This window comes from Amphiura filiformis, chromosome 11 (assembly GCF_039555335.1).
Source record: "Amphiura filiformis chromosome 11, Afil_fr2py, whole genome shotgun sequence".
In the NCBI taxonomy this organism is placed as follows: Eukaryota; Metazoa; Echinodermata; class Ophiuroidea; order Amphilepidida; family Amphiuridae; genus Amphiura; species Amphiura filiformis.
The window spans coordinates 67,728,291-67,872,469 of record NC_092638.1 but is presented as its reverse complement, the minus strand read 5'-3'; the positions used below and the strand labels follow the sequence as shown (position 1 = coordinate 67,872,469).

Genomic DNA, 144,179 nt, shown 5'->3' with positions numbered 1-144,179 from the left:
AAGCCGTTTTGCTGAATATTCAGTAGGCCTACGCTAAAAGATCGCAATTGTTACCACTGGAACGGGGGGGTATTTATACTTGAGACTCAGTAATAAATGATTTCCAAAAGAAAATGGCAACACTGATAATCTAGAAAAGAAATTAATCTTGGTTCAAAGACGTGCTCAAATTGTCGTCTGTCACTAATTTTGTGAGTTTTGTATAAACTTTCGCATATTGGAGGAAAAGTCGAAATATTCGATTTTCGGCATTTCGGCACTGATTTTTAAAACATCATTTCTCTTGAACGGAATGTCGCGGAGACATGAAATCTTCGGTGTTGAGTTTCAAATTTTCTCTAGTTTACTTAATGAGTAATAAATGTGGATTTTGAAAACTTTTAAATCCTTATAAGGGGCGCAATACTAAATCACTACGCATTTTATGTAAGAACGAAATTCGGCTAATATAGTCCATAGTGAATATAAGATTGTAGCGACCATATCTACCGACATGTTCACTTTAAATCACTCAAAATCAGCTCATATAAATTCGACAAGTGTCTTCAATGATAAGATGCAGAAAAAACCGGACATTTAATCTCAAAAGCAATTCTCTGTGGCGGATGAAGACAACTTCCGATTTTGAAATGTGAGTGGTGAATTTAGTATATTTTTACGCCATATTTTTTGCACCGCGAAATAGCGAAAAAAGTCAACGGTCATCGATATATGCCGACAAAAGTTTTGGAATCTACAGAAACAGAGCTTTAATTTGATACCAAATTTATTTTGCCAAGTATTGCAGGGACGCCAGGAATGGCGCTCGAAGTAGGCCGAAATCACACGTTATCCTATGGGACGCTTATTTAGTGTTGCGCCCCCTTGTAACGGACGTCATTACGAACGCGTTCCTTTTACATTCTTCGCGCAAAATAAGAGACGCGCTTCACAAAATGTGTTCAATTTCCATCATGATGATAAACAAAGATTACAAAAAGTCATCCTCATCAAAAATTATTGGAAAAAACACTTTATTGGCCGAGTAGGCGCCTTCAAAGTCTAGAAATGTGTCCAAAAATCCTCAAAAAGGCTCATAAATGGATTTTAAGGTTAATAGACATTGTTAATCTGCATGAAGCCGTTTTGCTGAATATTCAGTAGGCCTACGCTAAAAGATCGCAATTGTTACCACTGGAACGGGGGGGGTATTTATACTTGAGACTCAGTAATAAATGATTTCCAAAAGAAAATGGCAACACTGATAATCTAGAAAAGAAATTAATCTTGGTTCAAAGACGTGCTCAAATTGTCGTCTGTCACTAATTTTGTGAGTTTTGTATAAACTTTCGCATATTGGAGGAAAAGTCGAAATATTCGATTTTCGGCATTTCGGCACTGATTTTTAAAACATCATTTCTCTTGAACGGAATGTCGCGGAGACATGAAATCTTCGGTGTTGAGTTTCAAATTTTCTCTAGTTTACTTAATGAGTAATAAATGTGGATTTTGAAAACTTTTAAATCCTTATAAGGGGCGCAATACTAAATCACTACGCATTTTATGTAAGAACGAAATTCGGCTAATATAGTCCATAGTGAATATAAGATTGTAGCGACCATATCTACCGACATGTTCACTTTAAATCACTCAAAATCAGCTCATATAAATTCGACAAGTGTCTTCAATGATAAGATGCAGAAAAAACCGGACATTTAATCTCAAAAGCAATTCTCTGTGGCGGATGAAGACAACTTCCGATTTTGAAATGTGAGTGGTGAATTTAGTATATTTTTACGCCATATTTTTTGCACCGCGAAATAGCGAAAAAAGTCAACGGTCATCGATATATGCCGACAAAAGTTTTGGAATCTACAGAAACAGAGCTTTAATTTGATACCAAATTTATTTTGCCAAGTATTGCAGGGACGCCAGGAATGGCGCTCGAAGTAGGCCGAAATCACACGTTATCCTATGGGACGCTTATTTAGTGTTGCGCCCCCGGACGTTTACGAACGCGTTCCTTTTACATTCTTCGCGCAAAATAAGAGACGCGCTTCACAAAATGTGTTCAATTTCCATCATGATGATAAACAAAGATTACAAAAAGTCATCCTCATCAAAAAAAAAAAAAAAAAACACTTTATTGGCCGAGTAGGCGCCTTCAAAGTCTAGAAATGTGTCCAAAAATCCTCAAAAAGGCTCATAAATGGATTTTAAGGTTAATAGACATTGTTAATCTGCATGAAGCCGTTTTGCTGAATATTCAGTAGGCCTACGCTAAAAGATCGCAATTGTTACCACTGGAACGGGGGGGGTATTTATACTTGAGACTCAGTAATAAATGATTTCCAAAAGAAAATGGCAACACTGATAATCTAGAAAAGAAATTAATCTTGGTTCAAAGACGTGCTCAAATTGTCGTCTGTCACTAATTTTGTGAGTTTTGTATAAACTTTCGCATATTGGAGGAAAAGTCGAAATATTCGATTTTCGGCATTTCGGCACTGATTTTTAAAACATCATTTCTCTTGAACGGAATGTCGCGGAGACATGAAATCTTCGGTGTTGAGTTTCAAATTTTCTCTAGTTTACTTAATGAGTAATAAATGTGGATTTTGAAAACTTTTAAATCCTTATAACGGACGTCATTACGAACGCGTTCCTTTTACATTCTTCGCGCAAAATAAGAGACGCGCTTCACAAAATGTGTTCAATTTCCATCATGATGATAAACAAAGATTACAAAAAGTCATCCTCATCAAAAATTATTGGAAAAAACACTTTATTGGCCGAGTAGGCGCCTTCAAAGTCTAGAAATGTGTCCAAAAATCCTCAAAAAGGCTCATAAATGGATTTTAAGGTTAATAGACATTGTTAATCTGCATGAAGCCGTTTTGCTGAATATTAAGTAGGCCTACGCTAAAAGATCGCAATTGTTACCACTGGAACGGGGGGGTATTTATACTTGAGACTCAGTAATAAATGATTTCCAAAAGAAAATGGCAACACTGATAATCTAGAAAAGAAATTAATCTTGGTTCAAAGACGTGCTCAAATTGTCGTCTGTCACTAATTTTGTGAGTTTTGTATAAACTTTCGCATATTGGAGGAAAAGTCGAAATATTCGATTTTCGGCATTTCGGCACTGATTTTTAAAACATCATTTCTCTTGAACGGAATGTCGCGGAGACATGAAATCTTCGGTGTTGAGTTTCAAATTTTCTCTAGTTTACTTAATGAGTAATAAATGTGGATTTTGAAAACTTTTAAATCCTTATAAGGGGGCGCAATACTAAATCACTACGCATTTTATGTAAGAACGAAATTCGGCTAATATAGTCCATAGTGAATATAAGATTGTAGCGACCATATCTACCGACATGTTCACTTTAAATCACTCAAAATCAGCTCATATAAATTCGACAAGTGTCTTCAATGATAAGATGCAGAAAAAACCGGACATTTAATCTCAAAAGCAATTCTCTGTGGCGGATGAAGACAACTTCCGATTTTGAAATGTGAGTGGTGAATTTAGTATATTTTTACGCCATATTTTTTGCACCGCGAAATAGCGAAAAAAGTCAACGGTCATCGATATATGCCGACAAAAGTTTTGGAATCTACAGAAACAGAGCTTTAATTTGATACCAAATTTATTTTGCCAAGTATTGCAGGGACGCCAGGAATGGCGCTCGAAGTAGGCCGAAATCACACGTTATCCTATGGGACGCTTATTTAGTGTTGCGCCCCCTTGTAACGGACGTCATTACGAACGCGTTCCTTTTACATTCTTCGCGCAAAATAAGAGACGCGCTTCACAAAATGTGTTCAATTTCCATCATGATGATAAACAAAGATTACAAAAAGTCATCCTCATCAAAAATTATTGGAAAAAACACTTTATTGGCCGAGTAGGCGCCTTCAAAGTCTAGAAATGTGTCCAAAAATCCTCAAAAAGGCTCATAAATGGATTTTAAGGTTAATAGACATTGTTAATCTGCATGAAGCCGTTTTGCTGAATATTCAGTAGGCCTACGCTAAAAGATCGCAATTGTTACCACTGGAACGGGGGGGTATTTATACTTGAGACTCAGTAATAAATGATTTCCAAAAGAAAATGGCAACACTGATAATCTAGAAAAGAAATTAATCTTGGTTCAAAGACGTGCTCAAATTGTCGTCTGTCACTAATTTTGTGAGTTTTGTATAAACTTTCGCATATTGGAGGAAAAGTCGAAATATTCGATTTTCGGCATTTCGGCACTGATTTTTAAAACATCATTTCTCTTGAACGGAATGTCGCGGAGACATGAAATCTTCGGTGTTGAGTTTCAAATTTTCTCTAGTTTACTTAATGAGTAATAAATGTGGATTTTGAAAACTTTTAAATCCTTGTAACGGACGTCATTACGAACGCGTTCCTTTTACATTCTTCGCGCAAAATAAGAGACGCGCTTCACAAAATGTGTTCAATTTCCATCATGATGATAAACAAAGATTACAAAAAGTCATCCTCATCAAAAATTATTGGAAAAAAATTTGATACCAAATTTACTTTATTGGCCGAGTAGGCGCCTTCAAAGTCTAGAATGTGTCCAAAAATCCTCAAAAAGGCTCATAAATGGATTTTAAGGTTAATAGACATTGTTAATCTGCATGAAGCCGTTTTGCTGAATATTCAGTAGGCCTACGCTAAAAGATCGCAATTGTTACCACTGGAACGGGGGGGTATTTATACTTGAGACTCAGTAATAAATGATTTCCAAAAGAAAATGGCAACACTGATAATCTAGAAAAGAAATTAATCTTGGTTCAAAGACGTGCTCAAATTGTCGTCTGTCACTAATTTTGTGAGTTTTGTATAAACTTTCGCATATTGGAGGAAAAGTCGAAATATTCGATTTTCGGCATTTCGGCACTGATTTTTAAAACATCATTTCTCTTGAACGGAATGTCGCGGAGACATGAAATCTTCGGTGTTGAGTTTCAAATTTTCTCTAGTTTACTTAATGAGTAATAAATGTGGATTTTGAAAACTTTTAAATCCTTATAAGGGGCGCAATACTAAATCACTACGCATTTTATGTAAGAACGAAATTCGGCTAATATAGTCCATAGTGAATATAAGATTGTAGCGACCATATCTACCGACATGTTCACTTTAAATCACTCAAAATCAGCTCATATAAATTCGACAAGTGTCTTCAATGATAAGATGCAGAAAAAACCGGACATTTAATCTCAAAAGCAATTCTCTGTGGCGGATGAAGACAACTTCCGATTTTGAAATGTGAGTGGTGAATTTAGTATATTTTTACGCCATATTTTTTGCACCGCGAAATAGCGAAAAAAGTCAACGGTCATCGATATATGCCGACAAAAGTTTTGGAATCTACAGAAACAGAGCTTTAATTTGATACCAAATTTATTTTGCCAAGTATTGCAGGGACGCCAGGAATGGCGCTCGAAGTAGGCCGAAATCACACGTTATCCTATGGGACGCTTATTTAGTGTTGCGCTCCCTTGTAACGGACGTCATTACGAACGCGTTCCTTTTACATTCTTCGCGCAAAATAAGAGACGCGCTTCACAAAATGTGTTCAATTTCCATCATGATGATAAACAAAGATTACAAAAGTCATCCTCATCAAAATTATTGGAAAAAACACTTTATTGGCCGAGTAGGCGCCTTCAAAGTCTAGAAATGTGTCCAAAAATCCTCAAAAAGGCTCATAAATGGATTTTAAGGTTAATAGACATTGTTAATCTGCATGAAGCCGTTTTGCTGAATATTCAGTAGGCCTACGCTAAAAGATCGCAATTGTTACCACTGGAACGGGGGGGTATTTATACTTGAGACTCAGTAATAAATGATTTCCAAAAGAAAATGGCAACACTGATAATCTAGAAAAGAAATTAATCTTGGTTCAAAGACGTGCTCAAATTGTCGTCTGTCACTAATTTTGTGAGTTTTGTATAAACTTTCGCATATTGGAGGAAAAGTCGAAATATTCGATTTTCGGCATTTCGGCACTGATTTTTAAAACATCATTTCTCTTGAACGGAATGTCGCGGAGACATGAAATCTTCGGTGTTGAGTTTCAAATTTTCTCTAGTTTACTTAATGAGTAATAAATGTGGATTTTGAAAACTTTTAAATCCTTATAAGGGGCGCAATACTAAATCACTACGCATTTTATGTAAGAACGAAATTCGGCTAATATAGTCCATAGTGAATATAAGATTGTAGCGACCATATCTACCGACATGTTCACTTTAAATCACTCAAAATCAGCTCATATAAATTCGACAAGTGTCTTCAATGATAAGATGCAGAAAAAACCGGACATTTAATCTCAAAAGCAATTCTCTGTGGCGGATGAAGACAACTTCCGATTTTGAAATGTGAGTGGTGAATTTAGTATATTTTTACGCCATATTTTTTGCACCGCGAAATAGCGAAAAAAGTCAACGGTCATCGATATATGCCGACAAAAGTTTTGGAATCTACAGAAACAGAGCTTTAATTTGATACCAAATTTATTTTGCCAAGTATTGCAGGGACGCCAGGAATGGCGCTCGAAGTAGGCCGAAATCACACGTTATCCTATGGGACGCTTATTTAGTGTTGCGCCCCCTTGTAACGGACGTCATTACGAACGCGTTCCTTTTACATTCTTCGCGCAAAATAAGAGACGCGCTTCACAAAATGTGTTCAATTTCCATCATGATGATAAACAAAGATTACAAAAAGTCATCCTCATCAAAAATTATTGGAAAAAACACTTTATTGGCCGAGTAGGCGCCTTCAAAGTCTAGAAATGTGTCCAAAAATCCTCAAAAAGGCTCATAAATGGATTTTAAGGTTAATAGACATTGTTAATCTGCATGAAGCCGTTTTGCTGAATATTCAGTAGGCCTACGCTAAAAGATCGCAATTGTTACCACTGGAACGGGGGGGTATTTATACTTGAGACTCAGTAATAAATGATTTCCAAAAGAAAATGGCAACACTGATAATCTAGAAAAGAAATTAATCTTGGTTCAAAGACGTGCTCAAATTGTCGTCTGTCACTAATTTTGTGAGTTTTGTATAAACTTTCGCATATTGGAGGAAAAGTCGAAATATTCGATTTTCGGCATTTCGGCACTGATTTTTAAAACATCATTTCTCTTGAACGGAATGTCGCGGAGACATGAAATCTTCGGTGTTGAGTTTCAAATTTTCTAGTTTACTTAATGAGTAATAAATGTGGATTTTGAAAACTTTTAAATCCTTGTAACGGACGTCATTACGAACGCGTTCCTTTTACATTCTACGCGTTAAATAAGAGACGCGCTTCACAAAATGTGTTCAATTTCCATCATGATGATAAACAAAGATTACAAAAAGTCATCCTCATCAAAAATTATTGGAAAAAAACACTTTATTGGCCGAGTAGGCGCCTTCAAAGTCTAGAAATGTGTCCAAAAATCCTCAAAAAGGCTCATAAATGGATTTTAAGGTTAATAGACATTGTTAATCTGCATGAAGCCGTTTTGCTGAATATCAGTAGGCCTACGCTAAAAGATCGCAATTGTTACCACTGGAACGGGGGGGGTATTTATACTTGAGACTCAGTAATAAATGATTTCCAAAAGAAAATGGCAACACTGATAATCTAGAAAAGAAATTAATCTTGGTTCAAAGACGTGCTCAAATTGTCGTCTGTCACTAATTTTGTGAGTTTTGTATAAACTTTCGCATATTGGAGGAAAAGTCGAAATATTCGATTTTCGGCATTTCGGCACTGATTTTTAAAACATCATTTCTCTTGAACGGAATGTCGCGGAGACATGAAATCTTCGGTGTTGAGTTTCAAATTTTCTCTAGTTTACTTAATGAGTAATAAATGTGGATTTTGAAAACTTTTAAATCCTTATAAGGGGCGCAATACTAAATCACTACGCATTTTATGTAAGAACGAAATTCGGCTAATATAGTCCATAGTGAATATAAGATTGTAGCGACCATATCTACCGACATGTTCACTTTAAATCACTCAAAATCAGCTCATATAAATTCGACAAGTGTCTTCAATGATAAGATGCAGAAAAAACCGGACATTTAATCTCAAAAGCAATTCTCTGTGGCGGATGAAGACAACTTCCGATTTTGAAATGTGAGTGGTGAATTTAGTATATTTTTACGCCATATTTTTTGCACCGCGAAATAGCGAAAAAAGTCAACGGTCATCGATATATGCCGACAAAAGTTTTGGAATCTACAGAAACAGAGCTTTAATTTGATACCAAATTTATTTTGCCAAGTATTGCAGGGACGCCAGGAATGGCGCTCGAAGTAGGCCGAAATCACACGTTATCCTATGGGACGCTTATTTAGTGTTGCGCCCCCTTGATGATGACGCACGCAGTCAGGACTCGCTGAACGGACATGACGGAGGGATGGATCGATCGCACAGCCGCCCAAAATCCGCCCAACTAGTACTTCTAAAATCCCGTCTTTGAATAGGCGCACCCTTACATGTAGTGTTGAGGATCATTATTTTGTAGGCCGTGCTGCATGCCCGGGGGGGGTGCACTTCAATATGAAATGGATACTAGGTGTAGGGCTGGCACTTTCGCACTAAGGGGCATTCGGTGAGAGCAAAATGTAAAAAATATGGGGTCATTGGGTGAGAACATGATTTTTGGCATTCGGTGAGAGCAAAATGTAAAAAATATGGGGTCATTGGGTGCGAACATGCCGTTTTTTTTAAATGGAATCTTTGGGTGAGAGCCGAAAAAACGCCACAGAAACCTCGAAAATCAAATTTCTAGTTCTAAATGGCTTCAAATTTCTTTGGTTTTTCAAAATAAGTAACAAAATCAGTGATAAATGAAAGTTGCTGTTCAAATTGAACTTGTAGGCCTAAGGGTCTTTGGGTGACAGAACAAATGGAAAAATAAGGGGTCTTCGGGTGACAGAGCATGTGTTCCTAAAAAAATATGGGGTCTTTGGGTGACAGCGATGCTGAAAAAGGGGGTCTTAACAGCCCTACATACGCGTCACCTCCAAAGTTGAGTGCCCCCCCCGGGCTGCATGCTCCGGCGTCCGGGCGGCTGCTAAAAGCAGAAGTCTTGGAATTGTCGAAATTCTAGGTTTGAAACACAGCCTGTCAAAAACATTCAATTGTCAGAATTTCTGAATTATGACAATAGGAATGTTGCAATTCCAAAACTGGTCGTATAGGGGTACAAATTAATTTTCAACTTGCTCCAATTTTGCCAAAAAACGGTGGCAAATTGTCCGTTTAGGGAGTGTTCAGAAATACTTTGGTGGGGGGGCTCAATTTTTTTTTCGTGTGAAAATTGTTTTACCCCCCTCTTCGTGAAGCCAAAACTTTTTTATCCCCCCCCTAGTAACTGGAATATTTGAACCCCTTCTATGTGCCAAATAATTTTACCCCCCCCGTTCACACACCCAAAATTTTTGTATCCCCCCCCCCCTATTCAGAACTCCAAAAATTTATGACCCCCTACATATCCCCCCTCCACACACACACACACAAGGTATCATTCCCTTAGCTGACACGAATCATAAAAGAATAGTTTTGCATATTGTGTATAGCCTACTGAGATAGAGGTTAAACATGTAAAATGCCATTGGCTGGCCATGGCTCTGTTGACCATTGACTTCCATTGCAAATAAAAAGTAAAGGGTTATATTAGATGCTGAGTACTATACTGTTTCTTACTTTTCTTGATTCTTATGTCAAGACAAACAATTTGCCACCAATTTTGGCAAAATTGGAGCAAGTTAAAATTTGTACCCATGTATAACCAAACGGTGATGTTATTACCCAAAAATGAGGTTTTTTGAAAAATAACTCTGTACCGTACCGTAACGATTCTAGATCCCACTCAATCAAGTTAAAACCAACGTAACCAAACATCTGCAAGAAACCAAGAAAGTTAACTAATTTACATGTCCGCATGCGCGCATGCGCATTATTATAGGCCTATATATTAACCTATCCGAGTGGTTCCAGAATGTTGGGCAGTATCAACATCATAATTATCAAGATCGATAGGTCGTAGATAGTGCACTGTACATTTTTGGAATCCTTGTGATCAGTAGTTTGGTATCATGATCTGTTGATAAGATTGGATCGAGCATTTTCCAATTTTTATCCCTGTGTGACCTTTGGTGACCTCCAACAGTCACTAGGAGTCAAACCTAAAATGCCTCCACATCTTAAAATAAACTTTGGACCATGTACTTCATGCGTGGAAACTCCCATGCTTTTATCACAAAGTGCGCAATTGAACCAAATTTAGGAGCTTATCAGCTAAACTAGTATAGTGTGCTTAACTTGGACTAGTACAAGCTATAATGGTATTGCTATATCTACTGAAGATAGCAACATCCTTGTACAAAATACTAGCTTACTGCATACTGCTACTAGTATATAATTTGCTATCTATTGAAGATAGCAATGTCCTTGTACAAAATACTAGCTATCTGGTATTGCTATCTAGATAGCAACATCCTTGTACAGAAGTAGGTATATCACCTCGAAAATAAGCGCAGCAAAAACACGTTATTTAATGTTTCTACATGAAGGAGCTTTATTAAAGCATCACAAATCAAAAAACCGAATTGAAATCGGTCAATGCATTGTGATGTAGTGTCAATTTTAAGATGCTCATAAATGGAATGCATATCTGCCACAAATTGATGTAATGACAAAATTGGCACATTTCGAGATTTTGAAGGTTTATTTGGACGCTTGCTTGAAAAAGCAACGTTAATTTAAGTATCACAGGTTAATTGCCTATCTTTTCTAACTTCTAGTTACTAGTTATCTGGTAAACTTCTAGATACTAGCTATCTGGTATTTCTATCTACAGAAGTATCATCTTTGTATAGATAATACTAGCTAACTGTTATCTCTTTTGGGTGATCTTAGAGGATATCAGACAGTATCTGGTATTGCTATCTACTGAAGATAGCAACATCCTTGTACCTTCTATCTGGTATTGCTATCTACTGAAGATAGCAACATCGTTGTACCAAATACCTTCTATCTGGTATTGCTATCTACTGAAGATAGCAACATCCTTGTACCAAATACCTTCTATCTGGTATTGCTATCTACTGAAGATAGCAACATCGTTGTACCAAATACCTTTTATCTGGTATTGATATCTACTGAAGATAGCAACATATTTCTACAAAATACAAGCTATCTGGCATGGCTATCTACTGAAGATAGCAAAATTGTTGTACCAAATACCTTCTATCTGGTATTGATATCTACTGAAGATAGCAATATCTTTGTACCAAATACCTTCTATCTGGTATTGCTATCTACTGCAGATAGCAATATCTTTGTACCAATTACCTTCTATCTGGTATTGCTATCTACTGAAGATAGCAACATCCTTGTACCTTCTATCTGGTATTGCTATCTACTGAAGATAGCAACATCCTTGTACCAAATACCTTCTGTCTGGTATTGCTATCTACTGAAGATAGCAACATACTTGTACCAAATACCTTCTATCTGGTATTGCTATCTACTGAAGATAGCAATATCTTTGTACCAAATACCTTCTATCTGGTATTGATATCTACTGAAGATAGCAATATCTTTGTACCAAATACCTTCTATCTGGTATGGCTATCTACTGAAGATAGCAACATCGTTGTACCAAATACCTTTTATCTGGTATTGATATCTACTGAAGATAGCAACATCGTTGTACCAAATACCTTCTATCTGGTATTGCTATCTACTGAAGATAGCAACGTCCTTGTACCAAATACCTTCTATCTGGTATTGCTATCTACTGAAGATAGCAACATCGTTGTACCAAATACCTTTTATCTGGTATTGATATCTACTGAAGATAGCAACATCGTTGTACCAAATACCTTCTGGTATTGCTATCTACTGAAGATAGCAACGTTGTTGTACCAAATACCTTCTATCTGGTATTGCTATCTACTGAAGATAGCAACATCGTTGTACCAAATACCTTCTATCTGGTATTGCTATCTACTGAAGATAGCAACATCTTTGTACCAAATACCTTCTATCTGGTATTGCTATCTACTGGAGATAGCAACATCCTTGTACCAAATACCTTCTATCTGGTATTGCTATCTACTGAAGATAGCAATATCTTTGTACCAAATACCTTCTATCTGGTATTGCTATCTACTGAAGATAGCAACATCGTTGTACCAAATACCTTCTATCTGGTATTGCTATCTACTGAAGATAGCAACATCGTTGTACCAAATACCTTCTATCTGGTATTGCTATCTACTGAAGATAGCAACATCTTTGTACCAAATACCTTCTATCTGGTATTGCTATCTACTGGTGATAGCAACATCCTTGTACCAAATACCTTCTATCTGGTATTGCTATCTACTGAAGATAGCAATATCTTTGTACCAAATACCTTCTATCTGGTATTGCTATCTACTGAAGATAGCAACATCGTTGTACCAAATACCTTCTATCTGGTATTGCTATCTACTGAAGATAGCAACATCGTTGTACCAAATACCTTCTATCTGGTATTGCTATCTACTGAAGATAGCAACATCGTTGTACCAAATACCTTCTATCTGGTATTGCTATCTACTTTTGCTATCTACTGAAGATAGCAACATACCAAATACCTTCTATCTGGTATTGCTATCTACTGAAGATAGCAACATCCTTGTACCAAATACCTTCTATCTGGTATTGCTATCTACTGAAGATAGCAACATCCTTGTACCAAATACCTTCTATCTGGTATTGCTATCTACTGAAGATAGCAACATCCTTGTACCAAATACCTTCTATCTGGTATTGCTATCTACTGAAGATAGCAACGTTCTTGTACAAAATACAAGCTATCTGGTATTGCTATCTACTAAGGATAGCAACGTCCTTGTACAAAATACAAGCTATAATCTAGTATTGCTATCTACTGAAGACAGCAACGTCCTTGTACAAAATACAAGCTACCTGGTATTGCTATCTACTGAAGACAGCAACATCCCTGTACAAAATACTAGCTATCTGGTATTGCTATCTACTGAAGATAGCAACATCCTTGTATAAAATACAAGCTATCTGGTATTGCTATCTACTGAAGACAGCAACATCCCTGTACAAAATACAAGCTATCTGGTATTGCTATCTACTGAAGACAGCAACATCCCTGTACAAAATTGCTTGAAAAAGCAACGTTAATTTAAGTATCACAGGTTAATTGCCTATCTTTTCTAACTTCTAGTTACTAGTTATCTGGTAAACTTCTAGATACTAGCTATCTGGTATTTCTATCTACAGAAGTATCATCTTTGTATAGATAATACTAGCTAACTGTTATCTCTTTTGGGTGATCTTAGAGGATATCAGACAGTATCTGGTATTGCTATCTACTGAAGATAGCAACATCCTTGTACCTTCTATCTGGTATTGCTATCTACTGAAGATAGCAACATCGTTGTACCAAATACCTTCTATCTGGTATTGCTATCTACTGAAGATAGCAACATCCTTGTACCAAATACCTTCTATCTGGTATTGCTATCTACTGAAGATAGCAACATCGTTGTACCAAATACCTTTTATCTGGTATTGATATCTACTGAAGATAGCAACATATTTCTACAAAATACAAGCTATCTGGCATGGCTATCTACTGAAGATAGCAAAATTGTTGTACCAAATACCTTCTATCTGGTATTGATATCTACTGAAGATAGCAATATCTTTGTACCAAATACCTTCTATCTGGTATTGCTATCTACTGCAGATAGCAATATCTTTGTACCAATTACCTTCTATCTGGTATTGCTATCTACTGAAGATAGCAACATCCTTGTACCTTCTATCTGGTATTGCTATCTACTGAAGATAGCAACATCCTTGTACCAAATACCTTCTGTCTGGTATTGCTATCTACTGAAGATAGCAACATACTTGTACCAAATACCTTCTATCTGGTATTGCTATCTACTGAAGATAGCAATATCTTTGTACCAAATACCTTCTATCTGGTATTGATATCTACTGAAGATAGCAATATCTTTGTACCAAATACCTTCTATCTGGTATGGCTATCTACTGAAGATAGCAACATCGTTGTACCAAATACCTTTTATCTGGTATTGATATCTACTGAAGATAGCAACATCGTTGTACCAAATACCTTCTATCTGGTATTGCTATCTACTGAAGATAGCAACGTCCTTGTACCAAATACCTTCTATCTGGTATTGCTATCTACTGAAGATAGCAACATCGTTGTACCAAATACCTTTTATCTGGTATTGATATCTACTGAAGATAGCAACATCGTTGTACCAAATACCTTCTGGTATTGCTATCTACTGAAGATAGCAACGTTGTTGTACCAAATACCTTCTATCTGGTATTGCTATCTACTGAAGATAGCAACATCGTTGTACCAAATACCTTCTATCTGGTATTGCTATCTACTGAAGATAGCAACATCTTTGTACCAAATACCTTCTATCTGGTATTGCTATCTACTGGAGATAGCAACATCCTTGTACCAAATACCTTCTATCTGGTATTGCTATCTACTGAAGATAGCAATATCTTTGTACCAAATACCTTCTATCTGGTATTGCTATCTACTGAAGATAGCAACATCGTTGTACCAAATACCTTCTATCTGGTATTGCTATCTACTGAAGATAGCAACATCGTTGTACCAAATACCTTCTATCTGGTATTGCTATCTACTGAAGATAGCAACATCGTTGTACCAAATACCTTCTATCTGGTATTGCTATCTACTTTTGCTATCTACTGAAGATAGCAACATACCAAATACCTTCTATCTGGTATTGCTATCTACTGAAGATAGCAACATCCTTGTACCAAATACCTTCTATCTGGTATTGCTATCTACTGAAGATAGCAACATCCTTGTACCAAATACCTTCTATCTGGTATTGCTATCTACTGAAGATAGCAACATCCTTGTACCAAATACCTTCTATCTGGTATTGCTATCTACTGAAGATAGCAACGTTCTTGTACAAAATACAAGCTATCTGGTATTGCTATCTACTAAGGATAGCAACGTCCTTGTACAAAATACAAGCTATAATCTAGTATTGCTATCTACTGAAGACAGCAACGTCCTTGTACAAAATACAAGCTACCTGGTATTGCTATCTACTGAAGACAGCAACATCCCTGTACAAAATACTAGCTATCTGGTATTGCTATCTACTGAAGATAGCAACATCCTTGTATAAAATACAAGCTATCTGGTATTGCTATCTACTGAAGACAGCAACATCCCTGTACAAAATACAAGCTATCTGGTATTGCTATCTACTGAAGACAGCAACATCCCTGTACAAAATACAAGCTATCTGGTATTGCTATCTAGTGAAGACAGCAACATCCCCGTACAAAATACTAGCTATCTGGTATTGCTATCTACTGAAGACAGCAACATCCTTGTACAAAATACAAGCTATCTGGTATTGCTATCTACTGAAGACAGCAACATCCCTGTACAAAATACAAGCTATCTGGTATTGCTATCTACTGAAGACAGCAACATCCCTGTACAAAATACAAGCTATCTGGTATTGCTATCTAGTGAAGACAGCAACATCCCTGTACAAAATACTAGCTATCTGGTATTGCTATCTACTGAAGACAGCAACATCCTTGTACAAAATACAAGCTATCTGGTATTGCTATCTACTGAAGACAGCAACATCCCTGTACAAAATACAAGCTATCTGGTATTGCTATCTAGTGAAGACAGCAACATCCCTGTACAAAATACTAGCTATCTGGTATTGCTATCTACTGAAGACAGCAACATCCTTGTACAAAATACAAGCTATCTGGTATTGCTATCTACTGAAGACAGCAACATCCCTGTACAAAATACAAGCTATCTGGTATTGCTATCTACTGAAGACAGCAACATCCCTGTACAAAATACAAGCTATCTGGTATTGCTATCTAGTGAAGACAGCAACATCCTTGTACAAAATACAAGCTATCTGGTATTGCTATCTACTGAAGACAGCAACATCCCTGTACAAAATACAAGCTATCTGGTATTGCTATCTACTGAAGACAGCAACATCCCTGTACAAAATACAAGCTATCTGGTATTGCTATCTAGTGAAGACAGCAACATCCCTGTACAAAATACTAGCTATCTGGTATTGCTATCTACTGAAGACAGCAACATCCCTGTACAAAATACAAGCTATCTGGTATTGCTATCTACTGAAGACAGCAACATCCCTGTACAAAATACTAGCTATCTGGTATTGCTATCTACTGAAGACAGCAACATCCTTGTACAAAATACAAGCTATCTGGTATATCTACTGAACACAGCAACAGCTAGCAACAGGTCAGAAGCAAGATCAACCCATTTATAGTCTATGATCAAACCTACCAAATGTGTAACAACCAGAGGTAAATGGCAAAATTGTGATTGTGAGGAAAGAAACGTAGACAAAGGAGCAGAAAGAAGAGAAAGGAACAATTAACCGAAATCATTCTCAAAAATCAAAAGTGGAAGAGGACCTCATAAGCCCCCCCAATGTTGAACCTCATATCATATTTGCCCATTTTAGCCCCAAAAGTGCACATTTTCGCGTGCTTCGCGCGCATTTATTCCACTTTTGTTTAGCTTCATAGGCCTACTTTGCTTCAAAATAGCAAAATTTTTCGCGCGCTTCTCGCGCAATTGTACCATAAACTTATTCGGTCGTCAAAAGGTGCTGGATTCATTATACTTCAAAAAAAAATTCCACCCCCCCATGTCAAAAAGAAATCAACGCCATTGTAGGCCTATCTGATCATATATGACCCCCCGGCGAAAATTTTGACGCCCTTACTAATTCTATAACCCCTATTTTTGGTGAAAAATATTATGACCTCCCTATTTGGTATAAAATTCTATGACCCCAACCCCCCCCACATCCTCCCTCATGCTTGATATCCATGACGTCCCATGACCCCCACTTCCGAAGAAAATGACAGCCCCGTAATTGATTGGTCAGTGGTCGCGAGTTGAAAACGACTGGAAAACGTTTAACAAAGAGCACCCAAAATAACACCCACAACGCCCTACCCAAATCAGCCCAAAAACCGATAGATTGATTTTGATTGCAAAATTATTGTGCCATCGACCCCGGAATGTTGTGTACACATATATACACACACACAGCACACACAGGATGTACTACGTGCACAGGAATTCTATGTAAGCTTTCACTTATCCTGGCTCCTACATGATGTCTTAACATGGAATTCAACATCACTTTTATACGTGCTTTCTTCACGTTATCGATTTACATTGTCATGTGTGAATCAGAAGATAAGGTGGGTGGACGTGATATTATTTAATTAAAATTTAATAAATTAATAGGCCCTATCAATTAATTTCATGTCATGATGATCATCATCATTTAATATTATAAGCTTTAAGGGGGCACAGTGTCATCGCGCCGATATCTTCATGGCAGAAAATGCCATGGTAGGTTGAATCCACAGCCACGCATGGCCATTGTTTTCCCACCTGTTAATATAAATAGTTTTTAAATGCAGTGGGCTGACATGGCTGAAGGCAGCTAATTTGACAATAGCCTGTGACTGACCTCTGCTCTGTACGGTCAGCGAGCATACATTCGCCATTGTCATCTGCTTATACAGAATAGCTCACTTCTGGTAATTTTTACCGGCGTGACCTCTGCTGTTACGTAACGCAATGTTGAAAATCAGGTGGCAAATACGGTTTTTAGAAAACATCAAAAAATGGAATACACAAGTCGCTTTCTCCTTCATTTCCATATTGAGCCCATAGATAAGATATGAAACATGAGTATAACTATAAGGCAAAGAATAACGTGTAAAAGTTGAATTATGTGGAAAAAATTAATGCTTTTGGTGCGCGAAGTAGCCTAAAAAATGAGAGAAAATGCATGTCACGATCACTAAAATGGTTATCTGCAGCTTTGAGGAAACGCCGGTCTAATGCTTTTCTGTTGTGATAAACATTAATTAACCACAGCTTGTATTAAAATTTCAGCGAAAATGAGCGGTGGAACAACCCAGTCGTAGGTTGAAAAGTTGTGTTCTTTGAGTCCTCGTGCCGGAAGCGCACGTTGCAAGTGTCACGATGCTTCACGAAATGGAAGACAGCCGGCGCTGTCTATTATACATGGGTCAGTCCATCTCAAATCACCTACATGTAATGGGTTAGCTGGTCACCCTCTCAGATTTTGTTTAAAATCACCTATATCATAGCCCTATGTGCCAAATGAACACATTTCAAATGGTAGGTCTCTACTCCTTGTCGTTTCTGAGAACTGGCCTATTGAAAATTGGGTCAGACCCCCCCCTTTTTGGGCATGCATGTTGCAACATTAATTTTCTTCCGAGTTTAGACATCCATATCTTCCCCTAGGGGTAAGCTACAGGGCTACAAATTGGAATCTAGGGTGTCTTTGACCCAAATAACCAGATTCTGGACTCATAAACAATGTATCTCACCTCCATTTGCTGATATATACATATAAAAATGCATGTTCGTGTTGACACACATGACATATTCCTGTTTTTGACCCCCCCTCCTCTTCATCCTAGATGTCAGGCATCATCTATTTTGCCTTTAATAGGCAATATAGGTTCAGGTGTGACCCCCTATAGCAGGGTAGACCACTCATTGGCTTAATAAAAATTTCACAGGGGCTCAAAGATGACTCCTCAGCCAAAAGAACCCCCTGTTCAGGACCCCATTTGACCTTGTGGAAATAATTCACCATAATTAAAACTCACACAAATTCAAAATACTTGCATGATGTTCCTCTGTACCAAAAATCTTAGTGGTGTCAAGCCATCTTCATGGTTAAATTAGTGTTTGAATCTCTCATTGAAATATACAGTAAATTGATGAACTTTGCATTCTGGGAATTAGAACATTACTGTGTATTTCAATGCGATCTCCAAACAGTCATTTAACCATGAAGATGGCTTGACACCACTTTGATTTCTGGTACAGAGGAACATCATAGGTATTTTGAATATGTGTGAGTTTGATTATGGTGGCTCATTTCCCACATAATAAAATTTGGGTTGGTATTTAGGACAATTTTGTGTGTATTTCAATGGGAAGTTGACAAATTGCGTCAAAAAACATCAAATATTCAACGAGCCATAACTCGGAAACGACAAGGAGTTGAGACCTACCGTTTGAAATGTGTTCATTTGACCCATAGGTCTATGATATAAGTGATTTTAAAGAAAATCTGAGAGGGTGACCAGCCAACCTTTTCTGAAAATTAGGTGAGTTGATATGGAATGACTCACATGTTATATTGATTAATATAGCAATTAAAAACGTCTATTGTTATATATTTTATAAATGTAAAATACTCTATTGTGTAACAAAATATTGTAGTCGTCAAAGAAGGCAGTATCATCTCATTTAACTGAAGTACAAGCAGTTTTGAAAAGATTGTTGTTGAGTGAGACCTTGAACACGTTGAACGAGAAATAAGATAGCAAAAGAATACGCTTTGCCCGAACAAGTTGCGATGGCTTAGTGGACAGAGCGAAGGTGTACAGTGCCGAAGGTTGAGAGTTCGATTCCCATGTTATCTTAGGCCAAGTAAAAAAAATAACATGTATATCGTCCGGACTTTTTCAAAAATTGGTGAGGGAGGTCCTTATTATTTATTATTATGTTATTTTTTACCATTCATTTCTGTGTAAAATTGCAATTGTAAAGTGTTTCTCAACACATCATAAAATCGGGGAGGCCCCCTAATATTTTTGTTATTTCCCCAAAGTCCTACCCCTAACTTGAAGAAAGTGTTTACTGTTTACAATGTGTTTATAAATGATAACCAAGAACTTCTAAACATGTCTTTTCATTACAACAATTTTAGAAAGAAAATAAGGAAGCAAATAGGAAAAATAACAAAAATATTTGAAAATCTCCAAAAATCGGTGAGGGAGGGGACGATATACATGTTTTTTATTTTACTTTAAAGTTCGTTTTTCTTTTCTTTTTTCCTCTCCCTTTTGTCTTTAATAATATAGGCCTAATGAATGTCGGCTTGAAGGCCCACTTTTTTCATGATTTATTTCTTGTTCATGTTTAAGCCTAATCCTACATTCGAGTTCATATCTTTAAAAAAAATGCATTTAAGTGCAGTGGCTTTCAATATGATATAATCAAATAAAGCATGTCAAACTTAAGTAATTTTTAAAAGTTCAAGAATATATATAGGCCTAGGCCTATCAAATAGAGGAACGTCAACACAGATTTTTACGATTTTTTAATTGGACTAGACCCCTCCCATATCGGCAACATATTTTATGAGCTTTTATGCATACATATCAAATCATGAGATGCACAAATTTCAAACCTAATATTTTGGCATATTTGTAATTTTTACACAATGTTCAACTTACACCTCGGATTACACCTAATATAATTGGAATCCGCCGAGTTCGTCGTCTAGACAAATACCCCATAGAACACCACAGTTAAGCGGTCAAGATATTAAGTGTTTTCTTTCATTTTATCTCGCTACTTCTGCTTCAAATGTAACGTGAAAACCTTCCTGACAGTTATTTACTAATATGTGACTCCATGCCACAACTGAGCCCGGATGTCGCCCCTAGACCATTTTGAGGTTTTGGCATACTTACGAAGGCCATACCATAAGCTTTACAAAAACACTTCAACCAGCTTCATAGCATATCTAGAAGTAAAGTTATGGTCGTTCAAAGGTGTCACGGTTTCAAAACGCGAAACCGAGAAAACACAGTTTAAAGTCAGGGGTTTCAAAATTTGCCCATTTTAAATGATTTACAACTTTTGACCATAGCAACCATTACCTTCCATACATGCTATTACCACCAAACTTTGCACAGACACTTATTATATCCTATCCTAATTATTAAAAGAGAAAGAAACCACACTTCATCTTATTTTTGCATATTTAATGAGTTATTAATTAGATACTCATTAATCAGTATCGGATATCGTAAAAATAAACGGATGAAAATTAACACACATAACCATGTCCAATAATGTTGAGATCAGCTGTGTTAAGGGGGTACTACACCCCTGCCCAATTTTGTGCCTAGTTTTGCATTTTTCTCAAAATGTATAGCGCATTGGTGACAAGTAAGATATGTATATTATAGGGGCAAGGACTACAACTACTGCACTGGAAATTTTATTTCAGCACAGACAACAATTGTGGAGTTTCAGTCAAAAATGAGGGAAAACCAATATTTGATCAATAAATCAATAACTACTTGCTTTGAGTTGCTGAATTTTCAGTACAATAGTTGTAGTCCTTGCCCCTATAATATATAAACTCAACCAATAAAGTATCGAAGCGATTATAGATGGTCAGATATATCGGAAATGAAATATATAGCAAAAACGTATTTAATGTATATAAAGCGCAGCTTTCTCCTGCGCATTTTGATACCTCTTTTGTTGCTCTACGATATCATTTGGTCGAGTTATGGGCGCTAGAGTGGCTTCAAGTCGGATTTTGAAAGTTGCACTTAGCTCCTATTCACGCCAAATGCGTTCGTCGTGTACACATACCACCACACACACAAAATCAAGACAAAGATGTGCTCTGTTTACTTAACCATGAACTTTACTTTATTTTACTCCTTCTACTTCCAACTTCAATACTTGCTACCCTTTACTTATCTCTGACTTATCTCATGAACTCTTTCTGCTGACATCTCAATACTTGGTGTGCCCACTATAACACACACTCATTTGAATTTAGCGGACACAAGCAATTATTGGTTACAGTACAACGCATTTGGCTTGAATAGGAGCTAAGTGCAACTTTTAAAATCTGACTTGAAGCCACTCAGGCGCCCATAACTCGACTAAATGATATCGGAGAGCAACAAAAGAGGTCTCAAAATGCGCAGGAGAAAGTCCCGCTTTATATACATTAAATACGTTTTTGCTATATATTTCAGTTCCCGATATATCTGACCATCTATAAACGTTTCGATACTTTATTGGTTGAGTTTATATCATACTTTTCACCAATGTGCTATAATTTTTGAGAAAAATGCAAAAATAGGCACAAAATTGGCCAGGGGTGTAGTACCCCCTTAACGAAAGCTTTTAGACAATTTATACAATAAAAGCAAATAAGAAAATATAAAGATAAACACTAATTAATACTAATTAACATCTTACACCATCACGATAGCAACAGAACAAATAACTAAACTTATGAATTTAGATGCCATTTCGAGTTTGTACCATTTTTGCATTGCGATTTTTAAGTGTTTTATTTTTTCTGTGAATTCTACAATCATCAAATACATGAAAGACAGGATTATAGTATCAATTGGAACACATAATTATCACCACAAATAACTGTGTCATTAGCATGATGACCCTCGACAGCACTTATTGAACTGCCCGCTCTGAAAAGAGCGCTAGGCTGGGTATAATGCTTTTTGTAATGTTAACAGCAAGTTACCATAATTTAAACATTTTTAGTATGTAACTTCTTGCTAAAATATAAAGATAAACACTAATTAATACTAATTAACATCCATACTGCGCAGAATCATCGGGTCAGCTGACGTAATTCGACCAATCAAACAGTCCATTCGCACGATCTTGGCAACAGATGAACCAGATGTGTATACTAAAATAGGGTCATGTAAAACGGCCTCTCATTGGCTAATAACAATGTTTACATGAATATATTCGGTAGAAAATGAATTTGGAAATCCCCAGCTTTCCGGCAATACCAAACATGGCGGCACTCGAACGAGAGAATTTTTCGTAGCAGTGGACAAATTTCACGATTATTTCGACGCTCTAAAACACTATTTACTCAATTTTAGGAATATTTTTAGAACGACAAGCTTCAGAAAATGAGGTTGTTTACTTGTTTCTACTCTATATTTTGCAATGAAACTTGGACTAGTGTAAGAAAACATATTAATCATTTCAAATCTTTTAAAATCTCATTTTTCATCGGAATGACCTTTCAAGCCAATTTTCACTGTAGCGCAAAATCAAGTTTAGCGACATCCGGGCTCAGTTGTGGCGAAGGGTCACATATTATAAATATTTGTTATAATTTTTGGAATAACAAAACTTCAAATTTGCCCGAAATCGAATAGGCCTATGGCTTTAATAAAAATATGAAAACTAGGATTTAAAAATATGAGTTAAAATCAAATCAAAAATCAAAGAGAGGTGCTTGCGGGGTTCGAACCAAGATCGAACTTCCAAATGCATGTATTTACCACTAAGACATACCAGAGATATGATTAATTCGGTGACAATAATAGCAATGTTATTCCCACTCAGTGCCTCACTTTCAGTACATTCTATTTCTGGAATGAATTAACACCGTCCAAATAATGTAACACAAACCTTTATGCTGACTTTTAAAATTGTTTGAACGTTGGGAGTATTATTTTCAAGTTAAATAACCAACAATGGACAATTGACAATGAAAGTTTGACAAAGAAGGAAAAACATCGGCCGTACAATATATGGCGTGACAATAGTCACGCACAAAGATAAACATTCCAACATGTTCAATATACGACTACGAATATACCCCAACCAAAATTCACGAAATTTTCAGGCAAGCTAACTTAAGTTATTCTATAACATGACACCCATTTTTGATTCCGGCGCTTTTCTTGCTTGATGATATGAACATTTTTGTGTTACGTGACATGCAATTTTTCTCATTTTCCGAGCTACTTTGGACATGTTCAAGCTTCTTTTTTTTCCATTTAATTCAACTTTTACACGTTATTTGTTGCTTTACACAAATGTTTGATGTCTTATCTGTGGTCAGGGTACATGAATGATGCAATATACGACCCGTGTCTTCCATTTCTGGAGCTATTTTGATAAAAAGCGTTTGCGGCTAAAATTTCAACATTGTGTTACGTAACCCGTGTTCACCAACCCGTATAAATTTTCTGTCGAACAAAAGAGGTCACGAAGTTGCTGTCGTACTGTATAGACTGCCTACACAGCCAGTTTGTGTCAGTCGGTCTGACACTCGTCGATCCTGTATGTTTGTGATAGCCACATACAGTCTGGCCCGAGACTACCTCCATGAGGGTCTATGATGCTGCGCTATTTTAAAATCTTGAATTTTGGTCACTTTTTCAGCTCAAGACGCAAGCTACTCTCTCAAGACGCAAACTAACGACTATCATATCTTTTAAAAATATATATTCAAGTGCAAGGAATTTGAACCACATTTGAACCACATATAATACGAAATCATTTACGGGAGATATTCATCATTTTCCACCCCGGTATCCAATGATTTATCGTCTGAATCAGAATATCAATATCACATAATTTCACATAAATGAAAATTGCCCCGCTGCATACACATGTATGTATATATGTTGGTGAATCTGAAGGCACGCTAAGCACCAGGCTGACGGAACATAAACGCAAGAGCAATGCCTCCACGCCAGTCGCTCAATACGCTCAAGCCGCGTAACACACCATCGCCTGGAAGGATGTTAAAGTGCTTGATCAGGACTCCAACTGGTTTAACCGCATGGTGTAAGGGAAGCCATTAACATCAGACGCCACCCCAGTTTACGATAACCTTTAAAATTAGCAGATAGGCGAGATCTGCTTGTTCTCTGTTGACAAGGGGCAGTCTTGAGGGAACAGCTCTTTTCAGAGCTATCAGTAGGCAAGGGGTGGCCTACATGCATGTCTCATTCTTAGGTACTGTACTTTGTCCTGAAGAAGTCAGAGCTACTCCTGACGAAAGCTTGACAGTAGGCCTACATGGATCGAATCCATGGGTTCCTACAGTCGGAGGGCCGATGACACACATTCGATGGGTGTAGCTTGACAGTTCTAAACTTGTCCGACGGCGAACCCGCTAAAAACCCACTAATTGTGTACATGTGTCTTTATAACTGCCCTCCGGCTTCCGAGAGTAGCTTCTATACAAAATAAGCTTTAAAAGATACTTATACTCTGCGCTCAGTGAGCAATTGGTTAAAAATCAATCATTGGCTAAAAACCAGTCGCTATTAGCTCAGTGATGTAATTAATTCACCTATATGAGTTTTATGAGTATCCTAAACTAAAATAAATCAATTAGTCGTCTACAAGTGCTGAAGTGACGACTGAAAATCATAGCGCTCGGACTCATGAAAATTTTCTCCAACGACTTTGGTTGTGTTGTGCGACATAGCGCAGCTAACAATCAGCACCTGTGTACTACTGTATGTCCAGCGCCAAAAATCACACTCTTAGGTTCTACAAATATGGGTTCAAACAGTTCAAGTCAATAACAAACACAGCCAAAAGATCAGTTTGAATACGCCTGCACTGTGCCCCGCACTGTGCTGTCTCAGATCACCAGAATCTGTGGGAAAAGTCCCACACTTTCAGTTTCTCAGTCATCAACCTAGAAACAAATGAGGGCAGCAGTCTATGTAGTCACTTGGGTATGACGTAACATCAGTCTACATGTAACTTTATTAAAATACAGTATTGTGTTTTTTTTGTTTTTTTACATAGGGACATCATAAGAATTTAGCATCAGCATCCGTAGTTGCACTTGTTGAAGATGAAGCACACATTTTTCCTGACATTGTTATAGCAACATCAGACTTGTCAACCAATGAGAGAACTGAATACATTAATTCACCAGCAGATGATGGAAGTGATTTTAGAACTAACAAAATTTTGTCAAATTATGTTGCCAAAGCTGTATTGAGGACACCCATACATTCTGCAAGAACTCAAGGTGGAGAGAAAATATTTGTAAATAATGTACCAGGAGGAGGAAGTCTAGACGACAGTATCACAATTACTCAACAGGATAAACTGTATCTTCAAATAGACTCTCGTGAGTCAACTACCAATGAGAGGACTGCTTACATTGACTCTCCTGAGTTGTCAACCAATGAGAGAACTTCTTACATTGATACTCTTTCCAATTCTGAGAAATTGGATGAAACAAATAATGTATTATTATTACTAATATCAGCAAAAACAAAAATTCCTTCCCATTTTGAGCAAAACAATGCAGTTATTAATCCACTTTTTTCACATTTTCGTAAGCACCAAACATTTTCAGGGATGGTTGATTTATCAGAAAAAAGTACTTTGAGTCTTTCAAATAATTTTCTCCAGGATGATACAAGTAATAATTTTGTTAAATTTGAAGAAATTTTTAGTCAAAATCCCAAGACTGATATCAGTATGCTGCCGTCCTCCAAATTATCCGAGCCGAAAGAACCAATATTAGTCAAATCAAGCGGAACAAGAGAGATTATGCCAAAACTTGATGCTAAAATTAGCACAAAGGTTGATTACAAAGATGATAGAAACAAGTGGTTGAGAAAACGACGGCTGGCAGGGCCCCCTCCAGTGCAGAAACCTAAGAAACCGGTAGTACATGTATCTACAAAAGTGCCACCAACGTCGATATCTGCAAAAATCAATATTAATAGTATTTTGAATAAACATAAGGGTGCTCATAAAGATGTGTCTACTACAAGAGCAAGCAGTACTGCGGACATAGAAACGACCTCTATAACAGGATCAGAGGTAGAAATAGTTGAGGACAGAGAAGCGGACAGAAAGTGCACCCTGGCAAATGGTTGCTTAGCAACAAGGACACGACCGTTATCCTCTGATGCGTACTGGGCAGCAGGGAGTTTGCTATCAGTATTATTGATACTCACTATAGCAGTGTTGTACACAGGTCTGTTAAGGAGACGTAATGATTTTGATACATTTTCTGATGATAACCAAGATGACGGAGTGGAGATGGAGACTATGAATTCATCACTGAATATTCAAAGTAAGTTGCCATGGATACTGTTTTAGATGCAAATATTTGTGAGGTGTTTTATAATGCTTTTCACTTCTAATTTCTTTAAAATTAAAAAACCTGCAAAGTAATTTTTGACACTAGGCTTTAAATTAAACTGCAAATAAAAAACACTGCAAACTTTTTCAAAACATCAATAACATTGCTATACATGACAGGAGAAAAATGGGCTATTTTAGTTGAAATCCATACAATCTCTAATACATTACCATAATCGGAGCTATTGCCGAATAGGGTGCAACTCTACTAATCTTATTACAAGACTGCCCTACCTAAACCCTAACCCTAAACTCCGTAAACGAGGACTGGACTCAAGTCTAGCAAGTTGCACCCTATTCGGTAATTGTACCCCATAATCTTCTACACAGGAAGTTCAATTGGGATTTGAAATCTAAATGTCCCATGTGAGAGCAGGGTCTTAGGCAGGACTCAAAGGTTTGGGTGTGTAAATTTAAAAAAATGGGTGTGTAAATTAAAGATTTGTGTATAAAGTATAGGCCATGTGGGCAAAAACTGGGTGTGTATTTACAAATTTGGGTGTGTAAAACACTCCCTACACAGCTGGATGCCTAAGCCCTTGTGTGAGAGATTTAAAGGTCATATATTTTATAGGGGTGTAGGGATTTCAAGTGGAATAGCCCAATTAGGGGTGGCAACCCTTATGGAGCAGATTGCCAGGCTTAAGTACCTGTTGTGTCAAGTACTTGCTCAAAGAAATTAATTGCACTTGCTGAGGCAAAATCACACTCATACAGCTCACCCCACCTTCATCTCCACACACATTTACATACACCCCCACCCAAACTATCAGCCCGCCACAAACACCCCCCACACATACCACAGAGGCACTTTAAATGAATAGGCACTAATAACATTTTAAAACAAAATAGTACACATAAATTGGACCAGCCAGGATATATCTTGTTTACTGGGGGAGGGGGGATAACCTTTTAGAAAAGTCGCCTGTTGAAGCCATTTTCAAATTATTTTCAAGTCTGATATTTTGTAAGACATTTACACAAATCCCAAATGGTAACAGACAATTTGTCATGTTTGTAGGTCAACAGAGTAAATTCTCATAACCCCCCCCCCCCACCCAGATTAATATAAACAGCCAAAATAGCAAACTTGCGGGGGTTCTTTCAATGTATTTAAATTTCAGCATTTTGGGTATAGAATAACAAAATTAAAATTTGAAGGAAATCATATGGCTTTTTAATGCATACACAACCAAGATGGGCTATTCCGGTTGAAATCCATACACACGCTATGTATGACCTCAATTAATCTTCCACACAGGAGAAGCCCATTTGTGCTTTATATTCAATTACATGTAATTCAAACGATTTCTTGTATTCTCATTCTTATCACAGATATATTGAAGAAGATCCCGCCCCACCTGTCTCATATGAGTCGTAGTATCAAGCACCCAAGACGTCACTTCCAAGGAAACAAGTATAGAAGGCTTCCTGATTTAACAGAGCATGATAGCGATAGCTTTATGGAAGATGAAGAAGAAAACCAGAGATATGTGTAATCAGTAAGCAATAAGTAAAGTAAATTTATGAAGACATTTCTAGAGATTTAATTTAATAGTAATTAGGCCAAATAAATAGTCTGTCTCAAAGCTTGCTTTCTTACAGTGTCCCTGATTGGTTATTACATGATATAACTATCTGAGTAAAAACCAATCAAAATAGAGCTTTTAGACATGTTAAAAATTAAATTGGCCAATTTTGTTCAAGGCAAATGCACACTGTGAAACAAGCAGTTTTGAGACATGCTATTTTTTTGCTTCATGTACAAGACGATCTATAAACTTAACCATAGACAATCTAATGTAAATTTTTTAATTCTTCAGAGTTTCTTTGTTGATTTTTATACGAGCATGAATGCATAAACAATCACGCTAATTAGCTGATCAACAAAACCAGGCTTGCAGTGCTCTTAACTTTTTTGTCATAGCTTGACCAATAAATATGGACTCAATCAATCCAATTTTATATTGGACTTGATCCTTCAAGCAGACTATATTGGCTGACTTTCTGAGGCAAGGATGTTGCCATGGTGGCTTTGCAGCTCTCTGAGGCAAGGATGTTGGCCTTGTGGCTTTGTAGCTCTACATGTACTTCCACCAGCTGCGGAGGTACTTCTGGAAGGACTAGTCGGACTCTTTCTCTCCCTGCTTACATACTCTCATCTGTAAATTGATTCAAAATAATTATGTAAATATACCTCGTCTTTCATCAGAGAAAAACAACTAAGAATTTCACACTAAAAACAAAAACAAAAAAGAGAACAAACATTTAACTTTTTAAAAAAAATGTGCTTTTCTAAATTTGTAGTTGTATTCCATTTCCTGCCAAGCTGATCTGAAAGTAGATTTGATAATTTGATAAAAATATCTTGTTGAATATCGTAGCATCGATTGTGTCATTCAAATTCAATACTAATTACCCCCTTCATGCTCACAAAATATTATTAGTTATTGTGTGAAGCGGAGGTGTGGTATGAGAAATTATTGTGTGCAAATTGTCATACTGGGTGAAGCCGAGTATGACACTAGCGCACAATATTTTCCATTACCATACATACCAACGCTGTACCTCATTGCAAATTTATCATACCACTAAGTGATTCTAAATATTGAAATAATTGAGTTTTTAAGCATTCAATTGTTTAAAAAAAGACAAAAACATATTACACAAAATCTGTTGAATCGCCTTTATATATGTATCTCGCTGTATATGCATATCATGCTTACGCAATACGCTCTCACTGACTAGATAGATATCAAACGTAAGTATGCACTTGCTGACTAGATATGAAAATATATCCGGTTAGCGGTGTTCTTTGATGTTTCCCTTAGTGATATGATAAGTACTCCCTTCCCTGAATTAACTAAAAGTGAAAATCATCACTTTCAATCCCCTGGTATAGTATTTTGTATGTGAGTAATGATTTATTTCAATCATCCGATGCTCTGACAATCTGTAGTTTGATAATAAAAACAAAAACAAAAAAGCAAAAAAAAAAAAATGAAACCCAAACATTATTATACAATCTATATTATACATAACTTATGTACAAGATGAGATACCTTTGGTATCTACACTGTAGCTGTTTAAAGTTCCTTGTTGACCGGGAGAAACTTGTCTCTCGTAAATAATTTTTCTAAGGCGACAAAGAAACCAGAAAACCAGGGCCTGACTGCTTTGATTTTTGAGGACATCTAATTTAGCCTCTTCCAGAAAGAAATTCACAAAATAATGTTTAGAATCCTGACAAACCGACCCAGCGACCCTACTTGGCAAGTTTGCTTGCCCGTAGGACTGTTTTTTTGTTGTTGCCTAAGAACAAAACGTACTATTAATTATAATACTTGAGATTTATGTATGTTGGTCTATTCCAGTTGAAATTCATACACCCCCTTTTGGAAGACATGACCTTAATCGTCCATACTCCCTTTATGGAAGATTAAGGTCACGTCTGCCAAAGGCAGTGTATGGATTTCAACTGGAATATACCTATTGCCATTTACCGGTACTAAATAATTCCATATTTATATAATGTCCTGTATAATAATTGCCATATTTTATGATGTGTGTGTGTACTGTATCAGCTGATTTTAAAACTCAGGCCTGTATGCAGGATTTATGTTGGGGGTGTGGGACTTCCCAAAAGTTACAACCCTTTTCCCCTGCATATAATTTGCAGATTTTTTCTAAATTAAGTGAACTTAACCCCCCTCCCTATGAAAAATTGTGCAATTTTGAATGCCTTATCACTACTTTTTGTCAATTTGTTCTCCCACTTTTGGACCTTTTTATGGAAACAAATAGCAAAAAGTGGACATAGGGGGTGCTACTGCTGCTGCACTGCACTGGTAAAAAAGGCATGTGTACAAGTGTGCTAATTAGTGTTGATATTTTATTCTTTTGTACAGTAAAAACCTTTTTCCAGATTTTCAAGATAAAGGTCAGCCAGGTGAGAACAAGCAAACATTTTTTTGGAGGGGGGGGGGGCTAAAAGATTGTATTGAAATTGAAATACTTGTCTGATGGCAAACCCGCTAAAATATCAGTCAAAGCTGACTTTTTGGGTTGGAATCATATTTCACACTTGTGTTTCAGAAAGGGAGGAGGTCAGCCTCCTAACGAACATACTTCCTGTATAGGAAGGATGGCATCTTGTTTGCTTCCCACATTATAAAGTATTACATACATGTATGTAAATGTGAAAAAAATGACATGTGTGGGAAAAATGTGGGATTGATCGACAGATCTCAGATTCAGAATGTCTCTTTAAGCTACAAATGTATTGGGCTATACCATTTAAATTCCACATTCCACAAAGGGAGTATGAATTTCAAATGGAATTAGCACATTAATGGACTTATATGAAACTCATCCTCCCTCTGTGGAAGATTGAATTTCTCTCAGATGTATATGAATTTCAAACAGAGCTGCCTAATGTGTTCATTCCATTTTATACCCCTTGGAATATATTTCCAAAATCTTCCACAGGGGGAGTGTGGAATTTTAATAGAATAGCACATTGTGATGTAGCTTGTGTTACATGTCCTTCATATTTTAATGTACTTTTGTGTTATATTTTTATACTATTGATTGTGAAAACCATCTGGTTCAGTAACGGAAATTACAACAGTTGGTTGTAAATTAGTAATTACATCAATTGTGGAGTAATCTGCAAATCTGATCCTGATATTATGTATTATTTGTAGATGAGTGGCTGTATGTGTGTAAGTGGGGAGAGTAGGGGATTTTCTCCCCAATTGTTCACTTGATTGTTGGGAGTGGCCTTCTTTTCCTTGTTGTTTATCTTCAAATCTGTTTCTCACTTCTCTCTCCATAGGCCAGCATGCTTATATCTAGACTTTTTAGCCTGGCTTGAGCATTTTGTTTGAGCCTGGTCCCATCAGGACCCAAGTGTGTCTCCACATGGAGCAACCGTTTAAACAAACAAACTTCGGGTTTTGCCCCCCTCCCCCCCCCCCACACACACTTTCTCCCAGTCAAAATTAGAAATCTTCTAAAGGGGTGTGTCTTTTCATATTCTTCTATTTCCAAATGAGTTAGTTGTATTGCTCCAGTGGTTTTGATATGATAAGACAAAACATGCACAATGCCCCATAGGATACGTGGTAATTATCACAGTTCACATTTTATTTTCACATCATTTACGCAGGCATTACATTTTACTAGGGTATTGACCGGGGTAATGAAAAAAATATGAGCTTCATGTGCCAAAATCTCAGTATTAATGAAGAAAAATGGGGGCTGATGAGGTTGACTATCAGGTCACATCTCTTTAAATTGTTATGTTGTCCCTTATTTTGCTGCTCCCACCCCCATGGTGCTGCCCTCGGAATCAGGAAGCTGATGTGTGCTGCAAACATTTGTCATTTTTATGGGAACTTTCCCCAAATATAGAAATACATGAGAAATTGTAGAAATATTATCTTTATGAGACATTTATAGTTTACTATTTTCAGGAAATTAAGCAAGGGGAAAGTGACAGCTTTTAAATATATTTATAATTTTACTTCATTGTTTTGTGTTTTTGCGTGTCAAGATTTATTGTAAACTCTGCTTCCAAAAATTGTCAAATCAGTTAATAATTGTTTTGAGTAATCAATATTTATAGGAAAAGTTTATGATTTTAATTAATCATAATTCCTTTTATTACTGGTATAAAATACCAGCTGTTCATTAGCTGTTGGAAAAACAATATCAATTATTGGACATGCGGCTTTGTATAATATGATACTCTGCACACGGGTATTGACTGCAGAACACAAGTTCCAAATTTACTTTTAACATATGTCATAATTTTGAAATGTCACAATTGTACATCTTCATGACCATATTTAGAATCAGCATAATCACTTCATGCCCTTACTCACTTCATGCCCTTACTCACTTCATGCCCTTAGGCCCATAGGCTTCAACCTAAAGTTGTGATTTTCACATAATATGAAGAGCTATCTGATGAACCATTTAACCAATACTATGCTTGTTTGTGTTCATTTTTAAAATGGATTTTTCATGCTGATTCCAAATTTGGTCATGAAATTTACTAAAATTTGTGAATATTTGAAACAGAATTTGAAACTTGTCATCTGCAGTCTAAACCCACATGGAGATTGTTAATGAAGACATTCAAAGGGGTACTTATCGATTTATGAAATTCAAATTGGATATTTTCCAATAAAGGCCTACGGTGAAAATATGAAAATTTAAAATTGTGTATAAATTGCAAGGAAGAAATTGCAATTGAAGGATAAAAATTAACATTATGAAAATGTTGGCAAATAATGAGGAAAACAGCAGTATTTGAAAATGATGAAGCCCCATTTGCTTGTAGCTAATTTTTCTACAATAATAAGTCCAATCGCCATTCTAACTTCCGGTTTTTGAGAGCAGTTTTGGGACACTTTGACCTCTGACATATCGGGAAAATTTACGTAATTATTATTAATTTTCTTATTATTGTCACAATTTTGATCATTAAAAATACCAAATACCAATTTATAAAACACTAATATTTTTTATATTTGTTTTAAATATTGTAAAACATTTTAGATTTATATTTTGAACGTACAAAAACCCAATATTTCTGAATTTTCTGAAAGGTCAAAGTGTCCTAAAACTGCAAAAACTGTCCTACAATGCATTGCAAACTTCCAATGCCGATTGGGCTTATTACAGATATTACAATGTCCTTAGTCTTTAATACAAGTCGGAAAGTCCAAACACAGAAGTGCCCACTCATCAGGGACTGCACATGAATGATATGGCAAAGGATTCTGGGAAGAGTAACATAGATCTTCTCTGACTTGTTCTATAAAACAACAAGTAGTTTTACAGGGCTGTCAACTTTCTGGAATTGCTTGGCGTGAGATAGAGACGTACCGGGATTTGCCGACTCCAATGTTCATTTTGTACCATGATTATTTGAGCCACGGCGCTCGAGAATGTGAAAAGCGGAAGGGGTAGGGGTAGGAGCAACAAATTATTCATGACGATGCGTGAGATTTTACTCATTTTCCAGCTTTTGCGTGAGCTTTACTACCTTAGCGTGAGATTATACTACCTTGGCGTGAGACCGTGAGAAAGTGACCCAATGCGTGAGACTCACGGCCAATGCGTGAGAGTTGACAGCCCTGGTTTTATTTATTTTCACACACTCACATTTTGTTTCTCAAAGTTCTGTACAATCATTTGTAAGAGTTAATTTTCGGGCATTTAATTTTTTGTGCTTTACCAATGGAGAAAATGAAGGGGAAATGTTGAACGAGAATGTTATTGTTTAGTTTTACTAGCCAGGTTGGGTCAAAATGATCTGTACATACAAAAAACCTAAAAATAATAAAGCAGTATTTAAATCTCTTAATGCTGCGGGATGTATGTTGTCTATTGTATACTGTAAAAGTAGACATTTTCGCGAGGTTTTTATTTTCGCGAATTTCGTGAGTGGACATAAAATCGCGAAAATAAAAACTCGCGAAAATAACCTTTTGCATTAGGTTTCTATTGTATCAATATCAAAACCGCAAAATTTAATTCTCGCGCAATTGACAAAATCTTCAAAATCGCAAAAATATCTTCTCGCGAAAATATTGACTTTTTTTACAGTACATGTCGGGGCAATAGCTGCCATATGCATGGCACAGCAATTTACACACCTGTGTTTACATGAAAATGGGCAGTTATATTGAAGAAATTGCCATATATTTTGATTGAAATAATGAATTTCTCAAATTCTGAATTTCTGTGAAGGTACAAACAACACTCTACTGTGCATTAGCGCAGTGTAATTTTAATTAAGGGTGTCCACAAAAAGAAAAATCCAGACAAAAATGAGTAAAGTTGGGTACAGATCATTTTGAGTCACCCTGTATATAATTGTATAAATGCAGCAAGATGCAATATAAATGTAGTGCCTATATAGAAACGCATTTGATATGAGTGCTATCAGTTCACACATTAACAGTAATGCTTAATTATAGTTTTGTTATTTACTATCATACATATATGGAAATATATTTTGCAGTGAATGTCTGTTTCTTAAATTTTTTTCTCTGATGTTTGTTAGGCAAAGAACACTGTTCTATGGGCCCGACCGACCCAGATTTTGCATTTTGGTGATTTATGTTATTTTATTTTGCTGTATGAAATTAACAACCGCTGTGTTTTGGCCAAATTAGATTGATTTTCACTGAAATAGAATGAAAACTAAAATTCTCTAAATGTTTGCCAAAAAATGTAAGATCTTTGTGACATTATGGGGTCATTTAGTGTCTTCCAGGGGGGAAAATCTTTACCGCACCAGATCTTACTTGTTCAGAGTAAGCAGACATTTTGTTTTTGGTTTAGGGCAGTTACATGTAGTTACTTTTGTTTATCCCTGTAATTTTTGGTTCTTCCCTGCAATTTTGGTTCTTACACAATATTTGGTTCTTCCCTGCAATTTTAGGTTCTTCCCTGCAATTTTTGGTTCTTCCCTGCAATTTTTGGTTCTTCCCTGCAATTTTTGGTTCTTCCCTGCAATCCTGCAAGTTTTGTTTTTTTCCTGCAATTTTGGTTCTCTGCTATGATTTTGCACTCAAATCATTTTGTCAAAAAAATATCAAAAACCCTGCAAACAACAAATTTGGTTGAATACAATAAAAGTGTAAGTTGGGGACATGTGTAAACAATTCATTTAAAAAGGTTGTACATTAGGCGACAAAAAAACCCCTGTTCTACAGGCCCTAGCTATCCCAGAATTTTCATTCTGGAGATTTTTTAAATTTTGCTAAAAATCATGTAAATCAACCATTTGGGGGCCCAAAATTTATTGATTTTGGCTAACTTTTTTAGAAAATATATATTTTTGTGAAATTTTAGGGTAAATTTAGCTTCCAGAAAAAAAACCCAACAAAAATGCCTGACCAAAGGTCTGTATGCCCATAGAACAGCCGTGGGTTTGTTTTGTTCTTTGTCGCCTTATGGCTAAAAAGTGTTAATTTTGTTTAAATTGTATTACATGTACATGTAAGGCTGATTGTATTGTATCATATATATACATTATATGACAGCTGCAATAGCTATTTATTTTTTGTTAAAAGTCAAATGACTACAAGGTTTGTATTATTAAATGGCTATTCTAGTTGAAATCCATACACCCCTATGGAAGACATGATCTTAATTTCCCAAGAGGGTGTAGATTTCAGATGGAGTTGCCTATTCATCAGGTAATGCCATTTAAAATTCACACTCCCTGTGTGGATGATTAATAAGGTCATGTCTTCCATACATGTAGGGTGTGTGGATTTCAATGGAAATAGCCCCATCTTCTTATGACATAATTGCATTCAAAATTATATATTATTTTTGCTTGCACTTAAATCCAAATGATTGATACCCATCAGTTTTCATTGATAATGGATTCATGAGTATAACGCATCAAAATTCAACATAAGATACAATTAATTTGTTTATTAATTATATAACAAGTCACTAAACTACGATATAATTCCATCTACAAGCATTTATGCCTCTAAATGCGGGTTGACGAAAGGCAGACCCCTCCACAATAACATATAATAATAGCTACAATGTATAGATTATTCTTAGAATAATACATGTTTATGCAGCTGCCTGTATCAGTAATATATAGTTGCTCAAACTCCCAAAACTAACGTTTGTGTGGTTGTTGTCTGCCTTTCATCTCTTTTCAAACAACCTCATTTAGAGGCATATAAATAAAGCTTGCAGATGGAATTTTACAGTACATCCTGGACAATTCAAGAGTATCCATGTTGCACTTGAAAGAGACAGGTTTTTCAGTAAACATCCAAATGATGGGTACCAATCATTTTGATAGAGCCTGTATACCAGTAGAAATTAAGCCATATGTCAGCTGTTACTACTAATTGCTGTGGAACAATCTCATTGTAAACTTGTATGATATGAAACATTAAAAAATAGTTTTATATAAATAGTGATTGTGTGTCATTGCACCAGATGCATGGTTTTCTTTTGTGTCAAAACATGATTTTTAATCCTATTATTAAAATCCCAGGGGGGTGTAATAGATATTGATAATTTCACAAAGGTTTTTAGCAACATTTGAAAATAAATGCCAGAAGACAAGGAAATATTTATATTTTTGGATCTCTTTTGTTGAAGTAGATTATGTATTTTGGGACAAGTTTTCAGAATCCAATTTGCGCATCCCCATCCAATCCAAAATCAAGATACCCCAAATGTATTAGTAATGAAGAATTTGAAATATACTCCCTTTTTGGGAGATCAAGGTATAATGTCTTCCAAAGCCGTGTATAAAACTAGAACACCCACTGACTGTAACAATGAGACTTGCATACATACACCCATATGTACAGTGCATTACTGGACTATCAGTATGCCATTTATTTGGTTCCAATACATCCAATGTACAAAATATTTACATGTGTACAAAAGTTTATCCTTATTTACAAGTTTGGTCCAATATCATCACATGCAATTTAAACCTTGGTTGAAGGACCCTTGACCCTTACTCCCCATGCATCGATGGAATTTCATGCTGATATTGGGATATTTCACACACCCCTATGGAAGACATGGCCTTAATCTTCAAAATGGGGTTACCTGAATGGCAACTCCATTTGCAATTTACACTCCCTGTGTAGGAGATTAAGGTTATGTCTTCCATTGGAGGTGTATAGATTTCAACTGGAATAGCCCATTGTGATCCCTTTAATTCTTTTTTGAAGAAAATAAATGCTATCCAAAGGGTTAAAAAAAATAGCGCCCTTGGCTTAAAATTACAAAACATTTCTTTGCATAACTTAATTGACATACATTTTGTTGATTTGAAAAATTAAAAAATCTGTGAAAAGAGGAATTGTGTTTCTAACCACCCATGCGACTTCAACACTCAGTAGTGCAAGTGTTCAGTTGCCTACATTAAACGAAATTACACGCATCTATTTTACAATGTTGCTGCTGTTTTTGAAAGATGCTAATAAATAATTCTGATCCTTTAATTTTCTTGAGTATAGCCTGTGTTGTCCCAAGTTGACAGTAACACCATGCTGGATTTCACAGAGGCAGATTCAAATCGTGTGCTAACCTAATCCTGTAGGGCGTATGCAGAGACGTTGAAGGGCGATTTGTTCGTACACTGCCGATGCAACCCAGTAAAATATGCACCGATTCAAATCTGCCACTGCAAAATCCAACATGGCGTTACTCTCAACTTGAGATGCGACACACTATAGTGTATCTTCACCAGGGTGAATTCAGATTTTTAAAATTTATACAGGGTGTCCCAGAGAAAATTACCAGGCGAATGATTTTGGACGTAAGTCGAGAAATACACATCAGAATCCACAAATCTTAACATCAGCGTGTAGCCCATCTTATTCTGCATCTTATATGTCAATTTTAGAGGAATCAGTTGACTGATCGCGAAGACAATAGCGATTACATAACGCATGCGTCAATTCACTTCATTCCAAGTTTGAAAGAAAGATCGTTCAGCACAATGCACACGATACTAGTTAACTGTCAATGGACTTCATATTTTGTTCTGTGAAATCCTTTTTTCGTTCTTTTTAAACAATCTTTTTCTTGCAAAACATTTAATTAGGTTTTGTTTAAATTTGAAAACCTCAGCGGCACGAAAACTTGCATTTGAAAATGAAAGCTTGCATGTAAGATGATGCTCGGCACTGTCTTGTAAATATATTTTTCCGTTAATGTTGATATAAATGTTGCGTAAAGAATTATTGCATAAAGAATTCCAGCAGGCTTTAAAAATTTCTCACACACATTAATATTTTTGGAATATTTCCAAGAAAGTGTAATGCAAAGTTTAAATCTTTTTAGAACTTCAACATTAATGTTGCATGAATCAAAAATCACACGTAAATCTGTAAGCACTAAAATTGATCATTGTTATTCTTGGCTCAAATGTTCTTTGGAAAGCTAAACTATAACATATTTGCACAACAAAGAATTGAGGTTGGAAAGTTTCCAATTACAGAAATTTTCTCGGACAAACTGTTATTCATCTTCAGTGAAAGCATGAATGACATAACACCGTTCGATTATAAAATAGATAAAAACTTAATGAGATACACAAACTTTAGGAAGCGGTGAGCGAGTATGAAAAAAGCGCCTAATGATCAAACTTGGAATGAACTGAATTGATGCATGCATTATGTAATCGTTCATTTCTTAGCAACCAGTCAACCGAATCAAACTAAATTTTCGTATGTGATGCACAACAAAATAGGCTTTGCGCTACATTTCAAATTTTTTGATTTGGATGTCTATGTCTCGTCTTACGTTCAATTTTATTCGCTCGGTAATTTTTTCTGGGACACCCTGTATTTGTGGTTAATTATAATCAGTTTCAAGTTTCTATTTTGGGTGTGAAAATGAGTTCTGGCAGGTGGGATTTTTCAACAATAAAACAATCAATATAATAGTCAAAATAGTCAGGCGGCATAGGACACGCAACAAGTGACATACAAGGCTGGCGAAGATACAGGGCTGAGAGCCCCATTCCAAATACACGGTTAGCAATTACAAATGGAAAATTAACATACTTGCAGTGGGGTATTTTGTCGTACCCCAACGGTTTAAGAGAAAGATAATTTTGCTTTGACACACATAACGAATTTAGAATTGTTTGTGAAGATTTCATGATTATGTGTTTATCCAATGGCGACATCAAAAATGGCGATATCGCTTCCACCACCGCCTGAAAATAGTTTGCAGTCAATAAAACTCCACCGCCCTTATTACTTTAACTATGGTGTGTTTCATCTCAATGCCATTTCCCAGTGGCAAATTCTAATCAGTGCATTAAGGCGGTTGCATTGCCAGCGTAGGACAAATCGCCCTTCCACGCGTGTGTATACGCTCCGCATGATTCGAATCTGCCACTGCGAAATCCATCATGGCGTTATTCTCAACTTCAGACAAGATAGACTATAATCACATGGGGAGTTTTATCAGCAGGGACATCAGACGTGATTTGTTGTTGTTTTAATTTCTGTCCACAACGACAAATTCTTCTCCTTCCATTTTGGCCGATTGCTTGGCAGCCAATGTCACAAAAATACACCCAACTCAATATAATTCTTATATATAATCTGAGATTGAATTAAAAAGACTAGTCCGATGTCACTGTTAATCAAACTTCCCACGACCCTTGATTGGTTAGTAGCGTGCAAAAGGAAGGTTGATTACTTTTACAAGGCAAAAGGCAACTTTTCTAGGTATTGTTGACATGAAAAAAAGTTTCCTGTTACTAAGACCTGGTAACTAGTAAGCAAATCTTTTCCGTGTTTGACAAGTGACGTCAGATGCAAACAAGTATTTTTATCTCTGGCTCTGATATATAACATCTTTCACAATTTTCAAGATGCCAGCACATACGGTAGGGCAAACAATGGGCTATTCCAGTTGTAATCCATACAACCCTATGGAAGACATGACCTTAATCTCCCACACAGGGGGTGTGGATTTCAAATGGAGTCACCCATTTAGGCAACAGGTAACTCCATTTGAAATCTACACCTGCTGTGTGGGAGATTATATGGTCATGTCTTCCAAGGGGTGCATGGATTTCAACTGGAATAGACCAATAGTTTGCAGGATTCCCTCACTTGAATTATGAAATCTTCTCCCTTGTCACCCAACCTTGCCTCACATTTATAGACGGGTGTTTGTTATTTAATATTTAGAGAATAAACAATATGAAATTTTCTACAGGCGTTACGCATTATCAATACTTGTGAGGATGTGGGTTCATCTTTAGTCTGAGAGACAACAACCGAAATCATTCGATTGTCCAATCAGATTATGTGTGTATGAACTTAAGTAAAAATTTCATTTGAATGAACACAGCTGCTAACCACGATCTTATATTTCTAAATAAATACAACGCAAATGCACAGCCTTGCTACTTTTAATGAAAAACTAACCAATCATAAGTGAATTGGATTCACGTCCGTGCTATACACATTCATCAGTGTACAGCTATTCAAATGAAATTTATACTATAGACCACTCCCACTGAATAAGAATATTACTTCTCTCTCTTTCTCGTACTCCAAATTTGACCAATTTTTCATTCTCACTTTGTTTGAAAAGAATTGCATAACCTCTTCCATGACGTTTGTCAGTTTTAAAAATTCAGTGACTTTTTCAAAAATCTGTCGCGTACTGGTTTGTATCAATTGTACATCTTTTGCTAAATAATTTTTATGCTTATCACTGTCAGTTTATGAAGTTCATACAATGTACTTGATTTAGTTCCTTTACAGAGTGCTAGCAACATTTGTAAGTGATTCCATGAATGTGGTCATATCCTTCACAGTGTCTTGTGACTGCCATTTCTTGAGGACATCAACCAATTTCTTGTGATGAGTACTTGAGGATGATGCTGCTGATACCTGAAAAATACAAACACAAGTAGAAATTTATCAAATAGATGCATTGGGCTATTCCAGTTGAAATTCATACACCCCCTATGGAAGACAGGACCTTAATCTCCTACATGGTGTAGATTTCAAATGGAGTCCCCATTCAGGTAACCCTGTTTAAACCTCACATTGCCACTGCCCCTGTAGAAGCCATTACCTTAAATCTCCCGAGGTGTAGATTTCAAATGGAGTCACTAATTCAGGTACCCATTTGAAATTCACACCCTCTGTGTGGAAGATTAAGTTCATGTCTTCTACAGGGGGTGTATGGATTTCAACTGAAATAGCCCAATCAGGTCAATGAGCCACCCGAAGTGTCCTGTCCTTTGGATGAGACTTAGGCTGTTGTTGGTTCCATACACAGAGAGCCATACCTTTATGAAGCCTGCAGTCAGTTTTCAAAAACAATCTGGTGTAACTTTCTTTACTATATTTCTGGAAATATCCTCTTTTGACTGACTTTTTAAACCTAGATTTGGGGTGTGTCCCGAAAGGCGCAATAGAGATAAGAGTTAGGTTCAGAATAGCCCCATTTGTAATGCTATCATAAATCCGAAAGGATTGAATATCATGCATGGGGCCAAAATGGTGTACCTCCAGTATGTACCGGCAGAGACAGAAATCGCACAATAATTTATATTTCTAAGCTTTAATTCAAAGTCTTCCATCACATGGTGAAATAATCCGGAGGTACAATATTTTTCCCTCCATGAGTGACATGTAAACATGGCGGATGGACTATTCAATTCTCATTCCTTTGGTAATACCCCAATGACACTCACCTTTTGTGTCTTAGAATTTGACGGTTTCACTGCTGGTAATTCTAGTTTCTCTGGACTGTTACTCTGCAGAATAGGATGAATCTGTAAATGAATTGCAACATACATAACATAAAATCAATAAACATATTAATCAGTCAATCAACAAATCATTCAAAGAATCAATGGTGTTTGCAGAATAGAGTTCCAAATTTTCTTTAAAATTCAAAAATTTCAAAATTGAAGATTTACAAGCCCATATTTGGGATTTGCACAAAAATGCATTAAATGAGTACAAACAAATCCAGTATTGGTTTAGTGGTTTGTGAGATACTCTTGATATTGTGAGAAAATATCTCAAAACTTGGATTCTTTTAAAGTTGAAGCCTATGCACGTAAAGCATTAAATGTATTTTCTTTCATTTTTGTATTCATTGGTTACTTACTCTACTGACATTTGGTGCCTGGGAAGTTGATTTCAGTTCCTCTATCATCGCCTCTTTCTCTTCAATAAACCTGTGGTGGAAGAAATTGGTCTATTCCATTTAAAATCCCCACAACCACTTTGGAAGATGTTAGAAATATCTTCCACAGGAGGAGTATTATATAATTTCAAATGGAATTAGCTCATTACACATGCAGCTCCATTTGAATTTCAAACACCCTCTGACTCTGAGAATGATTCAGACTGAATTTTCCACAGAGGGAGGGTGAGTTTCAAATAGAGTTGGTTAATGTGTTAATTTAAATTCTATTTGAAATTCATAGTTCCCCATTGAAGATATTTCCAAATTTTTCACAGGGGAATGAGGACTTTAAATGGATTAGCCTAATATACATACAAATGTGAAAATGACTACATGGAGCAGATGATTTCTATGCGACAGAATTACAACACTAGCAAAAATTCAAACTTTATTAGGACTAGCGAACCTAGGACTATATAGTGCATTTTGCTTCCTTGAGAGAGTGATATCAGTGTGTGCTCTAGTGTGTGTTTTTGGACTCAGAGAATGGGAGTGTTTACATGCGCGATCATTAAGGTGTAACAAAATGTAGTAGACCTATATACCGTATTTCATCAAATAGTCGCCCCCCCCCTCAAATAAACGCCCCACCACTTTTTTCAACCAAGATGTTTCAAAAATTCCGATATTTCCATGCTATCTTGTGTAGTAAGCTCACCAAGTTGCTCACATGGTCGGTAATAGCAGCAATAAATGGCGAAAATCTGCATCAGAAACCCGGAAGTGAACCAAAAGTCAGTGTCAAAAGTTCATAGTTCATCATTTTAGATAATTGATGCACAGTAAAACCTGTAATTACCGTAACCACCTGGGTCTAAGCCCACTCTCGGTTATAAGCCCACCCCCTATTTTTCGAAATATTTGAGAAACTAGGGTGCACTCGGGTATAAGCCCAGTACTAATTTTGACCAAATACTACCCTCAAGTCAATGCTGAATGAATAAATATGACATCTCTTGTACAAATCTTGTTGAATAATTTCATTTTAAGTTTGCTTTTCCTCTTTATTTTGAGGATTTATTAAGCCAATTTATGCTCAAATTTATAAACAACAGTGAGCTACAGCGCACGCAGTTACGATAATGATATGTGAGCAGCTAGGGTATTTCCCCAAATCACCCAAACTGGTTTCAGCTTGCTAGACCACACGCACGATGCTCCAGGTATGCCCTTAAGCCCCGCCCAGTAGACACGTCTTTGGACAGTTTATAACATCCTTTAAGCCTCGCCCACTTGGCTCATGTTATGCTTCATTAACATAAATTTTTTTCAAAAGATAATCAGTTCAAAAACAAAACACCAACAAGAACATGTTTGATAAATACAACAACCAAGTCATTGCACTCGATTGCATCACAATAAATTGATAGCATTGCAAGGTTGTCCTGTACCGTCTGATTTAATTTTTTTATTTTAGTCATTTTTCCATTTTTTTGTTTGACCCAAAAAAGCAAAAAGTACACCAAAAAATTTAAGACGGTAGCAGGTCTATTTTTTTAAATATCCTTTTTACTGAAAAGAATGTTAGCAAGAAAACAAGAAACAGTCTGTCTGTGTGTTTGTTTACTCTATAAATTAGGGTAGTGGCACTTCCCTGCTCTAATAGCATCCCAATTGAATTTGTTTTAACACCCCCATTCATGCATTTCATAATAAAATATCGTAACATGCCAAAACAAGACCATGGAAGGTCATGCACCTGGATTTGCTCCATTATCAATTGGCAATGTTTTGTTATTGCTCCAATGTCACTTCCCTGGTTCAATCAAATGTTTTGCATATCAATGACCTATGCTCTAATTGGCTACTGATTTCCCGGACCTGTTTTACAGCTTCATGCTTCTATGCTCCGCCCAGTGACCCTCCCGAGTATTGATTGGCTGAATAGCCGGGCTGCATGGTATGAGCACGTGAATATCTGTTTACACATGTGCTTCTTGTCAATCACTATGCTGCACTCACTAAAACGTGAGTGTTGATTGGCTGGGCTGCATAAGGCTCTTGGGCTGCATGTGGACATAAGGCCAAATAAAAAAATAAACATGTTTCACGTCCCCTCCCGCTTCCTTTTTTGAGGTTTCTTAAATTTTATTTTTTGAAATTCAGTTATAACTTTAACAAAAATATGTCTATGAAGTACAGATGCTTTCAAAAGCCTTGCAAATATACAAGAAACACTTTTATAAGGTTTTGTGATAATTAGAGGGGATATATCTCTCAGAACAACAAATAAAAAGAGGCCTCCTTTTTCCACGCATTATTGTATACGCTAAAACAGCTCTAATTATGGGTATTTACACAGATTTTGTAATAAAAATTAAAAGGCCCCTCCTTCCTCCTTTTTTTTTTTTTTTTTGGATGTGAAACATGTTTTTATTTTACTTGGCCTTGGCTAAACCCTGGGCATTTTACACGGCCTCGTGGTCTGTCTACAGGGGCTTTCTCAGGTGTGGGAAAAAGTTGTCTGGGAGCATAATGAAAACATTTTATTGTACATGTACTGTACTGGTACATGCATAGCACAAACTTGAGCCGGGTTGTATCTTTGGATACTGGCGTGGTGGTGGTGGTGGGGGGGTTGGTTGTGGTCTGTGTATGACTGCTGATACAATGACACTGTGCATGTTTTGCTTGACTTGATAACTTTATTATCACCTTTTTGTAATTTAAAAAAAATCAGGCATAAATTTTATACAAATCTGAAAAAATATATATATTTTTTTTTCATATACTAGCCCCTCCCCGGTATAAGCCCACCCCATTTTTTGAGTGAAATCGCCCATCTAGGGGGGGTGGGCTTATACCCGGGTGGTTACGGTAATTTCTTGATAGCTTACCTTAGTTGGTTATCTATTTCTTTCTCCAGCAGTTCCACATGATTACTAGCTTCTGCTACTGATACTTCCATTGAATTCTACAAGAAAATCAAACATAAATCTGTGATCAGGAAATGCCAATGAAATAGAATGAAAGAGTACAGACTCTGCCATGTTTGGGTATCACTCAATGGAGGGCAAATAGTGCAACCTCCCAATGAGGTAGAATCAAGGAGTACTGACTCTGCCATATTTGGGTGTCACTCATTGGAGGGCAAATAGTGCAACCTCCCGATGAGATAGAATCAAGGAAGCAACTTAATGAACCTTCTGATTATTTTGATTCCCTAGGCGCCTGACAAACTTTGATTCAAATTGTGTGGTTGATTGCGTTCTGCGTGTAACATGTGACATACCGTACCAAAAACATGTGCTACGCACTGCATATATGCAAACCTTTAATTTGACAGACTGAAGCTTTAAAACAATTCAACAGTTTTTTCTTTTTTTTACAAAATTGTAAAAAAACCCAGATATTTTGGACAAATTTACAACAACAAAAAAAAACAGAATTGCTGTATAAATACAAAGAAATAGCATTTCTACTTTTATACAGCTCTATGATAGGCTGCATGCAACGCAGAGTGCATGATTTGGTAGATGCATACATTATCAGATGATTTGCCCTTATGTACATGCAAGATTCTTATCGCATACAAAGCACTGGGACTTAGCCGTTGGTTCGCTATGTACCACTTTTATCTATATGGTTAACACTTACGCATTGTTCCTCCATGTGTCTGTAGTCTGGCTGTCTCACAGAGGGTACTGTTATGGCTGACAAGCTGCCTACAATTCTGTAAGGATAAATTACAATTATAGGTTAATAACTGCGCATTAGTTATTTGGAGAGCGAAAATTAAGTCTATAAATAAATAAATAAAAATAAATAAATTTCGGAATTTATATAGCGCATTTTCCAGAGGATTCAAAGCGCTGTAATTTCACTGCGTGGCGCAAACCGATCCGCACTTAGATTGTAACATCCACCCATTTTCTGCAGCTCCCCAAATTCCATTGGGTGAAGGAAGTTTTTGATAACCAAACAACTAATCACCGATTTTTGAAAGCAGGAGGAAACCGGAGTTCCCGGAGAAAACCTGCGAGAGCGAGCATGGATCGGGATAAACCAAGTGCACATACAAGCCTTGGGCATCGCCGGGGCTTGAACCCGGGACTTCAGTGGTGCAAGGCGAGGGAACTACCGCTGCACCAACTCACTCCCCCTCATATCTAAACATTTTGCCTTTGGAACCGAGGGATATTCCGAGGTCCAAAGAAAAATGTTTAGATTTTTCACAATGGCTGACATAACTGATGCAAAGTTATTAACCAAATTCAAAATGTCACTTTACCTCATCACTCAGCCAAATTTCAAGATTTTATTCTCTGAAATTTGTTGAAATTAACAATTTTTATCACAACTTATATTTCGCCCTTCAAAAAGTCGGACAGGCTAAAATGGACTTACCAATTACAGCTTGATTTGAGTGCCCCGGTCAAGGCTCATGCGTCATACCGCTCAGCGGCAAGAGGCATGAAAGTATGAAACTTACATAAGAAACAGAATTACATAAAAAAACGGAAAACTTAAATCCCTGAAATCGATCTTACCTCTGCCGTAGTATGTTGAGAGTGTCTTGTACATCATCATAGCTTGATGAGCCGGTCTCATTTAACACATATCTGTTTGCAAAGTAGAGAATAATCAAGTACATGTTATTCAGGTTATCCCTAGACATTATTTTAGGTGTGAATTTCAAATGGAGTCATCTCTGGTAACCCCTTTTAAAATGAAATTCACACTCCCTGTGTGGAAGATGAAGGTCATGTCTTCCATTAAGTGGTGTATGGATTTCAACTGGAATAGCCTATTTTGGAGCAGACGACCCTGAATGGGTGGGTGACTCCATTTGAAATCTACACTACCTGTGTAGAAGATCATGGAAGAAAGATGGTGTATGGATTTCAACTGGAATAGTCCAGCAATTCAATCAATAACCTTTTCAGCAGTTGCAATCTTCAGAAGAATGCTGTGTGGTAAACAAAACCACCAGACCCAATTACACACTGGGAAAGCGCGACAATCATACAGTGTTGCTTTTACCTGAAGCAATGTATTTGTCAAATACGAAATTACCAGAAATTGATTGATTATATTATATATTTTGATGGTTGCTCATGATCACCACTTTTCATGGAAAGTTCATTGGGGCAATCAACTTCCATTTTGGTAGATTAAGTTAGTCCAGTTGAAATCCATACATTGTACACCCCCCTTTGGAAGACATGGCATTAATCTTCCACACAGGGAGTGTGAATTTCAAATGGGGTTACTTAAATGGGTGACTCAATTTGAAATCTACACCCCTGTGTGGGAGATTAAGGTCATATCCTCCACAGGGGTGTGTGGATTTCAACTGGAATAGCCCAAATTGAGGAGTTCAAGACAGCGATGCAGCACCAAATCATCTGCTTCTTGCAAGTGAGGACTGCCTATTACACAATAGCACCATCCAGTGCATCCAGCACATGCTGTTTACTAGTTTTGCTGAGTGGTTTCCATATAGCATACTTACACTATAGCACCATCCAGTGCATCCAACTCATACTGTTTACTAGTTTTGCTCAGTGGTTTCCATATATACATGTAGCATGCTTACACTATAGCACCATCCAGTGCATCCAACTCATACTGTTTACTAGTTTTGCTCAGTGGTTTCCATATAGCATACTTACACAATAGCACCATCCAGTGCATCCAGCACATACTGTTTACTAGTTTTGCTCAGTGGTTTCCATATACATGTAGCATACTTACACTATAGCACCATCCAGTGCATCCAACTCATACTGTTTACTAGTTTTTGCTCAGTGGTTTCCATATAGCATACTTACACAATAGCCCCATCCAGTGCATCCAACACATACTGTTTACTAGTTTTGCTCAGTGGTTTCCATATATACATGTAGCATACTTACACTATAGCACCATCCAGTGCATCCAACTCATACTGTTTACTAGTTTTGCTCAGTGGTTTCCATATATACATGTAGCATACTTACACTATAGCACCATCCAGTGCATCCAACTCATACTGTTTACTAGTTTTGCTCAGTGGTTTCCATATAGCATACTTACACAATAGCACCATCCAGTGCATCCAGCACATACTGTTTACTAGTTTTGCTCAGTGGTTTCCATATACATGTAGCATACTTACACTATAGCACCATCCAGTGCATCCAACTCATACTGTTTACTAGTTTTGCTCAGTGGTTTCCATATAGCATACTTACACAATAGCGCCATCCAGTGCATCCAGCACATACTGTTTACTAGTTTTGCTCAGTGGTTTCCATCTAGATGCTGCCTGAGCGGACACAACACGTTGGGCATACTGCTCCTCCTCATCATCCGTCTCCTTATGTCGCTTAGATTTATTTGCTTTGGAGGATGTGGATGTTGAGGAGGGTTGTGTTCTCTTTCTCTTTGCTTGAGGCTGTTAAAAGATTAATTGAAAGAGAAAAGAAATTAAAGGAAGCCCTATTTAGTCAGTCTAGAATGTAGTATGATTCCTGCATAATTACATGTAATCTTGAATCTCTTGAATTCAAGTTCCCTGATACCCTTCGTAAACAAATAAAACAAATATACGGCGGAATCGGGATTTCCCCTACTTTCAGCAGCTAGTAAACATGCCTTGAAGGGTTTCCCACTTTTGATTCAAGGGCGGACTTCCGAGTTTGCGATTGGCTAGTCTGATATGTCGTCAGCAATAATTGACCTTATAATGGCAAATTTCGTCATGACTTGATTTTACAACATCTAAAAATAGGAAAGGGAATCCTCATTTGCCGCTAAAGTGCTGTCTGGGATTTTTGTTTTGGCTTTTGGGGAGTTGCGCCCGAAGTCATGCTTTGAGTATTCGAGCGAGTATTTTGTCAACTTCTGACATGATTTACATCATAAATTTACCTTGAGAAATTAGCTCGTTTTATCTGTCATAAAAACAATAGAAAACAAAAGCTTTGACTGACAGTAAGTGCTCGTATTATGCGGATTTCGTGTTACCTCGTATTAAACAGTTTATTTTGTGCAGTAAATAATAGGGGAAATTCGGGACCACATGTTTCTGCTCGTAGTAAGCAGTTTCTCGCATTAAGCTCATATTAACGAGTTTCCACTGTATTTATCAGCATTGAGAAGATGTATGATTTGTTTGGATTTTGTAAGCCAAGATGTGGTCTAATAATAACCGACTTTGGGCACATTTTTGGCTTCTTTATCAAACATCGATTGGAATACTTAGCACAATAGGAAAACGCGATCACGGTATTCATAGCCACAACTGCGGGGTTTTTTTAAAAAGGGTTTTTCAAAGCTGAAAAAAGTTGAACGTTTTCATTACTGTTGCTTCTTATTGCACAGCCAGGAACACATTGAATTGGCATTCATTGCTAGCTGTTCAATAGATGAAAAAGTAATTATCTGTTTATATCCAGCTTTGAAAAAACTTTTAAAAAACTTTTAAAAGTTTATGTAACTTTATTTTGCATTTTTTTGGGGGAAATCACATTTTATTTGGTGCAAATTTTGGAAAATTAATGCAGATTTTCTTCCTGTGCTTAGAATCAATACTGGCATAAAACTTCAAAAGTGGGGAGTAGGGGCAAAGGTCATTCAACTAAGACAGAAACAGTACAGATGATGCAATCGGTCATCTCCCTTTACCATTGAACTTTGAAGTATACAAATTCAATACAAAGCATTCCCTTACTTTGGTTTTCATCACGTCTGTCTTTTCCTCAACAGTATTCCTCTCAGACAACCCTTTCTTCTTTGTCTTCCCGCTGGTAGACGTTGAAGGTCTAGCCGATCTATTCTCTACCGCACTGTCGGAAGATTCAGGGTCTTTTCTGTTTCTCCCTCGCCGTGAACTCTGATTTTTTGTCTTCCGCTGGTAGATGTTGATGAAGTCTGGTTTAATTTCTCAATATAATCTACTATTGATGTTGATTGGTGTTTTGATGTTGATGCATTACTAGTTCTCTTGCTACTTTTTGATGCGGTGGTTTTGGTTCGAGGCATTGTGATTTGATCTCCTGTTACCAGTACCGTAGGTAAACATATTAAATAAAGCAATCAAAATATTTACAATTTTATCATCTGTCTGTCGAGTGTACACTGAATAAATTTATATTTGAATAGATTCTAAATTGGTTTTCACTGATCACATTCACATTTTCCCCTTTTAATTTTGAGACAAGGATGAGGTAAAACAAAGAAAATTGCCATTTCATTCCAATGCCTGTAATTATCGTGAATGCTTCATGCAGACTCTGGGACGCATAAATTTATAAATCTAATTAATGTTTTCAAAATGCATTGAATTTGTATCCACTTTGAAACAGTGTTCGATTTACCACCTGCATACCTGCACCAGTCCATGTAACATTCCCTCTGTGCATGCAGCTTTTCACTACCTGCCTGCACGCGTGCATGTACGATTTTAGCGCTAGCGATATGACAAGGCAATATACAAAAGTAAACAAGCAGTCAGTCCGATTTGGAAAAACCCAATCTATTTTTAGCGCAACATCCTGACTTCATTAGAAGGGCTGGGGCAAATTGCGCAATTGACAATTCCCGATACCCCTATCACGTGAGAACTGTCACTTTTTTCATTGACTTCCCTAGTCTCCTACACAGGCCAGTTTAGCGTCGGTCTGATACTTGTCGATCCTAACGAACATTCGAGATAGCCACATACAGTCTGGTCCGAGACTATGACTTCCCTTAGAGGGGCTAGCGTAATGTGACATCATCCACCAATTCCCGATACCCTCGCACATGTAGAAGCTGTCATTTTCATTTCATTGAAAAAAAAAGAACCGGAATTTAAACCGTGGGAAATATTTGTTTACATACGGAAAATAATCATGTAATTAATGTCCAGCAAAAAAGGAAATAGCTCAAAAACACTTGCATTATTCTGGAAATCGTGCACCTCGTCGGCGACTAGTTCTAGAACAGATGACGCCACAGCATCCAGTGTTTTGGCTAAGAAATCGGCGAGTGATCGGCATAAAAATGACAATGACAGTGGAGCCGGGAATATTATTACAAGCTGCTTAACTGACAATGATTGTGATTCAATGTTATTTTATGTTTGCTTTAATTTTGGTGCATGCACACTTTTTGCTGTGCATGTAGAAATTTTGGGCTACATGCACCAGTGCAGGTAGGAAAAAATTTGTAAATCGGACACTGCTTTGAAATCATTTAATAATAGAATATGACATGAACACAAATTTGTATATTATTAAAAAATGTTTGTAGGTCAACCATGAATGATCCTACACTCCAAACCCACAAAAAAAACCTTGAATTCAGTTTCACCCTGGTCCCGCCTCCCACCACAAGCGCACGAGCGTGACAGGCAGCGCTGTTGCGCCGACTGCCGACCGCCGTACAAAAACCTTTCCAAAATAAAATAATAAATGAAAATTAAAATTGAAAAGCTAAAAAAAAAAAGTACATTCAATCATTCATTGTCCTATCAAAATACCCTGGTGCCATCCCCTGCTTCAAACTTTTGTTGGGGGTCAAAAGTAAGAACACGAAGAATGATCATAAACATTACCGTAAAATGGGGTGACTTTGGACACTGGGGTGACTTTGGACACACATGGGAAAAACTATTATTTCATGTAGGCTGTTTTACCTTTTAATATTTCTAAGAATATTTTTGTATGTTCTTATGTGGTAATGTATGGACATTACAAATGAGTAAAGTTTTCCAGTATAATGTGTTATCTTATATGTTTTTCAGAACTTTTTAGCGGGGTCCATAAAATACAGAATTTTTGTGGTGGTCAAACTTTCGGTACTCCACCGGAACATAAGAGTGGAAAATCAAGCCTGTTGGTTGGATAGTAAACACAGATGAATCAAGAACCTACCTGGATAGTCATGATATCTAGCCACTCTTAAGAATTTAAAAGCAGGCTGTGTCCAATGTCACCCCAGGGTTTGGCTTCCTTTCCGGGGTGACTTTGGACATAACAAATGAATACAAAAAAATTTGACACTTTGTTAAAAATACACCACAGTGACCATGCCCTACCACAACAGTGTCCTCTGTGCTCCTACCCACCTCACAACTACTTCCACCCTCTCCATTGCTCTACTCTTCAGGGTGGGTGACTTTGGACATGCACTTAATTACATGGTGTCTAAAGTCACCCCAAACCCAGGGGTGACTTTGGACAAACTTTGCCCCCCCAAAAATTATCATAAAATAAAATAAACTCGAGTTGACCTTATGGGCATGAACTGTCCTCTATTGGTACTTGCCAAACCCAACATGAAACTCAGAATTCTACTGATCATTATAAAAATATTTACGACAATACATCAAAATTGTCCAAAGCCACCCCATGTTACGGTATGAAAAATTAATAAAACATGAACAGGATTATAGGATCATATATGCTATGGCATCATTATCATTCATGATGCATGGACCATGGTTAGCAGTGTTGGAGGACTCGGGACTCGGACTCGGACTCGAGTCCGGACTCGAGTCCTTTTTTCAAGGACTCGGACTCGGACTTGGACTCGGGAGCTAATGACTCGGACTCGGACTCGGACTCGGACCCCAAGGACTCGGGGACTCGGCTCCGAGTCCTCCTCGAGTCCAGCAAAAAAGGGTCTTTTTAGGTCTTTCATTTTCTTTCATTGTAATCTTCCTTGCTTGATCAATGATCACATCACGTGATTAATTTAAGTAATTTTGCATGCCAATAAATTCAGTTTGTAAATAAAAGTACAACTAAAAAGGAAGATTGCTTTCAGTTATATCTTTATATATAAATGGATTTTAATCATAATCATTTGTTTTGACATGACTGCTTTGTTAGACACAAGTCTAGAATGTACATGAATAATAATAATACCCTGGGATGGGGCACTCAAGTTAAATTTTGGTAGGGGTGTTGTGCGAACTTTGTGTTCAAAATAGGGGCTTGATGAACTGAAATTTCAACATTTATGTGGAGGTCTGTGAACTAAAATTTGGTGAAATTATAGGCTTTAGAGCTAACAAATTCAAAATGTTTCCAAATTTGAGGTAAAGAGCTACCATTTTCGGAGTGTTAGGCTCAATGAACTGGAGCATGATGCAAATGTGGGTCTTAAGGAACTGCCGGAGAGCCTGAACAAGGGACCCTTGACCGCCGCACATACCCGCACCACCTTCACATGTGAGTGACCACCCCACCCCGGAATAATAGTGCTTAGGCCAACAGCCAGATCCAACACCCTTCGCTTTGGCACCTGAAGTTTGGTACTGACGTCATATATTTATTGTCATAATGCATCTTTTGCCTCTTTAAAACACAAACCTAATAAGTTACTGTGATTATTCTGTTTCCAAGGTATGCTACCAAGGGGCTGAGCAAAAATTATGAGCATTGGGGGAAGGTAAAATTGTGGGTAGAATTTTTGGCCGATCGAAAGGGAGGGTGGAAGCCATTTTTGGCAAACCGAGAGGGGGGAACAAGCAATTTTAGGCATTATGGGGCACCTTTCAAATAAAGCGCTCTAAAAGGCTTATAGAAAACAGTACGGAAACGTTTACATATGCAAATTTCCCTGCTCGCTGCGCTCGCAACATAATCATAATCTAAACCATTTAAGATTTGGAAATTGGAATCCCAAAACTTAATGGCATGTGCAAAAGGGGGGGGGGGGTAAAAAGATTTGTGGGAGGGGGGACAAGCGATTTTTGGCAGGCCGAGAGGGATAAGCATTTTTGCAATTTCATCCCTCCCGGGCTCCATAATTATTGCACAGCCCAAAAACAATATTAGGCATGCTAGGTGGGAATAGCAAATTATGTATTTACAAGAAAATAATATAGAACTAAAATTCTGGTTAAGTATAGGCCTACGTCGTCGACAAAGTATTGGTGAAAACCCCGGGGCTTGAATTTGCTACATAAGGACTCGGACTCGGACTCGGACTCGAACATTGAGGACTCGGACTCGGACTCGGACTCGGACATCATAAATTGGCAGGGACTCGGACTCGGACTTGGACTCGGACACCAAGGACTCGGACTCGGATGATGAGGACTCGACTACAACACTGATAGGGTATATTGCTGATCCATTAATTATCCTTTTCTGGTGCATTGTGGGATTGAAAGGGGGCAAATCGATCGCTAATTTGCTCCCTTTTCTATCCCACAATGCACCAGAAAAGGATAATTAATGGATCAGCAATATACCCTATGGTTAGACATAGATGGTAAGCTTAAACGGATTACGGTACCACTTTACTTTTTAAAGTAAAGTGGTACCTTAAAAGATTCAGTGAAGCAATGTAAAGCTACCGACCCCCTTACCTGCGCAATCATGACAATAATCAGCTTGTAATCAGCCTACGTTCACATGTTCAGGTATTAAACATGTAAAGATTAACATTCACCGTCAACTTGTCGAAATGAAAATCGAAATAAACAACAACTTTCCGCAATGTCAATGACATTTTTATAGATACTTTTGATTGGACAATCATTTCAGCTTTCATAACTATTGACCAATAGTGTGCGTCGTTACTTACAGCTCTAAATTCCGGAAGTACTTCATTCATTCCGCGGGAAATTCTTGCTGATTATGATCATGAAGACGAGTGTTTCACTTTAAAATTTTAGGAAAAATGGCATCAGAAAAAGTTGAGGCAATGGAGACCGAGTCGAATACAAAGAAAGATGCTCCAAGTAAATCTGGGAAATCAGGATCATCGACGTACCAAGCTCCATGGTAGGTTTATTTAATATTTTGATAAGCTTATTAGCAGTTTTAGACAGCCATTGCAAAAATGATTGACAGCTGCACTTGGCTGTATGTAATATTTTGTTCTGGGTCAAGAGCTGAACTGACACACATTTTGCATATTTGACTTTGAGCAATTGTTCTCAACAGTGTACAATTTAACTACAAATTATGTGGTACCGTAATCTGGTAGTCCTGACACCCAGATTTGCCGAGGGATAACCAGAAATTCAGGTTACTTCTACGACGATACTCGACAGGATCCATAAGTAAGGATGTAGTGTCAAGGAAACTGGTCATGCTCATGCACGGTGCAAAGTCCAATGTGCTAGGTGCTTTATTTACAAGTTGACAGTCGTCGTGCGAGTAAAAAATGAACATGCCTTTACCACAAGCAAACTTCTGTACAAATTCAACTTATGCAAATGAATCAACCACAGCTCATTATAACCTAGACTGCCTAACTTGCCTGTATCTCGTTTCGGCCAAAGAACGTCTGTAATACATACCTGTTTTTAATGACTTTGCAACAATGTTTCTATTGTCAGCAATAACAGCTTGCATTCATACTTTTGAGTTTATATGGTGAATTTTTGTACACATCATAAATAAGTGAAATCAGAATATCCTGAAAGGAAATTAGGAAACGAATTCAACGACACTGACCTCGCAGCAGCTAATGTTTTCATGTAAACATGGCGTCATTAGACATTTTAGCCTACGTTTAGTATCCTACTATCGGCTCGTTGAAACAACAAAACCTCAATCCCCGGCCTCATTCACGAATTCACTCACCTTCCTACACCACCAGTTGAAATAAAACTCGAAACATCCCGTGTTATTCCTCAAAACTACATGCACCTTCATTAATAAAAATTGAAATCCTAGTAGAAATCTGTTATCGAAAATTGTTTGATATAAAACGTCAACAAAAGTAATTTTTCTGAAGAGTAGATACCGCGTGTCAAAATGGCGGCCGCAGTCGCATCCCCAGCTTTGTATCGTGTACCCAGGTCACGGTATGTCTACGTGACGAACAGTTAAGGTCAGAGGACAGCGCAACCTGTCTGCTGTCATGCCGTAATATAATGGCTCCGCCCAATGAACGGCGCTGTCAATCATCCTTATTCACAATCGCCTTTGTCGAACAGACTTTTACGCAGGTAAGAGCTCACGCTGTCCTCACTTTAGCGATTAGGATCGACGAGCGTCAGGCCGACACAATCTGGTTGTGTAGGAGACTATCATCGTGATGCCCACGTTGGAACCATTGGATTACGGAAGAAATATTCATACCAGGACTGAAGCAAATGTGGCCATTTCTATGTTTGTACCGGGCAAGTGCCGGACATTTTTCAACACGGAGCTAGCGGAAATTACTACAAATTCGTCCAAGGTAAGCAAAGGGTTGGGGATCGCATTTTTAACTTTGACTAAACTGTTTCGGAGTTAAGGCACGCTAAAAGTAGACCATTTCGGGGGCTGTATTTGGTGTACATGTGACGTTTTAAACAGAGAAAAAAACGACCACTTATTCGCTATTGCTGAAGTATACTGCTGAATCATGTACCAATACACAAGGTATTGGTACATGAGATCAGGTATAATTATAACCCAATGACATCACCAGCTCAAATTACATCCCATTGAAATACATGTAACTGATGTAAGTGGAACCAACATTACTCAAATTTCAAGGCCTTTTTGTAAAAAATTACAAGTTTTTCAGAGATTTTCAAGGTTTTTCTTCGGAAGTTTAAGGTTTATTCAAGCTACTTGTGTAGAAAGTACAAGTGGAGACAGTCAAATGTTGATGGACAAACATAATATGCATGAGCATTTTTCATAGTCCAGAACAAATTTTCTTGAAAATCCATGCACCTGATTGGTCAGTTCAGTGCATGGGGTTGTAATGTGAGCAGCTCTGTGTGTACTGTTGGTTGGTGGTTTCCCAAATGTGCAATTGAACATCATGGTGGTGGTACCTGGTGTGTTCTCTGAATTATTTGTACAGTGCCAATGGTGCAAGTTTGATTGTGCATTTACATGGCATTTGAGACTGCTCCCCGGAAGGCCTCTACTGACGGAGAGGTCAGGATTGAAGCGGGGAGGGCATTCCACCAGGTGATTGTTCTGGGGAAAAAGGCGAACTGGTAGAGTTGAATACGAGCAGGAATGATCTGGAATTTGTTAGGGTGGTACTGGTAGTACCTGGTGTTTGAAGATGGCATCTGGATGAGGATATGATCTGCAGCATTGATGGCCACAGACATGACAGACTTGGTGAAGATTTTGAACATCAGAATAAGGCATGCTGATTTGCGCCGGTTCTCAAGGGACTCCCACTGCAGTTCATGGAGCATAGATGACACGCTGTCCCGATGATGGTATCTTGAAAGGACGAATCTTGCAGCACGGCGTTGAACCATTTCAAGTCTGTCAGTGTCTTTTTTGGTGGGAGGATTCCATACTGTGCTGGTGTACTCTAGATGAGGGCGGACGAGAGAGATGTAGGCTTGCTGCCAGAGTTTTTGTGGACAGCCTCTGAGGTTGCGTCTGAGCAGGCCTAAGATCTTATTTGCCTTTTTGGTGGCGTTCGATATATGCGCTTGCCAGGAAAGGTTTGATGTTAATGTGAGGCCCCAGGTAAGGATATTCATTGACTGATGAGAGCTGGTTTCCTCCCAGGTGGTATTCACTGATGGTGTTGTTTAGAAGGAGGGAAAATCTCAGAATGTGGCTTTTGTCCACATTAAACTTCATCTGCCACTTGGATGACCACTGGTCCAGACGGTTTAAGTCTTGTTGGAGAAGATCGCAATCGCCAAGGCTGGACACAGGTCTATATAAAAGGCAATCATCCGCGAAGAGACGGAGCTTAGATGAAATCCCAGATGGAATATCGTTGATAAATGATAAGAAGAGTAGTGGCTCAAGGACCGTCCCTGAGGGACTCCTGAAGTGACATTGACGTATTCAGATGACTGGCCATCAATGACAACCCGTTGAGATCTTTTAGTGAGGAAGTTTTGGATCCAATTAAGCAATGATGCATTCATCCCATAGTGCTGGAGTTTTACAAGCAATCTCTGGTGGGGGACGCGATCAAAGGCTTTACTGAAATCCAATACCACTGCATCTACCTGTTGCCGATCGTTCATGGCCTTTGCAAGATCTTGAGTGGTTGTAATCAGTTGTGACTCACAGGATCTACCTGAACGGAATCCATGCTGGAAGTCTGATAAAATCTGGTGCTTGTCATAATGATTCATAATTTGACTATGTATGATATGTTCAATAAGCTTGCTGCATATGGCAGTGATCGAAACCGGGCGGTAATTTGCTGGAACACTCCTGTCACCCTTTTTGTAGATTGGCACAATGTTGGCGACCAACCAATCAGAAGGGACTACACCCGTGTCTAAAGATTGCTGGAATATGAAGGTTAATATGGGTGAAATTTCTGTAGCACAATCCCTCAGGATCCGAGCAGGTATCATGTCGGGTCCAGTTGCTTTCCGGACTTGGAGAGACTGGAGAAGTTTCAAGACTCGGTTATTCCTTCATGTAATTTTACACGAAATTAGGGTTAGGGTTAAGGTTAGGGTTAGTTTAGGGTTAGGATTAGGGTTAGGATTAGGCTTAGGGTTAGGATTAGGGTTAGAGTTAGGATTAGATTACACGAAATAATTACATGAAGGATCGACCCAAGACTCCATCTGATGTCACAATAATGCGGTCCATGGGAGGAGCCACAGGCTTACCTAGCACTGGAATGTTACATTTGTCTTCTTGAGTAAATACAGATTTGAACTGATTATTGAACGAAGTGGCTTTGCCCTTGGCACTAAAAATAACACTGGAGCCATCTTTCAAAGATGTGATGTAATGGTTAGTAGTGTCCTGCCTTTTCGAACGAATAAATCTCCAGAATGACTTGTTGTTCTTATCGTCGGTGTCATTGAACATTTTGTTCTGATACTCCCAATAGTTATGGCGAACCGACTTCCTCACGGTTTTCTGGAATTCCTTGTATTCGCGCCGATCGGTTTCATTGCCTGTGCGGGTTGCCTTGTTATACAATCTCTGTTTCCTTTTAGATTTTCTCTTGATTTCATTAGTGATCCATGGATTTGACTCGAAGTCCTGGACATCTTGGATGGAATATATTGATCCATCAAGCAACTGATATTGTTCTTGAATCTGTCCCAGTTGTCTTGGACCGAACAGTTTTCAGGATTACCATTCAAGAAATCTTGCTGGAAGCTCAAAAGATCTGACCGAAGACCATCCATATTAGCTTTGCCATACATGAAGATTTTCCTGGGCACTTTCTTGTTTATTTTTGGCTTTAAGTAGTTATAGGCTGTATAAGGGTGTAGTTGCAAACAGCTTAGGGTACCAGCTTATTTGATGCAGCTTGTTGGTCTGAGTAATTTGACACCAATTTTATTGAAATCGCCAAAAATTGAGACAGTGCCGCCAAATAACGACACACAAAGGGGGGGATTTGACCTTTATTTTTAGTTTTAAAGGGGTAACCCTATTGGTTTTGGATATGGATTGTCTTTAAAATTACATAATAATATCAAATATTGCCCTTTATGCTGCTTTGTGAGAAAAACGAGAGCATTTTCAGCGTAAATGTGAATAAATAGCCAAATTTGCAATCCAATACCTTGGTATACGTGAATTGCATTATGGGCAGGCAAGCAACAACAACAATTCCCGTTCGTGTGACGACAATGCTGTACAATGCCCGGCCCGTATTGAACAGAAAATATTTGGGTTTTTTTCGTTCCGTTTCAGAAAAAAAGGAAACAAAATATATTCCCCCTTGCAATATGTACATTTCAAATGAATATAAAAAAGTTTGGGTTAAAAATGGAGAGGAAAAAAAAAACTTCAGATACCGGATTTTGAACCGGGTATCTTTCGGGTAAAACACAACGCGCTAGTCGATTGAGCTAAATCGCCCACATCGTCCATCTTGGAATTGTATAATTATATACGGCGTATGCGTCTCCTCAGCAGTTAGTGTGGTTCGCTTTTTCACAGAATGTGTATGACGCGAAACCAAAGTAGCTGTTGAGGAGACTGATGATTCGCAATAATTCCGCTCCCACAATTCCGACGGTTTTAGTATTTACAAACTGCCTGTAAAAACCGCTGTGATTCATGATTTCTCCGAAATACATCGACTTGGAGCGTCAAATTTCAGGATAGTAATGAGAAAAATAGTATCTATCATGTGATACCAAAACCTCATCAACAATGAAAAATATCGGGGGGATGATGCTGTCGATCGGGTCACGGACCTTTAAGGGAATTTTATCACATTAAGGATTATGTAATGCATTTTTGGTATTTACTTACATAGTTTTAGGTCCAGGAAGGTCATTTATGCACTTTGTGTCAAATGAAACTTTTACGTGTCCTTAAAATTAACGGTTTTGGGCAAAATTAGGCTGTGAGGGCGCTTTACCCTTTAGTGACCCATTTCGCAGCCATTTTTTATTTTTAAGTTAATCATACTACAGATAATCATTAATCATCCATATTCTGAAATTTTCAGTCATTTGTCACATTTGGTGTGACCGTGGCGCTAATTTTTGATACAGGGTAACCTGCCCATAGCAATATACAGGGGTCAACGAACTTTGTATCACATGTAAGTCAATGGAAGCGTCTCTACACATTTTCAAATGGTTACCAGGCACAAGTGAAACTAGACTTAGCTGTGGTCTAAGACCACGAACACAGCCGTGTTGTGACCCCTTATTGACCTTTGACCCCAAAATATATGAAAGTCCCATAGACATTGGCTAGTGTCAATGTACATTTGCATGTGGCATCACTATGCCATGTGGGCTATTTCATTATAAATGACACGTTCACAAAAATGGCTTTTATCATATCTGGTTGATATAATTAGGGTGATAATGCAGTGTTATTAACTTAATTCTAAGTATGCCACAAACTACAAGCTACATGAGCATTTTTACAGAATTCTGTCTATTTTTGTATAAAAAAATTGCCAAAAGGTACATTTTTAACCAAATTTTGGAGTCCCATTTCATTTTGCCCATGTATTCTGAATTAATTCTTTGAAAAATTAGGTACATTCTATGGCAATGTGCTTGTTGCAATGAAAATATGATATGTGTGGAACATCATGCAAGTTGAATGGTGAAAATTGGTGCAAAAATGTTAAAATTCCGTAGATGCTTGCAAAATTGGCATTTAGCGTTAAAAAAAAAATGAGTGTCCTCTCCAATTCATGCCTCCATTTTTGTTAACATTAAAGAGGAAATATAAACCCTTACCCTACCTGTATAATCTGTGTTATATTACCAATTGATGGGACAGGGCACTGATTGAGGAATTCATTTATTTTACATACAGTAGACCACTTGTTCTTGATACCACAGTTCCACGTTAAAAATTTGTCCTCTCCAGAACTGAAGTTAATTACTAATTGTTGAAATAAGAAGGGTTATATCATAGAATGTGAAATTTGTAGAGGAAGAGTGGTCTTCCTTCTACCAAGGTGGCACATGATTTGGTATTTGTTGCATTTTTTGCAAGCCTGTATCCACGATTCTGTTTGCAATTTAACAAATGTCCTCTCCAGCACAATTATGTCATTTCCATGAATTGGTAAACAAACTAAAAAATAAAAATTTCAAAGAGCCAAACCTACAGGAAATTTTTGCATTTTATTGCAAATTATGCTTACAAACCACTTTAGTGTTCAAATTATTGTCCAGTTGTTGAGAACACATATGATATTATTCTGCATTGAACTTCGGTTAGCTAAAAATTGCAATATTCCTAATTTAAGGGGTACTACACCCATTGATTTTTTTTGCATTTTTTGCATTTTGTGAAGAAATTACAAAAAAAATTGGACAAAGTGGTATGCAAAATGAAGGGCAAATCTTCTCGTTTTATTGGTGGCATCGGTATCAACGTAGCTTACATGCTTTTAAAAGTAGAAGCCAAAAGGTGGTACATCACTGATGATTTAAATTCACTTCATTTTGGAAAGCTTACTATCAACGGATTTCGTTAAAATTTTGGATATGTGTTGCTAACACGTTGGGGAAATAAAGTTGATATGTAAAATGGGAATAAGTGGTTCCTGATTTCTTTTATGACTTCATGAACTTGGTGCTCCACAACTATCAAAAAGGAACTGGTTAAAATGCTTCTATTTTCAATGTTGAGCTATATTTTGTATTTTTAACTTGCGACATTATTTCACTGAAACTTAATTAAGCCACAGGTAACAGGTTACCACAACCATACTACAGCAATGTTGAAAAAATTGTATTTCTTGTCACCTATACCACCATATTGGGTAGTTTTCCGTAAGCTTAACGTTTGTGATTTTGGTAACTATTTTATATTTATATGTGAAATCCATCTCAACTAGGCATTCTAAATTATACTCACCATTTACATCCCAAGGTATATTAGTATATCCACCTTGCACTTCTCGATATATATCCAGTTAAAGACAGAATATCAAAATTATTCCTCATTATGATATCACGAACTCTCACATGTGTATTCAAAATTGATGCTTAAATTTGACCTGAACCAATTGACCTATAACCTGACATACGGTGACCTAATAGCCTTTTCTTCTCCTAACAACACATTATAATATTATTGACTAATGACTATACATCCATTGTGTAAGTGTTTATATATTTTGCATGCACCACTAGATTTTCTATAGAGAGTATAACAAAGGATTTAATGTATTCTATTCATGTACCCTACTTGAACATGCTGAATAGAATAAATCATGGTTTGTTATGAAACACGCATCTGAGTAACTAGGATACAGTAAACAAAATATATATAGGGCTAAAATGACTTACAGCTGTACTACAATTGTTTAAAAGCACTTTTTTTCTTCTTTTTTTCATATTTTTTTTAATTTCACATGATCCGTGCATATATCGCCTAGCTATAAATGAAAAAATATTTATTTAGACCAATCAAACCAATATATGGGTGTAGTACGCCCTTAACCAGAATATTAACCCTGTTTGTAGTGGATTTTAAATGCTGGGGATCTTTTATGCAATAATATTGATAGTTTCTTGTTAATGCAGCTATTTCTAAAGTTAAAGTATGCTTTATTATGTGTTAAAAAATGTGTCCTATCCAGAACAAATGACACAGGAGGGGTCTTTTATTTTAGGTTTTCCATGACTAGTACAACAGATTGACGCAGAATACTAACTTATGCATCAGTGTAGCTATTGGGCAGGACAAAATTACTATTTCATGAATTTTTCATGTGAAGATAAAGTTTATCCTTAAAAATATGTAGTAATTTTGCACCATTTATCTGGATTAGTATCAATTTACTAATTGTTTTATATTGAAACTGGCATATTTAAGACACTGAAGTGTAAAGGAACATACAACAATTATTACAGACTAAATATGAATAAGTATGAACCCAATGTTGGTTACATATACTCTTTCAAAGTTGTGTATTAAATTGTTTAAAAAATGTCCCCTCAGACGGCAGCTATGTTTTACACAGCAAAAATTCAATTTAATTTTTTAATGGTTCCTGAGGGTTTGACGCTCTAATATTTTGAGAATTATTGACACACCATCTGAAATTTGAAATGATAATGAATTTGCATGAAATAAATGAGTTTGAATTTTGACCCCTTTTGGGACTCAATGTTGTCATTTATAATGAAATAGCCCATGTTACTTGTGGCAGAAGGGGCATTTTGAAGGTTTTTCGTCTCAGACCGGAAGTGACCCCTTGATGACCTTTGACACGAAATAAAAAATACCACATATACACTGGGTAACCACAATTCATATATGAACATACCGTTACTGTCCTTTGTTTTTCTTAGCTAATAAAAAAATTTTGAAGGTATTTCGTTTTATACCGGAAGTGACCCCTTAATGACCTTTGACCCCAAATTAAAAAATACCACATATACACTGGGCAACCACAATTTATGTGTGCATATACCGTTACTGTCCTACGCTTTTCTCAGCTAATAAAATTGTTTGAAGATATTTCGCTTTTATACCGGAAGTGACCCCTTAATGACCTTTGACCCCAAATCTGTGTACACCCTATAGACACTAGGTAATTGCAATACATGTGTGCAAGTGGCGCCACTGTCCTCGTAATTTGTGGGAGAAGATGCATTTTAAAGGTTATTTCGCTTTATACCGAAGTGACCCCTTAATGACCTTTGACCCATATAAAAAAAATATCACATATACATTAGGTAACTGCAAATCAGATGTGAACATTCCGTTACTGCCCTATATTTTGTTTAGCTAATAAAATTTTTTGAAGGTATTTCGTTTTATACCGGAAGTGACCCCTTAATGACCTTTGACCCCAAATCTGTGTACACCATATAGACACTGGATGATAACAATGCATGTGTGCTAGTGGCGTCACTGTCCTCACGTAAGTTGTGGGAGAAGATGCATTTTTAGTTGAAATCACGTTTTTGACCCCTTTGACCTCTGCATGACCTTTGACCCCACAAGTTTCATGTGACATGTAGGGGCATGGTCAATGATCATTGTGACCAAGTTAGGTCAAAATCGATGTAAGCATGTGAGTGCTAGAGCAAATGTAATGGTTGACAGAAGAAGAAAGAAAGAAAGAACCTGTAAGAAAAAAGACACAGCCGTGACTAACGTCACGGCTGTGTAATAAGGTTGAGAGTTCAAATTTGGACAGATGCTGTTATTTATCAGTAACTTTGATTTGATAATGAAAAATTATAAAATTTTAGTAGGGGGGATACGTAACAGCTATTATGTTGAACAGCGCCCTCACATCCTAAATTAGCTCTTAAACTTGCATCAAAACATACGATTTGTGTAAAAATTGCATAAATATATCCAGCGGACCCAAAATCATGTAACTAGTCATTAGAATCCAACAAACAGCAAAGAAAATGCCCATAATTGTCAAAATAGTGAAAAACAGGGGGTCCCAAGAAATCCCCCTTGTGCGTAGTTTTTTGGCCCGCACTGTCTCATTTTTCAACCGATTTTTTTTTTAAAGGTGTCAAAATGCTCAGAAGGATTAGCTGCTTCAATTCAGCTAGTACCCTAAGCTTTTTCCAACATCACCCCTTTTTTTTGGGCTGTACAGCCTATCACTACTTTAAGTTCACACTAAAGGAAACCATCTCATGGTCGCTGATTCCTGCTGACACGCGACATCCGCTGATGAAACTGGGATGGGAGGTTAGCACAAGATCAAGTATGTTCCGTGTAGCCCCTGATATTCGTGTGGGTTCTAACACCATCTGATCAAAAAAGTGGTCGTTGCAAATGTCAAGCAGTTTAGCGCATTTCGTAGGTTCAATAGCATATTGCTTTTAACAGTTCGGTTATCCCAGTTAATATCAGCCAGGTTGAAGTCGCCTCCAATTATAATAGCTGCGTTCTTCAACTTTGCTTCAATGGCTGTCAAGCAGGTTGATAATTCCTCGAGATTACTGGCAGCAGATTTTGGGGGGCGGTAAAATGAGCCCACCACAAGAGGTTTTTGGCCGGCTAGATGGAGTTCCAACATTAGGAGTTCGGCCTCTTCAGCTAAAATAGTGCATTCTGTGGCCACTAGATTTTCTTGGACCATAATAAATACACCGCCTTTTTTACTATGTGACCTGTCTCTTCTAAATGTGGTAAAACCTGGCGGGGTGATCTCAGGGGTAAGAATGGTACTATTAAGATGTGACTCGGTACCGATGATAACATCTGGTCTATGGATATCGATTAAAGTCTGGAGATCTGGGACTTTAGTGTAGAGTCCATCACAGTTAACTACAATAACTTTGATATTACGTGACTTGTTGTTGTTTTTGGTCTCTTTGCGTTTGGGAGTTTTGCTTTGTGTATCAGCTGTCTGACTCGGGGGTTCACCATTAACTCTTTTCCCTTTCTTCTGCTTGGAGCTCAGAGTAGGAGAGGAGGTTGCAAGGGGTGGACCTACAATCCCGGAAAAAATGTGTTCGAACACCCACTGTAATTCCCATGTTCATCTTAGTATAGCGCGCACGCTATATGAGTCACTGGAAACTAAGATTTATAATAGAGTTCTCTCAATGTTCATCTTAAGCATATCCCTCCCTTTCCCCACCAATCAATGTTGGGAGAAGATATGTGAAGATGAGCATATTGGGTATGCCAACATTGTACGGGGGTAGAAGGGGGACTATTTCCAATAAGGCCTTTAAAGTGTTCGAACAATATTTTCTGAGATTGTCTGAGGAATTCTAAAATCAGTGTTTGCTTTTTCACATTTGGGATCATAACTACAGATCCAGTAGAGCGATTTAAATGAAACTTGGACATGTTAGTTTATATATAATAAGGAACACATGCAATAAATAATATTACATTACATCTACAAATATTTCAGGGATCGGTCACTTTAAACATATATTTTCATCAAATTTTGAATAATTTAAGTCGAATAAGACGTAAAATACCTGATACATATCCCCAAACAGTTTAAAAACATAGCAATTTGAATAGCTAAAAAGTTGACAATGTTTTTGGACAATCATGGACCATCTTTTATATTTGCTATAACACTAAGGGCACCGTCAATCAAACATCACACGGATGTGGGGTGCAATTTGTCAATGCTATCTGCAGTAGATAGCAAAATAATGCAACGACATCTACCACCCTATGTCCAATGCATTGCCAAACTTCTCCTTCCAAACCAGTAATTCCTGACCCCACGAAAGTAAACTTCAAAGATTTCAAGCAAATAAAAATAAAAAGAAGTCATTAAAGACCCCCCACAAAAAATAACAATAAAAGATATAAGAAACAAAGAAACGAAACCAAAACAAAATAGGAAAGAAAATGCCAAAATTAAATAAAAGAAGATAAAACAAAAAATCTAAGTAAAAGGAAAATAATGCATTAAAAAAGAAGGAAGAATAAAAAGTGCAAATGTCACTTGCTGTTCAATATGTTTCAAGTTCAAGTCCAATTTCACATTAAAAGACACATGCGTAATGTATAGGACACATCAATCAATACTATTTTAACTAACATGGTCAATGATTGGTGTGCAAGTTCAGGGTTATTTCATGATTGTCATTATTTTTGATCGAAAAAAGAAAGAAAATATAAACAATTCAAAAATGTTGTTTTTCAGTTAAACAAACACCGATCATTATGAGAATTCTAGATAATGACCTTTATTATTAGGCCTATGCAATCTCAAATTGGCACATTTCATTAAACATGATTTATGCGTTGTCTCTTCAGTGGGTATAACTGTGTACACTGAAAGTGTGAAAGCCTATTCATGGTAAAGGTAAATCATTGCACATCTCCCCATTGAAAACACACATTATGCACGGTTGACCACAAAACATAAAGAATAATAGGATTTACTTTTCTATTATATGGTGAATCGTTGGAAATGCGTGCTTGTCTATGTGTGTAAATCGTTATGATTCACCATTTGACCATCCTAACCATGGTGTATTTAAACTGTTTAATGAACACAATTTCACACATTAGGCTGATTTTCTTAAATGTTGGTCAAGTAATGTTTTTAAAAACAATAAATGTGCATAGCCTGTGCGTATCTCTCCCTTCCTATCACTCGCTCTCTCTCTCTCTCTCCCCCCCTCCAATTTATCACACAGTGGTAAATTTGTGACGCTTAAATACATAACATTAAATTTACTTAGTAATGTCTGTTTTTAGCTGAATATAAAATTTTAACACCTTCTCTAAATTAATTATACCACATGTACATATGTTCAAAAAACATGGCACATAAATAATTTAGGCCTGTATTTGTGTATACAAAACGCTATGTTAAATCTATACTAACAGAACGCTATCAAAATATTCATTGATTTCCTCCATATTTTGTGGGATGATAGCAAATTATGTTTCTAACAAGTGTGCCAAATTGCATTAAAATCGATGGCGTAACTGCAGAGTTATTGTCCAAAAACTAAAATCAGATGATTTTGCTAAGCAATTTTGTAGACAATCCCGGAAAAAATGTGTTCGAACACCCACTGTAATTCCCATGTTCATCTTAGTATAGCGCTTGCGCTATATGAGTCACTGGAAACTAAGATTTATAATAGAGTTCTCTCAATGTTCATCTTAAGCATATCCCTCCCTTTCCCCACCAATCAATGTTGGGAGAAGATATGTGAAGATGAGCATATTGGGTATGCCAACATTGTACGGGGGTAGAAGGGGGACTATTTCCAATAAGGCCTTTAAAGTGTTCGAACAATATTTTCTGAGATTGTCTGAGGAATTCTAAAATCAGTGTTTGCTTTTTCACATTTGGGATCATAACTACAGATCCAGTAGAGCGATTTAAATGAAACTTGGACATGTTAGTTTATATATAATAAGGAACACATGCAATAAATAATATTACATTACATCTACAAATATTTCAGGGATCGGTCACTTTAAACATATATTTTCATCAAATTTTGAATAATTTAAGTCGAATAAGACGTAAAATACCTGATACATATCCCCAAACAGTTTAAAACATAGCAATTTGAATAGCTAAAAAGTTGACAATGTTTTTGGACAATCATGGACCATCTTTTATATTTGCTATAACACTAAGGGCACCGTCAATCAAACATCACACGGATGTGGGGTGCAAATTTGTCAATGCTATCTGCAGTAGATAGCAAAATAATGCAACGACATCTACCACCCTATGTCCAATGCATTGCCAAACTTCTCCTTCCAAACCAGTAATTCCTGACCCCACGAAAGTAAACTTCAAAGATTTCAAGCAAATAAAAATAAAAAGAAGTCATTAAAGACCCCCCCACAAAAAAATAACAATAAAAGATATAAGAAACAAAGAAACGAAACCAAAACAAAATAGGAAAGAAAATGCCAAAATTAAATAAAAGAAGATAAAACAAAAAATCTAAGTAAAAGGAAAATAATGCATTAAAAAGAAGGAAGAATAAAAAGTGCAAATGTCACTTGCTGTTCAATATGTTTCAAGTTCAAGTCCAATTTCACATTAAAAGACACATGCGTAATGTATAGGACACATCAATCAATACTATTTTAACTAACATGGTCAATGATTGGTGTGCAAGTTCAGGGTTATTTCATGATTGTCATTATTTTTGATCGAAAAAAGAAAGAAAATATAAACAATTCAAAAATGTTGTTTTCAGTTAAACAAACACCGATCATTATGAGAATTCTAGATAATGACCTTTATTATTAGGCCTATGCAATCTCAAATTGGCACATTTTCATTAAACATGATTTGCGTTGTCTCTTCAGTGGGTAGGGGTGTGTACACTGAAAGTGTGAAAGCCTATTCATGGTAAAGGTAAATCATTGCACATCTCCCCATTGAAAACACACATTATGCACGGTTGACCACAAAACATAAAGAATAATAGGATTTACTTTTCTATTATATGGTGAATCGTTGGAAATGCGTGCTTGTCTATGTGTGTAAATCGTTATGATTCACCATTTGACCATCCTAACCATGGTGTATTTAAACTGTTTAATGAACACAATTTCACACATTAGGCTGATTTTCTTAAATGTTGGTCAAGTAATGTTTTTAAAAACAATAAATGTGCATAGCCTGTGCGTATCTCTCCCTTCCTATCACTCGCTCTCTCTCTCTCTCTCGTCCCCCCCCCCCTCCAATTTATCACACAGTGGTAAATTTGTGACGCTTAAATACATATCATTAAATTTATGACTAATGTCTGTTTTTAGCTGAATATAAAATTTTAACACCTTCTCTAAATTAATTATACCACATGTACATATGTTCAAAAAACATGGCACATAAATAATTTAGGCCTGTATTTGTGTACATACAAAACGCTATGTTAAATCTATACTAACAGAACGCTATCAAAATATTCATTGATTTCCTCCATATTTTGTGGGATGATAGCAAATTATGTTTCTAACAAGTGTGCCAAATTGCATTAAAATCGATGGCGTAACTGCAGAGTTATTGTCCAAAAACTAAAATCAGATGATTTTGCTAAGCAATTTTGTAGACAATCCCGGAAAAAATGTGTTCGAACACCCACTGTAATTCCCATGTTCATCTTAGTATAGCGCATACGCTATATGAGTCACTGGAAACTAAGATTTATAATAGAGTTCTCTCAATGTTCATCTTAAGCATATCCCTCCCCTTTCCCCACCAATCAATGTTGGGAGAAGATATGTGAAGATGAGCATATTGGGTATGCCAACATTGTACGGGGTAGAAGGGGACTATTTCCAATAAGGCCTTTAAAGTGTTCGAACAATATTTTCTGAGATTGTCTGAGGAATTCTAAAATCAGTGTTTGCTTTTTCACATTTGGGATCATAACTACAGATCCAGTAGAGCGATTTAAATGAAACTTGGACATGTTAGTTTATATATAATAAGGAACACATGCAATAAATAATATTACATTACATCTACAAATATTTCAGGGATCGGTCACTTTAAACATATATTTTCATCAAATTTTGAATAATTTAAGTCGAATAAGACGTAAAATACCTGATACATATCCCCAAACAGTTTAAAACATAGCAATTTGAATAGCTAAAAAGTTGACAATGTTTTGGACAATCATGGACCATCTTTTATATTTGCTATAACACTAAGGGCACCGTCAATCAAACATCACACGGATGTGGGTGCAATTTGTCAATGCTATCTGCAGTAGATAGCAAAATAATGCAACGACATCTACCACCCTATGTCCAATGCATTGCCAAACTTCTCCTTCCAAACCAGTAATTCCTGACCCCACGAAAGTAAACTTCAAAGATTTCAAGCAAATAAAAATAAAAAGAAGTCATTAAAGACCCCCCAAAAAAAAAAAATAACAATAAAAGATATAAGAAACAAAGAAACGAAACCAAAACAAAATAGGAAAGAAAATGCCAAAATTAAATAAAAGAAGATAAAACAAAAAATCTAAGTAAAAGGAAAATAATGCATTAAAAAAGAAGGAAGAATAAAAAGTGCAAATGTCACTTGCTGTTCAATATGTTTCAAGTTCAAGTCCAATTTCACATTAAAAGACACATGCGTAATGTATAGGACACATCAATCAATACTATTTTAACTAACATGGTCAATGATTGGTGTGCAAGTTCAGGGTTATTTCATGATTGTCATTATTTTTGATCGAAAAAAGAAAGAAAATATAAACAATTCAAAAATGTTGTTTTTCAGTTAAACAAACACCGATCATTATGAGAATTCTAGATAATGACCTTTATTATTAGGCCTATGCAATCTCAAATTGGCACATTTCATTAAACATGATTTGCGTTGTCTCTTCAGTGGGTATAACTGTGTACACTGAAAGTGTGAAAGCCTATTCATGGTAAAGGTAAATCATTGCACATCTCCCCATTGAAAACACACATTATGCACGGTTGACCACAAAACATAAAGAATAATAGGATTTACTTTTCTATTATATGGTGAATCGTTGGAAATGCGTGCTTGTCTATGTGTGTAAATCGTTATGATTCACCATTTGACCATCCTAACCATGGTGTATTTAAACTGTTTAATGAACACAATTTCACACATTAGGCTGATTTTCTTAAATGTTGGTCAAGTAATGTTTTTAAAAACAATAAATGTGCATAGCCTGTGCGTATCTCTCCCTTCCTATCACTCGCTCTCTCTCTCTCTCTCCCCCCCTCCAATTTATCACACAGTGGTAAATTTGTGACGCTTAAATACATAACATTAAATTCTGAGTAATGTCTGTTTTAGCTGAATATAAAATTTTAACACCTTCTCTAAATTAATTATACCACATGTACATATGTTCAAAAACATGGCACATAAATAATTTAGGCCTGTATTATTTGTGTATACAAAACGCTATGTTAAATCTATACTAACAGAACGCTATCAAAATATTCATTGATTTCCTCCATATTTTGTGGGATGATAGCAAATTATGTTTCTAACAAGTGTGCCAAATTGCATTAAAATCGATGGCGTAACTGCAGAGTTATTGTCCAAAAACTAAAATCAGATGATTTTGCTAAGCAATTTTGTAGACAATCCCGGAAAAATGTGTTCGAACACCCACTGTAATTCCCATGTTCATCTTAGTATAGCGCCGCACGCTATATGAGTCACTGGAAACTAAGATTTATAATAGAGTTCTCGCAATGTTCATCTTAAGCATAGACCCGCCCCTTTCCCCACCAATCAATGTTGGGAGAAGATATGTGAAGATGAGCATATTGGGTATGCCAACATTGTACGGGGTAGAAGGGGGACTATTTCCAATAAGGCCTTTAAAGTGTTCGAACAATATTTTCTGAGATTGTCTGAGGAATTCTAAAATCAGTGTTTGCTTTTTTCACATTTGGGATCATAACTACAGATCCAGTAGAGCGATTTAAATGAAACTTGGACATGTTAGTTTATATATAATAAGGAACACATGCAATAAATAATATTACATTACATCTACAAATATTTCAGGGATCGGTCACTTTAAACATATATTTTCATCAAATTTTGAATAATTTAAGTCGAATAAGACGTAAAATACCTGATACATATCCCCAAACAGTTTAAAACATAGCAATTTGAATAGCTAAAAAGTTGACAATGTTTTTGGACAATCATGGACCATCTTTTATATTTGCTATAACACTAAGGGCACCGTCAATCAAACATCACACGGATGTGGGGAGCAAAGTTGTCAATGCTATCTGCAGTAGATAGCAAAATAATGCAACGACATCTACCACCCTATGTCCAATGCATTGCCAAACTTCTCCTTCCAAACCAGTAATTCCTGACCCCGAAAAAGTAAACTTCAAAGATTTCAAGCAAATAAAAATAAAAAGAAGTCATTAAAGACCCCCCACAAAAAATAACAATAAAAGATATAAGAAACAAAGAAACGAAACCAAAACAAAATAGGAAAGAAAATGCCAAAATTAAATAAAAGAAGATAAAACAAAAAATCTAAGTAAAAGGAAAATAATGCATTAAAAAAGAAGGAAGAATAAAAGTGCAAATGTCACTTGCTGTTCAATATGTTTCAAGTTCAAGTCCAATTTCACATTAAAAGACACATGCGTAATGTATAGGACACATCAATCAATACTATTTTAACTAACATGGTCAATGATTGGTGTGCAAGTTCAGGGTTATTTCATGATTGTCATTATTTTTGATTGAAAAAGAAAGAAAATATAAACAATTCAAAAATGTTGTTTTTCAGTTAAACAAACACCGATCATTATGAGAATTCTAGATAATGACCTTTATTATTAGGCCTATGCAATCTCAAATTGGCACATTTCATTAAACATGATTTGCGTTGTCTCTTCAGTGGGTATAAAGGCTGGTTCAAAGTGAATATTCGACGGTGCATATTCGACTTCGAATCCGAATTGGGCGTCACAATATATGCGGCTTCGAGTATAAAACTATGAACCGGAGAAAGATATATTTCTACAGTTCATAGCGTTGCCCGACTGTTAACAAGTATTGCCCGTTGACCAAGGTAAGCAAAATTTAGAGAATTTCTTTAACGAAGTTAATAAAATCATACCATTGAACTATTGTCATGATTTAATGTCTGTATAAACATGATAAATGGGTTTAAATAGGAGCAGTGGCGTAACCAGTGGGGGCCGGGTGCAAGCTGCCCCCCGGACACACAAAAACCTGGAAGAAGAGTCAAAAATTGGGAAGAGGGAAAGAGAGAAAAGAGGAAAGAAAAAGAGGGAAGAGAAAGGGGAAAGAAGAGAAAAAATGGGAAGGGAGAAGAGAAAAAAGGAAAAAAAGAGGGAAGAGAAAGGGGAAAAAAGAAAAGAAAAGAGAGGGAAGAAAAGGGGAAGAGAGAAGAGAAAAGGGGAAGGGACTCAAGGGAGAAGAGAAAAGGGAAAGAAAGAGAGAAGAAGATCTATAGGCCTACTACTTTCATTGTGAAATGTGTACTCTGAAACACTGATATTTTCTAATATGCAAAAAACCAGGAGCTTCATGGCGCTCAGCCCCCTTGACCCCGCCTGGGCTTTGCCCCTGGACCCCACCGACTCCACCCGTTTAACGCTTAGTGGCAAGCGGCGTTTTCTCGAATATAAATACTAAAACTTTTGATCAGAAATTGGGAAATTTTTCAATCTTGCCCCGGAAGGTCAGGTCTGGTTACGCCCCTGACCTGAATAGGAGTCAAAAAGATTTGCTTTTCAAGGCATTTACGACCTGCCTGTAACAGGCGCGGAGGTTGACCCATACCTTCTTGTAGGTTTCAACTGCAAAGCAAATCAAGAAATGAATGAGTAATAGATAAATAAATATATAAATAAAATAAATAAATAAATAAATGAAAAATAAATAAATAAGTCAATAAATAAATAAATAATTAAAAAATTTAATAATAATAAATAAATAAATAAATAAATATATAAATATATATAAATAAATAAATAATTAAATAAATTAATTAATTAATTAATTAATTAATTAATTAATAAATAAATAAATAAATAAATAAATAAATAAATATAAATAAATAAATAAATAAATAAATAAATAAATAAATAAATAAATATCATAAGATATGATTGAAGCGACGACAAATATGACAGCCCTCACAAGTGTTATATACGAGACCACCCACGGTGACCCACCAAATATATATCTGTCGAGTTCAACAAAATTCAACTCCCACAAATATATTTCCGGTGAATACTTTTTTCATTGGCTGATATCCACTTGAGATCGGTATCATCAAAGTAGTATTGCTCTCATTTCATGATTCATTGAGCAATCAATTTTGGCATTCGACGAAATACGCGTCAAAAGATAAAAAGTCTCGTTCGAACTTGTGTAGGCCTACATTGCTAGGGCCTAAGTGTGTTTTAATGCCTGATTCACAAATTATAGAAATAAACAAGAATTTATTTTAAAAGAACACGCAATGATAGGGTACCAACCCTCGTGGTTTTGGTTGTTCTGCATAGTTTATGAAGATATTCATTGCAAAGCGCTATATATCCATTCCTACATATTACTTATTTTGCCCTCTTAATTATTAATTATAATTATGAATTTGACTGATAACAACGCATTACATCTTTATTCTGAAAAAAAAAAAAAAAATGGGTGAACTTCCATGGCAAACGCATTTTTATATCAATAACCAATGATTTACCACCCTGGACCCTCACACGTCCTCTGCCAGGGGCAGATGCATATGGGGACCTAGAACTGGGGCCAAACATTATTTATGTAAAACCGGGGTGGAGGCATAAATCTGAATTTGGAGTTAGACTTTTTTCTGCATCAGTCGATTTAAATAGAGCTACGTTAATATGGAAACATTCACTTGTACATTTAGGTTATGTTTGTAAGCCTAAATATCATATTATTTGCATAAAACATTACTAATCATATAAAAATGGGTACTCTTGTACCGCACTAATAAGGGGGCACACCACTAAATCAATGCGCCATTTGTGTAACCCTAATGAGTTCGGTAAAATACAGAAACTATTTGAGGTATTTTCGGGCTGGTCTTTAGACTTATTAATCAAAAGAGTGAAGAATTAAAGAATAAATAAAAGTGGAAAGCCTATACATAAATTTGAGTCACCAAAAAGTAGCATTTTTATAATTATTGAGAAAATAGGTCCATGAATTAAAAAATGGCAGAATCGGGTTTGCAGTCTTGAGACTGAGAGCATGTCAAAAACAGTGAGGGCGCTGTTCAGCGCCTCAGAAGCGGAAAAGCGAGGTGGAAGGACCCCTATACATTGAAACATATGTTAAACTTTCATCGATTTACAATCGACTGGTCATCATAAAAAATTTAAACGAGCCCAAAAGGCCTCAAAATGAGCAAAGAAAACCGGTGTTTTTTACACGTATTTCAATGGGAAGATTATTTAGTGGTGTGCGCCCAAAGCATTTTCTTTCAGTTCGTTATCAGCCATGTTGGAACTATCCAGGCGTAGTTGACAACTGGGCAGGTTAAGGGATGGGGTATGAACGTTTGGACAGTAGGTCTATTTATTGTGGGACATTGGAGCACATCAGACATATCGAATAGGATTCAGAATACGAAGAATGTCCTTCTGATATCAAATAATTTTGATTTTTTGAAATTCGCAATGAAATACACATTTTATGGCAAATGATTAAAAATTGATATTTTTGATATTTAACAGTAACTTAATAAATCTGATGATTTATACTTATAGTGTATGTAGGTGGGATGAAAAGCCGACAATCAATTGACAATTTTGACCTTACGTATTGAAGATATGGATTTCCCCCCCCCCCCAAAAAAATAGGTCTTTTTGGGAAAAAAATCCATACCTTCAATATGAAAGGGCAAAATTTTCAATTGATCGCCGGCTTTTCCTCCCAACTACATACACTTTAAGAAAATATCATTAGATTTATAATATTTACTTCGAGGACTGTTATATATCAATATGTGAAAAATATCACATTCTAATAATTTGTCATAAAATTTGTATTATATCGTGAATTTCAAAAATGAAAATTATTTGATATCAGAAGACATTCTTCGTATTCATAATGTAATTCGATATGTCTGATGTGCTCTCATGTCCCACAAAAAATACTGTCGAAAACGCTCAAAACGCTCATTCCAGATCCTTTAATTTTCATTGGGGATTTTTGAAATCATCGTTCGTCGAACGATATTCAGGTGACCTCGAGCCTTTCATATAAATCAATAGTATCTCGCTATCAGTTGCGCGATATTTAATCTGGTTCAACTCATATTTTATTCGCTGCCGTATATATTTTGACGTCACAAAAAGTATTCGAAGCCGAATATTCGTCTTCGAATATGCACTATGAACCGACCCTAACTGTGTACACTGAAAGTGTGAAAGCCTATTCATGGTAAAGGTAAATCATTGCACATCTCCCCATTGAAAACACACATTATGCACGGTTGACCACAAAACATAAAGAATAATAGGATTTACTTTTCTATTATATGGTGAATCGTTGGAAATGCGTGCTTGTCTATGTGTGTAAATCGTTATGATTCACCATTTGACCATCCTAACCATGGTGTATTTAAACTGTTTAATGAACACAATTTCACACATTAGGCTGATTTTCTTAAATGTTGGTCAAGTAATGTTTTTAAAAACAATAAATGTGCATAGCCTGTGCGTATCTCTCCCATCCTATCACTCGCTCTCTCTCTCTCTCTCGTCCCCCCCCACCAATTTATCACACAGTGGTAAATTTGTGACGCTTAAATACATAACATTAAATTTACTGAGTAATGTCTGTTTTAGCTGAATATAAAATTTTAACACCTTCTCTAAATTAATTATACCACATGTATTTATGCTCAATAACATGGCACATAAATAATTTAGGCCTGTATTTGTGTATACAAAACGCTATGTTAAATCTATACTAACAGAACGCTATCAAAATATTCATTGATTTCCTCCATATTTTGTGGGATGATAGCAAATTATGTTTCTAACAAGTGTGCCAAATTGCATTAAAATCGATGGCGTAACTGCAGAGTTATTGTCCAAAAACTAAAATCAGATGATTTTGCTAAGCAATTTTGTAGACAATCCCGGAAAAAATGTGTTCGAACACCCACTGTAATTCCCATGTTCATCTTAGTATAGCGCGCACGCTATATTCGTCTCTGGAAACTAAGATTTATAATAGAGTTCTCTCAATGTTCATCTTAAGCATATCCCTCCCTTTCCCCACCAATCAATGTTGGGAGAAGATATGTGAAGATGAGCATATTGGGTATGCCAACATTGTACGGGGGTAGAAGGGGACTATTTCCAATAAGGCCTTTAAAGTGTTCGAACAATATTTTCTGAGATTGTAGCTCTTCTGGGTGGAACATAGCTGAATCGTCAAGGCTGCTGAAGGAGTTGGACAAAGACAATCCAGACAATGAGTGAAATATTGATGGACTAATATTAGGAAGACCACATTGGCAGCAGATCCACGAAATACTTGAGTGAGCATGGATTTCATACATCTCAATTGGCATTTCCATACACTCTATGTGATACCAGCCATTACACTGGTCACATTGCAGGCAGTTCTGGCCCCACTTGGCTGGTTTTTGGCAAACTAAGCACGGATACTTAATGGGGCGTGGCCCGGGATTGACTTCTGTGTCTCCAGCAAGGAGCAACAGGACCATAAAATATCCAGTTTTATCTCTGATGTTGAAATTAGTTTTTAGTTTCATTGGTTTGTAGCAAAGAGCACTGGTAGCATTAATGACCTTGTTGTACACTGACTCGGATTTGATGGTGGACACCGTCTGAGCGCAGTCATCATAATTTAGACCAGAGATCTTGATCCAGTAAGTAATTAAGTTTGGGCATGAAACTTTCTTCTAATAAAATGATGCAGTTTGATGGCAAATTTGAATTCACCTAGCATTAATAGATATTGATTTGTGTCTTTTCTTTTATTTTGAGTACGGTACTTTAATACTTTAGTAGTTATGATATTTTATTAAATCCCAATTGTGGCAGATATACGGATTACCAAAAACTCTGGCGGATGACCAGATTTCATGACCTGGTCATCCGCCGGATAACCTGATTTTTTTTTCGTACACTGGTTCTCAAGTTGTAATGTACATGTAGGAAGTGTCATGTACATGTAGAAAGGGTGTCTCCAGTGTTAATTGTTTTCATTATAATAAATATCGCAAAATATTGATATTGACAAAACAAACTGTTTGACCTCTGAGTCTGAACTCTCCACAACCACATAATTGCACAGTGCGGCGTCATCATGCATTATCGCTATATCTTCATGATCTACCTGTCAAAAATTGCCAAGATAGTAGGCCTATTAAAGCGAATCCACTCGCACTTCAATAGCCACGCATGGCGAGTTTGTTCAGGCTAAGCACCACCGGTTACGATAAAAAATTCTTCCCCATTACGAATGTGGCGTTTCTAAAATCACTAATTTTTACTACATCTGTGCATGCTCGACATTACGCAGTGCCTAGTTGCTAATCCCAAGAAAAATCAGAAAATTTGATTTGTTTTCAGTTGGTTTTCAATGCACTAACTGATCAATGTAAATCCGTTGAGACATTTGGGGGGGTAGGGCCCCCTCTAAACTCCTGAACATTGGCAAAGAGCATCTCTCTCTTTTTTAACGAACTTCATTATCATGATAATAATAATGCTTAGAATGTTAGCTTCGAGATGACCTATGATTTTTAGGCCTACGATGCTTATTTTCTGCACAAAAAAAATGGTTTAGGTGGCTACGTAACAGCCAATTTGAACCTGGAACCATCCAAATTCAGCGTAACCTTAACGGACCATATTACCAAATCTACAAAACATCGAGAAAAGTACTCTGCACAAGTAACGACTCGTGAGACCAACTACGTAATAAGTAATAAGTGAGGTTAAGTATTTGATTTTCACTCACATTGTACTAAAAAGTGGTATTTTTTCATTCAAATTAAACATTTTGTCTTCATTTATGTGTCTTTTTTTCCTGCAAAATTGCTCTCCTGAGAGGGCCTCAATAGGGTTTTTACAGTGTAGAAGCCCTCTGGCTTCGGGGCTCCGCCCCTGGACTCCGCCCCTGGACTCCGCCGGGCTACGCCCCTGGACCCTGCCAGGGGCCCTTCAGCGGGCCCCTGGACCCCCGGTCGTGAGGGGCGAGAGCTTCACTCGCTACGCTCGTTCCGCTTCGCAAGTTTCCTCATTCAGGGAATTCCGTAATCACATGCCTGTCTGGGCAGTGGAAGTTCAATACACTCAGCTGCCATTGTCATATTCTTTCAAGTCAGTGTTCGATTGACCAGAAAAAAATTTTCTTGCATTTGTGCAGGTAACATTTAATCTATACTTGCACAAAGTGAAAGTAACTTGCACACTAAACCATATTCATAAAGTTTGTGCCATTAAACTAATCATCCTTTTTACAGATGAAAGTAAAAATTGGTGTCATTTTGTAAGGGATATAAATATAGTTTAAATTACTTCTTTGGTTCAGAGGCACATTGTATGTTTCTGACAACTAAAACTCTACATGCACTTGTGCTACCTGCACAGTCACCTGCATGTGCAGGCGTGCAGATCGAACAATGTTTCAAGTTTATTCAACACATAGGTTTAACTGCATTGATTTCGCTGGCTATAGAATATAATTTTAAAAATCAATACCGTACTTTGACTTTGACTAAAGAGTCATTCCATCTCAAGTCACCCAATACATGTAGGTACATTAACTCATAATAACTTCTCTACATCAGCTCAAATGCTATTTTGAACTCACAACATAATCTGGTACCTGAGCATGTACATCTATATAAATAAAAGGAAGTCGCTAAATCTTGTGCGCGAATAGACTCAGAGATGATTTCACTTTCAGCTCTGATTTATTCGTACATTGATCGGGTACATATTGCCATTAAACCATCTGAGGTTCATTTTTGCAAAAATTGATGGTAACTAAGAGAATAACATAAAAACTGTCGTGTTGCTATGCAAAATCGCATGCAGTGGCATTGTGGGTAATAAGGACAGTGTGAACCGCGTAATAATATCTCCATTAAAAACCATACATGAGCAACATTGCCCTGTTTTCTGCCAACTGCGAGGTGGCCAAGAAATGATTTCAGGCTATCTAGATGCACAACATCGCGTTTTTAATAATGATCTTACGAGCTTTTAGCCCCTCACGAGAGCTACGCACCCCATTTTCCACCACTGCACGAAGTTGGCAGCCAAGAGATTAAGGCTACGTCGCGTGAATTTTATTATTTATTCTAGGCCTATAATGAATCGTCGTTTAGTTTTACAGCCACATTCATACGGGAGATTGAGGAATATACGGGGAACGCATTGCACTTTATTTGGTTGAAAACGGTCAAGACCAAGAATTGGCCTCAAAATCAGTGAAAATATGGTTAAAACCGGGTTTTCCCGGGATTTTTGTTGTCAAAACTCAGTGGTAGCGCGTACCGTAACTAACTGGCAGCAGGGGTTGGCGTTAGTACGTCGGCGTACTGAGCAATGTGACGCCGACGTATACGGGTGCATAATATGCACAGACCAACTTTCCGTGCCAGAGAAATAGAAAAGAAAAGAAAGGAAGACAAAACTGAAAAGGTATAGGCCTATGGATGGGTCGGGTTGTGGATTATATGCATGGTACTGGATTCGGTTAAGAGATTACCCGCCAAGATGATAAAAATCGTGAGGATACGAGAGGAAAGAAGGAAGCTAAAAATGAAAGAATAAATAAATAAATAAATAAATAAATAACGTTAAAAAAAACCTAAAATAATGAGAACAGAATTAAATAGATAAAATTCAAACGGGAAATCACAAGCTAAGCAGGAAATATGAAAAATGGGAACAAAATGTAGAAAAAAAGCCAAAACTTAAAGGAGAAATGAAAGAAATGGTAGATTTATAAAATAATGCATGGGAACGGGGCTCAATAAATGAATAACATGGAAACAGAAATCACGAGCTAAGCAGCATGGGAACAAAATAGACCTATGCAAAAGAAACTGAAGAGAAAGAAAGGAGCTAAATGAATAGAAAAAAAAAGAAGAAAAAAAAAAGGTAGGCCTACGGGTAGGCCTATTATACAGGTTATGATTACAGTAACTAAATGAAGCGGGAGCAAACTAAAGAGGGAAAGAAAGAAACTAATCAGGAAAATTAAGGGAAAAAAGAAGTTAAAATTAGAAACTAATCACGAAAAATAAGAAAAATAAATAACAACTGAAGGAAGCGGAAATCACAAGCTAAGCAGCTGATAAAAATGAAGCTATAAAGGGAAACGATATAAGAAAGGATAGATTTAGAAAATAATGGGAATGGGGTTAGGCCTAGATAGATAAATAACATGGAAACGGAAAATCACAAGCTAAATAGCATTTTGTTTTAATGGAAACAAACTAGGCCCGTGCAGAATAAACTGAAAAGAAAATGGAAATGCAAGAAGGGACAGGTTTAGAAAAATAAAATTTACCTTTCAATGATTCTACCTTTTCAGTAATTCCTCCTGTTTTAGTGATCGCTCCCATTTACTCATCTAGCGGAGACCCGCGCACAACGCGGGTATCCCGCTAGTTATACATATTTCTATTACCTCTACGACCCATTATTCAAAATCGCGCACTGTGATTTGTTAAAACGCGTCATGTGAGAGCCCATTATTCTGCAATAATGGGTCAAGGGCTGTCGCGTCCAATATTTCCGCGATACTCGCTGTCACTTACGCGTACGCGCTCCACCTTGAAGTAAACAACTTAAAATTGTTGTGCCAAAAAATGATATTTTCTCTTTAAATCGCACTATTTTCTGGTAATAGAATAGAAATAAAGGGTGCAGCATTATCATTTACACGTAAATAATGTGTCCTCGGCAGTAAAAACGTTTCAATAATGGGTTTGGCTGCGCCTCACCCATTATTTACGTTTTTACTGCCTCGGACACATTATTTGGGTGTAAAAGATAATGCATTACCCTTTATTTCTTAAAGCTTGGCTTGCTTTGAGTGTCAGTGTGGTGTTTTCGTCTGTGGAGTTACCAGTGACATTCACGCATAAAGCGGTGCACCTGAAACAGGGGGTGGGAAGTCCAGAATTGATTGATTGTTGGCTGGTCACCCTCTCAGATTTTGTTTTAAATCAATTGACAATGCCCTATGGGTCAAATGAACACATTTCAAACAGTAGGTCTCAACTCTGTGTCATTTTTGAGTTATGGCTTGTTGAATATTTTAATTTATGTTTTTGTACGCAATTTGTCCACTTCCCATTGAAATACACACAAAATTTGATTTTGCTATTATTTTTTTACAAAGTTTGGTAAAGTTGTACATTTTATTAATTACTTTTGTTTCATTGAACAGCTACCAAAGAGATTAGGGGTCGGGTTTATGTTGTGTTTTTAGATTTGCATCAGGCCTAACAAAATAATGCTTTGTTTCCTGAAACATGATGAAAAAAAGAGAGTTGGTCCATGTAGGTAGGAAAAAATTTAATTTGTGAAAAATTTTTATATATCAATTCTAAAAAAAGTAAATTTTTCTTATCCATTTGGTTTGTCCATTTTATTTCTTGCTTTGTAGGGTTGAGAAGTACAGACCAACTTTGCTATCAGATGTTGTCGGAAATGAAGAAACTATCAGCAGGCTGGGTGTGTTTGCCAAAGAAGGAAATGTACCAAATATCATTATTGCTGTGAGTTATCAGCTTCTTTTTTGTTGAAATTGAAATTTGTTTTTAAAATATAATTTGCAAATATTTGTAGATTTGTTTTAGATTTTCCAAGCTTTTGGTGATCTTTTGGCCATTTTACATTTAAAAATCCAGACTAAGTCCATCCAAGGGACTCCCTTTTAAGGAGAGAGGGATCTCTAGACTGTTTTCCCTAAATCTGATATAGAAGAATGATTTTAGCGCTCCTTAGTTGACCATTCTTTCCGTACATTCTATTGTATAATGCTCTGAACAGCTCTCCTTGAAGGAGCTATCAGCTAAATAATGCTCTCCTGCAAATTCTAAAAGACAAGTGTCCTTGCTATCCATCTGTTTGCTTGCCTGTCATCCGATCAGTACATGTACATTTTCACGGCCACACTGCATGCAATGATATTTCTGTGATTCTTATCTTTCAGGGTCCACCAGGAACAGGAAAAACAACAAGTATTCTCTGCCTAGCGAGGGCGCTCTTGGGACCATCTTATAAAGAAGCAGTATTAGAAATGAATGCATCAAATGACAGGTAATTCAGGGTCGCCAAATAAAAGAAAAAACATGGTTGTCAACTCAAAGATAATAATACCTTACTTTTGAAGATTTTTCTCACTTGACGCATTGTTACATTGATTAAGTGATAACACATAGCCCAAATTAGACGACTTTAGAGTGTCTTTTCCTTTTCGGCGGATCCAGATCCAGAGTCAAGCTAGTTAGAATTAGTCCACTGTGTTTGACAATACTATAAGACATCTAAAACATTATATTTTCCATGCGTTTTTTTTTTCTTCAAGCAATCGGATGTCTCACCGCGTTTCAGCCGTAATTCTCTCTCTTGTTCAAAGAACTTTTGTTTGCATTTTTGTTGTTGACAGGGGTATTGATATTGTGAGGAATAAGATCAAGATGTTTGCTCAGAAGAAAGTCACATTACCAAAAGGACGGCATAAAATCATCATCTTGGATGAGGCAGACAGGTGAGCTCATTTTAACTGTTCCATTTAAAGTCCACACTCCTTTTGTGAAAGATTTTACAAACATCTTTCACAGGGGGTGTATGAATTTCATATGGAATGAACACATTAGGCAGAACCAAGTATGCTAGACCTTTGATATTTTCAGTATATGATAGCCTTGTGTTTGTACATAAGGGAATAATTATAGTAATCCAATTTTCAAAAATGTCTCCTTAGGCCTCCCAGATGTGACATATAGAGGGCACGGTGGTGAGGAAGTGGGTTTGTATCCCCATGGCGCCAACATATTGTGCACTTAGGCAGGGCTCATCACCTCTATTACCTGTCCCCAACCAGGTGTACAAGTGGGTACCGGATTTATTCAGTGCCGGGATGGTAACAGACTGTATGTGAAGAAGGTGTAGCAACCCCCGCCCCGAAAAAAACCATTTAATGCAGGAGTCTGGCCCAATAGCACTCTGGCCTATGATCGAAAATATGTGATACTGTTCCACTATTTCACCCCTGATATGAGCAATGCAGGGCTAATCCATTTAAAATCCATACACCCATATGGAAGACATGACCTTAATATAGAGGGTGTAGATTTCAAATGGAGTCAGCCATTCAGGTAACCCCATTTGAAATTTACACCCCCTTGTGTGGAAGCTTTTAAAAGTTATGTCATCCATAGGGGTGTATGAATTTCAACTGGAGTAGTCCATTTTGTTCTATTTTCATGATTCAGTATGACCAGTGGAGCTCAACAAGCCATGAGAAGAACAATGGAAATCTACTCCAAGACAACCAGGTTTGCCCTGGCGTGCAATGCATCTGACAAAATCATTGAACCCATCCAATCACGATGCGCTGTCTTACGATATTCCAAACTCACCGACAAACAGCTGCTGAAGCGATTACTTGAAGTATGTGAGATGGAGAGTGTAGATCATACTGATGATGGTTTAGAAGCAATCATATACACAGCACAAGGAGATATGAGACAGGTTAGTAGCATACAAATATTGATGGCAATGAGGAATGTGGTTAAAGTTATAGGCTCAAGGTGATCTCAAAACCATGCTATGACCCAAGACACAGCCGAGAGTCATAGCATGGTTTTGAAATCACCACGGACCTATAATTTTAACCATGACCCAAATAAAGCAGTCAATATTTGTTTTCTATACCTCATTAATATAGATTTTTGTCATCTGAGTGGTTAAAAGGCCTATTTTATTGCTCATATAGGTAAGCACCGGGAGAATTTAAAGATTTTTTAAAAATATCCATTTTTAAAGTATTAATTTTCCAAAAAACTTCAGTTTTCACTAAAATTGAAAGAAATGGCAATCTGCAATATAATCCATGCAGAAATTGAACCACACCGGGGAAAAATATTTCAGAGAAAAAAAGGAGAACAAATATTTAATAACTTTAAAAAATGCAACTATTCCCCAGTTAAACTTTTTGAATATTATGGCCAAATCGCGAATTTTCCAAAACTGCAGTTAAAAATTTGCTCTCAAAAATCACACATTTTCCCGGTGCTTACTGATAGGCCATGGAAAAGTTTACAAAGAAAGTTTTTAGTTATAAACCATTCGCATTAATGACAATGACAACTGAGATGTTGTCATTGGACATCAACACATGTCACGCCGATCGTACATCGTTTAGCAAACATCATTTCTGCGCATTGCATGTCGGTGTGACGTTAAATGATGACATCTCAGGTGTACTCGCAAAGGCTTCATATCATATCATATCATTTTATTTGCCAGCAAAAAGACACATATACATATAAAATATTGCACAATATCAAAATTACACATAAATATATAAATTACACATGCAAAGATATAAAAATGTAAGCCATGGAAGGTCATAAAGCAAGAAATTGAAATTGAATTGACCCATGTTGGAGAAAATAGAGAGATGACATGCCTTAACCAGGAACAATTTAAACAAAGGACAAGAGAACCCCTGGCAGGGATAGCCAGATAGTGACAAAGTCACTTTCAAAGTGGCTAAACCTAATTGATTCCCACAAGAACACATTCTTATGGGATTTATCGAAAAGGTGAATAGGGAATATCACTGATTAATGGGATTTACTCTTCTCTTGTCTTATACAGGCTGTCAACAATCTACAGTCCACACATTCAGGTTTTGGAGTGGTCAATAGTGAAAATGTATTCAAGGTAAGATATTGGGCTATTCCAGATGAAATCCATACACTGCCTATGGAAGATTTGATCTTAATCACAAACACAGGGTGTGTAGATTTCAAATGGAGTCACCCATTCAGGTAACTCTATTGATATTTACACTCCTGTGTGAAAGATGAAGGTCATATCTTCCATAGGGGGTGTATGGATTTCAACTGGAAAAGCCCATACAGAATAGCAACATTTTTAAATTTTCAAATCATGGGGCACTGAACAGAAAGGGGGCTTCCACGACCGGAAATGCAACATCGATATAGTACCTTAGAAAACATAAAATTTAGAACCATGCCCATTTCCACCAAAATGTGTGAATGACATAATTGTAGGATGATATGTAAAAGCTGAAATGTTCTTGTTTCCCATGGATGTGAAAAAATTAACTTGACTTTTGTGATGCATAAGCTATCAGACAGTGCAATGCATCGAAAACCAGATTTTGAGAGGTGAAAAGCTTTAAAAAATATAGGACAGGTTGAAAATAAAGTGGAATTTGAAAAACCTTCTTTGGTGATATATGTGTACAAAAAGATATATTAAACTTAAAGAGTGTTGCTCCATCGCCAAACAGTTTAAGGTGGTAATAAACCCCCTGATAAATTTTGTGACTAATTTTGCATTTTTCTCAAAAAATAACTACACACTGGTAACAAAAGTTATAATTATAGGGGCAAGGAATCCAATTACTTCACTGAAATTTCAGTGATTCAAGACAAGTGGTTAATTATGTTAAGAAATGAGGTACATTCTAGCGGTACTGCTTGTCTTCAGTCACTTAAATTCCAGTGTAATAACTGGATTCCTTGCCCCTATAATATACATAACTTTTGTTACCAGTGTGTTATTACTTTTTGAGAAAAATGCAAATATAGTCATAAATTTATCAAGGGTGTAGTACCACCTTAAATAATACCATCAATTGGATGGACTTGGTAATAGCTTGTTCTTTTAAGGCTTCGGCGCACATACATGTATTTCATGGGGAATTTTACTGTTCAGTGCCCCCTTAATCAACAACATTAAAAAAATCAGACCATTGTAACTAGGCTGACATTCCTTCCACATATTTTGTTTTCCCAGGTTTGTGATGAGCCACATCCACTATTAATCAAAGATATGTTAGGACATTGTCTCCAGGCTGACATTGATAAGGCTTTCGAAGTCATGCAGCATATGTGGCGTATGGGATACTCCCCAGAAGACATCATAGGAAACATGTTCAGAGTTTGCAAGACTTTTCAGATGGCAGAGTACCTTAAACTAGAATTTATCAAGGTAAGATATTCAGTAGTCACTGATTAACCCCCGGTACACTACTGGTCGTCTAACAGCATTTGTGATTGGTTGATAACTTGAAATGCTCATTTCAATTGCCAATTATAACTAGGGTTTAAACTATCTATGGTCAAATTGCATTTGCAGATGATCCTATATTAATACCCTCCTAGTCCTTGATTGGTTCAGTAGTGCTTTTAAAAGAAAAATGTACCCGAATTCAAAAGTTGCAATTTACAGTGATCAATAGTTATTACCCAAACATTGTGGCACGTAAAACCCACCTTAATCTTCTGCGTTGACTTCAAGTCAATGCAAATAGCTGCAACTTTTAAATATGGGTCTCTTCTTTAAAAACACTGCTATGATGTTAATATTGAACGAAATTTTACAAATGGGGTATCAAAATGCGCGGAAATAAATTGGTTCAGAAGCTATAGGTGTATTTATTATTAGTAGTAGTAGTATTAGTATTAGTATTGATTTTATAACAGCTGTGTTACTTTTTGTGCAGTCTTTATAAGAATCACATACAAAATACAAACTAAAATACAGTTACAGTTCTAGTTTGATAAAATAAAATAAATGGTACATCAAGATTGCAGAACATGAAGTATAACGAAGTTACAAGCCGACACAAGTACCAAGGATAGCCCAAAAAGCCTGGGGGAAGCTTATTTCCATTTGGGTCCTTTACAAGCAAGGGAAAACATGAACAAAGTGCCATATAAAAACAAGAACAGAGGCAACAAATACAAGAAGTTTGTACAGTAATGTACACTCCTTCATTGCATTTATTATGTTGGTAAATTCAAATCATTTTTAAGTTGAAAGCTTGTTTTAACTGTTCATTATAAGAAATTGACTGTTAAATAGGCAAACAGTTAATGTATAGGTACTTCACTCAATATTTACATTTTCCCTCTTCTTTGTTTTCAGGAGATTGGATTCACTCATATGAGAATTGCAGAGGGAGTGAACTCACTTCTTCAACTTTCTGGACTCTTAGCAAGGTTATGTCAAAAATCAGCTCTTCCACCTGAAGAAGCCTAAGATGAAACTAAATGGGAAAGTCACTTATATGAGAATTCAGAGGGAGTGAACTCCTTCAACTCTCTGGACTCCTTGGAAGGTTACATGTTTGTTAAAAATCAGCTCTTCCACCTGATGAAACCTATGAAGAGACTTAATAGAATAATGGATCAAGGTTTCCTTAATATTTCAGACTTCAGCGGACATTTTCATTTTATACAAAAAGAACGGGCACCGACTAGTGAATTATTGAATGATGAATATAAACATGTATCCTTTTTGTGAAAAGGCTGCGTTTGAAAAAAGTGGTCATTGTGTGGCACTATAACCTCAGTTCTATATAAATTTTAGGCCAGATCTAGCCTAAAAAAACTCATCTTTTATTTGTCCAATTTTTACATAAATTGATTCAATATGTATTAAATATTTTGAATTAGAGAATAGGGGACCAGCACTTTAGTTCAAGATGGCAGATCAATGTTTGAAAGGTGATCAGCATCAACCACACAGCGCTGCACCATTGGTTCACTCTGTATGCTGCCTTCTATAGCTTACTTAATACGCTGCCATCAGCGTCAACCACACAGCGCTGCACCATTGGTTCACTCTGTATGCTGCCTTCAGCATCAACCACACAGCGCTGCACCATTGGTTCACTCTGTATATATGCTGCCTTCTATAGCTTACTTAATACGCTGCCATCTAGAGCTAAAGCGCTTGATCCCTTGTTCTCCAATTCAAAATAATTTATTCGTAAGATAAATTTATCAAAAAGACAAATCCGGTTCGGCTGTCTGCCGAATTCATAACAAATCAAATATAGCAAACAGGATTTCCAGGCTTTCAAGTGAGCTGATAAAAACACTGGGCATAAATTTGCTTTATTTTTGTACTTAATTTTAGTAAAACGCCAAAAACATAATGCGAGTAAACTAGAAAGATGACAAAACATTCCAGTATGGAAAAATTATTTGATATAAAGGTAGGCATTTCATGGGGGGATTAACAGAGAAAATCTGTCTTTTCTAAATCTATTTTTGCTTAAGTTATGTAAAAGTGTATATTTCTAGAAAGCAAATAAGCTGACAAATTGCATTGCTACATGTAGGGTGCTGGTCAGAGCCATGAAAACATGTGGCGGAGGGTCACACCTGCCTCCACATATGGCACATAACACAAGAAGTGGCAGTAGATGGATCTCATCTACTTCCCAGGTAGATTTTTTTCAGCCCCGACATTAAAGTTGCTGAAAAAAATTTGTGGAAAACAACAATTAAAGCAATATTATAACATTTTCAAACAAAATAGATTAGCATTTCTTTGCCATAAAATGTTAGCTTTTACTGTCAGATATATCCCCTTTTATTTTTGAGCCGAACAACTACGGCAAATATGTCGCCAATACGTACCACTCCTTCGGTCATGTTGTGGTACGACCCTTTGTTGTGTATATCACCGTCCCGAAACGCCGTGACGTACTGTGTGTTATGAACATTGTGTATGCGTTCGACTAATAATTCCATCGTAATAATAAAGCGCTGAATCGGCCTTTAATTCAAAATCATGGATTTTGACAAACTACAGTACTCAGAGTCTTGATTTTTGCAGGGTATATTGGTTTAATAGAGTACAATTTAATCGTGTAAAAAAAGGAATTTTAAAAATTCAATGAGGGCGTCTTCCTCAGCAAATGTTATAATATGGCTTTAATTCAATAAAAAACAGAAAATTACCAATATTTGCTGAATATCAGTATGTACAAGTTGAGATTGAAGTAAATTGCACCAGTTTTCTGAATATATATGTTTTTAATCATTTTTTGTAATTTTTAAGCCATATTCATATATTGTTAAAAAAACACTTTCATAGCTCTGGGAAGACTATTTACCTTTCAACCAACCCCACAAAAACCTGAAGTTAATGTCTGACACACAAAGAATAGTGGACAATTGAGAAATTGTTTTAAAAGAGTTTAATTTCAAAAGTAGATGAGATGAGACAATCATTTACATTATTTGAGATGCTTGTGCGGTGTACAACAGTAATAAAGAAACCTAGTGTAATCCCCTGGGCCTAGATTTCGTCTTAGTTTGCGAGAATCAAAATCCATCATAGTCACTGCACTTAGTGTATGATACAATGTGAGAAGTTGATTCTCGCAACCGAATCTTACGAGAATCAATTCTGTGATTCTCGTCGAAATCTAAGCCCTGACCCCCATATGGATAAAATACACTACATCAGACATTTCTGTAAATAAAATAGAATATTGAGGTAGTCTTGTCAATAACAATAATTGAGATATAATTCTCATTTATACTAATTTGTGAGATGGTTATTTAAAACATTTTGATGGTTAGATATTTTGATGGTTAGTTGCTGTTGACATGTCATCTTGCGCTCCCGTTTAGATGCTTTAAAGGAGTTGAAACTTGGCACACTATCACAAGGATGAATAAATAATATCTGAAAAAATGACATTTGTACCATCACACAATGCGGTCCATTTTCTACATGTAACCTTTTTATGGGACACTTTATAGAATCAAAACACAGTTGTTATTTTTCAGTCTGATGCATATTCATATTCACTTCCCTCCCCCTGTGTTTGCCCTCCCTCCCCCCGTGTTTGACCTCCCCCCTGTGTTTGACCTCCCCCACACACGGGAGAGCAAATATCGCCAGTCAGAACTCTTGCCCCCCCTAGTAAAACCCAAAATTGCAAAAATTTCCATTCTTTTTGCAACACTTTTAGATGCATTTTCAATGTTCAAGCCTTGGATGTTGACAATTGCATCTTGGACATCCATGGTTTAGCATGTGTTGATGCTCTTGGCCATAATTATATTGACTACTGTACATCTTTACATTAGGCCTAAAAAAAATTGTTTGATTGGCGTAACATAAAAAAAATTAGGGTAGGTCGGTCAGGTTTTTTTTTTTTTTACTTTTTAAGCTGTAAATTTTTTTTTTAAAAGGCTTTGGAACTTTTTTTTCTTCTTTTTTTTTTTATTTATTTATTTTTATTTATAAATTTATAAATTTTATTTTTTGCAAAAAATAAGAAAAAAAAGGTCAGGGTCAGGTCTACTTTTAGGGTCGGTCGGGTTACGCCAATCAAACAATTTTTTTAGACCTTGGATACATTGGATACACTTATGTGACCTGAGTGTTAATTTGTAATCATTACATTACACTGCATATTTTATCATATTTAATATTATATGTATTAGCTGCTGTCAGCTCACATGTAAGAAGTACTTAAGACATCACATTGCCAGGCGATTAATGCCCTTCTTAAGTTTTAGCACCATCGTTTCCCCATTTCAAATTAGTCTTGTTTATTATACACACTATGATAAAAGTCAGAGATAAAGAAACTAGTCCGCTTACGTCACCTATCAATCAAACTCAGAAATGGTTCATATGATTCGTCTTGATGATTGAAATTTCTGAACACAGTGGAACAACATCGTACCCTATGGTTAGTTTTGCACCTTCAAACTGTCTCAAAAGGTGGTAGTACCAGATAATAGAATAATTTCTTTCCTGAAGACAACATTTCATCAATGTCCAGATAAGTTTTTTTTGCCTTGTCAAAGTACTGCCATCATTCGCCATTTTTTGCAATTCCTTTTCTCCAATGAAAGCACAAGGAATCAAACTCCCTTTTATGCACAACTAACCAAGGCTGTGCAGGAGTTTGATAGGATCGTCGGACGTTAACTAGTTTGTTTATCTCCGAAGTCTTGACAGTATGCAATTTCGAATTCATGTAGGTTTACATGAAGAGCATGGCGGTTCTTGTTCTTGTATTTGTGGTCGTAAATTGCTCAAGAGGTATAAATTGTATAAAATCGCTGCATTTTTCTTTTGCAGAGCTGTAGATTTAATACTGAACATGTTTACATATTTGGAAAGCTTGTAATCTCGTTATTGAATCTGCTAAAATTATGTTTTAAAATAGTCAGCTCCATTTGAAATCTATACACACAGATTAAGTCATGTCTTCCATAGGGGTGTATGGATTTCAAATAGAATAGCCCATTTTGGAGCAGACGACCCTGAATGGGTGGCTCTATTTGAAATTTACACCCCTGTGTGTGAGATATTAAGGTCATGTCTTCCATAGTAGGTGGGTGTATGGATTTAAACTGGAGTAGGCCAATAAAGACAGGTCGTCGGGAACCACTTCAACCGATTTGCCCAAAATTACACCAGGGCGGCTCTGAAGGATTCGCAGTCAATTGAAATGAAATCCTCAATTGCAGAACATGCCAGTAAAGAAAACCATCTGATTAACTGGGACAATCCAAAATTCTAGCTACGGATCGACACAAGAAACACCAGATGGATAAGGAGTCCATCTGGATCCGGAGGAAATCACGACCAAGCATGAAAGACAGCCTAATGAACAGCGACGAGGGGCCTTCCAACTGAGTCACGCCTATGACCAATTGATCCTGAGGGCGACAACATCTTCTGATGACGCCATACCATCCAACAAGGGATCAAATGGCATATACCATTGAGAAAGGCAACAGCTAGGATTGCCGAAACTGTATGGAAAAAAAAGTGAGTTTTTCTATTGGAATTTCTACTATGAAAATTTTGTAATCTGACTACTGTACATATCTTTACATTAGGCCTAAAAAAATTGTTTCATTGGCGAACATAAAAAATTAGGGTAGGTAGGTCAGGATTTTTTTTTTTTTTTACTAAGTTTTAAGCTGTAAATTTTGTTTGATAAAGGCTTTGGAACTTTATTTTCTTTTTTTTTTTTAATTTATTTATTTTTATATTTTTGAAATATTATTTTTTGCAAGAAATAAGAAAAAAAAGGTCAGGGTCGGGTCTACTTTTAGGGTCGGTCGGGTAACGCCAATCAAACAATTTTTTTAGACCTTAGGTTCCACTGCCTGAACAGAATTGATCACAACTTCAATTCCCTCCTGATCTGTTAATGAGGTGACCACCAGGCTGCCATTATATAGAAGTATATAATATGGCACAGTACGTTTACAGGGGTATTTCGTGATCCTAGCATCTTCTTTTTATGACATTTTTCAGCAGATATCCACGAAAAAAGCCTATTCCCAAAATTTCAGTTGATTCAGATTTTGCATTTGCGAGTTATGCATGATTATGTGTGCTGCACTGCGCCATAGACAATGTGTTGTAATTTCGTTCTGGTATACCAGAACGAAATTCAAATTTCACGATATCTTTGCTAAACGATTTAATCTGCAAGAAATATTTTGTACATTATAAACATTATGTAGCCAGAGGTTTCCAGTGATATAAAAACCTCAACTTTTTGAGAAAAGTGAGGGGATGAGGCTGGATCACGAAATGCCCTAGTACATAAAATAGAGTTGTGTGGCATTTAGTTTTGCCTGAGGTGATTTTGGGTTAAATGTTGATAGCTCACTATCACAGAATTAGAGAAGGAGAACCGGGACTCCCTATACCGGCATGTACAATCGCTACCGTCAGCTATGGGGAGAAAATTGGGGTATTCGGGTCCTTGGCGGCGGTGCGCAGAGAGCGAACGAAAACAATTCTGCGTTTCATCTGAAGCGTCTTGGTTCTCGCGTGCAGGTCGCATTAAGTGCATTTCTCAAATGCGCCCATCATCCATGTCGCGTTTGCATGACAACGAATGCCTCGAGCGCATTCCGAGGGAAACCGAATACCCCCAATTTTTGCTCCATGCCTGTATCAAGATGGCGGTCGAGCCCTGGTTCTCTGGTTTTAATTCTGTGCTCACTATAGAGTTATTATACTGTCAGGTTGAAAAGGAGGCAAGACATGATAAATCCTGTTCAACCTTATGAAAAATAAAACATTGGATACACTTATGTGACCTGGGTGTTAATTTGTAATCATTACATTACGCTGCATATTTATCATATTTAATACTATATGTATTAGCTGCTGTCAGCTCACATGTAAGAAGTACTTACGACATCACATTGCCGTACGATTAATGCCCATTAAGTTTTAGCACCATCGTTTCCTGCGTCACATTTTAAATTATCCTTGTTTATACACACTATGATAAAAGTTGGAGATAAAGAAACTAGTCCGCTTACGTCACCTGTCAATCAAACTTAGAAATGGTTCATATGATTCGTCTTGATGATTGAAATTTCTGAACGCAGGGGAACAACAGCGTACCCTTTGGTTAGTTTTACACCTTCAAACTGTCTCAAAAGGTGGTAGTACCAGGTAATAGAAAGATTTCTTCCCTGAAGGCAACATGTCATCAATGTCCAGATAAGTTGTTTTTTGCCTTGTAAAAGTACTGCCATTATTCCCCATTTTATGTGATTCCTTTTCTCCAATGAAGGCACAAGGAATCAAACTCCCTTTTATGCGCAACTAACCAAGGCTGTGCAGGAGTTTGATAGGATCGTCGTATGTTAACTAGTTTGTTTATCTTTGAGTACAGATATGCAATTTCGAATTCATGTAGGTTTACATGAAGAGCATGGCGGTTCTTGTTATTGTATTTGTGGTCGTAAATTGCTCAGGGTGGTGCAATAATTATGTGTACCCCGGGGTGAATTCTCAAAATGGTCTGCCAAAATCGCTTGTCTCCCCCTTTGGCCGTGCTAAAAACCTTTGCCCCCCTTCGACTTGCCAAAAACCTTTGCCCCCCTTTTGACGTGCCAAAAATCTTTGCCCCCCCCTTACACATGCAAGATTTTGGGGAACCCGAATTTAAAACCTTAAATTGTCTTAACATATAATGCGAAAGCGCAGCGAGCAGGAAATTGTGCATATTTGAACGTGTTCAGTAACGCTTTTCCTCACGCCTTTTAGGGCGTAATATAAAACGGTGCCCAAAATATCTGTGCCAAAAATTGCTTGCCCCCCTTCGACCTGCCAAAAATCGTTTGACCCCCCTTTCGACCTGCCAAAAATGCTTGCCCCCCCTTTTGGCCTGCCAAAAATCTTTGCCCCCTATAATTCACCCCCGGGTACACATAATTATTGCACCACCCCGACAAGAGGTATAAATTGTATATAAAATCCCTGCATTTTTCTTTTGCAGAGCTGTAGATTTAATACTGAACATGTTTACATATTTGGAAAGCTTGTAATCTCGTTATTGAATCTGCTAAAATTATGTTTTAAAATAGTCAGCTCCATTTGAAATCTATACACACATATTAAGTCATGTCTTCCATAGGGGTGTATGGATTTCAAATAGAATAGCCCATTTTGGAGCAGACGACCCTGAATGGGTGGCTCTATTTGAAATTTACACCCCTGTGTGTGAGATATTTAAAAAGGTCATGTCTTCCATAGTAGGTGGGTGTATGGATTTCAACTGGAGTAGGCCAATAAAGACAGGTCGTCGGGAACCACTTCAACCGATTTGCAGTCAATCACTGCTAATCACAAAGTGATTCCCGAATCGGATACCAAGATCCCAATCTTTAAAATATATAAAATATTTGCAATATTTAATTCCAATTAAATCTGGAACTCCGCAAAACAAAAGAGGTAGAAAGTTTACTACTAATGCCTGGTTCATACTTTTGATTTTTAAAATCGAATATTTGATATGCAACAAGTATTTGTTATTTTATATTCAATCTATTTCAATTCATTTGTATCTTGTAACGAAATGGTTGTTGACGAATAAAATCAATTATATTTTACGTAATATATATAGTTTGGGGGAAATAATTGATTTTACGTCAACAAACTTTTGTTAAAAGATAAAAAGTGACCGAAAAAAGATTGAATAATGAGTACATTCTATATAGAATATTCAAGGTCGAATAAAAGTGTGAATCGGGCCTTAGAGTTAGACTTTATCGGACCTTGTTTTATCTTCATCAGTCAATAAGTCCGATTCAAATTTAATCCATTCTTTAGAAGACTTGTTTAATTCCAGTAGTTTCTCTTTCCTTTTCACATAAATATGGATATAAATTGGAAAGAGCATGGTTGAAAGACACATCGCTATGAATGCAACATTGACCTGAAAGGAAAAAGAAATAGAAATTTATGTGTATTAATGCTCTGCGTGCTAGCCACAATCTTCAACATAAAAAGACAAAGTTTTAAGAAATTTTCTCAAAATATCAAGTGATATAAAAATTCAAATAAAATTTGAAACTTGTCGTCTGCAATCAACACCCGCATGGAGAGAGTAATGTTTGCGTGTTGGGCAACAGGCTTCAACATAAAAGATCCAAGATCATTGAAAGGGCAGTATAATCAATGACCGGTATATGAGTACCGTACTTAAATGATGCAAATCAAGGGCACAATCTGGTTTTCGTACCAATCATTCAACCACTACAACTCTTCTTGATGCTCAAGATTTTGTTGTAAATAACATGGATAATTTATTGTTGTGCTACAGGTATGGTCTATCTTGACTAATAAAAAGCTTTTGATGTGGTATTAGCCATGATATACTTATTGATAAATTGAGGAGATCCAATTATTCAAACTGATGTGGAAAATATGTCTTTGAGCTAATTCAAAGCAAATGTTTTCAATTCCTGTTAAAGTACATGTATAGATTTAAATTCCTGGTTTTCATTGCATTTTTTTTCTATTTCATAATTGTTATGAACTTGAGATTATATTCTGATCATAATTGTATCACTTTTGTATACTATCCTGTATTATACTTCATTGTATGAGGGCCTGCTTGGAAAGCAGTGCTGGTCAGTGGTCACTGAAGTTGCTACCCTCAGTATAAAAAAAGATTAAAGTGACACAACATGGCTTATAACTCTCTTGTCCCTTCCCAAAGTTCAAGATTTCTTTGATAAACTTGAATTTAATATAAATGTTTTGATAAATCATCAACTTACATAATAATGATTTCCCTGTAATGGTCCCTGTACTAGGAGAAAGATTGGGTACTGTAGAAGCGAAAATAACCCAGCTGCTGCAAAGAGGACACCTAACATTGTAGCGTAGTATCGGGTAGGAAACCTGTATTGGACACAATACACAAATATTAATTTACGATAGGTACTACTACTTTTTTTAACATTATGCTATAAGTAAATTGAAAAACAACCATTACTAATTGTAGGGATGTCCACTGTCAACACATTTGCTGCTAGAACAGTGTCCAACTCAGTGTGTGTCTATGCAAACACAGCTCAATGCACTAAGTCCCAGACCTGTTAAATGGTGTAACAGTACTTATTTAAGCCTAAACAGGTTGTTTCAAGAAATTCCTTATTCCACCAGAAAACATTAACCAAACTCTTTCCTGATTGGTCAGTAAATAGAGAGGACCTTTATCAAGGGATCAATTTTTTTAAAGAAAAAAAATCAAAGAGATGAGAACTACAACAGGTTGAAGTGACAACACTCTGTGCATCATGGTGTTGAAATGCAATTATCTCCGAATTTGGATTGATTCAGACAAGCAAACTTACATACTTTAACTATTTTTGAAGACAAAATGTGCAGATGTTAAGAAATTGATGGTAAGGCTACATCTATAGGTCCTATATATTGCCATTGGCTGTAAGAGAAACTGAAACTTCATTTTTGGGGTAGGGGAAATTCCCTTTACATAAAACTAAAGCTGTATGAAAGAATTGTTGAAAACTTAGTGTGAATTACAGCCTAATGATCCTCTTTCTTTCGCTCTCTCATTGTATGAATCATTGGCAAATTACCTAATAATACTCACGCCATAGGTAGAAACGCTGAAGCTATGCCATACAGGAATGCTCGCAATACAACTTGTAAAACAAATGACACATACTGTAATTGGATTACAGGTAATATCACAGATATGGAAAATAAAACGGACACAGCAGTGGTGATTACATACACCAGTATACTGTCCTTTAAGTCCTGGTATAACGCCTTCTCAGCTGTGTAGAAAAAAGAAAAAATGGTATAGAAATTGAAAGTTTTATGAGTTGGTAAAACGTTTTGATAACATGAAAATATCTGGTTATATTAAGCTTTAAAACATTTTGTCTCAAATATCACTTCATTTAGGCCTCCTAATGTTTTTATGTTTTAATAATGGCCTATCCACCAGACACCTTCAATGCAAAGTCAATAATTAGCTTAGCTAATACATAGCTTCAAATAAATGTATCAAAAAGTTTGTGAATACAATGATTGAGCACAAATAAATTGTTTAGTCAAACATTTTTGGGAACAATTTCAAAATATTATTATGTTTTGTCAACACATTTTTGTGGGGAAGACCAGAACAAGGAAAGTGTACTGTAGAGTGTAGCTTGCAAATATGTAGATGTGAAAATGCAATGGGCTATTCTAGTTGAAATCCATATACCTACTATAGTATAGAAGACATGACCTTTTTCTCCCATTTAAGGGGGATATAGGCCTAGAATTCAAATGGGGTCACCCATTCTCAGAGATGCCAACATTAACATCCAGAAAATATGGAGGCTTCAAACAAAAAATAGGGAGGTTTTCAAAATTACATGCAACTTCATTGGCACATAACTTGTCAGAAATAGGGAGGTTGTCAAATTTGGGTGTCAAAATGGACAAAAATGTTTCCCAAAATAGGGAGCCTCCCTCAAAAATACGGAGGGTTGGCATCTCTGCATTCTTGAAATCCACACTCCATGTGTGGAAGATGTCTATGGATTTTAACTGAAATAACCTCCCAGCAAACACAAACCGTTTTACAGAAACTTTGTGTAAAACATTCTAACATAATGTTATTTAAGAGTTGACCAAATTATAATATTTTACAATAACATTTTAACAACATGTTTGAAATGTAGTTTTAGTGTGTTTTCATATCATGATCATTTAATATTTAAATGTTATTAAAACGTTCAATTTGAATAAAACCAATACATGTTTATAACGTTTTAAGAACATTTTTGTGTTTGCTGGGTCTTTATGTCGAAGCCTATGAACAGCATGTAAAGATTTATCCCATACACTGTATTGCTGTAAAAGTAGAAATTTTCGCGAGGTTTTTATTTTCGCGAATTTCGGGAGTGGACATAAAAACGTAAAAATAAAAACTCGCGAAAATAACCTTTTGCATTAGGTTTCTATTGTATCAATATCAAAACCGCGAAATTTAATTTCGCGCAATTGACAAAATCTCGAAAATATCTTCTCGCGAAAATATTGACTTTTACAGTATATCCTTACCGTCGATTGCTTTTCTTTTGTTTCTATCTAGCAGAAGTCCTGGTAATGGAGATATGACCACCCCAGCACATTGCACCATAGTCATAATACTCGTGAAATGACTTACTGCATGTATGAAGAAAAGATTTTAGTCAAACATTATTTACAACAAAATTGCATAAAATGTTCATGAAAAGTATCCTTACACTGAAATAACATGCATTTGCATCAGAAAATCATTAAATCCCACGGATTTGTTTTGCACATATTGATATTTCATGTAAAATTCTGTAGGCCCTACAACCTTATTTGAGCAAAATATACCACTTTAGAAGAAAGGGTCGGATAAGACTTTAAAAATAACATATTGAGCTATTCGTCATTATAAGCGCTTTCCCGCTACGTTTGAAAAGTGATCACTGTCATACGAGCATGTGCTTTTCATGAGTCTCCTTAAAACACCTCTTCCTGTATCCCCAATTCCAAGCCACTGTGATTTCTTTTGTCCCTTTCCCCCATTGCTTCTTCCTCTTTGTAGCGCCTTGCATGTGGGATTGCATCCTTTGGCAATTATGGTGTATTATAACCCCTTTCCCTTTTTTGTTTTGTTGTTTATTTGTTGCATTATTAGCGTGATATAATGTATAAGGAAAAGTTAATAGAAATAGTGCCACATTTGAAACTATCCTGTAGGCCTTAGCGTCAAATTTTAGTCCGTAATATTTAATTATATGTTAATAAATGCGTATCAATTGTTGGAAGTGATGGTGCATCAACATCTTAGTACGCGTGCAATATTTTTACAATTTCACTTCCAACAAGTGATACACATTTATTAACTATTATGGTTTTAGGTTTATGAATGATATGCTTTTTGTTGAGAAAATGAATGTACTACCTCTAATTTTTTTTCCACTCCCCCTTCGAGGTGATTTGTTCTGGTGAGTATTAAAGGGCACATTTTTTTTCATTTGCACTACAACAAAATCATATCATTAACCTTTAATTCATACATGCAGGTTTTACCTGTACTGTGATCATCTCCCACGAGTTGTGTTATCCATGAATGGAATGTCCCAAGGAAGTATAGATCACGAAGCTGTAGAACAGACACCCAGAGTAGGAAGAAGGCAAACATTGGCGAGACAAAGGCACTTGTCATATTGGGGTATTCCATCATCTCCTTATGGGCCTCACAAAGCTGGATGGATTGTCTTCTTGTGCGTTTGCTGCGCTCATTACCTTCAAGAGGAAAAGCAAGGAAACTGTATTAGGTCATCAGCGAGGCTGTTAAGTAGTATTTACTATATATAACCTTAAAATATGTAAAATATAATTGAAATTGAAAGTACGTAATGAAGGGTTTTATTTGAGAATACGTACATGTACTACATTAGCTCGCAGCAGGGTGGGCAGCATCCCACAGGAGGCAAGTCTTCTCATATGGGGATCTGCCTCTCCCGCTCCCTTTGCTACGCCACTTTTCGTATTGGGAGGCCGTTTTTTTTTCATCTATACGAGTCCTTATACGTGCCTTGTAAGGGGGTCAAAAGCCCACAAATAATTTGTTCTGAGTAACAACTAACAACATCTTTTTTACGTACCTTTTACTTCTGTGTATAATTTAGAGCCAGAAGAAATCCCATTACTTGCTTTGCCTTTGTGTTCGTCACAACGTGCCTTCGTCTTAGATGTAGGTGGCCATACTATTCTATCACGTGGTAGCAGTAATGTGTTAATGACAAATAAAACGAATGCTACGGCAAAGAGAGTGAAGCAACTGATTTGTAGAGAAATCCCGTGTTCATAGGCGACCTGAAAGAGAGAAGTTAGTTAGGACTTTTTTAAAGGTGTGTGCTCGGTGAAGTGGACACACCCTGTGTATGTCATATCAAAACTTTGTCCAAGTCTTTGATACTTATTTAATAAACAATTTGGTTTTTGCTCGAATGGACAACGTATGTGTCAACGTATTTGCTGTTGCTCAGACAAAATTAATAACACAGCATTTGAAAAAATAAGACATCCCAGCTAACACACTACGTTTTCACGACATTCGCTGACGTTGGACTTAGGTTGTCATTTACGTTGTAAATACGTAAATCTGTGAACTCGTATTCGTGTAGTGACAACGTCATTTTGGACGTTGATTTTTGGACGTTGATATAACATCATTATGACGTTGTAATAACGTTGTTTCGACGTTGATGCAATGTTTGACCAGACCTGGTAACAACGTTTGAATAATACGTTCAGAAAACGTTACACAAATACGTATCTGAAAAATAGTTTAGATATTGACACCATGGAATGTAAATTCTTCCATTCCAAGGAGTTTGTTGTCCAGCCAAAATTTTCTCATCGTGTCTTTTGACGATCGCCTTTAGGCGTGAAACTCAAAGTAACGACTTCCTGAAGTTCTTAACTTAAAATTTTTATACGCTCTCCCTTTTTGGGATTGAGCATCATTGTTGCCGGATGTTAATATAATGTCTTTTAAGACATTAAAATCACGTTGTCTCGACGTATAAAGCACGTGGTTAAAACGTGGTTTAAAAGTCATGAACTGACCCAGATACAACGTCATCTACGGACGTCGTTAGTACGCAAATTTATGACGTTGTTTCGACGTACAAAGTACGTTATTACAACGCCATATTATAACGTCATAGTGACGTTGCTTCGACGTTCACAACTTGACGTCGAAACAACGTCATAATGACGTTGCATTAACGTTCGGGAATAACGTTTTCACGACACGAATACGAGTTCACAGATTTACCTACTTACAACGTCCATATATTACGTTTGTACGACTTTATATAACTTTTAGACAACGTTGTAACAACGTAAAATTGTTAGCTGGGATGTCATACTCTTCGATCTATCAATGGCCTTTGATACCGTTGATCATAATATGCTTCTCTATTAGAATGGCTCCACCATTTTCATAAGTTTCATTTTGTTTATATTTTATTTTGTATATTTTTGATTTGGATAATAAAATTGATAGTTGGTATAATACCATGTTATTTATATTCATCTGAGTGACCAATTAAAATACATATTCTAAATCTTTAATAATTCAATTAACCTCAATCCTCTTCAGCCTTACCATTGCTGATTGGCTCAGTAAATCATAATAGTCTTCTTGCAACCAATCAGCAGATAGTACTCATAGGGTTAACCCACCACCATTCTTACCATATTGGTGATTGGCTCAATAACTCAAGTCAAAATAGTCTTGTAGCCAATCAGCAGGTAATACTCACGGGGTTAACCCCGTGGGTTAACCTACCACCATTCTTACCATATTGCTGATTGGCTCTAATTAATTACAATACCGTAGAATTCCATCTAGAAGCATATATGCCTCTAAACGAGGGGTTTTTTTAACGAAAGATATGAAAGGCCAATACCCTTCTCAAAAACATTGCAATAGATTGGTCTTACAAATACACATGTTTGTACAGCCGCCTTTATCAGTAATATAGTTGTTTAAACTCCAAATAACGTTTTTTAAACTCCAAATAACGTTTTTGCTGAGAGTGTCTGCCTCTTGTCTGAAAACCTCGTTTAGAGGCATATAGACGGAATTTTACGGTAGTCTTCTTGGTACCACCAGTCATGCAGCAGACAGTACTTACGAGGTTAACGTACTTGGGCTATTATTGTGTCTATTAAAAGACAATCTGACTGATAAACGATCATCAAGTAAATATTGTCTTTATCACCTATTGTATAAGTTATAGCAATCTTGTATTACCACGCGTGACGTACAACCATTCTTGTAACCCTATTTGAAATTGACACTCCCTGTCAGGCCCGTACATGTACGCATGATTTTTTCTGGGGGTGCTGATTTTGAAAAAGTGGACTTTTTCCCAAGGGGGGTTCAATTTCGTGAAAAGTGGACTTTCTTCACAAAATTTGGACCATTTTTGACACAAAAAAAACCTCGCAATTTGTGATATTTTTGGACTTTTTGTATACTTTTGCATTTTTTTTGGAGGGGGGGGCTGCTCCCTGTGCGGACTGAGATTAAGGTCATGTCTTCCTTAGGAGTGTATGGATTTCAACTGTAATAACCCAATAGGATATTTTTACCTTGACTGTAAGCAGGATGATGGCGGATGAATCGATGGCTCCGTTATAAACAGTCACCACTGTACTCCTCTTGCTTATGAATAAGTTGCCGATCTACACAAAATTAAGCGGGAAAAGAAAACATTTTATGCACTTCATATATAAGGGATCGGAAATATATATATATTTTTTTTTTTACATACGCAGCATTAATTACAAAGTGTTACTACATTTTAAACTTAAACAAAATACAAGAGTATACTCAAAGAATCATGTTATCTGAAAACCAGTCTTTAAAAATCAAATAAGATACAGTACATGTACTTACATGTATGGTACCGGTACCAAATTAAAAATCAAACCTCCATTTTTTAAAATGGGCAGAAAGTTTTCCCCTTTTTTTGGCAATAAAATACTCGGTTTCTCTGTTGTTTTTAATAAAAGCCTTACAACTCAAAAAATTTAGCTTCTTTTTTTGAAATTTGCAAACATAAATATAGTATTTTATACATAAAATTAAGTATGTAATGAAATTATCTTTACTAATCCCAAAGATCATATCAAAATTTGAAATGGAAAAATCAATATCGTGTTTATCTTGAATAACTTGAACAAAGTTATCCCAAATAGGTTTAACATGTTCACATTCACAAAAGATGTGAATGATTGATTCAGGAAATTTATCACAAAAATCACAAAGTGGGGAATCTTTCCGCTTAATTTTGAATAAAAAATCATTAAAAGCAATTGCCTTATGGAAAACTTTGAAATAAAAGGAACGGAGCCTTGTATCGATAGAACATTTAAAGTTACGTAAATGAATTTCTTCCCAGTCCGTTTCTTCATGGCCATTATCATCAGAAACTTTTTCAACAACAGTTTCCCAAAAATCAATACGACTCTGTGGCATTATAGTGCCTGTCAAAATAGAATAAGAAAACCTTGGAACCTTTTGAGCCTGAAGAAGACCAGAAATGATATCATCAAAGATGTTAACATTATCAGCATTTGAACCCCGAAGCCACGAACTGGGAATACATTTCATGAGAAAATTATATTTCCTCCTGTCTTGATTTGAAATACCAAAGTCCAAAACCAATTCTTCAAACAATTTACTACCTGGTAAGTGAGGATCTAAAAAGTCGTTAATATACACAATACCCATGTCACACCACTCATCATAACAAAAATACTTCTTGGTTTTGGACCTAATATTTCTATTGTACCAAAGACATTGATTAAAACCCATGTCAGAAAAATTCTTATTATAAGTTTGTTGACAGGCCCTGTCACGATAAACATACCAAGTCCTGAGAGAGTCAGCTAATTGAGTACAATCAAGTTTATTAAGGAGACTCTCAGGAGCATATGATTTCCATAATAAATCACCATACTGCTGATCCATTTTTGTGAGCTCGATTTTTTTCCAAAAATTATTAAAATTATTATCAAGAAGTAATTTAACCCAAGCCATTTTTTGTGCCAAACAGAAATTGTATGGGTCAATCATTCGAAGACCACAATAATCAAAATTATTACAAAGATAAACTCTTTTCACTCTATCATTACCACCATTCCAAATAAATTTATAAAACATCTTATCAAGTTCTTTGAAATAATGTTTAGGGATCCTAATACATAAAACCGTAAATAAATAGAGAAGCTGAGGTAAGAGAAGAGTTTTTATGACACATATTTTCCCGATCATAGAAAGATTTCTCGCACGCCAACAGTTCAAGATACCTTGAATTTGCTTTAACTTAACTTTATAATTAAGATCAAACATACAAGTACTTGTAGATCGGGAATTAAGAGAAAACTCTATACCCAAAGTTTTAAATCGATTTCTCTTCCAAGTAAGACCCTGCTCGCTAAAAGGAAAATTTGAAGACCCTTTTTTTTTTCCAACCCAAATAGCCTCAGATTTAGAAAGGTTAATTTTACAACCAGAACAATTTGCAAATTTATTCAAAGTAGCAAAAAGGTTATCAAAAGAATCTTGAGACCCATCCAAAAAACATGTTGAGTCGTCAGCTAAAAGAGAAATTTTCAACTCATCATCACCAATAGGAAAACCTTTAATATTGTTATTTTGACGCACTGCAATAGCCATCGTTTCAATAATTAATAAAAATAAATATGGTGAGACTGGGCAGCCCTGGAAAATTCCTTTTACCATATCGATTGATTCAGTTAAGAATCCATTATTGATAACATAGCTCTTTCTACAAGAATAAATAGTTTCAACCCAGGAAATAAATTGCTCCCCAAAATTAAAATGTTTCAGGACGTGTAATAAAAAATCATGACTAACACTGTCAAAGGCCTTTTCAATATCAAGGAGCAAAATAGCACCAGGTATTTCATTCGCATCGGTATAATCAATAATATCTAAAATTAAACGAACATTATTACCAATATTCCTTCCTTTAAGAAAACCAGATTGATCAGAATGAATAAGGTTATGAATACATTTCTTCAACCGAGTGGCCAACACTTTAGCAAAAATTTTATAGTCGACTGTCAGTAAAGAAATTGGTCTATAATTCTTAATATACAAGATGTCTTTATCTTTCTTAGGCAATAATGTTATAATACCATTTCTTTGAGACATTGACATAAGACCATTTTCAATTGAAAATTTGTAAGAGTTAAACAACATGTCTTTGTAGGACCTGCATGCAAGCCTCCAAATTGCATTCTGAATGTACGAGGAATGTCCTGATGATATGAAATAATTATATATAATTGGTTGTTGTTTTCTTTGTTTGTTTGGTTTTTTTTTTTTTTGTTGTTTTTGTTTGTTTTTAGTTGGTTGGTTTGGTTTGGGGTTTTTTTGTTGTTGTTTGTTTGTTTGTTTTTAGTTGGTTGGTTTGGGTTTTTGTTGTTGTTGTTTGTTTTTCCCTCAAAATTGTAGGCCTATGCCTAATGACCACTTTTTTCACAAATGTATACCCCATTTTTCATTTTTGATACACCCAAATGACCCCCTTTTTTAAAACAACATTTTTTTATACCGATATAAATTTCCTGACATCGGTACAGACTTACCTGCATATTTGCAATACCTATGACAATTCCACCCATAGTAATTCCTGCTATAGAAGGATACAGTAATTTTGATGTGTCTGGTGTACTTAATGCTAACATCAGAAGACCACTGCATATCACCACACTGCGAAAGTATGAGAAACCAAAGTTAAAAGGGGGTTGATGAATATAAGAGAGTGTTGCACTCAAATCTTAAAATTTTCGCAGCAATCTATATAATCAATTAGTCAGGTGGTCTTCAAAGGGCGCAGTCTTAGCTGTCAAATGCCGTTTGTTCTTTTCAATTTTCTTGTTTTAATCTCGAGGATGTAGTTAACAACGAAAGGGTAAAATGTGCCACTTAGGCCTAGGCCTACTATATGGAAGAGGGCTGTAGGCCTACATGTAAATCAATGATTGCATCAAGTTTATGAAGAGTTTCTTCGTGAAATCAAAAGAATGCATCGACACAACAATGCAAAATTATTTTGACTGGGTTTTTTTACTGTTTTATCATGATACAGGTATCTCTTTTTCCCCTTGAAACAGATTAGGCCTAAATGATAATTCACATTTTGCTGTAAAATTAAATACATGTATGTCAATTATTATATCATAGTAAATACTGTTCTCTTTGTCACTCAAGACATGTTAAAAGACAAACAAATATTGCACACTGTTATAATTAAATCATGTCAACGAAATATTCCATATCGTATACGTTTGAAATTTTACCGAGCAATTGTTACATAATCATTAATTAATTAATCATTAATCATTAAATTGATCGGTGTTTTATTGTTTTCTGGGCTATCGTATCAAATGAGGTGTCAAAATGCGCAGAAATACATTCTGCTTCCAACGCATTTTACACATTTGTAATACAATAACCCGTTTTTGAATAATGGCCATTATTTAAGGGGGGTAGTTACTTTTTGGGGGATATTTTTTTGGATATAACATTCTATCCAAAAAGTGACACAAAAGGGTTTTTCATATACATTTGTGTTTAATGAAGCAGATCTCTGGATTGCCGAAGCCAAAATGAATGAAACAAACGGTATTTGAAAGATATATGACTGCTCCCTTGACGTTGATGTCAACATCATGTCACAACAGTATTGTCAAAAATCTATAATATGGCTCTTTCCCTGTGTTTTGTTATTTGATAACGGCAATGAATATAAACACAAGACTCGTAGGCCTACCTGAAAATTAATCTTGGTATTCTAATGGAACATCTGTCCACTAAAGCTCCTGTTGGAATCGCCATCATCCCACATGTTACTGTTGCTATGGTGAAAACCAGATGGAGGCACGAATCTTGAGTTCTACAAAGACCTCTTAGTTCCTTGTCACATAATAAGTCCTGTTGTGTTGCATTCCCTGCATGTCCGTATGTCCAGGTTGAATTGTTGATATCTGACGAAGTACCACTTACAGATGTGTCGTACGTGTCCTTTGAAAGGTTATTTGAACAGCCATGGAAATAGCCTAAGTCTTTCAGAACAAAAACGAGTGAAGCCCAGCCGTACTTTAATCCACCGAAGAGGAGGCACTCGCCAAGACCAAACGCAAAGGCCGCCAAATTCCTCTGTTTTGACGATGTCATTATGATGCATGTGACCTTTAACGATTACAACGTTCCAATAAGAGAAACATTATAAAAATCTGAAATACACGAAAAGAGAAATTTATAGAAAATTAATAGTCCTACATTTTTACACATGCATTAAAAAATTGTCAAAAAACATCCAGCCGTTAAATCCCTTATCATCTGGCTGTCTATCGCCAGCAGTGTTTCGTAATGAAAAAAAAAACAGTCAATATGTATGTGTTGACGATAAAAATTAAATGTTGGAAAATGACCATGTGGACAAGCAGCTTTCTAGCTCGTCGACGTCACAATATCGGGCACAATATCCCTGGACGAATTAACCATGTTAACCCAGACCATAGAGTCAGCAAATACTAGAATAATATTTACCAACTAATGGTAAATCCGGGGGTGGTAAATAATTTTAAAGCAATACAATGTATAGACCAAATACAAATTCTCACATACCTTTTCAGTATATCATTTAAACATCTTTTTAGCAAACCCGATTACCATTCAAAGCTGATTAATAAACACGCACAACAGAAATCGGCAACCCATAACGTGAATGCGAAATGCATGGTATACTGAGTAGGCCTGTTAATTCAAATAACAGGTGACCTTGAGCAATGAAGCTCAATGGGCCCGGTCAATGGCAGAGAAATTATATGCAATATATACGTACGTGAAAATTAATGTATGCCATATAGCAACTAATTATGGTTAAATATAATGCCATCCATAGCTATGCCTTCAGCAACCTGATTAAGCAAAAGCATTTAACACAACCAGGGTAGTGTGTGTATTATTTTATGGAAGGATGTTTCAATTATGTAACGTCCGTTGTCTGTATAGGGCCTACTTAACATACAATCTTCAACGGCTCACAAAGAAATCAGTACGGGTTAATAAAATGTTTATATATAATCTCACAGATTTGAAATTATTTAAGAAAATCATGTGTGCTCAGTAGCATGCAGCAAATAGTTGTAGGCCCTATGATATTAGGCCTCAATTATATTTGCGAGAATGCTGATCGAGGCGAAATGTCTTGAAATAATTAGGCCTATATTTTGCTGGTCTAGGCCCTAGGCCTCTAATACTATACTAGTTTTAACACACACTCACCTGTTCAGTTAAAAATCAAGGAAAAATCCTCGGAGTTGGCAATTTGTAGCTATTTGTCATAACTGCTTGTTGGTACTGCATAGCCAACCATATAGCGACGTCAAAATATGAAGGATTTCAGTCAATTTTATTATCTGACCGATTTTGTTAAGAGCTAGTGAAGCAAAGCAAACAAAATAAACTGAGCGAGCCAGTCGTGAATATTCAAAGTGCATGTGATTTCATGGTTTGTCGCTTGCATGAGTCATTGGTATTAGATGGCCCTGTGAAGCGGTGTATCCGGCGGGGGGGGTCAATATAGGCCTACCCGGTAAAAATACCATAAAATACTATCCAAATTCTCTATAGTCAAATTGGCGAAGTTGCAACAAAAATAGAATTTCGCTCCATTTTCTGGAAATGTTCTACCCGATATATGACCACTTTTTCAAACTTTTGTCACCACCAAGCCAGAATTTTAGTGAAAAATAAATTACGCCTCAGTGCTTTGTAAGAATATGTATCCACACACCTGATGATGAAGTAACGAGCTAGTGAGAAACCGAATCATGAATGTCAGCAAAGCGAGTCGCATGCATAATAACAAAGCTACGAATAATGATTATTTTTAATTTTATTAGTATTTATTTTATTGTCTCCACGTACGATACTATGTTAGCAACTTGCGTACAAACGAATTGAAAAATACGATTACGATAAAGTGATGTATTAGGCCTATATCGCTTAGTTCACTTTGCAAGTGTATTCACGTATCGTCGACGGACGTCTAGGCCTATAAAAAAAAGTGTCCTAACCATAAAGGTGCAGGGTTGGTCTTTTTGAATAATATCGTCACAAATTATCAAATATCGTCGATACTATCGTCTTAAATCTATCATGACACCGTCAAACAACTAGTGAAGTTTCATTTCAAAAATATCATCACAGCGTTAAACAACTCGATCATAGAACTAACTACCAAGTCTCATTTGAAAATATCATTGTGAACCTCTAGTTTTACCAGAAATATCATACTTTCATAGAAATATCAGTTAATGTCAGTTATAAAATATAGCTTCATATTTTAAAGATATATCGGGCAAATATCGTCAGTTTGAATAGTTTCTATATGATATTTTCTATCATTACTACAGACAAATATATTTAGCTTTTTGATATTTAAAAGATATCGCATGCTAAGCATCTGATATTCACCTTTATAGGGACGCATCAATAATAGGCCGAGGGCTAGGGAGTTAGGAGGCGGATTTTTTTCCCGCTGCCATTGACGGCATTGTTGTTGTTTTTTGGTGTTTTTTTTTGCTGCCTTTGGCGGCGAGGTTGTCTTTTTTTAATTTTAATGTTTTTCATACATACAGAGTTGGGTAGGGATTTTTTTTTACTCATCAGTTATAGGGACGCACCATTAGATATTATCGGGGGTGCTAGGGAGTTTTTTGAAGAAACAAAATTGAAAAGTGCCTCACTGAAGAGTAAAAAAAGATTGCCTCACTGATGAGCAAAAAAAAATTCCCCTACCCAGCTCTGTATAAAGGTATGCATTAAAATTGAAAAAAGACAACTTCGCCGCCGAAGATATTTTGCCTCCAAAGGCAGCGAAAAAACTCCCTAGCCCCCCCCGATAATATCTAATGGTGCGTCGCTTAGGCATTTTGTTCATCTCACTAGTGAGTGGGCAAAGTTTTTTCGTCTTGCCTTGCCAGTGGGCGAAGTTTTTTTTCCCAAAAACTCCCTAGAACCCCCGATAACATCTAATATGGTGCGTCCCCTATATAGGCTCAGTGTCATAGGCCTATGCCTACTCAAAATAGCAAAGATATTATAGCTCATAGTTCGACAAATAAGTTTCATGATATTATAATCGTCTTTTATAATTTACACTTCATTGAGCAAGGTTTTGCATGATAAGGGTCGGTTCATAGTGAATATTCGAAGGCGAATATTCGTTGTCGAATACTTTTTGTGACGTCAAAATATATACGGCAACGAATAAAATATGATGACACGCCGAGTTGAGTCGGATTAAATATCGCGCAACTGATAGCGAGATACTATTGATTTATATGAAAGGCTCGAGGTCACCTGAATATCGTTCGACGAACGATGATTTCAAAAATCCCCAATGAAAATTAACCTGCACAGTTGTGCAAAATACGTCTGGATAGTTCCAAAATGGCTGATAACGAACTGAAAGAAAACGTTATTAGTGCGCTACAAGCGTACCCATTTTATATGACATAAAAGTAAGGGACTATATGAAGACGTCCTGAAAAAGGAAAATGCCTGGCAGGCAATAGCATTCCAATGCTGTAGTGATGGTAAGTTATGTTTTATGCAAATAATATGATATTTAGGCTTACAAACGTAACCTATAAGTGAACGGTTCATTGTTTGCTAAATCCAAGCGAGATCACCCGAAAATCTATGCAAGAGAAATTTCTACTGCTGCTGATGAAAAATCCTAGAGTGCGTTTGGAGTTTTTTTCTTCACTTTACCAGTAGGCCTAATAAATTCATTAATAAAATAAAAATCAAATAAACATTCAGAGCGAATGTTTTTACTCACTGCTCATCTGATCCACTTTCCCAGGAAATATCGATACTCCTTTTTTTTCCTGACTTTCCAGACATAATTATGAGTAAACATCAAAATTAATGTTCGTTTGCATTTTGTACATTAATATTAATAATGTACAAACATTAAAAAAAAAGGGGGCCTAAGAGTATGTCTATTTTTAATCATATATTAATTCCGCAATGCCCAAACATATTTTATATATGAAATCGTGTAAAACTGACCCCTTGTAAATCTATGGAACCCCAAATTCCAATCAAAAATAAAAACAACTTTGTTATCAAAATACACTAGGACTATACATTGTATTACAGGAATTTAATAGATGGTGCATTTTAATAAATAAATAGATTAACACGGGTAATGGACGAGAAATGTTTGGCAATACCGGATTGACCACATAGGCAGTGAATAAAGAAATTAATAAAAATAAAAATAAATTAAATGAGAAAATGAAAGCAAGGACATTTGGTGAAGTATTGTTTTAGAGTGCGAAGGAGTCCTACATGTTATCCTGGCCCAGGACACTGATTAATGTAAATTCGACCCATAGTTATTTTATCCACTTTTGCCAGCATTCAACCTGTTCAGGTGATTTATGCCTATTTTAAATAAAATTCCGAAATCTGAAGTATCAACGTTGTATCGTGCACAAATTATGATCCGAGACTATTTCATTTGACACGGTTGTATATGGATTTCAAAAGATCGGTCCTATAATAGATATCGATTAGAGAATAACAGCAAGAGACTTTGAGGATGCCGTAATCCTCTTGACCATCAACCAATCAGATAGACATATTTCAGAAATATATTCGTAGAGTTGAAACTTGTTCAACTCTTGAAATATATATTTCAAGTAATCTCGTTTCACATTTAGCAGCAATAAAGTCACGAAGGGGCGGTAATGCTAATATACGATTTCAGTCAAATATTGGTGCAAATATACGATTTCGGTCAACTATTTGGCTATTCTTTGCCGAAAATTATGAAATGTATATCAGTAACAACTCTTAGGAGGGTTTTCGAGTAATTTTAACGAAATAATGAGGTAAAATAAAAGAAAACCCACTTACAATTTTGGACTTGACGCTTAACTGTGGTGTTCTAGGGGAATTAAAATATCACAATTAATATGTTTCATTCAAAATCGTTGTCCTACAAGCACATGTTAAATGGCTCGATTCACATTAGGTATAAGTTGGGACATTGTCAGATTGTGTGAACATTACAAATACAAACAATAAGGTTGAAAAAGAAAAAGCCATTTAAAAATGAATTTAAAAGATCGTCTATTTGTAGCTTTATGACACTGAATAGACCAAATATCTGCCTCTGAAAAAAAAAAAATGTTTTCCATGCTGATTTGTTTTTGTAACGAGTATGTCATTTCAAAAGAAAGAAAAAAATATTACTTTTTAAAAACTCAACGCATTACTATCTAGGCCTATAATTATAATTATAATGTTATACTTGATTAGATAACAATTAGCCATGTGTTTGATAATTACAGAAAATTAAATATGTAAAATTGCTTCTCAAAGCAAATTAAATTACCTGGAATATGATTGTATGGTGTTAAAGTATGCAGTTTAAAGTGAATTGTAAACAAAATGTGAAAAAAGAAATGGCCCTCTTGCATTATATGACCACTGGGGGTCACTTATATTCAATTTGCTCCTCCTGATCATCCTCCACCCCGCAAATTATGCAAATGTTAATAATGTTTACAATATTTATTATGCTTACTGTATTGGTCTCATCACAAGCTTTAGTTTGACACCAACTTTAACTACATAGGCTGTAGGCCTCCCCGGGGTAGGCCTGCCTATATTATGAACCCCAAAATGTTACATCTCCACTTAAAACGCATGGTCACTTATTGACTTATTTATTGACTTATTTATTTCTTTATTAACTTATTAATTTATTTATTCATTTTTATTTTCAGACATTAAATCATGACAGTAGTTCAATATTGAGTTTACCTATTATTTTATTGACTACGTTATAGAAATTCTCTAATTTTTGCTTACCTAGGTCAACGGGCAATACTTGTTAACAGTCGGGCAACGCTGTGAATTGTAGAAATATATCTTTCTCCGGTTCATAGTTTTATATTCGAAGCCGCATATATTTTGACGACCAAAAAGTATTCGTAGCCGAATATTCGCCTTCGAATATACACTTTGAACCAGCCTTCTAGGCCTATATTATAATATTGTGAGGAATGGACCACTGCACTTTAAAATCACCCACGCCTATGCCTATGCCATATGCCTTCAAAACACCCCCTATACACTCTAAATTTAAAAAAAATACTTGGCCTACAAATTACCCAATGTTGAGTAAAAAGGGAACTACAATATGAGGCAAATCACATGCACTCAATATTGATTAAATGAGTATAGGCCTACAATATTTTACAGTTCAAACACGTACCCTTACTATGTTGATCATGTGTGTGTTTTCGTCCCAAATTCTGATATATCGTCGAAAGTTTCCTTTCTACCTTTCATCTAAATATCGCCATCCAGATGATGTTATCAAATTTATCTAGCTAGATCCCCGGGGGAGGCACTCCCTATCTGAAATGGCAGGGATGTGGCTCGGCCATGTTAAAAGTAGGGGGCTTTCAGGTCAAATGTACAATTACAAAAATATAGGGTCATTCAGTTCACAACCTGAATAAAAAATGGGGTCATTCGGTATGAAACTTTAAATAAAGGGGGCCATTGGGTAACAAACTGTAAAATTGGGTCATTGGGTGCAAGATTGCCAAAAAGGTGTCATAGGCCTACACAATAGTAGGCCTAAATGCCAAAACTGCGAAAAAGAAACTTGGCCACCTTGGGAACTTGAATCAATTAACAATTGGAAGCAACTGGATGATTGAATTTGAAAAATCCCATTATTTCTCGAGCAGAACACAAATACCACCTAACTTTGGGAATAAGTGGTCATGGTAGAAAACTAGGGGGTCCGTACACTGATAATAAAATTAGATCGGTTTAGCGAGACCAATAAATATTGGGCGCAAAGCATCCAATTTTATCATTATTATGTTTTTGATCCAATATTTTCACACACTTGGATCCATCAAAACATCAAATCAAATGTAAAAATTTGACCGTAATTTTTTACGGTAGAATACGCTAAGTTGCCAGCATTCTACCGTAAACACGACGATTGAAGTATATTTCACCGTATCCAGGTTGTAACAATAAATATTAGGCAACTTACATCTTCTCTGGGCAAACATGTCACTTATTGATTACATTATACATTTTACTTGGTCGTCAAGATAATTGATTATGCTACTACATAAGCTTTGTTTTTTTTCAAATCGGTGGTCTAAAAGCGAAGATATGGCCAATTGGAAAAAGTAGTCCTAAAAGTAAAAGAGCTTGTCACTTTCGTGTCTTTGTGTATTAAAATGTGACTAAATTGAGTTGAATCATGAACCATCTGGTCGGTATAGTCTTAAGATGGGTAACAATGGGGCATTTGAAGTGGTATTTTAATTTATGATTTTGAAATCAATATCATATTATTTATTTACTAATGTCGTAAAACCTTTGCATTTGTTCTCAGATCTTTGACGATAAGCATGAGAGTTCATTTTATGCGGTAGAAACTTGATGTGCGAAATTGGTAAAAAGTGGCCCAACTCGGGCGTTTAAGTAAAATCGTGTAATAGCGTTTGAACCTGAACTATGAAAGACACCAAGTAAAGATTTTCTGTTAGCCACGATATTACTGATTCTACTGCATATCACGTTTTTGCCATGACCTCTTTTATTTTTTCTGAACAGCAAAAATGCAAAATTTTACTGCATAAAGGTTGATTTCACGCAATGCAAGCTTGATATGAGCGAAAATGTCAAAAGGGGCCCAACTCGTTTATTGAGCATAGCACTTGTGCCTGAACTAGTAAAGGAACCAAGTTAAGTTTTTCTGTTAGCCAAGATGTTTCAGATTCCACAGCATATAACATTGTTGCCATGATCTCTTTTATTTTCTTCTGAGAAGAGAAATTGCAATGGTATATTCTTTATTGTTACAGTCTGTATACGGTATTGCTGTAATACGGTAATGCATAATCCTGTATAAAATACGGTAGAAAGTACGTATGTTTACGGTAAAATACCTGGCAACTGATTATACAAAATAGCATTTAAACACAATCTGCCAGGACAATACGGCTGTACACTATTTAAAAAATGGGAAGATGCAACACTTTACACACACACACATATATAAACAAATATAGTCTAACGGTACTAAGATGCCTATTTTCAGTGAAATAGTATATAGGCCTAATTCAATTTTACTGTAAATAAACCGGGCATACTTTTATTTTGCAGAATTTTGACTTGAAACTTTGTCAAAGTGTTTCTAATAATGTTCTAATGTATCATATTGTCTAACTGTCATCTAATTTGCATATTTACATAATTAATGAGCTAATTTGCATAAAACTAATTAATTAAGGAAATTGGGGCGGCTAGCTAACTAATTATGTAGGTCCTATAAATTATCCGGAATTCAGGAACACTTTGACCAAGTTTGAAACCAATATTCTGTTAAATAAAAATGTTATGAACATTTTATATACATTAATTTTAGCAAAATAATCGCAAACATTATTAATGAGCACTTTTAAGTTACATTTGCTCTTAAATTATATATATAACAAAGAAACTTAAAAGGTATGTCCGATTATAGACCGTCGACCGTGAAGACATAGCTTCAAACAAAAGGCATATTTATTTATGCCTACTTTGCCCTATGTTTTAAATATGTTTAGAGTATTTTCAAAATGCCTCATATTCCACCTTAATTTCATTTTATTTGGCAGGTGTCCGATACATGTGTGTGTATACGAGGACAGCTATTGCAAGTTGCAAGGTCATTATGACTACAAAAATAATGTAAAGTGTGATAAATTTGAACAATTTATTATTTTGTAATTTTCCGTTGACTTGAAAAGTATACGGTTGATTACCCACAACTTGAAAACACGTATTATACGCATAAAGCTTTTTACACAAAATGGCCCCTGGTTCCCTTCATTCAACATGGAACCAGGGGCCACTTCTAATCAACAAGGGCCAATATTTGTTCTGAATAAGTTCACCATGCATTAATGGCTATGGAATTGGAATTTTTGGGTGTAGTGACCAGGGGCCAGTTTCTGAAGAAAAGTGTCCCCTGGTCAGCTTAAGTTTAGATAGGACCAGGGGCCATTTCAGGGTTTCTGGGGGCTAAACGGCTCCCGTCTCCCACTTATTTTCACTCTTGTTGATATCCATCTGTTTTCAGTGATTAGGACTGCAATATCAAAATGCAACATAGGATCTGCGTTATTTGTTGATTAACGTCGTTTAAATCAAATAACTAGGCCTATATCAATTCTGGTCAATTCAAGTCGGAGGATCCAATGTGGCATTTGAAAGAAGCAGGCTTTTCAATAACCATCTAAATTGATGGATACCAGCGTGCACTATGGTTGTGTTGAAATTGGGATGACTTAAGGGATCGGATAGCGATGTATGCACGGTATATTTTTGTGGGACATGAGAGCACATCAGACACATCAAATTGCATTCTGAAAACAAGGAATGTCCTCCTGATATCAAATAATTTAGATTTTTTTTAATTCGCGATATGATACAAATTTTATGGCAAATTATTACAATTGATATTGGAATGTGTTAGATGCACCTTTCTACACTCTGCGCTCATGAACATGTCATACATTTTATTGACTTACAATACAGTATCATATTTCAATTGATGGACTGATATTTCAATACGTCGGTCTTTTAACATACTGTTTTATGATGATTTTTTAACAAAATGAGTTATGAACTAGAAGGCTATATATTTGTACACAAATACGGCTATACCCGCATGTTATCGGTTTACACAAACTAACAGTCCTTAATTGCTGAGGACTTAGGTTGCTGTTGTCAGTCTCTCAAATTCACAGTGAAGCTATGCAATTTGATGGATTGAAATTCACAATACGCAATTTGATTAGGGGAAAGCTATTCCAGAGGGAGTGTGTAAATTAAATGGAACAGTCATTTCAGAGGGAGTATGTAAATCAAATGGAACAGCTATTTTGGGACCATTTCAGAGAGAGTATGTAAATTAAATGGAACAGCCTTAAGGGGTGTTTTGGAATGGCAGGTGAGTCAGGGGTCAAAAACAAAATTGTTACCTTTTTGACCTCAGCACATGTGTATGTATGATGTGCCATACAAAAATTAACAAAACAATGCCTTAAAGTATCATTTTTTAATGTTTTTTGCCATAAACAGTATCTTTTACAAGCTGCAACTATTTGTACCGGGGGCGTGTCTGTTGCCATGTCGTTAACAGACGGTCAGACCTTGAATAATATATATTTTGGCTTTACATTACGCATTGCTTAAAGCAATTATAGTAGCCTTGGCCCAAGGCTTTGGGTCTATAAGTCACAGGAAAGCACACAATATAGAATATAGGCCTATTCAACAATTGCTTTATATGCCCCCCCCACGTTGTGTTGTCTCGTAAGTTATACCTTTTATATCTTGTTTGGAAGATTTTGAACTTAATAATTTTGGTATAGGCCTACATGAATTTTCATTTTTGATAGTTCATTGACACATCTTCATAAAGTAGGCCTACTATGTTAACTGTAAAGTAGAGCCTATGTTAAATACAAAATAATAGGCCTATGATATCTTGATAATGATAATGTCGCACACCCATTACAACTTTAGTAATTTAGGCATAGGCCTATTATAATACAGTCTACATGAATTTTCACTGAAAATTAATTTTACTGTTCTAACCATGTCAAAAGACTTGGTCAAGTCTAAAGCAATAGAGGGTACATTATACCCCGGGGGTACTGAAGTTTGGTTTTGGTAGGGACGTGCCGCTGAGATTTTGGAAGTAGACCCATAAATATACCAATTTTTCAAGAAATTTGGACCCATTAATATACCAAAAGTCAAAATTTTCGGCCGAATTTACCAAAAATTTTCTTAGTTTTTACAAATTTCCCCAAAATTTTGGGAAAATTTTGAAAATTTTGGCTAGATTAAGGGAAATTAGGCTGTTTTCCCAAAAAATTGAGAAAATTTTGAAAAAAGGACCCATTCATATACCAAAATAGGCTTTGAAAAAGGGGTCATTGATATACCAGAAGGCTGAAAATGCTACCCATGTTTGCGGCACGTCCCCGTATGGTCATTTGTACTGAGTACCCCTCCCCCCGGGCATTATACAATACAATGTCACTCATGGCACAGTCAATCTCATCATATTCATTGAAATAAAATTTTGACAGTCATATAAGGTACCACGGGCCAATCGCATGATAATAAACTATAATACAGATAAAAACAGGTGATAGGTAATTAGGTATGAATGGTTTTGGAATCGAACTACACACCTGTTCTCTGTCACCTTAAAACTATTCCATGTCTATCCCTGAATGAACCAACCGTAACGGTATAACAATTGCTGAGTTCAGACCCAAAGAAATTGATACATTTGGACACACCTCAGTGATCCGAATACATTATTGTCCAATTTTGTGGAATATAGTATTGGCGAGTTGTGATTTACTTTGCAGAGTTTTTAAACTACGTTTTAAAGATAAAATACGGCGGTATTATGTGTGTGGTAGCATGTACATATAGTGTGGCGTAGGGCCTATAAATGGTGATGGGTGTGTATGGGCGCGGGGTGCTTGTTTTAGGGTGCCCTTATCTGTATGATGTACCCTTTGTGAAATAGCACAGGGTCTGTGCGAAGTGGATGCCTTACATTTTGTTTCTTGTTATTTTTAAGTTAATATTTAGGCCATATTGGTAAAATACAGAGTGTATGTTCCTTAAAAACATCATCAATAAAACAATAACAAAGACGTACAGCAGTAGCAGTTTCACCTTCATTTATTTCCACATGATAATTATGCATATTGACATTTAACGTCATAATGTAAAATTCCTTTCAAATTTTAATATTGACCATAAATTACCAAAAATGATTGAAATAATATACGTAATAACTATCACGAAAGGTTTCTGTCCATTTTATTTAAGTCAAAATAATGAAGTATTAAAAAATGTAGTCATCTGGCTGCTGAGGCATGTGTAAGAATAATACAATGTCCACAAATTAGGTTGGGAAATATTGTACAAATATCACGTTAAAACGTCATCTATTATGCCTTCCGAATAACATGCGCGTATTTTTTTTTGGGGGGACTTTGGGGCGCCATCCCCGGGGTAAAAAGCAGGGGCAGCAAAAATGAAGGGGCGGCGGAAGAAGGAAGGACAAAACGAAGGGGCGGCAAAAAGAATTAGTAAATAAAAAAGGGCGGAAAATGGTACTATACATCAAATGGTGGTGCTTTTAGGGCGCTAGCGCCTGAAAACTTTTTTTTTTTTGCTCTTCACTTTTCAAACGGGCGAGAAAAAAATTGGGTCAACCTTTTCGGGTTGTTGAGGAAGGGCAGCAAAATTGAATTTTCTTCAGCCCCCCCCCCCCCGGGGTGGGGCGGCCACGGTACGCCACTGAATAATGTACATTTTCTTAATTTTTGCCTTTGCCTTGTGGCATTACTTTCGTGGAGTGATTGAGGTTAACTGTTTGAGTGAATGAAACATTCATGAAGATTCAAGACAGTGCCAGTAAGTTATGGATGAATAATTTGTCTTGAGTCTTTGTAGGTGGAAGGGGGGTCACAACAATTTTCGGCCCAAGATGGGGGGGGGGGTCGTAAAAACTTTTGCCCGCGATATATAGGGGTGTCATAAAATTGACTCCGCTCACCGACTTATTTGGGATCCCCCTTCCGAAGAAAATGCCAGTCCCTAAAACACACACACCCCTACCTCACATACCCCGCAGCACCCACATCAACAAATCCACAGTCCATCGACAAACACACTCCTATCCCCAAATACCCTCACTCTGCTCTAACTCTACTAATAACTCGTCACCAAAAACTCACAAAATAATTATACATGATGAAATACGGAATTTTACTGTCGTTTTAAACTAGCATCTCTGTCCTTCTCACTCACTGATTTAGAACGGGCGGTTTATACTTGAATAGATCTTCAAAGCGATACACGCTTTCCCATTGTTCCTTGGCACATATCACAATAACTGTATAGAAAACGACGGTCCCGCGCGATGAATCGCTGTGTCAGTCGCAATGCTATAAGCAAATATTTCTAATCTTTTTTTTAGTATCACCACCAGATACTAAGTTCAGTCACATTAAGCGTACATCGACAACCTACAATGAGAACCCTTGAAATGATGAAATTGAGATTGAATAACTCGTCATACTGACAGTTGGTGCCATTTACTAAGTATTGCGAGGAGCGTTTCCCAGCAAAATGTGGAATATATCTAACAGAAGTTATAAATCGGAAATATTATTGTAACCACAGTGCAAGGCTTGTGTTGGGCTTCTTACGTGTCCAATTTTGTGAGGAGAAGTTGAAAAGGTAAGGTTTAATTAATGAATTCATGCTCAAAATTTCCGTTACGCGAATTCTGTAGATATGACATATATATATCAGCAGAACTCGCCACTTAATTGAAAGATTTGAGCATGAAGTAGGTTATGAATGCACGCAAATTTGATTTTCCTCGCTGTGACCATTACCAGAGAAGTCTTCTTCGTTTTAAAAGTGGGGAAATTCGCGAATTTTGATTGACAAAATAGCATGTAGGCATTATCGTTTCTGACCCTGCAAAATCCAATGACATTGTCTGCCTAGACAAAATATATTAAGGCATATGTTGAGGTCCGAAGACCCAAATAAGTATCATAATTCTTTCTAGGGAGTGTCCAACATATTCTAGCCAAATGACAGAGATCGGCCCGAGGAAGGTTATGAAATCTCGACTGAGTGAAAAAAAGTGCGTGAGCCGATGTGGAACATTATATATACAGGCCTATTTACATAATTTCCTATGACCTTACACAAGTGACCATGCTCAAATATAAAACTAGAGAGATTGGTCATTGATGTGCACCATCAATTTTGATCCTGTGGTCAATATTGCTAGCAAAAGTTTACAGCAAACATGGCAAATTTCTCTCGATTCTCGTCTATTTGAAACAAGATGGCCCCACCCTTAACGCTTCACACATAGTATTTCCAATCACCATATATAATTATTATAATACGCTATTGAAATTCACAATATGCAATTTGATTAGGGGAAAGCTATTCCAAAGGGAGTATGTAAATTAAATGGAACAGCCATTTCATAGGGAGTATGTCAATTAAATGCAACAGCCTATTTTGTGGCCATTCCAGAGGGAGTAGGGGGCCTTATGTAAATTAAATGGAACAGCTATTTTGGGACCATTTCAGAGAGAGTATGTAAATTAAATGGAACAGCCAAAGGTATGTAATTTAAATGGTACAGTCTTAACGCTTCACACATAGTATTTCCAATCACCATCTATAATTATTATAATACGCTATTGAAATTCACAATATGCAATTTGATTAGGGGAAAGCTATTCCAGAGGGAGTATGTAAATTAAATGGAACAGCCATTTCAGAGGGAGTAAACGGAACAGCCTATTTTGTGGCCGTTCCAGAGGAGTATGTAAATTACATAGAACAGCCAATGGGTATGTAATTTAACTGGAACAGCCGTAACGTTTATGTTATCTATATTATAATTACGCTATTGTCTGTGAATCTGTTTAGTCCTACGTGTATGGGGTGGGATGGGATGGGTGTTATTAACAATATAATTCTCAGGTGCAATCTGTGTACAAACTCTGAGCCCTGAAGCTGCTTTATTTGATGATAAACGGACGGCCCTTTTTAACATTTGGGGCCCTGGGGCCCATAATATTTGACTTATGTACATATGTTGAAGTATAATTCTCAAGTGCTATCAGTAGACTCAAGCTGGGCACTGTAGCTGCTTTATTTACTGAGTAACGGCTGGCCTTATGTTTTTTTAGCGTTTTGGGCCCTGGGGCCAATGGTGTGACATATGGGGCTCATATGTACATATAACAATATAATTCTCAGGTGTAATCTGTGTACAAACTCTGAGCTCTAAAGTTGCTTTATATGATGAAAAACGGCCGGGCCTTTGCTTTAACATTTGGGGGCCCGGGGCCCATAATATTTGACTTATGGGGCTCATGTGCGTATGTTGAAATATAATTCTCAAGTGCTATCAGCAGACTCAAGCTGGACATTGTAGCTGCTTTCTTTATTGAATAACGACCGGTCCTATGTTTTAGCTTTTGGGGCCCTGGGGCCCATATTATGTGACGCATGGGGTCTCATATATATATACGTATAACAATATAATGCTAAAGACCTATTAGTGTACCAAATCTGAACCCTGTAGTTCCTTTATTTGCTGATAAACGACCGGCCCTTTGTTTTAACATTTGGGCCTCTGGGGCCCCTAGACTTAATTAAACATCTGGGGCCAAAATGGGCAAAAGGCAATTTTCAACTTAGGGCCTATACATGTGCCACATATGAGCTCTAGTGCCCTTGTAGTTTTATAGCTAGCCTTGTCAATCTGTTGCCCCTTATTTTAACATTTGGGGCCCTGGGGCCCATAATATATAACATGTGGGGCTTATGTATACTTGTTTATATAGAGTACCACTGGATCTATCAGTGAACCAACTCAGGGCCCTGAGGCTGCTTCATTTAATGAGAAACAGCATGCTTTGTATTTTTACATTTGGCCCCTGGGGCCCGTGACCTTTGACCTCTGGGGCCAAGATGTGCAAATGATAAATCTACAGGGTAGGGCCCATAAGTGTACCACATATGGGCCTTGGGGCCCTTGTAGTTTTAGCGCTAGCCCTGTCAATATGTTGCCCTTATTTTAACATTTGGGGCCCTGGGGCCCATAATATATGACATGTGGGGCTCATGTATACTTGTATATATAGAGTACCCTGGGGCTATCATTGTACCAACTCAGGGCCCTGAGGCTGCTTCATTTGATGAGAAACGGCATGCTTTGTATTTTTACATTTGGGCCCCTGGGGCCCGTGACCTTTGATCTCTGGGGCCAAGATGGGCAAAGGATAAATCTACGGGGTAGGGCCCATAAGTGTGCCACATATGGGCCCTGTGGCCCTTCTAGTTTTAGCGCTAGCCTTGACAGAATGATGTGTTTGATGGAGGAGGAAAAGGAGAAGGAGAAGAAACCATAGAATGGCAATATACTCGTTCATGCTTCGCATGCGGGTATAATAAACGGTTCCTGGATATTTTTATCTAATTTTTAAAAATTAATATAAAAAAAATTTGGCCCAATATTTTTTTGTTACGTTGAACGAAAAAGACGGGCCAAAATCTCGTTGGGGTGGATTTTGAAATTTGACCTCAGAGATGAATTTATCAAGTCTTTGCCATTCTAAATCTGCACACTTTTATATAATTAAGACCAACAATTTAGCAGTTATGAGGCCCGAAAGTTTCCATAATTTCAGGGTTAAGACCAACCATAAGTAGGCATAGATAGCATGTTGGTCTATGCAATTTATCACACTATTATAGACACGTACACATGTTGCTATCGCCAGTAGATAGCATGTTGGACTATACAATTATTGATCACACTATTATATACATATGTTGCTATCGTCAGTAGATAGCATGTTGGTCTATGCAATATATCACACACTTATAGACATTATGTTGCTATCTTCAGTAGATAGCATGTTGGTCTATGCAATATATCACACTATTATAGACGTACATAATGTTGCTATTTTCAGCAGATAGCATGTTGGTCTATGCAATATATCACACTATTATAGACATTATGTTGCTATATTCAGTAGATAGCATATTGGTCTATGCAATATACAGGGTGTCCCAGAAAAAATTACCGAGTGAATATAATTGAACGTAAGTCGGGAAATAGACATCAGAATCAAAAAATTTTAAAATGTAGCACATAGCCCATTTTATTGTGCATCACATACGAAAATTTTATTTGATTCGGTTTACTGGTTGCGAGGAAATTAACGATTACATAAAGCGCGCATCAATGCAGTTCATTCCAAGTTTGATCAACAGGCGCTTTTTTATACTCGCTCACCGCTTCCTAAAGTTTGTGTATCTCATTAAATTAAGCCCACGTTATCTATTTTATAATCCGACGGTGTTATGTTATTCATGCTTTCACTGAAGATGAATAACATTTATAACAGTTTGTCCCAGAAAACTTTGATTTCTTCAATTAGAAGCTTTCCAACTTTAATTCTTTAGGTTGTGCAAATATGTTATAATTTAAACTTTCCCAAGAACATTTGAGTCAAAAATGACAATAATCAAGTGCTTTACTTGTGATTTTTGATACCATGCAACAATAATGTTGAAGTTTTTAAAGATATAAACTTTACAATTTCTTGGAAATATTCCAAAAACAGTAATGTGTGTGAGAAATTTTTTAAGCAAGCTGGAATTCTTTATGCAATAATTCTTTATGCAACATTTATATCAACATAAATGAAAAAAGATACCGAGCATCATCTTACATGCAAGCTTTCACTTTCAATATCGTGCAGGTTTTCAAATTTGAACAAAAACCTAATTCAGTGTTTTGCAAGAAACAGATTGTTTAAAAAGAACAAAAAGGATTTCACAGAACAAAATATGAAGCCCATTGACAGTTTTACTGATTAAAATCACTAGTTCGTTGGATTTTGTTGAACGATCTTTCTTTCAAACTTGGAATGAAGTGAATTGACGCATGCGTTATGTAATCGCTCATTTCTTCGCAATCAGTCAACCGATTCCAGTACAATTGGCGTATAAGATGCAGAATAAGATGGACTACACGCTGATTTTTAGATTTTTGGATTCTGATGTCTATTTCTCGACTTACGTTCAAATTCATTCGCCCGGTATTTTTATCTGGGACACCCTGTATCACACTATTATAGACATTATGTTGCTATCGTCAGTAGATAGCATGATGGTCTTTGCGATTGGTCACACTTTTATAGACCTATGTTGCAATCTTCAGTAGATAGCATGTTGGTCTTAGCAATTGATCACACTCTTATAGACCTATGTTGCTATCGTCAGTAGATAGCATGTTGGTCTATGCAATTTATCACACTGTTATAGACATATATTGTTATCTTCAGTAGATAGCATGGTGGTCTATGCAATTTATCACACTCCTATAGACCTATGTTGCTATCTTCAGTAGATAGCATGCTAGTCTATGCAATTGATCACACTCTCAAAGACCTATGTTGCAATCTTCAGTAGAGAGCATGTTGGTCTATGCAATTTATCACACTCTTATAGACCTATGCTGTTATCTTCAGTAGATAACATGCTAGTCTATGCAATTGATCACACTCTCAAAGACCTATGTTGCAATCTTCAGTAGAGAGCATGTTAGTCTATGCAATTTATCACACTCTTATAGACCTATGTTGCTATCTTCAGTAGATAGCACGTTGGTCTATGCAATTGATCACACTTGTATAGACCTATGTTGCTATCTTTAGTAGATAACACATTGGTCACTTATCACACTATTATAGGCCTCTATTGTTATCCTCAGTAGATAGCACATTGGTCTATGCAATTTATCACCTATGTTGGTATCTTCAGTAGATAGCATGTTGGTCTATACGATTTATCACACTATTATAGACATGTTGCTATCTTCAGTAGATAGCATGTTGTCTATGCAATTGATCACACTATTAAAGACCTATGTTGCTATTTTCAGTAGATACCATGTTGGTCTATGCAATTTATCACACTATTATAGACGTACATATGTTGCTATCTTCAGTAGATAGTATGTTGTCTATGCGATTGATCACACTATTATAGACCTATGTTGCTATCTTCAGTAGATAGCACGTTGGTCTATGCAATTGATCACACTTGTATAGACCTATGTTGCTATCTTTAGTAGATAACACATTGGTCAATGCAATTTATCACACTATTATAGGCCTCTAGTGTTACCCTCAGTAGATAGCAAATTGGTCTATATGCAATTTATCACCTATGTTGCTATCTTCAGTAGATAGCATGTTGTCTATGCAATTGATCACACTATTATAGACCTATGTTGCTATCTTCAGTAGATAGCATATTGGTCTATGCAATTGATCACATTCTTATTATAGACCTATGTTGCTATCTTCAGTAAGTAACATGTTGGTTTATGTAATTTATCACACTATTGCAGACCTATGTTGCTATATTCAGTAGATAGCATGATGGTCTATGCAATTTATTATCACATTCTTATAGACCTACAGGCTGAGTCAAAAAGAAGTTAACTCATGTTTGAGGGGCTGTAACTCGAGATCGGCAAGGAATCTGCTAAACATAAAAATACCACTGGAAAGAACAAATTCTATACATCTAAATAAAAAAAGAATTGTTGCAATTGCTCACACCTAACTAAAGTTATACTCATTTGAATACAACCACCCATTTTTGTAGCTGCACACGGCTGATTGATTTTCATCCATTTCAATTTCGACGAATCACCAAAGTGCTAACAGGATTTATTGTTGAAAAGACAACTTTTGATTTTAATTCATATTCAACAAAGTCCATGACGGTACTATAGTTTGTAGGGATACCTATTCAAGTCTTTACGAACGATCCGGCAGAAGCTTGATTGGGGAATGTTAGGTAAAAGATTGAGCTGATCTTTGGTCTTGCTGTAACGCATGTCTAACTCTAGCAATGTTCAGTTGTAATCTAGCAGTTCGTGGTCTGCCTGAAGCTTCCGGCTGTCTATTCCTTAGTGTCCCATGCAGATTGAGCTTGTTAACATTCTTATATACTGCTCCCTTACATGAAACCCGGTTAACTGTAGGAAATTGGAAACGAAAAAGACGCTAAACTTCAGTGGGACTCTTAGTTTCATGATACTTCGTCGACAGAAACGTGCGCTCCCGTGCGGTAAATTGTGGTGCCATGTTGTCATTTGGCCCGTTTTATTATAATGAAGTGCAATGAGGTAAAATTCATATTGAAAAGATCCCTTTAACTTTTAGGAATTATTTATCGAAACCACACCTGCCACAGAACTTTATTTGCATTTGAATATCGCGCCTTACCAATCAATATAAAAGGTAGGCCCTTACTTGGGAAGTGAAACCGTGTGCAGCTACAAAAATGGGTGGTTGTATTCAAATGAGTATAACTTGAGTTTGCTGTGAGCAATTCCAACAATTCTTTTTTTATTTAGACGTGTAGAAGTTTCTCTTTCCAGTGATATTTTCATTTGTAGCAGATTCTTTACAGATCTCTAGTTACAGCCCCTCAAACATGAGTTTACTTCTTTTTGACTCAGCCTGTATGTTGCTATCTTCAGTAGTAGCATGTTGGTCGATGGAATTTATCACACTATTACAGACCTATGTTGCTATCTTCAGTAGATAGCATGTTGGTCGATGCAATTTATCACACTATTATAGACCTTTGTTGCTATCTTCAATAGATAGCATGATGGTCTATGCAATTTATCACACTATTATAGACCTATGTTGCTATCTTCAGTAGATAGCATGATGGTCTATGCAATTTATCACACTATTATAGACCTATGTTGCTATCTTCAGTAGATAGCATGTTGGTCGATGCAATTTATCACACTATTATAGACCTTTGTTGCTATCTTCAGTAGATAGCATGTTGGTCGATGCAATTTATCACACTATTATACACCTATGTTGCTATCTTCAGTAGATAGCATGTTGGTCGATGCAATTTATCACACTGTTATAGACCTATGTTGCTATCTTCAGTAGATAGCATGTTGGTCGATGCAATTTATCACACTATTATAGACCTTTGTTGCTATCTTCAGTAGATAGCATGTTGGTCGATGAAATTTATCACACTATTATAGACCTATGTTACTATCTTCAGTAGATAGCATGTTGGTCGATGCAATTTATCACAGTATTATAGACCTATGTTGCTATCTTCAGTAGATAGCATGTTTGTCTATGCAATTGAACACTCTTATAGACCTTTGTTGCTATCTTCAGTAGATAGCGTGCTGGTCGATGCAATATAAGTTTATCACACTATTATATAACTATATTGCTATCTTCACACTATTGGTCTATAATAGACCAATGTATTATTTCAGGTATATTATATTTCAGGTATTTTTTATATATTTTAATAAATGTCATAGCAGTATTAAAACACTGAATTGCGACACAATTTACAATTTATAAACATAAAAATTTACACATTAATTAATACAACATAAAAATATATATCTATGTACAATTTCAAAGTAATATATTACTACATCAAAAAACATATTTAAAAGAAAAAGGGATTATAAAAACACAATTTAAATCAAATTCATAAAAAGTCAAAGAGGTAAGAGTAGTGGAACAGGTAGGGAGCTCAATTATTGCACAAAATGTTGGTTGCTATCGTCAGTATATAGCATATTGGTATACGATTTATTACACTATTGTAGACATATGGTGCCATATATATATTGCACATCAAAGACATATAAAAATACAAAATAGACTTGATTGAAATACCAGTGAAACGAATGGGATGAACAGGTACATATCTAAGACCATCCCACGTTAAGATTTTCAAGCGAAAATAAAATAACTTAAGCCCCTCTAATTTGGCCTATAATTTGAGCAGCGACAAACATAAATCCAATTACATGTGCAATATGGATCCAAGTCTGAAACAAATGTGGACTGTAAAAAATTAACAACTTGAGACTTGAATTTAGAAAATGAACCAGCTTGGAAGATGATTCCGCAAAGAGACAACGCGAAGCGGCTTTGTGAGCTACAGGTTTACAAACTGGCAGACTTTACAAACTTGGATGAATCATTATCGTTTGGTGGAATGGTCAAGATGGTCCTGTCCAGTATCTTTTGGTGGAATGGTCTAGATGGTCCTGTCCAATGCGGGTCCCTAAATTACTGGTGGAATGGTCAAGATGGTCCTGTCCACTGCGGGTCCCTAAAATACTACTCGGAAGGCTCTTTGGGTATTCAATCTATCAAAATAAGGCAATGTTTTCTCATTTGATACTTTTGTCCTTTTAAGTAAGTCAAGTTTGCTTCGTCATATGTTGCTATTGCTATATGCATGAATCAGGGCTGCCAACTCTCACCCATTTGGCGTAAGATTCTCAAGCGCCTTTGCGGGAGAAAATAGGGATCGACAATTAACAATTTTAGTCGGAAAACAATATTTCAGTCCCGGTACGCCCTTGTTCGACAATATCTCACTCAAAGCAATTCCAAAACTTTGATAGCCTTTAATTGCATGAAGAATATGCCATGATATTTCACTAGTTGAGCATGCATTATACAATATATTATGATAAGGCAGTGCAAATTATAAACCAGCGACCTTTACTAGCCTTGAACTTGTGCACTTAAATATTTAAAAAATCAAACTATTGTGTTCACTTCGTAATTCCTTACGAAATACTTAGGGAAGCCCCTAATATATCCCCGCGTTAAAATGATTTGCGTACTAGCTTCAACAAAAAGAATTCAAAGTTTAAGATAATCTCAACATATCAAGTGCTAACTCAAGAACTATTGAACCAATACTAGGCTTGTTTGTACTAGTTTTAATGCATTTTTCATGCTGATTCCAAATATGGGAATGAAAATGTACAATTTTGAAATTTTTGAATTTTTAAGAAAATTTTGAATTTGTCGTCTGCAGTCGACACCCGCGTGGAGTGGGTTAATGGATGCATGGATGGTTGAACAGATATTGTGCAACCCAATCTAGGCAATCTCAATGTCAACGGCATTGTTCAAATTTGGAAGTTATATACCACACACCAGTACACACTACTGAGTTTTACGCGGGACAATTCGCAAGGCCCTATTCCGGTAAAGGTCACGTACAAGTCCACTCAAACTAGGACTTAACTGAACTGTGCAATGTAGAGGCAGGACAGTGATTGGTATGTGAGACGGAAATACAAAATAATACAAATGAACAGGGAGTTATCTGGCATAATTCAGTGAATCATATATATTCTATAGTAAGTGTCTGCTAACGCTAATTAGGCCTACCACTCTCGTAGGTCCTATAAATCGACTTGAATACTGAGTTAAGGTGCTTTGTGACCATTATATTGAATACGTTATTCTGCAAGAGAGGTATCCTAGGACTTAACAGGTAAGTTGCCTGTTCCTGCCATGCATCGTACAATGCGTGCGTCACTGAGACGTGTTCAAATATTCTTCTGCAAGGTGAAATGGGATATATTATCAATAGTACATTATTTATTTTATTTTTCTTATTTTGACCAATTGTCTCGGTGATCTCCATAAGTTTGACCATTTTTAAATAAAGACATAGAAATCATCGTTAGGCCTATTAGGCCTACACTCCGTCGGTCGCTGAGCGACGAGCGATTTACGCTATGGGGGTATGGGGTGTGTGACACCCCCCCCCCCCCCACACACACACACAATTTTTGTCGGCAAAAATTGACTGTTGTAGTCAAAACCATGTGATTGTCGGCAAATGTAGCGAAAGCTATGTGATTGTTGGCAAATTGCAAGAGTCATATTAAAGATTAATACGAAATTGTGCTGTTGTTGCATAATAGGCCTATTGTTAGTGTTATAGTAGTTACTAATTTAAAAAAAATTGACGACATTTTTTTTGACCGTTACCCCTCTTGAGCGCCGTCCTGGCTAAAAACAATTTGGGTCTACAATTCACAAAATATTTCCGTCGGCAAAACATGATGTACACCCCCCCAATCATATTGGTGTGGCGACGCCCCTGATCCAACGCAATAAAAAGCGCGTTTAGGTTACCTCATCAGTCAACCACAAAAAAAATTACCTCTTCTTTGATGAAATGCTATTCGGAGAGTCAGGTGACGTTGGCGCGCGATAATACAGGCGTGCAAAAAATGTGCGAAAATAGGAAATTTTGACCTTTGACCTCTGTTAACTCGGTGCGCCAACGAAATCCCAAAAAATTTTTGCTGAAAAATGAAACTTGCCATAGAGGTCTTTAATTTCAAACTTGTTCGGACTTGGGATCTTGATGGCGCAGCCCGTTATGATGCTTTGAAGTTTGCACGAGGCGCTTTTCATCAAATCATTGGATTTGCTGATTTTGTGCTCCATCAAGATCCCAAATTCTTTTCCTTAGTTTTTGTAATGTAACCATTTGGTACTTTAAAAAATGCAAAATGCAGGTTGGGATGATGATGGCGCACAATGTTATGCACCTCCAAAGTTTACCATTTGCAAGTAAGGCCCGGGGGGGGCACTCCAACTTTGGAGGTGACGCGTAGGCCTATGTAGGGCTGTTAAGACCCCCTTTTTCAGCATCGCTGTCACCCAAAGACCCCATATTTTTTACGAACACATGCTCGCTCCGCGCTCTGTCACCCGAAGACCCCCTATTTTTCCATTTGATCTGTCACCCAAAGACCCTTACAAGTTCAATTTGAACAGCCACTTTCATTTATCACTGATTTTGTTACTTATTTTGAAAAAATAAAGAAATTTGAAGCCATTTAGAACTAGAAATTCGATTTTCGAGGTTTTTGTGGCGCTGTTTTGGTTCTCACCCAAAGATTCCATTTAAAAAAAGGTCATGTTCTCACCCAATGACCCCATATTTTTTACATTTGCTCTCACCGAATGCCAAAAATCATGCTCTCACCCAATGACCCCATATTTTTTACATGTTGCTCTCACCGAATGCCCCTTAGTGCGAAAGCGCCAGCCCTACACCTATATCCATTTCAAATTGAAGTGCCCCCCCCCCCGGGAGTAAGGCTCAGAGAGGCTGAAATTTCAAGAATTTTTTCAAGCTGAACGAGGGCGCTGTGCACGCTCATATTTTAGGCCGTGTAAAATTAATATTTTGGTTCTCGTCCCCTACCTCCTCAATTTCTGGGATTTGTCAGATTTTTTTTTTTTTTTTTAGATTTTTCAATTTTTTAGACTTTGGAATGATTTATGAAATCTTCATACATATAAATAAGTTTATTAGAGAACAAGCATCACTTCCAAGTCTTTTGTGGTACTCTAGGGGTTTATCCTCAGAATCTCACATTTGAAGAAAAAAAAAGGGCCTCATCGTTTCCTCGAACACTGTTGGAGAAGACCGAAAACTACTGACAATGCTAATTTTACATTGGAAAAAAAAAAACACTTACATGTGAGTTGTTGGTGCTAATATGTACCAAAATTATTTTTAGAGACAATTCTATTTTTTTTGTATCGCAAATCCGTACATAATAAGGGAGACTGCCTCTTAAAAGATAAACTAATGTTTCACATTCTGCTGTCAAAAAAATCAAATACATATGCATGTCAATGATTTTATCATGGTAAATACTGTTCTCTTAGTCACTTCAGACATGTTAAAAGACAAACAAATATTGCGCACTTATATACATGTTATAGGTTAATGGACGCGTATTACTTGTTGGAAGAGATATTAGACTAAATAATGCACGCGCGCTAATCAGATGATGGTGGATGCGATATCGCTATTTTTGACGTCGCCATTGGATTAACACATAATCATGAAATCTTCACAAACAATTCTAAATTTGTTATGTGGTGTCAAAGCAAAATTATCTTACTCTAAAACCGTTGGGGTTCTGCAAAGTACCCCACTGTAAGTATGTTAATTGTCCATTTATAATCGCTAACCGTGTATTGTGAATGGGGCTGTCAGCCCTGTATCTTCGCCAGCCTCGTACGTCCGTGTTGCGTGTCCTATGCCGCCTGCGCGCTAATGTTGATATAGACTTCTCCGTAGTCCACTTGCCAATTGTGCACTACTCTGGCTATTACATTTAAGCTTAAAACTCTGATTTAATTAATGAGTGCACAATTGATAGATTTTCACAACTGATCTTTTCAGTCACCGTACGCCCTCTGTTTGTTAGCTTCCCAAGTGGACTACTGACTTTGCCTTGAGAGTTAGGCCAATTTCTGGCCTAACTAAAATTGGTGATGATGTAATGCATCTTTAAAAATGAATCTGGCTTGTGATTGGTCGCCCAGATCTCGTTATTGTTTAAATCCTCCCGACGCGTACTGGTACCATTATAACTATACATGGTACACAACTATCTAGGCTTTTGTGCTGGTGGATGAACGTATGCATCTAGCGCGTATTGTACCACCATGCTTAGTCTTGTGGTTAGATTTTATTGATAAACAAGTATGATTGACAGTGTGTGAGTCCCGGGGTAAAGTTCTGCTTAAAAGTGAAAGTCCATAGTCGGTTTTTCGGATAATAAACTGGCAGATTCTAAAATTAGAATTGTTCAGTATTGAAGTGTTATTATAATTATGCCATTATGATATGTTGCATTCAATAATATAAGCCTACGTAGGGCCTATACTTTACGTTTACTGTCACAAATATAATTACATAGCCTAAACTTTTTCATAACCATTTTATACTAGTATTTTGATGTACTAAATATCAGTATAATTTCGAGTTCAACTGAATGCGTTCATCATGATTAATAACATTTTTATTTATCAAAATCGACTATGGCATAGTCTAATGTTCATACGTCTAATGCATGCGCCCCGAAAGGGGGGGGGGGGTGCATTAGACGCATCAACATCAGCTATCATTGAATTACATGTGCAGCTCTCTTCCCTAGTAAAAGTGGCACAATTGTGATTTTACCCTTTCGTTGTTAAATAAACATATCTCGAAATTGGAACAAGCAAATTGAACAGAATAAACGGCATGTGAGAGCTAAGACTGCGCCCGTGACGTTGATGTAAGCATCATGTCACAGCGGTATTTTCTAATTGCCAAAGAGGGCGCTTTTCACTTGCACAATGAGACAGGCTGTATATATGTATGCTCAAGGGTATGCTGGGTAATATAGGGACATTGACTTAGCACGCTGGTTTACGCCACTCATACCAGCTAGCTGTTCCTAGCCTGAAAGTAGGATGGAGTGCCCAATCTCTGGTGATGATTAATTAAATATATCTCTGAGGGAAGCGAGACGGTTGGGGCCCCCTAAAACCGGTTTAACCCACCAGAGTCTCAGATTGATGCCTACTCAAGACAAGGAGATATCAAGAAATACTTCCCAAGACACCTTCAAAGAGGCATTATAATGGCGTGCTCATCTGTATAAGGGTGAAATAAGGCTCTGAAGGTGACTGCGCTGGTGCTCTACCAATGAATTACTTCTCAGATATTATCTTTTTTTAAATCACATCTATAATAAGAAAAGCAAAAGCAAACAAATAACAACCAAAAGATGCAATTTGTTTCATTGCATGCTCTATTGATTCGTCCCCCAAAATCGCGAAGAGAACTAGTGCCGTGCTTTCCATTGAGAAGATATTAAAGTGCAACTGTTGATTTCGTTCCTTCCTCAATTGGGTTTTCAGATGAGGTCTTAAATCTGAGCTATCGACTCAACTTATCAAATTTGATTAGGATGTCTTCCGAGTCGGGACATGACAGAATCTAGTCAAAATTATATGGATAATTTGGTCAATATGAATATAGTTACTTGATAAAATAATCATTTGATAGGATTGTCTCGGTCAAAGTGATAATAAACCTAATCAAAGTGAATGAACAGTACATCTCATGAAATTAATTGATTATAGTTAAAATATAGTTTCTCAAAAATAAATGAGAGGGGTTCTATTAACAGAAATTAATAGTACGAAATTAGAGTGAAGGCTGAAGATTTCGTGGTTCCGAAAATCTCCGAAGTTCCAAGTAAACGAGATCGGTTAGTAGCTAGGTTAATCAACTTTATATTTTGTCATTTAACGTTTTCCAGTAAACCTCTACCATGGCCAGTGCAACCAGTGATCCCGATGCATACTACAGAGTATACAAGGCTCTACATCTGATAACCCATAGAGCCATACCATGTGCAGATAACTCTCTCAAAGGCTGGCATGTAAACCAACAAATCACATTGCCACCTTGCAGCGCACAGTGTCCAAGTGGTAAAAAACCCAAACCTCCCGCATCATGTCCAGAATGCGTTGCTTGGGGTCTAGCTATCGAGTCAGCTCTGTACCAACCAACCACAGTCCATGCCAAAGCAAAGCCACAATTGACGTGGTCTAATATCAATCAGCCAAATCTTGGAAGAAGCCATGTGGAAGTCGCCAAAGCATTTGTGCTAAGATTACCACATAAACAAGGAGGACCGCTATTATACCAAGATGTCAGACTTTGACTCTGCGTCTCTGTTAATGGTGATGGCAAGGTTCTCAATGTTTCACAATGGAGACCCGGCCAGTTATGACATCATTATGAAGGTGAGCAAGTCTAGTGACGTAGCTAAAGGGGTGGGATGGGGGCAAGGAGGCCACATGCCATGGGCGTCGTCTGGGGGGGGGGGGGCAAATAGACCTATTCAACGCCCCTAGATCTATTCTGCGCCCTCTCACTAAGCAGTGAAAGTCAAACTTTTCGCCCTGCTTCACTCGCAGAGACCGAAATGTATGATTAAAACCAAATCAGTGGTATATGTGCAAATTGTCGCGCGCTCCGCACGCAATTGTTTCGGAATGGGGGCGCCATTCTGCACCATTTCCCCCGGGCTACGCCACTGGCGTTAACTGTAGGAGGGACACAGGATTAAGACGCGATTTCATTTTTGTGAGCAAAACATGTCACGTCAAGTGATTTAAGTAAAGGTATCCTTCTTTCATGTGAAAGTAGATATTCAATGGATGAGCCTTTTGGTGTTCCTGCCTATTTGTTGTTTAAAAACTCGTCTCATTATTGTAGTCCCAAAGAGGCAATAATGCATTGCAGAAATTAGCAACACTTGGAAACTTTGTAGATTTTCATCCTTATACTGTCATTCACATGATAGAGTACGGAATATACGAATAATAGCCCTTCCTTAGGACTTTACAGGTGATAATATATTACAAACGAACACGTGCTGCGCTTTTCATAAGTGGCATTTGATATTCAAGTTTGTCGCTTTTAGGCTTTAAAAAGGCTTTGCGTTCGTATTTAATCCTTTTATTTTTACTTTGTTTTTGCTTTATCTGAATCAATCACAGGTTGCTGGGATAAGAAACGACCTGTCTCACATGGGACTAAAAGATGACATGAACCTGGTCGACCACACCGTGAAGCAATACTTTCAAAACATCGCGGATTTTGTCACCTGCTTAGAGGGTTTACATCCTAATCACTTTACCTCAGCACAAGACGTCCGGGATAGACTTAAGGAGGTATCGGTTAACTAGAATCAATCATTATAATTATATAGAATTGCAGATTCATACGTAGTGGTAACAATGACATTTATTAATTTAGACTTCAACACTACTTGTTTATTTCGCTTACCGGGAGCGCTTTCGAGGAACTTCCTCGTCATCAGCCGATGTTTGTAGCTCTGATGTTTTCTTGGAAACGGCTAAGGACCAACCTGATCATACGTAGTGGTAACAATGAAATTTATTAATTTAGACTTCAACACTACTTGTTTATTTCGCTTACCGGGAGCGCTTTCGAGGAACTTCCTCGTCATCAGCCGATGTTTGTAGCTCTGATGTTTTCTTGGAAACGGCTAAGGACCAACCTGATCAGGTGACATCACACTTGATGACGTCACCGAAGTCGGAAGTTTCCTGCCGCTGGTGCCGCTGGGTTTGATCAGGTTGTCCCACACAGGATCTAGTTCCAATCCTGTGTCTCGGTTCAATGAAGCGTGGTCAGAACGTTGATTCACAGAAGTGAAATAGTGACGGGTCCATCGGATAATGAAGAGGAGGTATCGGACATTAAGTCAGCGCTCCGTAGTTGCGGATACAGAGATTGGACCTTCTTAGGTGCTCGTGAAAAGAAGGATAAATCAAACCCACAGGAAACTGTGTCCGAGTCAGCGAGTAGGGCCTTCACTGTCACCTTGCCTTACCTTGAAGGCACCTCTAAACGTCTACGTAGAGCGTTTAATACAGCAGGTGTGCTTACCGCATTTAAACCCATCAGACATTACGTCAGACCTTGGTCTCCCCGAAAGACAAGGTTGACAAGTTGAAACAGTCGGGAACAGTCTACAAAATTACATGTGCTGATTGTCACGCCACATACATCGGAGAGTCGGGCAGGAAGCTAGAAAAGCGACTTGCAGAACATAAGTCGAAAGCGGCTGGCTCTAAATCGGCTGTACAAGAACACGTGAAAGCGAGCAAGAACACGCACCAAATAGACTGGGACAACGTAACTGTACTGGAGAAAGAAACAAAAGAATTTCCCAGGAGGGTCCTGGAAACTATCCAGATCAAGCAGCCTTCATTGAACCGAGACACAGGATTGGATCTAGATCCTGTGTGGGACAACCTGATCAAACCCAGCGGCACCAGGGGCAGGAAACTTCCGACTTCGGTGACGTTATCAAGTGTGATGTCACCTGATCAGGTTGGTCCTTAGCCGTTTCCAAGAAAACATCAGAGCTAACAACATCGGCTGATGACGAGGAAGTTCCTCGAAAGCGCTCCCGGTAAGCGAAATAAACAAGTAGTGTTGAAGTCTAAATTAATAAATGTCATCATTATAATTATGATTTATGAATTTTAAAAGTTGAACATAAGATCATTATAAATCATTTATGACAGAGTAATGCCAATGATTTTATAATTTTTAACAGACCGAACAATTTAGAAGCTTCGCCGTAAATATGATATTTAGAACGTCTGATAACAGACATACGGAAAGTGTAGTTAAAGCTTCTATTTTTTATGGAGTAAATCAGAGTCGTAAAATAAAAGACAGCCATGGACATGATGAGCGTTATTGTTAAGCAGTAGACTTCGGGTATATATATAAATGCGCATATGCCATATATAAATGCGCACGTGACATCTACAAGTCGCCATACCGTGTTCAACGATGTAAGGTACCCGGATGTGCACAAATTCCACACGCAAAAGTATAGGCGAAAATGACAGGTTACAAGGAAAATTGGTTTTGCAAAATAGTGGCATTGATTGCAAAGGGCAAAATAATTTGACCCGAAACATAAACTCTTTATTTGGATTTTCCATTACGGAAAAAAAAAAAATTTATGACGGAAAAGCTAGATATAGCTGATTTAAAAAGTTAAAGTGCTAAATGGGCGTGGCAATTGGCCATATTGATGACGAAATGTGATTCTTACTGGCATTAAGGTCAGAACTGGGTAGCTGCCGATGATGTTATTTGATAATGTTTGCACGTAGGGAACTTAGGGGGCTGTCATTTTCTTCGGAAGGAAGGGGTCATGGATTTATTTATTTGGGAGTCAAGATAAGTATCCCCCCCCGTAGCGCCGCCAATGAACATAACTCTGACCCTAGTTTTAACTCTAATTATAACGTAAATTGAGGAAACTATAACTTTAGCCCTTTTCGGTATAATGACCCTCTCAAACTAATAGGCTAGATGTCCCCGCCCGACCTCCTCAATTCTAACTTACTCATTCGCTCGCAAATGGACAAAAAACAAATTCAAAATGTGTTTTAAGCACCTTTTTGTGTCCCCATGCTAAATCGGTAATCTGTACACCCTTTGTCACCCTTTGACGTACAATTTAGAGTATAAACACGTAAATGACTGTACATGATCTAATCATCCCGGCTGGAAGATGTTGAGGAAGACTCGTATACTATACATCACGCTCATACGTTATATGACAATATGACGTACAATCACGTATGTGATGCATGGTGTGAGGTTTATTCAGCTAGTAAGTTAGATCTCGTCATACACATTATTGTCATGGTATATTGTAATTGTATACGTCAATTTTGTTCAGTTTCATTCAACCGGCTTATAAAGTTTTACTTTACACGGAAGTGAAAAAAAAAAAAAAAACAATTAATTTATGAGTGTAAAATGGGGAGGGGTTGTTTTGGGGGAGGGGGGGCAAATAATATTTATAAAAATATAAGTAAGGCGAGAAAGAGAGAAACCCTGTTCTACGGGCGAACGGACCTTTCAAGTAGGGTCGGTCGGTCGGTTGGTTTTTTTTTAAAAAATGTTTAAATAACCCAAAAATCACAAAAATCTGTATATAAATTTCAATTTGAGAAAATACAAAAAAAAATTGTCCTGAAATTTCCGAAATTTGGGGTCGGCATTCATTTGTACAAGAAAAATGTGTTTCCCAATTTGTTCAAAATAGAACAGGCTTTTCGTTTTCGTCGCATAAATAAATAAATAAATAAATAAATAAATAAATAAATAAATAAAAAAATAAATAAATAAATAAATAAATAAATAAATAAATAAAAATAAATAAATAAACATTAGTTATGATTGTACATGGGGGGTGCTGTGCAATACTCATGATCCTTTGATATCCATGATTTATCCTTGCAAATTTATAGCATCGAACCTCCAGCCAATGTTCCTTGCCAGTGCTAGCCACGAAACAAGGTCACAACTACAGTAGCCACTCCTTCAATGGTCGCCATTTCAGTGATTGACAGTGATGTAATGCAAATATGGCGCTGGCCATCTGGTCACGTGCGCATTTATAAAAGCGCATTTATATATACAACCGAAGTCTACTGTTAAGTATCATTATCTTGTTAAAATGTTTGTCAGAACATGAACAATCTGAAATTGTTAGACCATCTATGCTTTTTAAAGGATTAATAGTGATTATTAAATCATTTTGTATACCGATTTAGATACAATCGGAACCAATTACAGCAAAAATGAAAAAAGACATGTACTTGGAGTTGAGACAGGAATTGCAATCTGTCCATCAACTTACAACTGAGTTACGCCGTGATGTGCAGTCCGCCAATCAAGCAACATCTTGGTTATGCCGTGATGTGCAGTCCGCCAATCAAGCAACATCTGAGTTACGCCGTGATGTGCAGTCCGCCAATCAAGCAACATCTGAGTTACGCCATGATGTGCAGTCCGTGAAGGAGGCTACAACTGAGTTACGCCATGATGTGCACCAAGCAACAACTGAGTTGCGCCATGATGTACATCAAGAAACAACTGAGTTGCGCCATGATATGCATCAAGCAACAACTAAGCTGCGCCATGACTTACAATCAGTCCATCAATCAACAAATGATTTAACAAGAAAGGTAGACAACTTGCAAGTTGTTACGTCTGACCTCGTCAGCAAGACCGTCATTGAGAATGGTGAGTCTAAACAAATTGCAAAAATTGTCTTATTATGGAGTCAAGCCTCTCATACGTGAATTTTTATATGCCTTTTTGCAAGATGATGACTTCAAACCTTAGTTACAAGTTGTATGATTAATATCTAAAAACAATAACTAAAAACCCCAATAATTGTTAAAGAATTATTAACGGGTTAGCTTTAAATAAAAACATAACATCCAATATTCTAGCAGTTTATAATGCATTTTGATTAATTTTAGAGTCTAAAACAGAAGAAGCACCAGATGAAATCTTGATGGAATGCCAGGAGCAGCTTCGTGCCTACTACATCAATTCTCTCTGCAAAATACCATTATTTCCCGGAGATTTCGATTCGTGTGTCGACCTACAAGACATTTACACAAAAGTGTCCATAGAAATAAAACTTCCGAAACCTTGCCGTCCTGTGAAGATGCCACTTAGTTCTTATGATGAGATGTTTACACGAAGAACACGTGAAGGATATGTATACACGAAATTGTTGCTCTCTGCTCCAGCAGGGTTGGGTAAGACCACATTAACCGCTAAGATTGCTTATGATTGGGCGACGCAGCTGGAAGGATCTCCACTTCGAGACATCACCCTACTCTTTGTAATCAACATGAGATGGATTGATCATACATCAAACCTTGAAAGCATCATTCTGAATCAGATCTTACCCAGAGATACTACAATAACACCAGATCAGGTTCGAAGTATGATCGAAAGATATGGAGATAGGGTCATCGTTATACTTGACGCTGTGGATGAATCCGATAGAGGCCTGTTTAATCAAGTAGAGAGCTACGGAAACATCGTAGAACTCCTCAAAGGCAGAGTCATGTCACCGTGCAGAGTACTTGTGACGACCCGTCCATGGCGAATTGCAGAAATAACAAGAATGTGTAAAACATTTACTCAACTTGAGCTAATTGGATTCAACAAGGAAGATGTTAGAGAGTATGTCAGAAAATTCTTCCATCAAAAAAAGAATCTAGGAGATTCTTTGATTGCGCACTTGGATCAAAATCCGTTAGTAGATGAAATTGCCTCGAAACCACTTATGGCTCTTTTAGTTTGCATTTACTGGCATTTACTATTTGATGCGATCATCAATATCATGTACCACCCGTCCATGGCAAATTGCAGAAATAACAAGAATGTGTAAAACATTTACTCAACTTGAGCTAATTGGATTCAACAAGGAAGATGTTAGAGAGTATGTCAGAAAATTCTTCCATCAAAAAAAGAATCTAGGAGATTCTTTGATTGAGCACTTGGATCAAAATCCACTGGTAGATGAAATTGCCTCGAAACCACTTATGGCTCTTTTAGTGTGTATTTACTGGTTAGAGATAAAGGAGAAAGATCTACCTCGTAAAATCAGCCAACTATATGATGCAATATCATGTACCAGCATTATCGGGAGAAGCAGCACGAGAACGCGGGAAGCATGTCCGATGAGGATATTCAACAAGTGGTATTACGGATGGGTCAAATGGCTCTGCGTGGATTTTGGCCTCCAGAAAATCGCATTGTTTTCTCACTTGATGAGGCTGAAAGCTCGGACGATGTTAAGCTGGCTTGCCGAATTGGATTGATTTGTCAACAGGAAACTAGGACATCTGTTCTTACTAACCGCAAGGAAACATCGCTGTCATTTTTTCACAAGACATGTGGTGAGAAATGTACAGGGAAATTCTTAGCAAGCCTTGCTGATGAGAATCCAAAAGATTTTTTGTCAAAACTATATGAAGTGAGAACAGTCCAGGATGCTCTAAGCGTACAACTCATTTTGCAATTTGCATGTAGTACTAATAACAAAGCAGCCGGTATGATCATATGCAGACTCATGCAAATATTTGAATCTGAACTGAAGCCATGGATTTTGAGATATACCATGGAAATGCTAGAATGGGATGAAAGACTAACCATACACTATTTTCTTGATATGTGTCTGCGATGTAATTTTGAAGCGGGAAATAAAGGAAACCTCAGTCATTTACTGAATGATCTCTTCCCAGAGGGTAAAGTCTTCTTCATTGGCATATCAGCATTGACAGCTGTAACACTGGGATACTACCTGTCGCATTCGCAAGCTGGTTACATTCGATCCATTAGACTGATGCCATCAGCGCATGTCGCAGATGGAGTAGGACATGCTGCAGGACCTTTCA

At 36.7% G+C, this 144,179-nt stretch overlaps 6 protein-coding genes across 7 annotated transcripts in view; 4 read left to right on the top strand and 2 right to left on the bottom strand.

The window, feature by feature from the left end:
- The first annotated feature begins 26,159 nt into the window (after positions 1 to 26,159).
- Positions 26,160 to 30,223, top strand: LOC140165181 (uncharacterized). The gene is made up of 2 exons (XM_072188624.1): positions 26,160 to 26,884; positions 28,288 to 30,223. Exons 1-2 carry the CDS (start codon positions 26,281 to 26,283, stop codon positions 28,449 to 28,451), a joined length of 768 nt encoding a protein of 255 aa, XP_072044725.1. The 5' UTR covers positions 26,160 to 26,280; the 3' UTR covers positions 28,452 to 30,223.
- A 7,100-nt stretch (positions 30,224 to 37,323) lies between these two features.
- Positions 37,324 to 55,145, bottom strand: LOC140165179 (uncharacterized). 2 transcript variants are annotated; one of them, XM_072188621.1, is made up of 9 exons: positions 54,998 to 55,141; positions 50,366 to 50,690; positions 48,885 to 49,087; positions 47,199 to 47,270; positions 46,306 to 46,381; positions 45,546 to 45,622; positions 42,628 to 42,697; positions 42,206 to 42,286; positions 37,324 to 41,393 (listed from the first exon to the last, which is right to left on the bottom strand). In XM_072188621.1, exons 2-9 carry the CDS (start codon positions 50,375 to 50,377, stop codon positions 41,259 to 41,261), a joined length of 726 nt encoding a protein of 241 aa, XP_072044722.1. In that variant the 5' UTR covers positions 50,378 to 50,690; positions 54,998 to 55,141; the 3' UTR covers positions 37,324 to 41,258. The 2 variants fall into 2 exon arrangements, with proteins under 2 accessions (XP_072044722.1, XP_072044723.1); XM_072188622.1 differs by lacking the exon at positions 50,366 to 50,690 and having other exon boundaries at positions 54,998 to 55,145.
- Positions 55,146 to 55,282: 137 nt separating this feature from the next.
- Positions 55,283 to 89,628, top strand: LOC140165180 (replication factor C subunit 2-like). Its single transcript, XM_072188623.1, has 8 exons — positions 55,283 to 55,415; positions 83,632 to 83,743; positions 84,181 to 84,287; positions 84,637 to 84,738; positions 85,466 to 85,724; positions 86,856 to 86,921; positions 88,026 to 88,220; positions 89,160 to 89,628. The coding sequence occupies exons 1-8, from the start codon at positions 55,312 to 55,314 to the stop codon at positions 89,271 to 89,273; spliced, it is 1,059 nt and encodes a 352-aa protein (XP_072044724.1). The 5' UTR covers positions 55,283 to 55,311; the 3' UTR covers positions 89,274 to 89,628.
- A 7,308-nt stretch (positions 89,629 to 96,936) lies between these two features.
- Positions 96,937 to 110,433, bottom strand: LOC140165178 (equilibrative nucleobase transporter 1-like). The gene is made up of 10 exons (XM_072188620.1): positions 110,224 to 110,433; positions 108,707 to 109,169; positions 107,520 to 107,643; positions 104,490 to 104,582; positions 101,987 to 102,197; positions 101,409 to 101,624; positions 100,404 to 100,508; positions 98,938 to 99,124; positions 98,099 to 98,222; positions 96,937 to 97,251 (listed from the first exon to the last, which is right to left on the bottom strand). Exons 2-10 carry the CDS (start codon positions 109,108 to 109,110, stop codon positions 97,075 to 97,077), a joined length of 1,641 nt encoding a protein of 546 aa, XP_072044721.1. The 5' UTR covers positions 109,111 to 109,169; positions 110,224 to 110,433; the 3' UTR covers positions 96,937 to 97,074.
- Positions 110,434 to 137,057: 26,624 nt separating this feature from the next.
- Positions 137,058 to 143,170, top strand: LOC140163885 (uncharacterized). Its single transcript, XM_072187200.1, has 4 exons — positions 137,058 to 137,153; positions 137,913 to 138,086; positions 141,531 to 142,002; positions 142,245 to 143,170. Exons 1-4 carry the CDS (start codon positions 137,058 to 137,060, stop codon positions 143,168 to 143,170), a joined length of 1,668 nt encoding a protein of 555 aa, XP_072043301.1.
- LOC140165177 (uncharacterized) overlaps positions 143,145 to 144,179 on the top strand; it is an 8,666-nt gene continuing 7,631 nt past the window's right edge. The window contains exon 1 of the mRNA XM_072188619.1: positions 143,145 to 144,179. This exon is cut by the window's right edge and continues 1,027 nt beyond it. Within this exon, the coding sequence (XP_072044720.1) occupies positions 143,411 to 144,179 (769 nt within the window). The 5' untranslated portion in view covers positions 143,145 to 143,410.

Bases quoted from the DNA above. Each gene is read 5' to 3' on its own strand.
- LOC140165181 (XM_072188624.1), top strand. From the start codon at position 26,281: ATGCTGCCGTCCTCCAAATTATCCGAGCCGAAAGAACCAATATTAGTC. The intron at 26,885-28,287 runs GTAAGTTGCCAT...TTCTTATCACAG, and splicing joins TTCATCACTGAATATTCAAA to ATATATTGAAGAAGATCCCG.
- LOC140165179 (XM_072188622.1), bottom strand. The intron at 46,382-47,198 runs GTAAGATCGATT...TTATCCTTACAG, and splicing joins CTCAACATACTACGGCAGAG to AATTGTAGGCAGCTTGTCAG. The intron at 42,287-42,627 runs GTAAGTAACCAA...ATTCATTTACAG, and splicing joins AGGCACCAAATGTCAGTAGA to ATTCATCCTATTCTGCAGAG.
- LOC140165180 (XM_072188623.1), top strand. From the start codon at position 55,312: ATGGCATCAGAAAAAGTTGAGGCAATGGAGACCGAGTCGAATACAAAG. The intron at 84,288-84,636 runs GTAATTCAGGGT...TGTTGTTGACAG, and splicing joins ATGAATGCATCAAATGACAG to GGGTATTGATATTGTGAGGA. The intron at 85,725-86,855 runs GTTAGTAGCATA...TGTCTTATACAG, and splicing joins CACAAGGAGATATGAGACAG to GCTGTCAACAATCTACAGTC.
- LOC140165178 (XM_072188620.1), bottom strand. From the start codon at position 109,110: ATGACATCGTCAAAACAGAGGAATTTGGCGGCCTTTGCGTTTGGTCTT. The intron at 102,198-104,489 runs GTAAAAATATCC...TCTCTCTTTCAG, and splicing joins TCATCCTGCTTACAGTCAAG to GTCGCCTATGAACACGGGAT. The intron at 100,509-101,408 runs GTAAAACCTGCA...TCATACATGCAG, and splicing joins GGGAGATGATCACAGTACAG to TAAGTCATTTCACGAGTATT.
- LOC140163885 (XM_072187200.1), top strand. From the start codon at position 137,058: ATGTCAGACTTTGACTCTGCGTCTCTGTTAATGGTGATGGCAAGGTTC. The intron at 137,154-137,912 runs GTGAGCAAGTCT...AATCAATCACAG, and splicing joins GTTATGACATCATTATGAAG to GTTGCTGGGATAAGAAACGA. The intron at 142,003-142,244 runs GTGAGTCTAAAC...GATTAATTTTAG, and splicing joins CAAGACCGTCATTGAGAATG to AGTCTAAAACAGAAGAAGCA.